At 37.3% G+C, this 104,996-nt stretch overlaps 1 protein-coding gene across 1 annotated transcript; it reads left to right on the forward strand.

The window, feature by feature from the left end:
• The first annotated feature begins 5,013 nt into the window (after positions 1 to 5,013).
• Positions 5,014 to 89,691, forward strand: SCN7A (sodium voltage-gated channel alpha subunit 7). Its single transcript, XM_069574299.1, has 25 exons — positions 5,014 to 5,379; positions 26,215 to 26,453; positions 28,980 to 29,092; positions 29,443 to 29,532; positions 30,635 to 30,763; positions 32,595 to 32,686; positions 39,664 to 39,870; positions 40,275 to 40,344; positions 43,101 to 43,242; positions 47,031 to 47,234; positions 56,079 to 56,175; positions 56,863 to 57,107; positions 58,410 to 58,583; positions 60,102 to 60,458; positions 64,524 to 64,964; positions 67,744 to 67,846; positions 71,010 to 71,164; positions 73,451 to 73,624; positions 75,436 to 75,543; positions 79,140 to 79,418; positions 80,438 to 80,491; positions 81,238 to 81,375; positions 82,922 to 83,026; positions 83,340 to 83,610; positions 86,712 to 89,691. The coding sequence occupies exons 1-25, from the start codon at positions 5,370 to 5,372 to the stop codon at positions 87,776 to 87,778; spliced, it is 5,064 nt and encodes a 1,687-aa protein (XP_069430400.1). The 5' UTR covers positions 5,014 to 5,369; the 3' UTR covers positions 87,779 to 89,691.
• The last annotated feature ends 15,305 nt before the right edge of the window (positions 89,692 to 104,996 follow it).

The following is a 104,996-nucleotide window of genomic DNA, read 5'->3' on the forward strand; positions in this document are numbered from 1 at the left end:
TTGCCCACTTTTTTTGTACAGGGACTCCAGCTGACTCTCACCATCTACGGTCTGCTCTTTCAATTCTGAGAATCCTTAAGAATCAAAACATTTATTTTGTCTCTCTGCAACTGTTTAAGCAACATTTTACAGTTTTGTTCCCTTTCCAAATTCTTATAGTTCTGGAACTTGGGACAGAATTAAAACCTATGGCAAGGTTTTCTTGGGACAGTTCTAAGGAGTTCAAATATAGTCAGAATCATAAGTAGAATATACAAAGAAAAATAATGGAACAGATTTTTGTTTTGCAGCACTGACTATGTAGGTAGGTTAGGATGATAAAAACTGAAAGGAAGGTTATTATAGATAGTATCTTTGTGTACTCCTCCAAAAAAATTCACATGGTGAAAGCCTACTCTCCAATGTGACAGCATTAGAAGACAGGGCTCTTGAGAAGTGATTAGGATTAGATGGAATCATAGAGGCTGAGCCCTTGTGAGTGAATTTAATCCCTTTATAAGAATCATGAGAGAGCTTTTGTCCTCTCTCAGTTCATCATGGGAGGATACAAGGACAAACCTGCAGTCTGCAACACAGAACCTTCTCCACAGGCACCTTCCAGCCTCCAAAATTGTGAGAAATGATTTTCTGTTATTTATAAACCACCAAGTTTGTGATATATTTTATATCAGCTCTAACTGACTAAGATAAAAAGGATCATAAGCATTCGCTTGTGATATTACACATGATGTGGGAAGTTAACTAGTATTTGCAAAAGAAAATATGAACTCTTCACAATCATAAAATTTGAGTGATTCGGAGACATGTTTCTACAATATGGTTTATTTTATATTCATCCTTAAAAATATCTGGGCCTGGATTTTGACAACAATCCCAAACTAATATCTGTTCCTTAGTAGGTTAGAATAACGGTTTTGTTTTGCAGAAGGAAATGGCAATCCACTCCAGTACTATTGCCTGGAAAATCCCATGGACAGAAGAGCCTGGTAGGCTAATGTCCATGGGGTCGCAAAGAGTCGGACATGACTGAGCGACTTCACTTTCACTTCCCTTTGATGCTGAGTACTTTATCTCTCTGAGTGTCTTGGCATTCCCCACAGACAAAATTAGATTTTCTTATTTCTATCATTTCTCTTTAGACAGTTCTGTGCCTTGTATCAAGATTCTGCAACCAGTGGAAATATTCACACTTGAGTGTCACAGAAGCATTAAAGTACATAAGTATCATAAATTCAGCAGAATGAAAGCAGATCAACAAATAATTTTCACATTCTTTATATTATATGTGGCCTATGATTTATCACGGTGGTGAATCACCACATTTTCCCAAGAAGCACTCAGTTAACTGAGAGTATGCTTGGATTTCATTCTTTTAGCAGATTTACTGAGTACCTACTATATTACACCCTCTGTTCTAAGCATATCTTACAACAAGGAATAAACAATTCCCCTTTGTCATGCAGCATGGATTCTGGTGGGTGAAAAAAAAAAAAAACAGAAAAAAATATCAGCAACTGATATTTAGCCACGTCAGATAAATGTTACAGAGAAAAACAAGTAGTTGCTAGCTATGACAAGGTTCAAAGTGTGAGTGTGGGATTTAATAGCCAAAACAGACTAGAGAAAAATCACCTATTAGGGAGGAAATTAGAAACTAGGCTGTTAAAATGGTTGTCAGCATCCAAATGAATGAGAAATTTGTTAAGAGTCCAGACAGCATGGGAAACTGTCAACCAGAAAATAAATCCTTAATTAACAAAAATATTATAAAGTCAGAAAAGTAAAAGTTACTTGGTTGTTGTGATCCCATGGACTACAGTCCATGGAATTCTCCAGGCCAGATTACTGTAGTGAGTAGCATTTCCCTTCTCCAAGGGATCTTCCCAACCCAGGGATCAAACCCTGGTCTCCCGCATTGCGGGCAGATTCTTTACCAGCTGAGCCACAGGGGTAGCCAAAGATGAATGCTCGACCAGAAGAAGAAAAGGATGATACAAAGGAAGATAGGTTTTGATTTGTTTCTATTTTGGGATAATTGTTTAAGGTTTTACCAACTCTAGATGTGGTGATGTAGAGTGAGAATCAAAACATCAGGCCCATTCACACTCCTGACACTAACATCTTTGAGGTTAGAATAAACAGCCTCCACTGAAGCAGGCTTTGAGGGAAATAATTCCCCCAGGGACTTATCTCGTTCAAGTGTAGTGTGATAGAAAAGGTTTCTCCTGATGAGCAGTAAGGGCAAGTGGGTCTAGAGATTCTACCTTTTGAGTACATACTCTGGAAGCACAGCTTGGAATATATCAGATTTTTAAGGCAGAAGCCTGGAAAACAAACTGCAAATAACCCCTCCCGCCGAGCATTTGCCCCAGTACAGCAACCCAAAGTGGGATTATCAGCTTTTATTATTATTAGCAGCATGCTGCTAAGTCATTTCAGTCGTGTCCGACTCTGTGCGACTCCATAGACGGCAGCCCACCAGGCTCCCCCATCTCTGGGATTCTCCAGGCAAGAACACTGGAGTGGGTTGCCATTTCCTTCTCCAATGCATGAAAGTGAAGAGTGAAAGTGAAGTCACTCAGTCGTGCCCAACTCTTAGCGACCCCATGGACTGCAGCCCACCAGGCTCCTCCGTCCGTGGGATTTTCCAGGCAAGAGTACTGGAGTGGGGTGCCATTGCCTTCTCCGACTATTAGCAGCATAATAATTGCTAAAAATTAGTCAGATTAACATAGTAATATTATCTATAGTAGAGAGAAAGTATTTGCTCCAGAATAACAACAAAAATTGGCTGCTCAACTCAGAAGGTAAATCTAGTATCATTGGTTTCCTTTCTGTTTGCCTCTGGTTTCTTTTATTGGTTATAACCTCTTGGGATTAGTTGCTTGTTTTAATTGCACATTATACAAAGGAGTATTTCTCTTTATTTTATGTCAGACATCTTATTTAAACTTTAAAGTATTCAATATTTTGTATTGGTTAAATGTTCGTCATGTTTTTATTATTTATTTATTTTAAATTTTATCAAACTTTTATTATTTGTGCTATGATTGAATGTACAGAAAGATGCATAAAGAATTTTACTGGGTGAGGAGGATGTGTAAGTTGAATTGCTTCAAGAAAAGTTCAGTGAATTAGAAAATCTACTTGAAATGTAACCACAAAAAAGTGTGAGGAAGAGAGGCTGGCAATTCACCTGTTGTCTATTAAAAATAAATCATGTCAATGTTTGACTCCAAAATAATGATTATTGGTTTTTGGCATGATAATTGTATTGGTTTTTTTTTTTGGGGGGGGGGTGTTATTCTTTAGAAGCCCTTATCATTCAGAGACATGTGCTGATTTTTTTGGATAAAATGAAATAACTATCAGTTCAGTTCAGTCGCTCAGTCATGTCTGACTCTTTGCAACCCCATGAACTGCAGCATGCCAGGCCTCCCTGTCCATTACCAACTCCCAGAGTCCACCCAAACCCATGTCCATTGAGTCGGTGATGCCATCCAACCATCTAATCCTCTGTCATCCCCTTCTCCTCCTGCCCTCAATCTTTCCCAGCATCAGGGTCTTTTCCAATGAGTCAGATCTTCACATCAGGTGGCCAAAGTATTGAAATAACTGTACTACTTTTAAATTAATCCGAAGTAAAAATGTGGGTATAGATAAAATAAAATTGACTTCATATTGACAGTAGTTGAGGCTGAGTACATAGGAGTTTATTATGCTCTCTATTTTTGTATATATTTGGAAACTTTCCATAGCAAATGTATAATTTAAACAAGCAAACAAAATATAAGTAATAAGACCTCTTCTATGAATCAAGGATGAAGCATGCTGATTCTGACATGGCTTGGACAGAACTTACCTTAGCTTGCTGCTGCTGCTGCTGCTGCTGCAAAGTCGCTTCAGTCGTGTCTGACTCTGTGCGACCCCGTAGACCGCAGCCGACTAGGCTCCTCTGTCCCTGGGATTCTACAGGCAAGAACACTGGAGTGGGTTGCCATTTCCTTCTCCAATGAATGAAAGTGAAAAGTGAAAGTGAAGTCATTCAGTCGTGTCTGACTCTTAGCGACCCCATGGACTGCAGCCCATCAGGCTCCTCCGTCCATGGGATTTTCCAGGCAAGAGTACTGGAGTGAGTTGCCATTGCCTTCTCCGTACCTTAGCTTAGTTCTCCTTTATTTTTCTGTCCAATGCCTTGAAACATAAAATTTGAGCCTCTTATAAATACACATAATTTCTTTTACCTTTTCCTTATTTTTATTATTTATGTTGTAGGAGTCTTTGTTATTGTTGTTGTTGTTAAGGAAACTTCACTATTGAACAAGATTGGGTTATAAAATGAATGTTCTGTGATGTAGCAAAATTTTCCAAGCTCCCTCTGGGAAAGCCGGTCCAACATCTTCTTTCGCGACCCTGAAGTACGCTATTGCGTGCTTATTTTTCGCGATGTGGATAACTGTTCCTCTGTCCTTGTGTTTCAAGTCACCAGAATGGGAACGAAATCTCATCTCCAGGGAGAAGGTTGCAGGGACTCCAACCCATTCTTTCCCAAACATCCACACACCGTTTCTCCTCCTTCCACCCATACAGGAGCGCGAGCACACCTCTACAGCTACGTCCAGATTTGAATGCTGCAGGCTGACAACTGCCCCTGGCAGGCTCTCTGGGGACAGCTAGGCAAGGAGAGAGAGGAAGCAACTAGAGGTAAAGATCTGAGTTTGCTGCCTTTTCTCCTCTCCCGCTCCTGTCCCTCGCATTCGCGTCTCTTGGCCCACCCCCAACCGCATCTCCGCTCTTGCTCTATTCTCCATTCCTTCTTGCCCTAGCAGCCCTCTCCCCGCTGCCCCTCCTCACCCCACCTGCTCCTCTCGCCCCCTCCCCTCCCGAGCAGCGGGTAGGAGAGACGCCACAGCTGCCGTGCCAGCAGCAGCAGCCGCCGCGGACGGTCCGGGTCATCATCACCCCGCCCACGCCCGGTCCGGAGGCTGAGGTCGCGCCCCGGCCTGGGGATGAGGGAATCGGCGAGCGTGGCGTGGCTGGCAGAGGGGCGGGAGGAGTGAGGAGGACTCAAAAGCAGCTTCCCCGCGGCGGGCAGGACTCCAGTGCGCCTCTGCGCTGGAGAGGTCTTTGGGTGACTGACTGGACGGCCGCCCCAGAGCCACTTTATAGCCGGCGATTCGGTGGGGTCCTTTGACTGCTGAGCTGTCGTAGCTTGGGCGGCATCAGCTGGTGAGGGCAGACACCACATCCTGAGCAACCAGAACTCAGGAAACCAGAGATCCCGGAAGAAAGAGAACGCAGGAGGAGAAAGGGGGCCCAGGGAGCCCAGCTTCTCAGGGTTCCCTTAGGTGCTGGTGGAAACCTGTCACATGGCAGCAAGTAAGTACCTTTTTCTTGCTGAGCGCCCAGTCCCAGGTTGGTGATCGCTATCGTCTGCTGCCAGCCTGTCCGACCCACCCTGCCTGCCCCACCCCATACACACCCTTAGGGTCCCCAGTAGGAAATTCTGGGCTCAGATTAAGAGAACTGCTTCAACAGCAGCCACGGTCTGTGAATGTTTTCCCTGCGCTGTCTGTTATGTGTGGTCAGTTTTCTCATCTCACCAGGTAAGCTTCTGAAAGTAAGATGCTCTGGTAGTGTAAAATTTCTAAACACCTTATGTGTAATGACTTTTTGGTTACATAGTACAATAATAGAACAGAAGGAATAAAAGCTTATGCCGGATAAAGTATACTTCTAACAAATCTTATCTCTTATTCTCTTAAGTAACTCAGTGATTTCAAGATTAGTGCTTTTTGTGTAAGAATCAATAGTATAAAATTAGCAGCACAAATGTGATAGGAAACGGTGTGCCCAGTTTTCATGGCTGGGCATTTTGGTACTCTTTGGATCAACAGGTTTTTGTTCTCATTTTTCCATTGTTTGGCTCTGTAATATGCGTACCTTCTGAAGGTTTTCTTTTGAAAGTAATGTTGATGTGCTCATGGTGACTCTGGTTATCTGTTGCTTCTAATACTTAGGATATCGGTCTAAGAAGGACAAATGATGAATTCATGTGGAATAACACACTAATGGGTTCCTTTCTTTAATGGAAATCATGGAGTCAAGTTTGGATATTGGCCAGGAAAATCTCTTGAAATGGGAAGGAGTTTGGGTGGTGCTTTTTGTGAATATCTTTCTTCCTACCTATCCTGTAGTCTATAGCAAACATAAGGAAGTCGCACCCTGCTATGACCAGCCCTAATTCAAGTTTCTATAATCCAACCTCTATTTTTACAAGTGAAGAAGACAAGACCCATGAGTAATAATTTGATGAGCTTACTTGGCTTAATCACTTTTGAGCTAATCATTGAAGAAAACTTTGAATTTAATATGACAAATAGCTTTGAATTTAATGTAGCAAAACATTAATTTTGTTTCTGGAAAATTGAAGTTATTAAACTTTTGATTAAGCTTTGTGTTTCTTATTTGTAAATGACATAAAAAAAAAAAAAAACTTACAGATCCTGATAAGGACCAAATGACAAAGATTACATGAAGGGTTATATAAAGGTAGTACCATGTGTAACCGGAGAAGGCAATGGCACCCCACTCCAGTACTCCTGCCTGGAAAATCCCATGGACAGAGGAGCCTGGAAGGCTGCAGTGCATGGGGTCCCTGAGGGTCAGACATTATTGAGCGACTTCACTTTCTTTTTTCACTTTCATACATTGAAAAAGGACATGGTACCCCACTCCAGTGTTCCTGCCTGGAGAATCCCGGGGACGGGGGAGCCTGGTGGGCTGCCATCTATGGGGTCGCACAGAGTCAGACACGACTGAGTCACTTCACATTTGCTTTCATGCATTGGAGAAGGACATGGCAACCCACTCCAGTGTTCTTGCCTGGAGAATCCCAGGGACGGGGGAGCCTGGAAGGCTGCAGTCCATGGGGTCCCTGAGGGTCAGACATGACTGAGCGACTTCACTTTCTCATTTCACTTTCATGCATTGGAGAAGGACATGGCACCCCATGCCAGTGTTCCTGCCTGGAGAATCCCAGGGACAGGGGAGCCAGTGAGCTGCTGTCTCTGGGGTCGCACAGAGTCAGCCATGACTGAAGCGACTTAGCAGTAGACTTAGCAACCATGTGTAACTACTGCTTATATAAGGAATTGTTCCTCATTTTCATCCACTTCACTGTTTAGCTCTCAATTAAAGTCCAGTTCAATAGAAGTTTTGACAGGCCTCACTAGAATGCACTAGAGGAAGCAAAATTCAAATTCAAGTCATAAACTATTGCCACCAGTATAATTTAAAGTATATTCAACCTGTGAGCCTCCATCCTTACAAAATTGTGTGCCTTGGATAACAATTCATATTTAAACACTTGAATATTCTCAAGATATGCTTTATTACCTTTCTCTTTTTAGTTTTAGATTTTGTTTTAGGTATATGTTCTTACTTCCTTGGAATGAAACCATCAAATATTTGGATATTGCTGAATTTATTTGGTCCACTAATTAACACAAGGCAAGTCAAATTTTAGGCATAAATACACTATTTCTGACTGCTAGGATTTATTAAACTTCTGCACTGAGGGGAGAGGTACTATGAGCTCCTTTTTACCACCAATGTATTCAAAACAATAGGAGAAAAACCTGAGATAGGACATAGGCTCAGGAAAAGGAACCAACAGATTTCAGATGACAGGATACAGTGTTGCCATGTCAGTTACCACTGGAGAGGGGGCCCTGGAGCTAAGCACCTAGAAACTGGGTCCTCTGTTTCCTTGGGAGAGGCTCTGGGAGGATAATTGACACGTTCCCACTAACTTTGTGCAGGTAGGATGAATACAGGTCTAAAGCACACTGGAAATGGGAACAGCCATATTTTATTCAATGTCTCACTTAGGAAAGAAGTATCCTAATATGCCCTCGTCCTAGATCTCATTATGACAGGATCTGTAACACCACTGAGATATTAAACTCTCAACCATAGACTTTTTCTTTAAAAGCTTATGGTGGAGGCATAAGCCTGAAAGAGACATTCTTTGATTCCTGGGAGCGTGGTTCCATGATTTCAGCTAACTCCTGTCACAACTGGTCCACTGTGAGAGGACATCTACAAACTCTTCCCACCCTGACCATGTGCTGACACCCACCATGTTATGACACTAAATTATATGGACAAACCTCATTTTCCCCTGAGTCAGTCCCCTTTTCTTCTATTAATATGGGCTAACCAAGGCCATGCAAACAAGGTCTTACCTCTGAAACACTGAAAAAGGGAACCTTTAATGGTGAAGAGAAAATTTTCGAGGTTGTACACCATGCTGATACAGGGAAATCTCATTTGTCTAGACAACATATCTCTATTGTGTACACCGCATTTCTGATTGGATTGATTCAGTTTGCTGCTGACTGAGGACAGCCAGCTCTGTGGACAGTTTTGATTGTGGTGGCAGCCAGGTGCTGGACTGTATCAGCATCAAACAGAAGCTTAATGAACATGTTGAAGCCCCCTCAGGAAATTTCTGATTTTAAAGATCAAAGATTACTCTTCCAGGGCACTTGGTTTTAAACTAGGACATAAGAGGATGCTGACTGGGGGGCCATAGTCCCTGGTTGAATATATGGTGCTGAGTGGAATATTCCTTCTCTCCTTCTTTAAATGACACAGACTGGCTTCCCATCCACTAACCTCTCATTCTTTGGGTTTTGGCAGAGACTGCATGGTCTAAGCAGCTGATAAGGCTTTGGCTCTGGTCCATATCTGGTCTCACCCTAGTGTGTTTTATGGCGCTTCTCTAGTTACTTTCCAATTTGAGAAGGAGTTGGTGTCTGTGTATATGGTTCTACATTTGAAAAGCTAGAGTAGTTTCAGGGTCGTATAAGTAGATCCCATAAAAGCAAACAGACTATTTCAGAGTGACCAGGAGCAGAGGTAAACAGCCAATTCTAAGAGGCCTCTAGGCTTTCAGTGACTATGCAAGTTCTGGAATGTTTTTAAAGTTTGTGTTTCACAGATTCAGTAGAGCCTGAAACCATAGGCCAGAGGGTCTCAAGATTGCTAATGAGTCTAGAAGTTAAATACATAGCAAGCTCTCCTTTGTATTATTCTCACAGGAGCCATTTCTTCTGATCAAGGGTCTGATTGACTAGGGTCACAAGAATAGCTAGTTCTGGAAAGATTCTGGCTTTTCCCCAGGGTGCTATTTTGGTGGCCTGGACAGGCACAGCTATAAATTATTATCATATCCATAGAAACAAGGAAACAAGGGACCCTGCTAGTGAACCATGAGGTTGCCATAGAGAAGCTCAAGTGGGCCTACTTAAAACCCAGGCAACTTTCCTTCATGTTCCTGGAACTCTTCTTTGCCTCCACTGCCAGTTCTAACTCTTAACCCTGGTGAGAGTTCATCTTCCATAGACACTCTCCTGCATCCTATCAAAGCATGCATTGACCTTTCCATTGACCTTTCCTTGGGCTTGTTCTTTTCAGTGAATGTGAAGAGAGACTGGGTGCTAAGACTCTCTCATAAGACACTCTTGTCCAGATTTATTCTCTTCAGTATAAATCATAACACTGTGAATGTGTGGTATCTGAATTCCTGAACTGCTCCTCTCTGGAAAGATGACTCTTCCAAAGACCCGATCTCCTGGTTATATTAGTGAACCATCACTAGAATTCGAGTCTATTAGATTCGAGGAGAGTTTGGGTGGCTCAGACAGTAAAGAATCCACCTGCAATGCAGGAGACCTGAGTTTGATTCCTATGTTGGGTAGATTCCCCTGGAGAAGAGAATGACCCCTCTCCAGTATTCCCCTGGAGAAGGGAATGACTCCACTCCAGTATTCTTGCCAGGTGGGCTAAAGACCATGGGGTTGCAAAGAGTTGGACATGACTGACCAACTAACCCTTTCACCTTTCACTTCAGTTCTCAAAGAAGAACTTTTAATTTGGGGGAAAGATGGAACAATTCCTCTGGATGTTTGCTGGTACTTACTTATTTCCAAGACTTCTTTCCTAAGTTTTAAATTCAGAAAAGTACACAGAATGAAAAATTCTTAAATAAAATTAAAGCAAAATGGCAATGCATACTTATATTTTTGAGAAAATTACTTATTTACTACTTTCTTCTGCAGAATAACATATTCTAGGAATGTGTTGGCTGAAATTTTCACAGTGAGGGAGTTGAGTCCAGAATTAAGTGGATGTTTTGAAGCCAAATCAGGATGACCAGAGCTGCAGGCAGAATCTAGGTCCAAGTGTAGAAGTCAGATAATCAAAGCTAAACAGGAAGTAAGCAACTGAAGTAAAAAATATGATCCCAAAGCAGAAAAAGAAATAGGCTGAAGTCACGGGGAACAGACAGCTATGAAATTCCAGGTGGATTGGCATTATTCTGGTCAATCTCCTTTATTCCTAAGCCTTCAGTGTGTAAACTTTACATTTCTGGGTTTTAATAATGCATGTACATGGTAAATTATGGTCAAGTAGTACTTTCCAGGTGGCACAGTGGTAAAGAACCTGCCTGCTAATGCAGGAGATGCAAGAGACACGGGTTCAATCCCTGGGTCAGGAAGATCCCTGGAGTAGGAAATGGCAACACACTCCAGTATTCTTGCCTGCAGAATCCCATGGGCAGAGGAGAGCCTGGTGGGTTACAGTCCATGAGGTCACAAAGAGTCAGACATGACTGAGTGGCTGAGCAAGCACGCATGAGTATAGAAATACTAACAAGAAAGCAACAGAGCTCTTTGACACCTTTTCAGTCCCTCTCCATAGACATAACAGTTTCTTCCTTTTAGAGGGAAAACATCATGCATGTGCAAGCATATATGCCGCTGTGTATCTAATCCTCATAAAACATTTTATTCAAAGATATTCTTTGAATGCAATGCAAGCTGTTTTCAACACTGTTTTTCACTAAATAATTTATTTGGTGAATCTTTCCATATGAACTTAAACTTCAGCAACATATTCATAGGGCAGTTTAACTGCTGGGTGAAAGAGTTCATTCAGCATTATTTTAGGAAGTATTGTCAAGCAGTCTTTCAGAAGAAAAATGCCCTTGTTTACACTCTCAGCTGAACCGTGAGAGGGCCCATTACTTCTGTATCCTAGTCTGCCAAAGATGGCATCCATTGGGAAGAATCTCAAGTATGTCTCTAGAGTTTTACTGCTAAAATTATTGATTGTTTTAATCTTACCATATCTTTCAAAATACCGTGACTCATCTTTCCTGATGCTTCCTAAAAGACAATTAAAATATTTTTGTATCCTTCATGAGAAAAAAGCAATGCATCTAATATCATTTGAGTTCTAATCCCTGGGGAAGAAAAAACAATTGAGAACTCTTGGTGAAAGGGCTTTGCATCAGAGAATTTAGCTGTGAGTCATTACAGAAACTGGGAAAGATGAAATATTATCCATAATACATCTATGAAGTGCAATCAGAAGGCTCCAATGAATAGAAATATGATCTAAATTCTTCACTTCACTAAAGCAGGTGTGGTTCCTATATTCTCAACAATACAGAGATTCCAGTTAATCATTACATTAACTCTGTCTCCCTCACTTATACATGCAGTACATTCTAGTCTCCAAATATTTATAGTTTTGTTACTACTATCATTACATTTTTTGCAATTATCTGAATGTAATTGGTGCAAGAGGCTTGCTGCATTATCCATGTCTAATAGCATAACTGTCTCAAAATAGCTTGGAAAACATGTGAGAAGTCTTTTTACCCTTTATTTCCTATTTCCTGTCTGAGTGAAATTGACATTTGCTGTTATCACTTCTCAATGGATCTATGGTGCTAATTTTTGCTTCATTTATTGCATTATCTTGCTGTACAGGTCTGCACCTTTGTAGGTTATGCTAAATCTTTCGGTAAATGTATTAAGAGAATTTATATATATATATATATATATATAATTATCCCTTACAGAGTAAAACATTTCATAATTCTCTTTGACAAAGCTACTCTAGCATCTGTTTCTCATGACTAGGATCAAGTCTATCTTCCCAGAGAGCATATGGGTTGATTACTTAGATGCAGTAGTTTTAATTCCCTCAGGTAGGAAAAATGGAAGTGAAGAGGCTGTGAGTGCTCTGGACAGTCACCTCCCACATGTGCAATATCTGTCTTCCCATCTTGACTGCATTACTGGTAGGCTGTGCTCTGGGAATCGAACTGAGGGACAGGGAAGCAATGAGTAATAGGATATGGAGGGAGGGAAAAAACACTGACTTCTGGTAGCCCCTTTCTTCCCTGGCCTTCATGATCTCTAAGACAATGCAGCTGCAGTTGCTGATTGAGAATGCTGCTTATCCACACAGCCTCCTCCCTGGGAAATAAGCTGCAGAGGGGCCAAGCACGAGACGACTGGTTGAGTGACTGTGTCATTCATCATCTAACTCAGACGCTTTCCTTTGAAAAGGACAGTGAATGACATAAATAATTAGTTCTCAGCAACAAAAATACACTCAAATTGTCCCTAGAACCCTGTGATTCCTGGTCATGCTACTGAGCTATGAAACTGAGTGGGTCAGAAACAAAAGGAGAGGGTGGAAAGGAAAAGTTAGATTTATTATCTTGGGGGGAACTGGGAGCAACAGGATAAGGTGGATGTTCCAGTTGCATATTTTATTTCAAACTTTAGACCTGTTTTGCACCAGGACATATGTAGTAGAATGACAACATCTGTTAAGGCCAAGGCACCCACAGAATCAGGAAAATTCTAGAGCTGAGGGAGATAAGGGGTCCAGAGAGGTGAAAAGCATGTGATCCTTTGGAGAAGTGATATTCTAAAGCAAGTATTTGCCTCAGAAATTCTGGTATAAGCCTCATGTTTCTCTCATACTTGGGATATCAGAGAACATAAAACAACATGTGATGATGTCTCTGCTTGCTTTATGAGGGTGGTTGGATGAAGCATGGCTATCAGCCAAGGAATCTTTCTGTCTAGCAGGCTGCATCAGGTTCATCCCAAGGGGCCTTAGCCCAAGATACTCTGAAATTGTCTGTCTGGGTTGGGCTGCTGACTCCTACATTTTCAATATTAGCACTAATATCCAGTCAAGAGCTGATATAATTCAAATCAGGTGCAAGAGAAGGTATTCTTTCCCTACAACTCTCAATATTGGGATGCTGCTCCAAGGCGACCATCCTCCCCTTCTCCATCATCTCAGAGGCCTCAGGATTCATAAACTACAGGTTTGACACTCTCACATCTAGTCAACCACCCAGGGCCACATTATTGAATGTTTTGTGCCCATCTCAAGCAAACCTAGAGCCAGAGTAGGTGCTGGAGGTTTATGGTTGGCCTTAGATGACAACTGGTCCAGAGCTCTTCCATCTGATTTGCAGATTTAGGGCACCGTTTGTGGATATCTATGAGCTTAGTTCCACTGGCTTAGTGGAAGCTGAGCAAAAATGAAGGGCCAAAAAAATCCACATGTTCACTTCAGATTGAGAGGATGTTTAAGGAGGTCAACTGATTGTGAATGGTCCCAAGAGCGCCAAGGTATAGTTCCAATTCTGTATTTTTAAAACAAATATTGAGATAATATCTTATACCTCAGGGGAACAAGTTGCATCAAGGACATTAGGACTGAAGACAACTTATAGAATCTAGTTGCATGACAGAGCCCCTTTGAATTCCTTTGGGAAGTGGCAAAGAGTACTTTTTTTTTTTAATTGTTAACCCCCTAATATGGCTACTGGCCAGGAATTTTTGGTTAATGATCTAATAGATCTTTGGGTTCGTGAGAAGTACAATTCTAGGAAGATTCCAGTTCCATTACAATGTGCTCATTTTTTCAGTGTAATAAGGGGTAATTCAGAAATCCCAGAGGCCACTTTCACAAAGCAGTGGAAATTTTGAGAATACCTAGAAATATTGGGAACATTGAGTGCTTTAGAATATTGAGTTAGACCACTTTCCTAGACTCACTGGTAGGGAACCAAAGCAGATGTTTTCTTAGAAGATTCAAGTAAGACTATTTAGGGTAGAATTAGCTTAATCTTTTATGTTCCTGGCAATTGGGCTTTCTGTTGCCTTTATCACTGTCAGAATAGTATTTTTTGTTGAGCCTGGAGACCCTCATTGGGATCCTATACGCAGTGATCTGCATCCCTTCTTGGTATTTCAGCTGCCACTAAGCTTCCTGTTCGTTGTTCTTAGACAATTTGCAATCAGATGCAGATAGACTGTGAACTGATGCTGGCCGTGACTTCCTATTGTGTGTATTGACTGTATCACTCTGAAGTTTAAGGTCCTTGACTGTGCTTCTTTCTTCAAGAGGAGACATATTAATTCTCATTGTTGGAAAATTTGATGAACTCTCTGTAGAATCCAGACCTACTAGTGTTGGAGATGATTTTAATTTGCATCTCTTTTGCTTTGGAATAATAATTTTCAGAGATAACCAAGATAACTCGATTCTTATTTGTTTACAAGTCTGTCTCCCATTGCCTTTAAATTCAGTAACTATAATTTATTAATATTTACAGCACTGATACCTAGCTCAGTACTTGGCACTTAATAAATACATGTTCCACAAATGACTGATAAATATTTGAATGTCAAAAGCAAACATTATTAAACTTATTGCCCTATATGGTTAAACTTATTGCCCTACATGACATGTCAAACTGCAATAACAATCTTTAAAGGAAAATTAGAGCTCACTTTTAAAAAACATAGCTGAAACCAAAAAGCTAAAGTATAGACTTATAGACATATATGATTGTAGATATATAGTTGAGAGACTTGAGAGATATATTTTTGAAAGTGCTTGCAACCACTTTCTGCAACATGTGCTGTGCTTAGTTGCTCACTCATGTCCAACTCTTTGCAACAGCATGGACTGTAGCCAGTCTCCTCTGTCCGTGAAGATTCTCCAGGCAAGAATACTGGAGTGGGTTGCCAAATCTTCCCAATCCAGGGGTCGAACCCAGGTTTCCCACACTGCAGGCAGATTCTTTACCGTCTGAGCCACCAGGGAAGTCTTCTGCAAGGTAACATATTCCAATAATGTGTTAACAAAGGGTCTGAGATGGGTTAGGACAAAGAAACTAAGGGAGGATAGAGTTGAGCAATCAGGAAATCTGAAGCCACCAAAAAGCCCAGAACTGGGACCTGAAGTAGGGCAATCCTAAGTTAGGCACACATATTTTTGTTGTTCAGTCTCCCAGTCATGTCCAACTCTTTGCGACACCTTAGATTGCAGCACACCAGGCCTCCGTGTCCCTCACCATCCTCCAAAGTTTGCCCAAGTTCATGTCCATTGCATCGGTGATGCCATCCAGCCATCTCATTCTCTGACATCCTCTCCTCCTTCTGCCCTCAATCTTTCCCAGCATCAAGGATTTTTCCAGTGAATCAGCTGTTCACATCAGATGACCAAAATACTGGAGCTTCAACTTCAGCATCAGTCTTTCCAACAAGTGTTCAGGAATGACTTCCCTTGAGCTTGACCAGTTTGATCTCTTTGTTGTCCAGGGGACTTTCAGGAGTCTTCTCCAGCACCACAGTTCAAAGGCATCAACTCTTTGGCATTCTGCCTTCTTTATGGTCCAGGTCTCACAAGCATACATGACCATTGGGAAAACCATAACCTTGACTGTATGGACAGTTGTTGGCAGAGTAATATCTCTGCCTTTCAACACACTGTCTAAGTTTCTCATTGCATTCCTTCCAAGAAGCAGTTTTCTTCTGATTTCATGGCTCCAGTCACCATCCGCAGTGATTTTAGAGCCCAAGAATAGGAAATCTGTTACTATTTCCACCTTTTCCCCTTCTCTTTGCATGAAGTAATGGGGCTGGATGCCTTGATCTTAGTTTCTTTAATATTTAGTTTTAAGCTGGCTCTTTCACTGTCCTTCTTTTACCCCTCATCAAGAGACTCTTTAGTTCCTCTTTACTTTCTGCAATTAGACTGGTATCATCCACATATCTGAGGCTGTTGAGGTTTCTCCCGCCTGCCTATCTTGATTCCAGCTTGTAACTCATCCAGCCCAGCGCTTCTCATGATGTGCTCAGCATATAGGTTAAACAAACAGCATGACAGCAGACAGCTCTGTCATACTCCTTTCTCAATCTTGAACCAGTCAGTTGTTCCATACAGGATTCTAACTGCTGCTTCGTAACCTGTATACAGGTTTCTCAGAAGACAGGTAAGATGGTGTGGTATTCCCAGCTCTTAGAGAGCTTTCCACAGTTTCTTATGCTCCACAGCCTTTAGTGTAGTCGTTGAAACAGAGACAGGTGTTTTTCTGAAATTCCCTTGCTTTCTCTATGATCCAGCAAATGTTGGCAACTTGATCTCTGGTTCCTCTGCCTTTTCTAAACCCAGTTTGGACATCTGGAAGTTCTTCGTTTGCATATGCTAAAGCCTAGCATGAAAAATTTTAAGCATGACCTTACCAGCATGGGAGATGAGCACAGCTGTTGGATAATTGGCACATTCTTTGATACTACCCTTCTTGGGAATTGGGATGAGGGTTGACCTTTTCCAGTCCTGTGACCACTGCTGAGTCTTCCAGATTTGCTGGCATACTGAATGCAACACTTTGATGACATCATCCTTTAGGGTTTTGAATGGCTCTCCTGGAATTCCATCACATCCGCTAGCATTATTAATAGCAGTGCTTTCTAAGGCCTACTTGACTTCACACTCCAGAATGTCTGGCTCTGGGTGACTGACCACACCATCTTAGTAATCTGGTTCACTAAGATCTTTTTTGTACAGAGGAAAGACATGTATTCTTTCCATGTCTTCTTGATCTCTTCAACGTCTACTAGGTCTCTGCTGTTTCTGTCCTTATTGTGCCCATCTTTGGGCAAAGTGTTCCTTTGATACTTCTAATTTTCCCAAAGAGATGTCTAGTCTTTCTTCTGTTTTATGCACTGTTCATTGAAGAAGGCCTTCTTGTCTCTCCTTGCTAGTCTTTGGAACTCTGCATTTAATTGTATGTATCTTTCACTTTCTCCCTTGCTGTTCACTTCTCTTCTTTTTTTCCAGCTATTTGTAAAGCCTCCTCTGACAACCACTTTGTCTTCATGCTTTTCTTTTTCTTTGGGATAGTTTTGTTCACTGCCTCCTGTGCAATATTTTGGACCTCAGTCCATAGTTCTTCAGGTGCATTGTTTACTAGATCTAATCCTTTGGATCTATTTATTACATCCACTGCATATTCATAGGGGGTTTGATTTAAGTCATACATGGCTGGCCTAGTAGTTTTCCTGGTTTTCTTTAGCTTAAGCCTGAATTTTGCTATGAGAAGCTGATGATCTGAGCCATAGTCAGCTCCTAGTCTTGTTTTTGCTGACTGTATACAGCTTCTCAATCTTTGGCTACAAAGAATGTAATCAGTTTGATTTTGGTATTGACCATTTTTTGATGTTCATGTGTAAAGTCATCTCTTGTGTTGTTGAAAAAGGGTGTTTGCTATGACCAGTGCATTCTCTTGGAAGAATTCAGTTAGCCTTTGCACTGCTTCATTTAGCCATTCCCTCCTCCAGGGAATCACATTTAGTCAGAATTCTCTGCTATGACCTGTCCGTTTTGGGTGGCCCTACACAGCATGGCTTGCTTATAGCTTCACTGAGTTATGCAAGCCCCTTCACCATGACAAGGCAGTGATCTCTGAAGGAGCTGGCACACACAATGAGGAGAGTTAACCAAAACTGACTAAACCCTGGGCAGAATACAACTGTAGAGAGTGTAAATACAAGAGCCAAAAATCAAATCATTTAAGTCGGGAAAGGGTGAAACAATCTCAGGGGCAAGAAAAGTTGGATTAAAGAAAATGTTAGCTATACTGGAGTAAAGATATTCCAACACAGGAAAAATCCAAGAATATGAATTAGTTATGCAGCAAGTGGAGTGAAGGCTGAACCAATTTTGGCAGCTAGAGCTTATATATACACGGGAATACAGTAGCTATTTTCATCAGATGTTTGATCTGCCCTAATAGCTGCCTTTCAGTCAGTCCTCACATGTAGAAATATTTCTATTGTCCTCATATGTAGAAATATTTCTAGCTGTGCCACTTTAAATCATCAGGTAATAAATGTGGCATGTTTTGAATTATACTTGTGACAGTCCAAACTTGAGTTGACTTTGATACAGTTCTTGCCAAAATCTTACTTTAGCAATTCAGTTTTTTAGAAAAGCAGTCTAATGGACAGATTAACTATTAATCTTTCTGCATTTTTCAGGCATTTGTACTATATTAAGATTATTCACCAGAAAACACGGTGCCTGGATCATACTTCATAAATTCCCCACAGAAATGCTTTTACTGAATTATGACTTAATGATTAATAATTTACAGTCTGCACTCAGCTGTCTAAAAGTTATATGCAAGCCAGTTTCATTTGATTAAGTGCCTGTATTTCTTTGTCGTGCTATAGGAGCCAGTGTCTACTATCTATTTATTCATCTAGTCAACAACCATGTAGTCTCATTCAACGTCAAAATTATGACTAAAGAAGTCCTTTGGTGTAACTGACAGGGTAGGGAGAGAGAATTAACAGTGCTGGTCAGTACTGTGGAGCAGGCTTACGCATACAGTCTGGTTTCACATTGATAACCCTGTGAGATACATGCGGGGCTCCGAAATTTACCATTAAAGTCTCATAGCTAGTAGGTGGCAGACTGAAGAATCAAAGATTGTTGTGCTGTGAAGGGATAACAGGAAGAAAAAGATTATATTTGGACTATACATACAGAATCTGTGTGTGTGTGTTAGTCCCTCAGTCATGTCGGACTCTTTTTCAGCCCCATGGACTATAGCCCGCCAGGCTCCTCTGTCCATGGGATTTCCCAGGCAAGAATACTGGAGTGGGTAGCCTTTCCCTTCTCAAGAGGATCTTCCCCACCCAGGGATCAAACCTGGGTCTCCTGCATTGGAGTCAGATTCTTCACTATCTGAGGAACCAGGGAAGCCCACACAATAAAAGTACTGACTGACAGATTAAAGTTTGAGGTTTCTATGGATGGTGTCCAAAAATATTTTCATTAATGGTAGCATCTTTGCAATAAGTTTATGACATCCCTTTGTATCTACTTTTAAGGACAATAGTTTTTATACACATAAACAATAATATTTCTTAGCAGTTAGAATGTATCCTTAAAAATATAAAAGAAACATTTTTACTTAATATGAAATGATATTTGTAAAATGCTTTTGATTTCGTTCATTCAGTGCTGCATAGGTTTAGTTTATCTAATATATAGCCCAAACTTTTAGGTCATATGATACTCTGTGAAAATTCTATTCAAAGATTCTAGGATTACAAAGTTCTAAGACTATAAGGTTGCAGTCAATGAATAACTCATCTATACATGGAATGATTTTAATTTTATCAACATTCTGATCCCATTTGAAGACCTTCCAGTTCACATGCATGCCTTTTGGGTGTGGTCATGGAATACAGCAGAAGAGAGAGTAATTGCCGCCTCCATTTTCCTTCAGTATAGATAAAGGTTATATTAACTTTCTTGGTAGACAAAATCAGCATTGATTTATATTGCAATTACTATTAAGTAAATCCCTTTGGCACTTTCCTCTGCTACAAAAATATACTGACTGCATTTGTGCAGACAGGTTGTTTTGGTTCAAATTTCAAAACCTGATGCGTATTACTGCTATACTATTATTCTATTAAATTTGACCAATCATTCTCAGATATAAAATTATATCACAGTTAAAGATTTTTATTTACTTTGAACCTATTATGTGCCAACCACTGTATTAGGCATTTCATTCACATTATTTGATTTTATCCTTACTTAACCTGAATAGGATCCCAATTTTATGACTGACAGTTTCAATAATATAAGTAATTTAACTGAGACCTCTAAGAACAGAACAGAATTAGTAACATAATTTAGGATTTCAATGTAGGTCTAATTCCCTAAGTTTGTGATTTTGTTTATACTAGCCTATAACCATGAGCCATTAAGGAATAATTTAAGGAACTCCATGTAAGGAGTCCAATTTTGAAAGCTTATTAAATTTTTTAAAGGAAGATTCTATGTGTAAGAGAGAATGTCAGTTGTTTGTAGTGTGTCTTCAGAAATTGTACTTATTCAAAGCATTTTGACTCCCCTCAACAAAATGTAATATGTGAGGTATTACTACGTTATTGTTGTTCATTCATTCATGCTTGCCTGGCTCTGCCACCCAATGAATGACAGCATGCCAGGCTTCCCTGTCCTTCACTATCTCCCAGAGTTTGCTCAGACTCATGTCCTTTGAGTTAATGATGCCATCCAACCATCTTACCCCACTCTGTCACCCTCTTCTCCTCCTGCCCTCAATCTTTCTCAGCATCAGTCTTTTCCAATGAGTTGGCTCTTTGCATCAAGTGGCCAAAGTATTGAAGCTTCAGCTTCAACATCAGTCCTCCCAGTGAATATTCAGAGTTGGTTTCCATTAGGATTAACTGGTTTGGTCTCCTTGCTCTTCAAGGGACTCTCACGAGTCTTCTTCAACACCACAGTTTGAAAGCATCAGTTCTTTGACACTCAGCCTTCTTTATGGTCCAACTCTCATATTCATACATGACTACTGGAAAAACCATAGCTTTGACTAGATGGACCTTTTTTTGGCAAGGTGATGTCTCTGCTTTTTAATACACTGTCTAGGTTTATCATGCCTGGAAAATCCCATGGACGGAGGAGCCTAGTAGGCTGCAGTCCATGAGGTTGCTGAAGAGTCGGACACAGCTGAGCGACTTCACTTTCATGCATTGGAGAAGGAAATGACAACCCACTCCAGTGTTCTTGCCTGGAGAATCCCAGGGACGGGGGAGCCTGGTGGGCTGCTGTCTATGGGGTCACACAGAGTCAGACACAACTGAAGTGACTTACCAGTAGCAGCTAGGTTTATCATGGCTTTTCTTCCAAGGAGCAAATGTCTTTTAATTTCAAGGCTACAGTCACCATCTGCAGTGATTTTAGAGCCCAAGAAAATAAAGTCTGTCACTATTTCCATTTTTTCCTGTCTATTTGCCATGAAGTGATGGGACCAGACGCCATGATCTTTGATTTTTGAATGTTGAGTTTATTTTTTTATTTTAAATTTTTATTTTTACTTTATTTTGCTTTACAATACTGTATTGGTTTTGCCATACATTCACATGAATCAGCCACGGGTGTACATGCGTTCCCAATCCTGAACCCCCCTCCCACCTCCCACCCCATATCATCTCTCTGGATCACCCCCGTGCACCAGCCCCAAGCATCCTGTATCCTGTATCGAACATAGACTGGCGATTCATTTCTTACATGATAGTATACATGTTTCAATGCCATTCTCCCAAATCATCCCACCCTCTCCCTCTCCCTCAGTGTCCAAAAGTCCATTCTATACATCTGTGTCTCTTTTGCTGTCTCGATAGCGGGTTATCATTACCATCTTTCTAAATTCCATATATATGTGTTAGTATACTGTATTGGTGTTTTTCTTTCTGGCTTACTTCACTCTGTATAATAGGCTCCACTTTCATCCATTCCATTAGAACTGATTCAAATGTATTCTTTTTAATAGCTGAGTAATACTCCATTGTGTATATGTACCACAGCTTTCTTATCCATCATCTGCTGATGGACATCTAGGTTGTTTCCATGTCCTGGCTATTATAAACAGTGCTGCAATGAACACTGGGGTACCTGTGTTTCTTTCAATTCTGGTTTCCTCAGTGTGTATACCCAGCAGTGGAATTGCTGGGTCATAAGGCAGTTCTATTTCCAGTTTTTTAAGGAATCTCCACACTGTTCTCCATAATGGCTGTACTAGTTTGCATTCCCACCAACAGTGTAAGAGGGTTCCCTTTTCTCCTCACCCTCTCCAGCATTTATTGCTTGTAGACTTTTGGATTGCAGCCATTCCGACTGGTGTGACATGGTACCTCATGTGGTTCTGAGCCAGCATTTTCACTCTCCTCTTTCCATGTCTGGTTCTAACTGCTGCTTCTTGACCTGCATACATGTTTCTCAGAAGGCAGGTAAGGTGGTCTGGTATTCCCATCTCTTTAAGAATTTTCTAGTTTGTTGCAATTCACACAGTGAAAGGCTTTGGTATAATCAGTGAAGCAGAAGTAGATGTTTTTCTGGAATTCCCTTAGTTTTTCTATGATCCAGTGCATGTTAGCAATTTGATCTCTTGTTCCTCTGCCTTTTCTAAATCTAGCTTGTACATCTGGAAGTTCTTGGTTCATGTACTGTTCAAGACTAGCTTGAAGGATTTTGAGCATTGTGTTTGTATGTGCATATGGTGTGTATAAAAAATTGGTAATGATAACCCTCTATGCGAGACAGCAAAAAAGACACAGACGTATAGAATGGACTTTTAGACTCTGTGGGAGAGGGAGAGGGTGGGATGATTTGGGAGAATGGCATTGAAACATGTATACTATCAGGTAAGAAACGAATCTCCAGTCTATGTTCGATACAGGATACAGGATGCTTGAGGCTGGTGCACGGGGATGATCCAAAGAGATGGTATGGGGTGGAAGGTGGGAGGGGGGGTTCAGGATTGGGAACTCATGTACACCCGTGGCTGATTCATGTCAATGTATGGCGAAACCAATACAGTATTGTAAAGCAAAATAAAGTAAAAATAAAAATTAAAAAAATTATTAATGGTCCTTTAATAAGTATTTTGTGTATGATTGAAGCAAGTTATTTGAAAAATAGGTAAATTTTTTGATGTGTAATTGTTAGTTTTCACTAATTTTACAAACAGGGTTCCAAGTTGATATATGTTTATATTTCTATTCCATATTTCTCTCTTTAAAATTGCTTAACCCCCTCATCCTTGCAATATTCTTTGAGAGTCTTGGGCATAAGCAGACATTGCTATTATGAAAATGTCCCTCTATGTGGTCACAAATGACTGAACCAAGGGAAAATAAATCCATTGGATAGACTGAGTATCTTTTTTTATTTACATTTTTGGAAATAGAATTTATAGGTGGGAGCTTAAATTGAAAAGTCAAATAAAGTTGAAGCAGGGGTGGCATTTTGTTCTATATACAGTCTTAGAAGTGAGCATAGAAAGTCATTCTTTAGATCCCTAATGCAATAGGAATTAAAAGAAAAGCCAAGAAAACTGTGATGTCATGAAAGGTATAAGGAGTTGTCCCAGTGATTATTTTCCATTTTTATATTTCAGGATTAAGAAATGGACTATGTGCCCTCTCCTTGGATGTCTGGAGATTATCGTTTGTATAGTTAAAATGTCTCTTACAAACCACTTTTTTAAAGCTAGTACTAGTTTGATTCTCACAATGATTTATACTCCATTGTTGTTAACCAAGTTTTTTTTTTTCTTACTTTCCACTAATAGCAAGTAATGGACTCAACTATTAAAAAACTCAATTTTACACAACAGAGGAAAACTCTGGATTAGTATATCTGTGTGTATGTGATTTCTGTCTTATGACATACCATATCAATAGGATAAATTTACCTAAGGTTGGCACTATAAGAGACAAAATATATATACAGAAAATGCTGCAATATCAAGTACAAAATTTCTGATCATTGCTTGCAATAGTAGAATTTCAATAGTCGGTTAGTTGTCACTGAGAAGAGTCACTTGAAGAGTTGGTTTTGACACAAATTGGGCTGGAAAAAATCAGCAAAAGAACATATTTCTATGTAAAAGGAAATAATAAGTTTCATAAATGGAGAACTGATACATGAAATTATATTTAATGAAGACTAATTCAAGTAGCCTGTAGAATAACTTGAAATAGATAAAGACTAGAATTGAGAAAAACCTGTAAAGACTACTAGAGCAATGATGCTGGGAGCCAGCGTGAGGAATCCCACCCGTGACAAGGTCATGCAGCAGAGATCTGATGGGCAAGGCGAGTTAGATCTCAGGGTGCCCCCCTGATATTTCCTGAGCATGTACCCCAAAACCCAAAAATCTGCTGGCCTTTGTGCTCTGCTTTTCTACTCTTCTGACACTCTCTGGAAAAAGTCAACTCAGGGCTTTAGTCTTCTGCATTTGAAAGGGATGTTTCAGTTAAACCCCCTCTGATAACTCTCTAGCTTGCCTAACAGGTTCCCCGGACCTCTTACAGCTTATGAATTGGTTACAGCCCCCAACCTCAAGAGGCACAAAGCTTAAAAGCATCTTAAAGATACAGAGCCTTTTCTAAAGAGCTAAAAATCATATTGGTGACGGGTTTTCACTGTTGACTCAATGACTGCTGCCAGGCCTCCATATTCTTTATCTTTTAGGCACCTGGGAGGATGTTAATCAATGTAAATGGGATATGGAAAAAGATATATAGTAGTTTTGATGTTAGCAACACTAGACTTTTGAGTTAATTACTCTTCTTTTGTTATAAATCACTGTACTCCTTTGACTTGTTATAAATTGTATCTTTGCTATGTAAGAATGTAACTTTATTTAGTGTTTTTTGAGAGTGACACCAGACTTTGAGAAGATCAACACAAATAAGTCTTCTGATCAGAAGACTTTCTTATCAGAAAAAAAGGCTGTAAAATGTTAATTGTCCTTTTGGCCGGAAGATGATGTAAATCACCTAAGACTTGTGAATACAACTAGGTATGCAGAGAGAAAAGCCTGGTTTTGATAAGAGTCTGGGCTGCTAACGCTGCATAATTTTGTATTACCCATTGATTTCTATGTACAATCAAAAAGGTATAAAAGGCCTTTCTGGACAATAGGGGATAGGCCAGTCGCTGGACTGGTTTCCCCCGTGTCTCCTCTTTACTCTAATTTCTGGCTGAATTCCCATCTGGGGCGTGGAGGTTCGCCATGTATACTTACTTGCCCCGACTTCTAAGATCCACGCAAGAGGGAACCCAAGGTGAGGCACCCGCCGCTATTGAAGAGGACGCCAGTGGCCTAACGTAGATGGTGCAAGCTCCTTGTCTGGAACTTTATTGGCTTTCCACGTAAACCAGGTTATTCAGCCTCTTTTCTCCACTTAATTTTCCTGCTACACTATTTCTTCTTAATCTAATCTTATATTTATAAATAAGTAAGTTTTTTCCTCGCCAACGCCGTCCCCGCTTCAAATTCCCTGGATCCACCGGGGCTGGACCCCGGCACAATCCAGAGATAGAATTACAAAGATGGCTACCTCGATGTAGGTGTCTGAACAATGAATAATATTTAAATAGCTGATGGAAAACTATTGTAAGAAAATTATTTTTTTCTACGGAGTTAGTGACAAAGAAAAACATGAGTAATTTTCAAAGTAATGAGTTTATGTGTAATTTTACAATGACTGTTAGGTTAAAGAGTGGCTTAGTCTTGGGAAAAAACAACAAATTTTGGTTTTACTTGTTAAATTGCTGTCGTTAGTGGATTGACACACAGATGACTGAGGGAAGGGAGTGCTTTGGGAAATGTACTTGGTGAATACCTATTTACAGTAGTTAAAAGTCTGTGTTTGCCTATGTATTTACCGAAAAGATGAGGTAAAAGGGGGAAAAGCAAAACTTTAAAGGACATCAAAGTTGAAATTTTGGGGGAAAAACTAAGTCAAAGGAAGTGATCAGAGCTGTAGGAAGAGCTATGGAAGAGTGTGTCACAGAGCCAGTGAAAATTGAGTTTAGAGGAGGAAAGTCTAGTCAGTGACTAAATACAGCTGAGGGTGAAATGACTGGATTTGGTCTTCCAACAATCTGTAGCCACTTTAGAACTTTTTCATTACAGGGGAGAAACTGAAAGGCAGATTTCAGCAGAAGAAAGAGGATTCAATGGATGAGTAAATGAAATGGAATGAGTTATTGATGAAATTACAAATTAAGTCTAATATTAAGGGAAACAAAACCAAGTTTAACTCAGTCATGTCCTACTCTCTGCAACCCGGTGGACTGTAGCCCACCACACTCCTCTGTCCATGGGATTTTCCAGGCAAGAGTACTGAAATAGGTTTCCATTTCCTTCTCCAGAGGATCTTCCCGACCCAGAGATCGAACTTGGGTCTCCTGCATTGTAAGCAGGACACTTTACTGTCTGAGCCTCCAGGGAAGTCCTAATATTAAAGGAAACAAAACCAAGCTTAATAACTCAGATTTCTCTTAAATGCAGGACTTTTCATTGAGTTCATTTTTTGCCATTCTCTTTCATTCATACCCTAGCCTTTTGTACTTTAATTTTTTTTCTATATTATATCCAGATCTTATATAGAAATGAAGAAAATACTTTTCTTGTAGGGGCAAAATTGAAAATGGCTTCCCCAGAACCTAAGAGCCTGGTCCCTTTCACCAGAGAGTCTCTTGAAGTTATGGAACAGCATAGTGCTAAAAAGCCCAGTGAGGAAGACAAAGAAGATTTAAAGCCAAACTGTGACTTGGAAGTTGGAAAAGAGCTTCCATTTGTTTATGGAAATCTTCCTCAAGCAATGGTGTCAGAGCCATTGGAAGATGTGGACCCATACTACACTAATAAAAGGGTAAGGATTAATTAAGTTTACCGTGACTATATTTTTATTCATTTTCCAGACATGCAAAAAACTGTAATTGAGAAAGAATGAGAAAAGACAGAAGAATAAGTGAAGAGGTAATTTTAAGTTACAGAAAACTAGACAAGAAATTTCACACATATTTGAGATTTTTGTCAAAACTGATTATTTGCCTGGTAGATTAGTTTGTTTGGGATAACTGTACTTTGTATGTAATAAGCTATACTGGCATACCTTAATGTTTCATTTTATGGGAGCATGATGGTTGGCTACTTAAGGGTATTGATTTTAAAATAACTATAATATAAAATTTCAATTATATGTACACCAGTTTCAGCTGTTCAACTTGATGTGCTTACTCAGTAGTTAGGGAAGTAAAACCAAGCTATATTTCATTCATAAATTTTATTCACTCATACAGTCACATCCTATCTTATTCCCAGAATGATCTGAGAAAATTACTAAATATTTGACAATTCAGCAAGAAGCACAAAATGATAAAAATAAAAACAATTATGCTTAGAAAAGACAGATCTTTGTGGACTGACAAAGCTGGAATAATCTTGAATTACATCTTCAGAAACACTTCAGTTTTTATAAGGCAAAAGTCTTCTATGAACAGGCAAGAGCAGAGATTAATTCTGAAATAAGGAAGGGATGGGCAGATGATAGAACTGGAACCCTGTAGTTGTTGTAAATTGTGGGAAATAAGATGAGATAATGGAGACAACAACGTGGCTTTAATGTGATGGCCAAAGTACTGATATGATCAATGCAGTGTTTAAATAAGATTAATCTAGAGACCTCTACATTACTATTTCATGGTAGTGATAGAATCAGAAAGATGAAATAGGAGAGAGACTAATCCAGGCCTGAAGTCCAGAAGTCTGGATTCTAAGAGTGCCTTGGAGACAGAGGTAACACACTTGAGAAGAAACAGCAGGATTTGAAGACTGTTTAATAATGCAAAGGTTCTGAGCTTGAAAGCTTCTGACAAAAATGAAGTAATTATTAAAAAAGGTCAAACTTGGGGAAGGTAAGAATTAACCCCATTTTGGACAAATGTAATTTGATATTCTTTGATATTGTAGTGAATTCAATACTTTTACCAAATGAGTGAAAAGAAAATGAATCAGTCCCAGGTGGCACAAGGGGTGAAGACCCCACCTGTCAATGCAGGAGATGTAAGAGATGCGAGTTCAATCCCTGGATAAGGAGGATCCCCGGGAGGAAGGCATGGCAACCTTCCACTCCAGTATTCTTGCCTGGAGAATCCCAAGACAGAGGAGCCTGGCGGGTTACAGTCCATAAAGTTGCAGAGTCAGACATAACTGAAGGGACTTAGCATGCATGCTGGATGGAAGGCAAAGAGATCATTCTGTTAATCACAACTCTTTCAGATACTTTGCATGGTGGAAGCATGTTGACATTTTACAGTATAAATGTATATATTAAAAAGATTCCAATATCCTTATATGCCTTTTATGCTATACATTATATAATGTTATTATATTGTAGTCTATATAATGTTTGCAATGTGTAGTATGAGGGCTTCCCTGATAGTGCATGGATTCAGTTGTTGGGTCAGGAAGATCCCTTGGAGAAGGAAATAGCAACCAACTCCAGTATTCTAGCCTGGGAAATTCCATGGACAAAGGAGCCAGGCAGGGCTACAGTCCATGGGGTTGCAAAAGAGTCAGATGGGATTTAGGACTAAACAACAACAACAGCAATGTATAATATGGTTATACATACAGCACATGAATGAATTTTCCAAATGGATATGTATGTATAACAAAAGTGCATATATGTGTGTGTATATAATTCTGTGTTTATATATACACATACATACATATATTATGTGTATCTGTATTTTACACACATATGTCTTCACATATACACACACACACACATATACATATATATAAGTGCTTTTTAAGATGTTTCTGATTTTCCTTTTTTGGGGGGGTTAATAGTTCAATATACCAACAGATTAGTTTTACATGATATAAATTTTTGTGTTAAATATATTTATGTCAATGATAACATACAAGCATGGTTATATACCATAGAAAATTACTGATGACTAAGATAATGTTTGCATGCATTGGGTGGGTCACTTTTACTACTGCAGTCTCATACCTTATTTGCTTCAAAATAAAATTAACTTATTTTACATTGATTGAATTTTAGCATGCTAAAGTGGATACTCTTGAGCCATCAAGCTATAGATTTCTTTCTATTACATCAATTCTGCAGGAAAACTTAAGGATTGGTGTGTGGCAAATTATTTTCTTAGGTAGAACACTGGCAAAAAATACGTGGTAGATAAGCCTAAATATGAATAAAACTAGTTTAAAAACCTTTCCATTTGACTTAATCGGTAAATGGATATCAAAATTTAAGTATAAATGTTAGACTTCATGACTGAAATGGTCATTGGAAAATGTTGCATAATTGATAAAATCATAAATCTCAGTTCTAATTTCACTTGATTTTCATTTTTTCTTCTTATAGACTTTCATAGTATTAAATAAAAAGAGAACAATATTCAGATTCAGTGCTACCTGGTGTACATTGTCTCCTTTCAATTCAATTAGAAGAGCAACCATTAAGATTTTGGTACATCCATATCCTTTTCTGTTGGTTTTAAACTGTACTAACATCAAATGCAATAATTCTATTCAAATATTGCTGCAGTCTTTTTCTCTTTTTAATTAACATATCATTTTATGTCAAACTGAAATTTTGGTTATAATTCCAATGTGTTCCATATTTGAAAGTACATTTAAAATGTATTTTCTAGTGTATACAAGTAGTGATAGCAAATCTTAATCCTCATTGCTTTTCAATATAAATAGTACATTTTTTGAAACTTAAGAAACTATGTGATCTCATGTGTGTACATACATATAAACAGATTATAGAAATGTATTTTAAACATTATTTTTATTACTATTGTTCCTTGACTGTAACTTACATTTTTCCGACTATTCATTTTGGTTAGCGTCCTGACTGACTGCATATTTATGTCTATGACTGATTGTCCAAAATGGGGGCCAGCATTTCAGTAAGTTATATAATTTTATTATGTATAATTGCATATGTGATTATATTTTATATTTAACACATTGTGTTATAGTACATTATATACTACATATTATGACATAGTACAAATTAATATTTATAATGTAATATAATAGTATTTATATTAATAAATTAATATAAATTTATATTAATATATTAATATAAATTTATATTAATATAATAGTATTTATAATGTAATATTTACAATGTAATATACATTGTACTTAATATAATACTTATACATATTCCACAATTGATGAATTTTCTGAATAAAATATATACACATGTTGTTAATTTTAATGCTTTTCTTCCCATCATTACTCTTAATTGAATTTTAAATTCTTCTATTTCCCAGCATGTTAGGTTAACAAGATATAGATGCTTGAGCCTTTAGCTATATATGTGTTTATGTCTGTGGCATCATGTAAGTGAGGCTTTATTTTTATTCTAATGATTGATATATTTCAGTGCTTCAGATTTTCTTTACTATTGCAGTCCCACACTAGATTTGTTTCAAACTCAGATAATGTTTATCCTGTCTATCTTTTTATTCCTTTCTGTTCTACTCCTGTTTCCTGAGGGGTATGAGTAGCTTACCTTGCATTAGAATACAAAAATGGAAAGGCCCATTACGTTTTCTAGGGAAGAAGACCTTCTTGATGCTATCCCTCAAGGTTCCTATTCTTAAAATTAGTTAACTTTGGAAGGTAAATATGTATCATACTGATTCACTGTAAAAATTTTTGTATATGTAGATAATAAGTTCTTTCATACTTGCCTACATTTCAGTTACTTATTGCTGGACTCCCAATGTGGGATAAATTTGATATTTTATATTTGTTCTTTACTTAAATATATATAAACATAACCCTGAGCTAAAATTTGTTGAAGAAAAATTGATAGCCAAATTTCATGGTTAATATTAAGACTCAGGAAGCCCTAACTAAAGCCCTATCCTATGGTTGTCTAGTTGGTTCATTGATTGCCAAATAATTATCATAGACATATATTTCAGAATTATGATATATTGGTTTCATTTTTAATATGAAAAGTCATATGAAAATTGTGTGAATTTTTTTCTGCAGGAATACTTTGCTTGGAATTTATACATTTGAAATACTTGTAAAACTCATTGCAAGAGGCATCTGGGCAGGACCTTTTTATTTCTTTGGTGATTCATGGAACTGGCTTGATTTCAGTGTAACTTTATTTGAGTGAGTACTCCTTTTAAGTTGCAAACATCATAATGTTTGCTTGCTAAGAAAATGCTTTTCATAAAGAAACATTGAGGTTGACGGAATTTTCTGCCTGTAAAAATTCTGTGAGTACAGAACAATTCATAAATCATAGACATAGTGAGTTCTCTTAGGCAGCTCCAACTGAACTAATCCTGACTATGCACTGAAAATTAAAGGAATGGGATATTATCTCTGTTTTCTACCTGAAGCAAAAACAATAGAGGTTGAATTTTTGGCATTCAAGGTAATTATGTTCAGTGACCAGAAAATATCCTGGAGACTTAGGAGAGGATTCCAGCATATTTGATTCTGTTCATCTATATTGCTTAAGAATAGTAAATATTCTAATTATCAGAATAAGGTATACATGCACATTTTTCTAGAATGATACATTGAATTCTAATAATTTACATGTGTATTAATTTTTTTCAATCCTTCTGTTTAATGTACTCTATTTTATGGCTAAAGAAATTGTCACAGGCATCAAACTCCTGTTAAAAATAATTAAAAGTAATACTCTATTTGTAGAGTTAGTGTCAATTTTTTTTAAAGAAATAACCTTTATAAAGAACAGATTAATCCCTGGTCAGGAAACTCAGATCTCATGAACAGAACACTACCAAGCAAAAAAAAAAAAAAAAAAAAGATTTGTAATTTCACTTTAATTTTCCTCTTGGATGGTAACTCAAGTCATCAAATCTGTTGTCCTTATGAATCTCCTAAGATCTTCAAAAGAAGACAGAAGATCTGGAAACTATTTTCAATACTTGTGAAAGCCTGTCCTGTCAGAAGTCATATCTATATTGAGGCTTCAAAAACTAATAATAAATATCTTGTTTTTAAATATTCAATACAAACTATAGTAATTAAGGTAATCTAGATAAGTACTAAATTTGCTGATGGAAGAGTTGATTTGCAATTGTCTGCTTTGTCTAAATCCACTAAAAGGACCAATAATGAAAATGATGGATGGTGAAAGAACTGGGGAAAAAAAAAAAAAAGAACAGATTAGTTTCTTCCATGTTGTGAGCAGTCAAAAAATAGTAGCTAATATCATTGAAATTATTATCACTACTTCTGCTATCACTGGTATTATTTCTTTTCTTGCCATTGCTATTAGCTAAAACTTGGCTAATGCAACTAAGGGCTTTCAGTATGTGAAGGTGCTTTGCTATGAACTATACATTGATTAACTAATTTAATCTCCCCCAAGTCCTCAGAATTGGAAGGTACCCTTATCCTTACTTTTTACATTTGAGGAAACTGAGGCAAAATAGTCAAGTAACTTTTTCATATCACGCAACTAGTCAATAGTAGAGCCTATATTTTTAGACCAGCAGGCTGGCTCTAGAGACTGTGTCCTTAACCAACATACACTTTGACTTCTGCTACCATCACCACCATCATCATCATCACCAACACCATCATAATCAGCACCAGGAGTTTAAACACTTAAATCTTATTCCTTTCAAAAGCTATGTATTTTATTATTTTAACTACATTTTCAAACCAATTAAGATTGCAAAATATGAACATAATATAGAGTAGTGATGAAATTTTGACTACTCAAAGTGTCAAGCTTTTATAAACTCTCATAATTTGTAGATTAATGTTTACTTGATTACCTTGCACTGTAGAAATCTTTCCCTTCCAATCAATAATAAACCTATTTGCAAAATGCAATAAAGAAAGCAAGTGAACATCTGGATGTCTGGTTTTAGAAACAAGCTTCAAATATTATAAAAAGCCAAATGTCAGTAACGTAAACTCAATATGATTTCTAAACGACTTTAATTTAATTCCACAGGCATATTTCAAGATATTCACCTCTAAATTTCATTTCCGTATTTAGAATTGTGAGAAATTTGAGAATTTTGAAAATTATTCCTTTAAACCAAGGTAAGAAAAAGCATCGAGTTCTTTGTCTTCATTTTGTTTTATGTACTTCCATGTATTTGTTTGAACAACCCTCCCATTGCTTGGAGAAATGTTAAGTTAAACAATGTTTCATCTTTGAAATAAATGAATATAAGATCAAATATCAAATTTATTTGTCGCTCCTGGAATGGAAAGGAAAAAAATACCACATTTGTTACTTATTTGAAGTGGTTTCAATGCTTATGATAACAAAATATAGAGCTCAATCAAAATAAGTTACTTCTCTATTTTTTTACTTTAATTTTATGTCTTAAATATGAAATACTAAAATTGTCCTTAGACTTCTGAATGAATTAGCAGTCCAGACAGTTTTCTAATCCATCTTCTTCCTTTCCTCATTGAATCTAAAAGCCAGTTGAAATGAACAAAGTTATATAAAATAAGTACTCTTTTACTCCCAGTGCTTGGATAGGATGTATTCCACATGCCACAACATTCAAGAAGGTTCTGTTAAATAATGTACAGCCATGACCACATTGATGGAAGATGCTGAGGAGAAATTTACACATCCCATTCCTGAATATGTCTTAGGGAAGCCTACTAATACCTTCTGATTTGTTGTTCAGAATGAATAAAAACAATAAGATAGGAAAACTTCACTCAGAGGTTTTTTTTTTTTTTTTCCTTTTGGCTGTTATGAGTCAGAGGTTTTATCAAATAGTTGAATGAATAAACCCACGAGCTAGTGTGATAACACCAAAAATAAGATCTGCAAGCAACATTCGTCCACTGGAACATCATGAAGATGGCCAGATACATGTATACTCTGTACCTGGAGTCCAGGCTGGGCAAAAGAGGGAAAACATTGGGGAAATGTGATAATAGATGCCTAACCTTGTGGATATGACTTCCCTGGTGGCTCAGACAGTAAAGCGTCTGCCTACAATGTGGAAGACCCGGGTTCAGTCCCTGGGTTGGAAAGATCAGCTGGAGAAGGAAATGGCAACCCATTCCAGTATTCTTGCCTGGAAAAGCTCATGGTCGCAGGAGCCTGGTAGGCTACAGTCCATGGGGGTCGCAAAGAGTCAGACACAGCTGAGTGACTTCACTTCACTTGTGGATATACTGAAACATTGACTAGTACACATTAAACCGGTGAATTGTATGGTTTATAAATTATATCTCAATAAACCTGTTTGATAAAAATGGTCTCTGGCATGGTAGCTTCACCAAGTGCAGTGAAGAAACCAACAGTGAGAAATGTCCTTGCAGGAGTTTCCACAGTCTTAGTTCTTTAACTGCTCCCCACAAATCACTGGAACATAAGTTGTATCACCTTCGTCTTCATCTTAGAATTAGAGGCAAAGATTATGGAGGAATTCAGGTAAAGCCAATAGAATACAGTAACTAGAATTGGGAGCATACAGGCTGGTATGAATTGCTCTTTTTTTTTCAAAGGAGAAAACAACCAAGGCACATAGTGGTTATACAGTGTGTATGAAAACAAGGAAGAAAGGAAAACACACTATTCAAGAGAATGAAAATAATCCTTTTTCCTCTTAAAAATGTATTCTAAGGCATAAAGTGTAAGCCAGTTTATAAAAGTGAATATAATTGAGTTAAAATTGTCTGTCAAGATGTAGAGACTAGAGCTTCTTTGGGGTCCAAGTGCTGGCTAACAATCTGCCTGCCAATGTCCCCCTGCAGGGGACATGGGTACGATCCCTGGTCCAGGAGGATCCTAGATGGCACTGGGCAACTAAGCCCACGTGCCACAGCTAGAGAGTGGCTCCCTGCTTGCCATAACTAGAGAAAACCCATTGACCAAGCAGAGCCAAAATTAAAAATTAATTAATTAAAGAAATATACTTTAAAATTAAATCAGAAATAAGTTAGAATCCATAAAAGATACACCTAAACTAAAACAAAATGAAAGTTTAAAAGTAAAAAGAAGGAAAAAGTTATACCAGGAAATCAAAGTCAAAATTGACATATGGTTCAGAGCTTTGAATGGTAAATAGCAATGAATGGAAGATAGCAATGAAAATTATTAACAAATTTGAGTCTATAAAGTGTGATGGTGACTTGTTTTTATCTTTGATTAAAATATTAATACTAAAATTAAAGCTCCATAAGAAGCTTGATTATATATATTCTGTATAGAATATATTTATGTCATAGTAATATTAATAACAATATTTGTATTTATATATGTGTAAGTATATTTTAATTTATATATATTCTATAATATCACTATTATTAATAAAATATTTGCATGAGTTTGTGTTTATATGCACACATACCTTCTTACTTATATTTAAGAATTTCCATTCCAAAAGACAATTTCAACAAAACAATGTGAAAATTTTTTTTCAGTACAAAATATACACAGGACTCATTACAGTGACCAAATAAAAAATACACAGTGTAAAGATACATATTTCAAAAGATTTTTATGGTGATCACGGCAATAATATCAAATTAAAATATCCCATTTTTCTTCCAATAAATTGGCAGTGATATTTTTCAAAATGTCCTACCTTTAGTAAAGGCATGACTATATATTTGTAGTCTTGGTTTATGCATTGGTTCAAAATTTCTTTATTTTTTTTTTTTTAAATTTTAGTTTTTTATTTTTTAAATTTTAAAATCTTTAATTCTTACATGCATTCCCAAACATGAACCCCCCTCCCACCTCCCTCCCCATAACATCTTTCTGGGTCATCCCCATGCACCAGCCCCAAGCATGCTGCATCCTGCGTCAGACATAGACTGGCGATTCAATTCACATGATAGTATACATGTTAGAATGTCATTCTCCCAAATCATCCCACCCTCTCCCTCTCCCTCTGAGTCCAAAAGTCCGTTATACACATCTGTGTCTCTTTCCCTGTCTTGCATACAGGGTCGTCATTGCCATCTTCCTAAATTCCATATATATGTGTTAGTATACTGTATTGGTGTTTTTCTTTCTGGCTTACTTCACTCTGTATAATCGGCTCCAGTTTCATCCATCTCATCAGAACTGATTCAAATGAATTCTTTTTAACTGCTGAGTAATACTCCATTGTGTATATGTACCACAGCTTGCTTATCCATTCATCTGCTGATGGACATCTAGGTTGTTTCCATGTCCTGGCTATTATAAACAGTGCTGCGATGAACATTGGGGTACATGTGTCTCTTTCAATTCTGGTTTCCTCGGTGTGTATGCCCAGCAGTGGGATTGCTGGGTCATAAGGTAGTTCTATTTGCAATTTTTTAAGGAATCTCCACACTGTTCTCCATAGTGGCTGTACTAGTTTGCATTCCCACCAACAGTGTAGGAGGGTTCCCTTTTCTCCACACCCTCTCCAGCATTTATTGCTTGCAGATTTTTGGATCGCAGCCATTCTGACTGGTGTGAAGTGGTACCTCATTGTGGTTTTGATTTGCATTTCTCTAATAATGAGTGATGTTGAGCATCTTTTCATGTGTTTGTTAGCCATCCGTATGTCTTCTTTGGAGAAATGTCTATTTAGTTCTTTGGCCCATTTTTTGATTGGGTCGTTTATTTTTCTGGAATTGAGCTGCATAAGTTGCTTGTATATTTTTGAGATTAGTTGTTTGTCAGTTGCTTCATTTGCTATTATTTTCTCCCATTCAGAAGGCTGTCTTTTCACCTTGCTTATAGTTTCCTTTGTTGTGCAGAAGCTTTTAATTTTAATTAGATCCCATTTGTTTATTTTTGCTTTTATTTCCAGAATTCTGGGAGGTGGATCATAGAGGATCCTGCTGTGATTTATGTCTGAGAGTGTTTTGCCTATGTTCTCCTCTAGGAGTTTTATAGTTTCTGATCTTACATTTAGATCTTTAATCCATTGTGAGTTTATTTTTGTGTACGGTGTTAGAAAGTGATCTAGTTTCATTCTTTTACAAGTGGTTGACCAGTTTTCCCAGCACCACTTGTTAAAGAGGTTGTCTTTACTCCATTGTATATTCTTGCCTCCTTTGTCAAAGATAAGGTGTCCATATGTGTGTGGATTTATCTCTGGGCTTTCTATTTTGTTCCATTGATCTATATGTCTGTCTTTGTGCCAGTACCATACTGTCTTGATGACTGTGGCTTTGTAGTAGAGCCTGAAGTCAGGCAAGTTGATTCCTCCAGTTCCATTCTTCTTTCTCAAGATTGCTTTAAAAAATTTGAACATATGAATTAATGCTTAAATATCTCATATACCGTGACACAGAAATTCCATTTTTAATGTAATACTTTTAAAAGACTTGCATATAGCAAAACATTTCATAGTATAATTCCAAGTAGCAAAAGTAGCTGTAAATAAGTATTTTAGGATGATAGCAATTAAAATTATATATTTATTCTAGGTATCACATTTCTTTAATCACAGGAGTAACTTTCAGTCAGTTCAGTCACTCAGTCATGTCTGACTCTTTGTGATCAATGGACTGTAGTATGCCAGGCTTCACTGTCCATGACCTACTCCCAGAGCTTGTTCAAACTCCTGTCCATCGCTTCCGTGATGCCATCCAACCATCTCATCCTCTACCGTCCCTTTCTCCTCCTGCTTTCAGTCTTTCCCAGCATCAGGGTCCTTTCCAATGAATCCATTCTTTGCATCACATGTCCAAAGTATTTCAGCTTCAGCTTCAGCATCAGTCCTTCCAGTGAATATTCAGGGCTGATTTTCTTTAGGATTGACTGGTTTGATCTCCTTGGAATCCAAAGGACTCTCAAGAGTCTTCTCCAACACCACAGTTCAAGAGCATCAATTCTTCAGCACTCAGCCTTCTTTATGGTCCAACTCTCACATCCATACATAACTACGGCAAAAACCATAGCTTTGACTAGACAAACCTTTGTGGGCTAGTAATGTCTCTGCTTCTTGATATGTTGTCTAGGTTGCTCATAGCTTTTCCTCCAAGGAGCAAGCATCTTTTCATTTCATGGCTGCAGTCAGCGTCTGCAGTGATTTTGGAGCCCCCGAAAATAAAGTCTGTCACTGTTTCCATTGTTTCCTCTTCTATTTGCTATGAAGTGATGGGACTGGATGCCATGATCTTAGTTTTTTGAGTGCTGAGTTTTAAGTCAGTTTTTTTCACTCTCCTCTTTCACTTTTATCAAGAGACTCTTTAGTTTATTTTCACTTTCTGCTGTAAGGGTGCTATCTGCCGCATATCAGAGGTTATTGATGTTTCTCTCAGCAATCTTGATTCCAGCTTGTGCTTCATCCAGCCCAGCATTTTGCATGATGTACTCTGCATATAAGTTAAATAAGCAGGGTGACACTATTCGGCCTTAACCTACTCCTTTCCCAATTTGGAACCAGTCTGTTAGCTGACTGTATAGTCTCCGTATTTGGCTGTGAAGAATATAATCAATCTGATTTTGGTGTTGACCATCTCGTGGTGTCCATGTGTAGAGTCGTCTCTTGTGTTGTTGGAAGAGGGTGTTTGCTATGATCAGTGTGTTTTCTTGGCAAAACTCTGTTAGCCTTTGCCTTTCTTCATTTTGTGCTCCAAGGTCAAACTTGCCTGTTACTCCAGATATCTCTTGACTTCCTACTTTTGCTTTCCAGTCCCCTACAATGAAAAGGACATCTTTTTTTGGTGTTAGTTCTAGATGGTCTTCTAGGTCATCACAGAACCATTCAACTTCAGCTTCTTCAACTTCATTGGTTGCGGAATAGACTTGGATTACCGTGATATTGAATGGTTTGCCTTGGAAACAAATAGAGATCATTCTGTTGTTTTTGAGATTGCACCCAAGTACTTTAAAGTTAGTTTTATTTGAGGACACTCTTTTCTAATAACTTTTCTATTAAACTCAAGAAATCTAATCATCTGAGGATGTCATTTTTTTAAATAGATTTTCAATTCTCACAATGATATATGAAATAAGTATATTTATACTCTCTTAAAAATAATTAAAGAAAAACATTAAACTGTTAGTAACTTGCTCAACATCATGGAGTTGGTATATTTTCATCCATTATTGAAGGAAAGAAGAGTTAAGGTAGTTTCATCTATGAAGTGTAATTATGGGGTGTTTGCTATTTTTCTTGCTTTCTACATCTTCAGAATTGAGCATGTATTATTTAATAGTTAGAATAATAAGTGTCCATAAATAAAACTAACATTGAAGTTTAATTCTTAATTAACAAGTATTCTGGTATAAATACAGTGATATATAATCACAGTTATATGTTATTCCATTTCTATTCATAAAATTTTTTCATGTTTTATTTAATGAGCTTCAAAGATTGAGTTCATCAAAAGATAATAAAAACATATCAGTTCAGTTCAGTCGCTCAGTCGTGTCCAATTCTTTGTGACCCCATGAATTGCAGCATGCCAGGCCTCCCTGTCCATCACCAACTCCCAGAGTTCACTCAAACTCACATCCATCAAGTCGGTGATGCCATTCAGCCATCTCATCCTCTGTCGTCCCCTTCTCTTCCTGCCCCCAATCCCTCCCAGCATCAGAGTCTTTTCCAATGAGTCAACTCTTCACTAGAGGTGGCCAAAGTACTGGAGTTTCAGCTTTAGTATCATTCCTTCCAAAGAACACCCAGGACTGATCTCCTTTAGAATGTATAGAATACTGCATTTCAAACTATTTCTTTTTTCAACAACATTTGCAACTGATGTTGATTTATAACTCAATGCCTTTACCTGTGCTTATAAATAATGGTAATTAGTATGAAAAATAGTAACCAAGAGAGGAGGCCTGTTCTTTATGTAGTACAAAGAAACAAACAAGTAAAAGTACTAAAGTATCTCTGAATTATTGCCAGATGTAATAAATTAGCAATAATACATAAATCTCAAAGTTTAGCATGTTATTTGTTTTATTTATCCGATCTAGGTAATGATAAATGAAATTATAAAACACAAAGCTATTGATTTCAATGGCATCTGCATTCGCCATGGGAGAAGTTTGCTAATGCTGCTTTACTAAGGTATTTTATTTTACCAAAAACAAACCTTTCTCTTCTCAGGAATGAAGTCTTTTGTAGCGATACTCATCCATTGTTTGAAGAAACTCACTGTGGTCAATATCCTAACTGTCTTTTTTCTGAGTGTATTTTCTCTAATTGGGATGGGGCTCTTCATGGGCAATCTGAAGCATAAATGTTTGCGATGGCCCCAAGAAAATGAAACTGACATGCTGAATAATAGAACTGGAAACCCATATTATATTCGAGGTAAGAATCCCTTGCCATCTATATCAAAAAGCATTCTTCACAGAAATGTTGCACCTTCAATTTCAGAACAAATTCAACTTCAGAACAATCTTCATGTACATACTTAACTATGCTCAAGTACTAATTTGGATCAGTTTCCTTTATCAGGATGATAAAGTTCCACGTCTTCAGACAATTATGTCAGGGAAACCTAAGTTTGGAATTGTTAAAACGCACAAATTTTATCGTTTCAAAAATAAATAAATATGACCAAAGCTTTATAGATTGAGAGAAAATGGTAGGCTACAAACTCCTTCCTTCTTACTGTAGAGAAGGATGTCCATCTGAACAGATGTAATTGGGTTTTAGATATGCTGTTCACTCAAAATTAAATACAAAATATCATGTCTTTCCCATTTTTCTAGAAACAGAAAACTTTTATTATTTGGAAGGAGAAAGATATGCTCTTCTTTGTGGCAACAGATCAGATGCTAGGTAAGTGGTATTAATGTTTTCTTCTATCAAGTCTGTATTGTAATGGAGAGTGGAGTTTGGCTCTTCACTGCTCAAAAGCCAATAAGAGGCCATTTAGTGAAAAGGAAAGTTTGCTTTATTTTAGACACTAGCAACCGAGGGGAGGGTAGACTGTTGTTCAAAGGCTGACTCTCCATCTGCCCCGACAATCAAGGGGCAAGAGGGAGGGAGCTACATGCAGAAATAGCAAGTCAGCTCTGACAGTCATCTTGAAATTGGTCATCCGTGGTCTGACCAGCATCATGTTGATTGTTTTAAGTATGATTAATCTTCAGATCCAGGGTTGCTTGGTTTCAATTTCCTTGAGACCAATTCTTAGAATTACGGCAGCTTATGGGAACCTGGTGGCTTAGTGGTAAAGAATCCACCTGGCAGTGCAGGAAATGCTGGCTTGATCCCTGGGTCGCGAAGATCCTCTGAAGGAGGAAATGGCAACCCTCCAGTATTGTGAACAGAGGAGCCTAGTGGGCTACATGGAGTCTCAGAAGAGTCAGAAACGACTTAGTGACTAAACAATAGGACTTAAAATAATTCTTCAGTGAGATGACAAAACTCTCAAGTCTTCAGCTCAGTTCAGTTCAGTCGCTCAGTCATGTCTGACTCTGCGACCCCATGCACTGCAGCACGCTAGGCTTCCCGGTCCATCACCAACTTCTGGAGCTTGTTCAAACTCATGTTCATTGAGTCAGTGATGCCATTCAACCATCTCATCCTCTGTTGTCCCCTTTTCTCCCTGCCTTCAATCTTTCCCAGCATCAGGGTCTTTTCTAATGAGTAGTTCTTCACATCAGGTGGCCAAAGTATTGGAGTTTCAGCTTCAGCATGAGTCCTGCCAATGAATATTCAGGACTGATTTCTTTTAGGATGAACTGGTTGGATCTCCTGGCAGTTCAAGGGACTCTCAGGAGTCTTCTCCAACACCACAGTTCAAAAGCATCAATTCTCTGGTGCTCAGCTTTCTTTATAGTCCCACTCTCACATCCATACATGACTATTGGAAAAACTTATTTTCTTATAATTTCAGATGAAGAGATAAAGTTGCAATAGAGTGCTTCTCAGCAGTACAATGGCTCAATTCCTTGTATTGCTTTCCTCAGCTGGAATGACTTGGCACCCATCTGAAATTCAGTTCTTAGAGGTTCTGAGCTTGAGATAGAGAAAAAGCACAGAGGGGTAGGAGAATGAGTTATGTAGTTTAGTTGTAGTAAAGTGATTTAGGGGGCTTCCCAGAGGCTTCCCTTGTGGCTGAGATAGTAAGAGTATACCTGACACTCTTTCAGGAGACCTGGGTTCGATCCCTGGAGGAGGGCATGGCAATACACTCCACTATTCTTGCCCAAAGAATCTCATGGACAGAGAAGTCTGGTAGGCTACATTTGATGGGGTCGCATAGAGTTGGACACGACTGAGTGACTAACACACATACACACACACACACACACACACACACACACACACAGAGGGGGTTTCTCAGGTGGCACTGGTAGTAAAGAACTCGCCTGCCAATTAGAACTTGGTTCAATCCTTGGGTCAGGAAGATCCCCTGGAGTAGGAAATGGCAACTTGCTCCAGTATTCTTGCCTGGAGAATCCCATGGAGAAAGGAGCCCGGCAGACTATAGTCCATAGGGTCACAAATAGTCAGACATGACTGATGTGACAGTGTATACAAGGTGATTTAGACATTTTATTGCTCATTCAACCTTTTTACCCCTTTACTGCTGGGCTCCCATTCTATTTTCAAGTCCAGACTGTGAATCCATCTCATTGTATCTGCACCATCCCACTCGAGCTAAATCTTTCTGTGGACATTCCAAACTAGATTTGACATGACATGCATGCTCAAGATACCAAGTCATGGATAGTCACAATCACAATGATATAGTATATCCAGGCCAGAAGAGAATGTCAGTGTTTCACCTGCAGCCATTATACTTTGCCATATGATAAAGTATCCCAAAAGTTAGTGTTTTAAGACAAGAACAAAAATTCATCTGTTCAGATTCTTATAGGTCAGCAATTTAGCAAGCCTCAACACACAGGTATTTTTTAAACCTCTATTTATATCCCATTTGTTAGCCATTAGCATATATGTAAAGCAAGTCACATGGCCAAAGCTCCAATAATGTGGGAGGGAACTACAGAGAGGTGATGAGGGAGGAAGCATGATTTATTGGGCCACTACTTTCATAATGGACCACAAGAACCAAACCCCAGTAGGCAAAATTATGAAGACTCCATGAAAGGAAATGAAATAAATATTTAATCTGATCTTTCTACCAAAGTGCCATTACTGTTTATAAATTATTGATGAACAATGTTTTCTCACTCTTTAAATAATGGCATCTAAGGTTTTGAGGTGAGATCATTTAAAAATTAAACTCTCAACTACTGCAGTTTTATTTTTATCAATGTCATTTTCCACCAGTTATACTTTCACTTTGATTTTGGGTCGTAAAGAAATCTTTAACAAAGACTTGGCAAAAACCACTTGTGAGGCCCTGTTGTCTTTTAGTTTAATTAATGCTGTTCACTTATATCAGCTGAAAATCTAACTCATACGCAACATTTTTTCACTGGGAATTGTTTGGGAGAAAACCACGCCCCGTGAAAGAGGGAGCCCTTTATTATTCATGGGTAGATATTCTGTATTTGTGATTTAACCTTGATCTAAAAGTCACCTGAGTAAGCAGTTTTTCTTTTCTTTATCTTAATTAGTCAGTGTCCTGAAGGATATGTGTGTGTAAAAGCTGGTGTAAATCCTGATGATGGCTACACAAATTTTGACAGCTTTGGCTGGGCCTTATTAGCTCTATTTCGGTTAATGACTCAGGATTACCCTGAAGCACTTTATCATCAGGTAAGAACACAGAATCTGCACCGCACGTAAGGATGATGCCATGCCCCTCCTTTCTAAAATAATGATCAAATGTAATGTACTTTATTAAATTTTTGTGTGGAGAAGAATTGAGGCCAGAAGAAAATAGAATTATTCAATGTCAAACTGTATGTAAACACTGAGCCCACGTCAGTGTTCTTATGCATTGGTATCTTATTTAATCTTTGAAACAGTCCTACAAGGTCAGGGTATAAATATGTGCATATGCTTTTACATGAAGACCCTAAGATCAAAGCAGGCAGATAACTTCCCCAAAGTTAAAACACATGCATCCACCAGAGATCACTGTACTACTCTGTGGTCTTATATATTTGATATTAACTAGAGAGCATTTCTAGGTGCTAATTCTTCAGACAAAAAATCTGAACCTATGATATTACCCTCTGTTAAGAAATTGTTGGGACTTCCCTGGTGGTCCAGTGGCTAAGACTCTGAGCTCCCAATTCAGGGGGAGTGAATTTGATCCCTGGTCAAGGAACCCCGTGTACTGCAACTAAGAATTCACATGCTGAAACTAAAGATTATTCATGCTTACAATGTACTATTTCTTTTTAATTCTTCTATTTTTTCTCATCCTCTTTTAATAGTCAGTCATGCTCCAGTTATAGTAACAGAAAGCTTTAAATAAAAATTCTGAGCCTCCTTTCATAATTGATGATTTGTGTGCCACAGTTTCTCAGAAGGATATAATATATACTCATTAAAAATGTAGATTCAGCTTTTCTTTTAAGAAAAGAAAAGTGGAATATGCAGTGTTTTTAGCAGCATAGTTAATATCAAAATATATTAGATAAAATAATTACTTTAAATTCCTAAAGTATGTGCAGTTGAAGAATACTCTTTTTAAACACACATGTACTGTACTTTTTATGATTGATTTGATAAATTATGTTGTATATGTGCACGTGTGTGTTTATAGGCCATTAATAATGATAAGAATAATATAATAGATTTTAGCACAAAGATTCATAATATATTATTAAATGAAAATCAAGTAAACCAAACATGCTTGTAGGAAAATTATATTTCTAGTAGAAGTACTTAAAATATTACAAGTGATTGCTTTCTTTATGCAAACTATATTTTTCTAATTTTGAAAGAGTAGTATATTGTTATTTGTCAAACTTTTTGACAAGTATCATGCCTCCTCCACAACACTAGGAACTTCTTATTTCTGAAATAATCTTACCATGCTATCCTCCAGTGATTTCCCAATGTCTATAGGATGAAGTTCAGTGTCCAAATGCATGGTCCATAGCGCCCTTTAAGATGTAGTCTCTGCGTTCATATTTGCTTGTTCAGCATTTCTGCCCACTAGGAGATAAACGACCTAAAAAGTATTTTGTTTTATTTTAATTTTTGTGTTCTCAGTATCTAACATATAAAAATGCTTAATAAAATTTTAATAAACAAAAAATTTAAGTGAATATTTATGAATTGTTTACTTTATATATAATAGTGAATGTCTTGCTTTTTATTTACAGCTTTCAAAGTGTATAAGTTAATTTACTTGTTAGCAGTGGTTTAAAAGAAATCCCATCATACACCAGGGAAATGAGACATCAGTCTGGGAGTGCCCTGATTCTGGAGTCTTTCAAGACATTATTGCACTCTAGGATTTTATTGACTAGTATAGATAAGGTTTGCTTTGATTTGGACTGAAGTTTTTACTCAGCACTGCTCGACTGAACCGACTATGACTATGTACATTCAACAGTTATTCCCAAAGAGTACAGCTTATGTTTTGGAGAATATCATTCCCTGTTCATTAAACAAGCATTATTTAATCCAAGTACTCTGATGTAGCATTGGTACAGAAATGAACAAAACAGGTTGTCAGTCCTCATGGAGTGGAGTTATATTCAACCATAGTTCACGTTTATCACATACTTGCCATGAGCTAAGATCTTCTCATACATTGTTTCCTTTGATTTTCATAAAAATATATGGTAAACAGGCTATAATAAGCCCCTGTTTTCTGCTAAAATACAATAAAACTTGAATTTGCACACTTTTTCATTCTAATAAGATTGTATGCTTTTATTCTCCATCAGCTTCATTTAGTGGAAAGAGCAAAAATTTTGGATTCAGGCATTTCCCCACAGCTGTGAGACCTTTATCTAATTTCATCTCCTTTTTACATGGTAAATACAATGTAAATGTTTTACATAGAATTAAGGAAATAATAAACATAAAGTATTTATTAATGTATATATCCTACAATACTCATGATACCTAATACTGACTTCAGAATGTATTGTTGATAACAGCTATTTAGTGGGGAAAATATTTAACCAAATCTTAAATAGCTTACTCACTTGGATAATAGAGTTTATTCAAAATACTGTTAAAGGAAAACATACTATAGATTAATAAGAAATTATTTCTGATTAAATGTTAGAACTTCCTGTTAATTTGTAAACATTCTTAACTCATATCAACACAATATTTTCTGTAAGTAATACTTGTCTGTTGATTCAAATGAATGCTTAAAAGTGAAAACTATTCCCATATCCATATGTTTTCCTGATATTTGTTCATCTACTTGTAATCAGTGAGGATAGATCAGTGGACTATATTTTGGGTTTGTAATATCTACTTATAAATTTTTAAATTTTTCGATATATCTTAGGTAATTATTTTGAAATAAAAGCCAGTTGATGCTCGGTTTAGAAATCTACTACTTTGTATTTTTCTATCCATAAATGGGGTTTCCCAGGTGGCACTAGTAGTAAAGAACCTGCCTGCCTATGCAGGAGACATAATGCAGGTTTGATCCCTGGCTTGGGAAGATCCCCTGGAGGAGGACGTGGCAACCCACTCCAGTATTCTTGTCTGGAGAATCCCTAGGACAGAGCAACCTGGCAGGATACAGTTCATAGGGTCACAGAGTCAGACACGACTGAAGCAACTTAGCACACATGTGCTGTGCTTGGTGTCTCAAGTCTTGTCCGACCCTTTGTGACCCTGCGGACTGTAGCCTGCCAGATTCCTCTGTCCATGAGGATTTTCCAGGCAAGAATACTGGAGTGGGTTGCCATGCCCTCCTCCAGGGGATCTTCCCAAGCCAGGGATTGAACCCATACCTCCTGCATTGCAGGCAGATTCTTTACTGTCTCAGCCACCAGGGAAGCATGCATGCACATCCATAAATGACTTAATATATGTGAATTATATGATTTTCTTGTGTGATTTGTTTAGAGGTTCTTCATGAAAGCAAGTATCCTGACAGATAATCAAATATTCCTATTCCTCCTCTCGTTGAACAGACATGATTTTGTACTTTGTTTTGATGTTTCCCTAAAGTAATGATCCAAGGAAAGTAATATCCAGACATTCATTCTTTGACTTTATTACACTTCATATATTTAAAGATTCCATTGCAAAGAAAACAGTCATTCATATGTGGACTATCCAGCTTTCTTTATTGAAAGATGACAGTTCTTTCCTTTCATTATGTTTGATCTGTTAATGAAGACAAAAACATCAAATGCTCACCCTGAATTAAATTACTAAATTCTTCCCTGGTTTTGTACCATTATTTTGTATCTTATATATATGTCTAAAGTTAAAGAGCTTTTCACTTATTTCTCCAGGTAAAGCCAGTACTTTAACTGTCTTGTAATTGCATTCCACTTGTAACTAAATTCTAACAAAATTTCTTTTTCTTTTTTTTTTTCATTTTAAAATCAGAGATCACAGTAAGACAAATAACATCTCCTCTCTGTCTTTTTTCCACCTCTCCTTAGATCCTTTATGCTTCTGGGAAGGTCTACATGATATTTTTTGTGGTGATAAGTTTTTGGTTTGCCTTTTATATGGCAAGTTTGTTCTTAGGCTTACTTGCTATATCCTATGAAGAAGAAAAGCAGACAGCTGCTGAAAAAGCTACGGTTGATCAGGAATTTCAGAAGTCTTTACCAGAACTTCAAGAAGAAAAAATAACAGCAGAGGTATGGATTTTTTTAATGCTCTTTTAGAGTCAGAATGTATCTTCTGAAGTCTTGGAGCATATGTGTTCTAATAGATGTTCAGTATCTATGTATGGTACATGATAAGGTCATAAGTGATTTTAGTAAAAGAGCTCACTTTTACTACATAACATTCTTTTCTGAGTGTGGTGTGGTAAGAGTGACCATTTTTTGGTCATTTAATATATACAATATTCTTGTTCCAAAATGCATATTACTACTGCTAATAAACTATGGAGATATATATATATATATACACAATATATATATTATATATATATAATAAACTATGGGTGTATATATATATATATATATATTTGAACTTCTCATAATGCAGTACACTTTTTTTTTGCTCACAATGCAGGCATAGTTTATTAATTTAAACTTACTTCATACAGCACATTAGAATTGACTTTGGAAATTTTCAGTGTTCAATTCAAAAGTGATAGCACCTTCCACAATTTAGAAGCTAGAAAGTACTAAAACCTAGATTAAAGTATAGTAGTGAAGTTGTAAAAAGAGGAAAAAAAATGACTTTCTGGCTCTTTCAAGAGGAAATGCATGGTCCATCCTGGCATAAGAAGTTATTTTATCTGTGCAGTAATTAAGTTCATGATAAGTAAAACAATACAGTTTTACTCTAATTTTCAATTACCCTGCTGTTCTGTTTGAATGTACTTTTAGATGTTTAGCTTCATAGCAAAAGATCTGGTCTATGAATCTAAAAATATTGGCAGAAGTAATATTAAAGTTATAGAAAATTTTCTTTTTAAAAAAATCTAAATTCTGCTGTAAGTGTGCAAAATGGGAGAATAGGCCCCCAGAAAGCAACCAGAAGCAGCTTTCCTATATTCTACAGGACCTGGCTGTCTCACACATCTTCCTAGGTCTACCTCCGCCACCTAGTATCCCTCCCCTGAGCCGTCCGGGTATGTGGTGGGCAGGGGCCAGAGCAGCCTGAGGGGGTGGCACTCATGCCTCTTCTGAGGTGTTGCTCCCTTCCCCGGTGTTGTGAGGTGCCCCACTGCCTCAGAGTTTGTCCTTTGGAAGGTGCTCAGCCCAGAGTGGTCACAAGCAAGTCCAGTGCTCCCACACATTGACCTGGTTGCAGGGCCCTCACTTGTGGGAAGGGAGCCATGCCTTGCCTTCTCTTCCATTCCTCTGGGTTTGTTACTATTTTCACTCTTGACACTTGCAAATGAAGATTGTCTACCTGGGAAGAAGTATTTGAACTATATTTTCTAGTAGATGTAAAAAGGACAGATTGAGGGAGCAAAGGATGGAAAAGAACTGTATCTTGCTTATCTCTCATATAGAAAAGATAAAAAAAAATTGTGGAAGAGGGCCATGATTTACTCTGGCATGTGTGATATGACTGGCTAAGAAGTTCATTAATCCCAAAGGCCTCTGCTGGACCAAAAGGGGAAAATGATAACTCTCTATTAACTAGCTCTTTCATTAAGTTGTGATCAGTGAAGAAACTCAAGAAAAGTCATTCCACTAAAAAGCAGGGCCTGAATGACATAACGCAGGATCATACCAAATGACAAGTTATTGATAGATACATATATCTATGAGGTCAGTGCATCCCCCTGAAAGAAGAAGCAATTGTAGACGGTATGAAGAAAGCATGTATATTAATCAAAAGAAGCTATTGAGTATAGCCATTATATCACTCATGAGGAAATCACAGATAAATTACAAAGCTTTTGGTCTCTAGAAATGAGTCTGAGATCCTACAGATTGAATGATTGTAGTCCGAATGATATGTGGAATGTATAATTTGTTTTGAAGTGGCATTTCAAATGACAAGAGCTACACACAGGTGTATATTGTCACCCTGCTTATTTAAATTATATGCAAAGTACATCATGAGATAGGCTGGACTGGAAGAAACACAAGCTGGAATCAAGATTGCCGGGAGAAATATCAATAACCTCAGGTTTGCAGATGACACGACCCTTATGGCAGAAAGTGAAGAGGAACTAAAAAGCCTCTAATGAAAGTGAAAGAGGAGAGTGAAAAAGTTGGCTTAAAGCTCAGCATTCAGAAAACGAAGATCATGGCATCCAGTCCCATCACTTCATGGGAAATAGATGGGGAAACAGTGGAAACAGTGTCAGACTCTATTTTTTTGAGCTCCAAAATCACTGTAGATGGTGACTGCAGCCATGAAATTAAAAGACACTTACTCCTTGAAAGAAAAGTTATGACCAACCTAGATAGCATATTCAAAAGCAGAGGCATTACTTTTCCGACTAAGGTCCGTCTAGTCAAGGCTATGGTTTTTCCAGTAGTCATATATGGATGTGAGAGTTGGACTGTGAAGAAGGCTGAGCGCCGAAGAATTGATGCTTTTGAACTGTGGTGTTGGAAAAGACTCTTGAGAGTCCCTTGGACTGCAAGGAGATCCAACCAGTCCATTCTGAAGGAGATCAGCCCTGGGATTTCTTTGGAAGGAATGATGTTAAAGCTGAAACTCTAGTACTTCGGCCACCTCATGCGAAGAGTTGACTCATTGGAAAAGACTCTGATGCTGGGAGGGATTGGGGGCAGGAGGAGAAGGGGACGACAGAGGATGAGATGGCTGGATGGCATCATGGACTCGATGGACGTGAGTCTGAGTGAACTCCGGGAGTTGGTGATGGACAGGGAGACCTGGCGTGCTGCGATTCATGGGGTCACAAAGAGTTGGACACGACTGAGAGACTGAACTGAACTGAACTGACACACAGATATATCCAAGAGCACAATTCTTCTCTTATTTCAGATGAGATGCCCTATTAACTCTGCCTGTGAAAGAGTATTTCGTAATTTCCCAATATCTCCATTCATTTGGCTATTCTGGACCACATAAACCCTTTCTGGATTTAAATAAAGTCTTTCAATTATGAAAGATTTCTTTTCCTGGAAGAGTACTAGAACATTTTGTCATACAAAAGTTTTCTGGGAAAATGAGAGTAAAAGTCAGTTTTACGAGATATATTTTCTTTTTCTTTTTTACACATAAGAAAATGCTGGCGAATGAAAAACTTTAAATGGAACATACTGAGGACTCTTTAGGTGACTGATATAACACTCAGCAAATTCTAATTCCTATGTTGAAATTACAGGGAAATTGCATATGTGTTTCATATTCTCACATTACAAAAAAACAGTAAATTATATTGGCTAAAATCACAGTTTTGCAGTCAGATTAATATAGATTTCAGTCCATTTTAGCTGCTTACTAGATTTATGATATTTGCCAAGTATGTTAACCTTTCTTTGTTGTTGTTGTTACTCAGTCACTCAGTCAGGTCCAACTCTTTGCAACCCCATGGACTGCAGCACACCACGCTTCCCCATCCTTCACTATCTCTCAGAGTTTGCTCAAACTCATGTCCATTGAGCCGGTGATGCCATCCAACCATCTCATGCTCTGTCACCCCCTTCTAATCCTGCCTTCAGTCTTTCCCAACATCAGGGTCTTTTCCACTGAGTTGGATCTCCACATCAGGTGGCCAAAGTATTGAGACTTCAGCTTTACCATCAGTCCTTCTAATGAATAATCAGGGTGGATTTCCTTTTGGATTGACTGATTTGATCTCATTGTAGTCCAAGAGACTCTCAAGAGTCTTCTCCAGCACCACAGTTTGAAAGAATCAATTCTTTGGCGCTCAGCCTTCTTTATGGTTCAACTCTCACATCCGTATATGACTACTGGAAAAACTATTACTTTGAATATATGGACCATTATCAGCAAAGTAATGTCTCTGCTTTTTATATGCTGTCTAGATTTGTCAAAGCTTTTCTTCTAAGAAGCAAGTGTATTTTAATTTCATGGCTGCAGCCACAGTGGTTTTGTCGCCCAAGAAAATAAAGCCTGTCACCGTTTCCATTTTTCCTCCATCTATTTGCCATGAAGTGAGGGGACCGGATGCCGTGATCTTTGCTTTTTGAATTTTGAGTTTTCAGCCAGCTTTTTAACTCTCCTCTTTCACCTTCATCAAGAGGCTCTCTAATTCCTCTTCACTTTCTGTCATTAGGGTGGTATCCTCTACACATCTGAAGTTAACCATTCTAAGCCTCAGGTTCTTCATCTGTAAGGTGTATATTATAATATCTGTCATAAGTTGTGAGATTCAAATTAAATAAATGCTTGTAAAGCACTTAGCACTGCTTAGAGTATACATTTTTTCAGTTTTAAAAAATGGTATTGATTAATTATAGGAAACACAGGAAGACCACTGCAAGAAGGCACAGCAGTCTGTATGGAGAATACTCATCAATATGAAATTCTCAAATCTTGGACTGTGTCCCCTTTTCAGGGATAACTAAAATAATAATAATGACAATAATATAATAGTATATAATATTTATTGTCAGCTATGTGCCAGGAGAAGAGAGCGGCAGAGAATGAGATGGTTAGTTAGCATCGCCAATCAAAGTCGTGGACATGACTTTGAGCAAACTCGGGGAGATAGCGAAGGACAAGGAAGCCTGGCATGGTACGGTCCCTGTGGTCGCAAAGAGTCAGATATGACTTAGCGACTGAACAACATCATGTGCCAGACACATAAATAGTGTCTTCACAAATTCTTAATGTAATTCTTATCGAGGAGTTCCAGTTGCAAAATTTCATCTATATTTATAGGTATGTGATTTCTTGACAGTGAGAAAGAGAACACATTTTTCATCATTGTTCTAGAGAATCAACGCTGAAACCTTATTATTCCATCAATTACACAGTTTCTAGGTGAAATTTGTCGATGAATTCTCAGTTATTGGCAAAACTTCAGAAAAAATCTGATATACACAACAGTAGGAATGTAGGTATTAAAAAGTGTGCCATATAAAATGACAATCTTAGAATTCACCTATATAATTAAATAAAACATCATTGACAATTTTCTGTATTAGGCATTGTATTAAACATTGGAGATTTAAAAATTAGTGAATACAAATAGACTATCTTCATGAAGCTAGTGGTCTAATGGGGAGATAAACTATAAAATTATTATAGCAAATCTGTAACTGGGACCACCAAGCATTGTCTCTCCTGATGTTTTTAAATAGGAAACATAGAACACCCCAATATATTCTTGCCAAAATCTGTACTACCTAATAAGCTTCTAAATCTAACCATCTCTTTCTAGAGACTATAAGAGAGAAGAATGCATTAAATTACACTAAAAAGACATAATCTGCCAAATTAAGAATGTGGAAAATTCTATGAGTGATTCAGTATTTTTAACAAATCATGTAGGATAAATAATATACCTTAACCAACAGAACTACAAACCAAAAAAAAAGTTTTACTTTTTTGTATTTTGATTGGAATAAATTAACTATAATAGAATGTTTCTGAGTAATGAAAGAAAACTGAGCATGATCTAGGTATTGGATAATATTAAGGAATTACTAATTTTCCTTGATTTTGGTAATGGTGTTGTGATTATTTTTTTAAAGAGCTTACCCTGGAATTTTATGATGTGTGGAATTTGTTTTACAATACTTCAGGAAAAAAGTAGGGTGGTTAATACATGAAAAATTGTAAGTATAATGTCATTAATAGTTGAAGCAACCTATTGGGTAGCTGGTGAGTATAATTATTCCCTAAGAAAATTAAATGAAAATATGGAAGGTGCCATAAAAGTGAGAAACATAGTGTTTGAGGGCCTTTAATAAAGGATTTCTCTGAGTCATAAAAGGTTTTTATGAGGACCTGGCACTTGATCTGAGGTCTGAAGAATGAGTCCTTGCTCTCTGGTGGGCAGGAACAGGATGAGTTAGAGAATGAAATAGGCCAGTGTGGTTTCGGTAAGGAGAGAGAGCCTGAGTCCAAGATGAACATTCCAGGTGTTCATTGCTTAACACCAGAAGTATGACTGAGTTTTTCCTTATTAACAGTTCCCTTCCAGAGAAAATTGAAACCAGTGCTGAGAAGAATCTTAGCCCCTTCTTCCAGTCTAATTTTAACATTGGATTGTCTAAAATTCAGGCATATGCCCTTATTAGTTCTTATATTTTCAACAAGGAGATTTTTTTCCCATCATGAAAGTGAAAGTGAAGTCATGTCCGACTCTTTGCGACCCGTGGACTGTAGCCCACCAAGCTCCTCCATCCATGGAATTCTCCAGGCAAGAATACTGGAGTGGGTTGCCATTTCCTTCTCCATCATAGTCCTCTCAATTTGCATTATAAAATAGCAATATCTTTAGTAGTTACCCAACTTACGGGCACTTATTCAATATTTTTGAAAGGCTCAATTGAGGTAAATATATTACTAGACTGATAATGTAGTTTGTTCATTATATATCCTAAAATACATCCTTGCATGTGTGCATGCTAAGTCGTTTCAGTTGTTTCCAGCTCTTTTGACCATATGGACTGTAGCCCACCAGGCTCCTCTGTCCATGGGATTAGCCAGGCAAGAATACTGGAGTGGGTTGCCTTGCTCTCCTCCAGGGAATCTTTCTGACCTAGGGATCGAACCCACATCTCTTAAGTCTCCTGCATTGGCAGGTGAGTTCTTTACCACACACCACCTGGGAAGCCCAGATGTATTCACTGCTGCTGCTGCCGCTAAGTCACTTCAGTCGTGTCCGACTCTGTGCGACCCCATAGACGGCAGTTCAAGCTAAATCAGTAATGAATTGAGCCTTGACTGTATCAACAATAATATTATTACCCTCCCCACTCCACTGCCCCTCCAACCATGGATGATTATCTTTACTGAATTGTTCTTTGGTGTAAATTCATCAAACATTGTCACTATCAGAAGTAGCTCTGTGAGAAATAATTCCTCAGTATTAAGATTATAGTAGAGGATATCATTAAGGATATGATGAAGTATCTTTATGAAGAAACACCTGGCAAATTCCTCTTGGACTTTAATAACAGAAAAATTATAGTTCTGTTGGATTTTAATTCATAGAAATTTGGAATTATATAAATTATCACATATTTTATGTAGCCTTGTAAAGCAGCTAAGAAAATACTTTCTGGAATAAGCATGGTTTAAATAAATAAATTAGTTTTGCATCCTGAGCTTTTGCTTATTTTTTCAATTAAGAAAAAAGTGAGGCAACAGAGATCTGTAGACTTAAAGAACCTGTCATTTTTCTGATGGAACAGTATGTAGTGGAGTTGGTTTTTACCTCTTTGAGCTCTAGTTTTGAAATTAGGGGGAACTTGACTGAAACCGAGTGAGATGAATTTGATGATTTCCTTGATCTCTCTTCTGGGACTTCAGATAGACCACAGCGGAGCCTGCCAGCCAGGTTGTTCTGGGTTATTAGTGAACTTCAATCATTAATGCCCTCAGTGCCCACGCCAGTTATCCTTATTCAAAATGTACCTCACCTATGTAAATGTATTCATTGGTAGCTCACATGGTAAAGAAATCTGCCTGCAATGAGGGAGACCCGGGTTTGATCCCTGGGTCAGGAAGATCCCCTGGAGAAGGGAATGGCTTCCCACTCCAGTATTCCTGCCTGGATAATTCCATGGACAGAGGAGCCTGGTGGACTACAGTCTATGGGGTCACAAAAAGTCAGAGACAGTATTTCACCTATTAAGCTCACCTATGTACCAAATTAACAACATACAAATATTATTATTCTTCGTGTGTGCCGAATGTAAAAATCGTTGGGAGTTCTATGGTGCAATATCATCTACCCCTTGTCAGTTACTTACAGTTTACATTCAAAAACAAAATTTACTCATGATCGCTAGAAACCGCTGGGGCCATACTTGTGATAATCATGGATGTGTAGAACTTGTAACACCTACATCAAAACCTTAGAGTTTTGAGTGCCTTTCCAATGCAAGGGTTCTTTTAAGCTTTGTAACTGTACCAGCCAAACAGGATGTCTTAAAACCATTATACAAGAGACAAGAGGGACAGAAAGAAATTATTTCCTTTTGGGATTATTATGTGTGTTCTAATCAGACCCATCCTTTAAAATTCATTCTGTTACCTGATATTACATATTTTATCATCTCAATACAAATAATTTGATTTAATCAAAAGAGTTTATGAAGTCATAGCTAACATATCTTCAAGTATAAAAATATAAGGTGTTAGAGAAATGTAACATGTTAATATTCAGTAGCATATCTGCCAACTGGATGTTCCATAATAGTTCTAAACTGGACATTGAATTCTTTGTCAAATATGGGTAATAGCACTAACATTCTCTAGTTTACTCCTTTTATAGTTGACCTCATAGTATAACGTGATTTAGTTGACTTACAAGAAATGCAGATGTATTTTCCAAATAACCCTAAGTCAGTTTAATAGTACGTATAGTGGGGCTTCCCTGAAAGTCTAGTGGTTAGGACACTTGCTTCCACTGCAAGTGCAATGCTTTGATCCCTGGTTGGGGTACTAAGATCTCTCATGCCACACAGCCAAAAAAAAAAAAAAAAAAAAAAGTACCTATAGTGTAAAAAGTGGCAAATTATGGAACCCAGAAAGGTTTTTGGAAGTAAGAATCGGCATTTTTAAGGTTGTAAACTGGGTATCTAATCCCAGTTTGGGTCTTAACTATAGTGTGTCAGCTGTTATAGGGTTACTTTCGTCATTTATTTTTGTTGCAATTATGGCTTTTTACAGTTTAATTCGAATTTAACTCTATTTAATGTGGTGCTTTAACACGTTTTACGCCGTGTTCCTGTTAGCTCGGGTTAATCGTATGACCGCGGTGGCTGGCACGAGATTTACCAACCCTAGTCAATATGGCTTAGTCAAACTTTCGTTTATAGCTTAATTCTTATAACTATAGTCTTGAATCTGCAAAGGGGAGAAGCCAGAATTAGACTCATCAAATTTCTTTTTAGACCAAGACCATACAATTAGAAATGAAGAAAAGATCATCACCTTCTATGATTACTTCTTTGGATGCGCTGGATGATGCTACTGTCAGCCATAAAGAAGGTAAAGTAAAAAATATTTAGACTTGATGAAAGGTATCATTCGTATAACTCACTTTTAAGAAATCCTCCAGTTTCTTCAGAATTTTAGTTGATAATAACTAAAATTTAAGGAAGAACATGAGACTATTAAGGTTAACTGTACTTTAAAATTTCATAAGCATAATGTTTTAAACACTGGAAAAGGCCACCAAAAACTGCCAAGGAATTTTCTTTAACACTGAAAATGACATGAGCATTTTAACTAAAAATACAGGTTGGAGTATATAACATTAGCATATTAAGGCTCTTTTTATACTTGTCTCTACATTTAATATATATATATAACCAGTAATCATTATTATAGACAATATTTAAAGACATTATTTTGTAAAGCATATAAGTCTAAAATTATAAACATAGTATTCTCAGTTATATTCCATATTAGTTTTTCTTGAGAAGTACTCCTGTATTTTAATTCTGGTACATAATTTTTTCATTTTCATTTGTCTAACTCAACAAGCATGAGCAAAATAGAGGAAATTTACTTTGCTCTGATTTTCATTAATTCAAAATATTTCTGTTTGCTATTTCAAAATCAAAAGTCTAGGTTATAACCTCCCTTTGCATGCAAAAGTAAAATTTTTCTACTAATTAGATGCTTAATGCTTAAATAAACAATTAACTCATGTATAATTTTCTGTTCTTTCAGTTTCAGAGCTTAAAAAATCCAGGCAGAGATGCCCATTTTGTTGGTATAGATTTGCTAAAACTTTCTTGATCTGGGATTGTTCTCCCTGTTGGTTAAAATTGAAAGAGTTTGTTTACAGGATTATAATGGACCCATTTACCGATCTTTTCCTTACCATATGCATAATTCTAAACATAAATTTTTTGGCCTTGGAACACTATCCAATGAGTCTGGAAACCAGCAATATTCTCAGCATTGGAAACATGGTAAGGCTCTCATTGTAAGCTATTTTCTCCTACAATTTCAACTGTTCTTTAGTCACCATTATCCTCAGTATTTTACTTTATAACTCCAAAATGCTGCAAATATATTGTATGAGTATTAAATGAACTATTGTTTTCATGCTTTCTTACCTCTCCAAGCCCTCCTTTGTAAATGTTCTTATCTTTGAATAGATTTCTAGCTAGAGTCTGTTTAAATTTAAGATATCTAGCTAGCTGCAATGCAGTCAAGTTAAATAGAAATTATTTATTTCCTCTCCCATCTCAAATATCCCCTGTCTTAATATGGTAGCCCCTAGATCACAAGGGCAGAGGTGAAATAACAGAGTGAATAACAGGGAATAACAAGTTCTTCACTGGCACTTGAATTTTGAATCCTGTTACAACTGAACCTACCTTAGACTGGAGCTTATCTTTATGGCAAGGTATTTTTGAAATTCACCCATTTTTTTTTCCATGTAAAAAAAGGCAAAATAAATAGATTTCCATGAGTTAAAAAAGCAAGTCATATTCAATCAATTTTGTTCAATCTATATTGTTCAATTTTGTTTGCTTTTATTGCTGTTGTTTAGTTGCTTGTAACTAAACAACAGGAATAGTAAGCTTTTCTGGTGGCTCAGATGGTAAAGAAACCGCCTGCAATGCTGCAGACCTGGGTTTAAATCCCCTGGAAAAGGACAGAGCAACCCACTGCAGTATTCTTGCCTGGAGAATCCCTATGGACAGAGGAGCCTGGCGGCTTACAGTCCATGGGGTTGCAAAGAGTCAGACACAGTGAGTGACTAAACACAGCATAGCACAGTTGCTTGATATTAATACTGTCAGTTGTTACCAACTTTGAACTATATATTTATTTGCTACCAAAACAATAATTTAGTTATTTCTGCCAGTATAGTTTTCAAATGACAGTTTTCATAGGTTTACCTTTTGTTAGATCATGTATATTTTAAAATTTTTATTTTATATTTTTTTAAATTAAATGTCTTAATATGTACTCTTTATCCCCAAAGGAACTATTCAAAATGAAAAGATTTTCACTCTCAAATATTCTTTTGTTTTCTTCCAAGGTGGCTTTTATTAAGGTAATTGAAGATTTCATATACAATGTTTGACATTAGATTGTCAAACAAAATGTATGAATCCATCCCTGTGATGCAGACTCCAAAACTAATCATATTTTGACAGAGAAAATATGAAGAAAGTGACAGTGAAAATTTATTCTGTGTATGAGGGTTCTGATAGAGCTATTGGAATCATATTCTTATCCCTCTGTTTTGTTTTATTTAGGTGTTTATAGGAATTTTCACAACAGAAATGATTTTTAAAATAATTGCCATGCATCCATATGGATATTTCCAAGTAGGCTGGAACATTTATGATAGCCTAATTGTGTTCCATGGTTTAGCAGAACTTTATCTAACAAATTTTCATGGACTGGCTATTTTACGATCATTCAGGGTGGTAAGTAGAATACGGGACCTAAATTTTATTTTATAAAAATTCATTTCAGTTTTCTCAGACATAAAGTGGGAAGAACAGTAATACCTATCCTGTTGGTATGTTGGAACTATTAAATGAAATAATTCATATATAACAAGCTTAGAAAGTAACCCAGAAAAGAGTAAGTAGTCTCTAATGCTGTTTGGCCCAGGCATTAAAAGAAATAAGCCATATATACAGTGAATTTGAGATATAGTTCTATAAAGCAGGGTCAGGATTACTGGGTCAGTTTTAAGAAGCAGGGTAATACAGAGTCCCAAAAGCTGAATGCCAATGTGTAACTAAAGAATTAGAATCAGGTGAGTATATCTAAATGTAGATTGGAAAATTTTGTAAAAGAGGGACTGTCAGGCTAATAGAATGCTGCTATGAAGATTATTGGAGAAGGCAATGACAACCCACTCCAGTACTCTTGCCTGGAAAATCCCATGGACAAAGGAGCCTGGTAGGCTGCAGTCCATGGGGTCGCTAAGAGTCGGACACGACTGAAGTGACTTAGCAGCAGCAGTAGCAATCTTATCCAAATAATTCTTCAGAACCCTGTCTTTATCCATAGGCTTATCTAATGAGTAAGGGGAAAATATAAAAGTTGTATTTATTGAATTTATAAATGAAGCAAGACTGGGAAATACGGGCAATATAATAAAAGATTGTATCAAAATATCTGAAAGACTAGTAACAGACTGAACCTAAGATGATTAAGTTTTACATAGATAAGTGTTAAGTCCTAACCCTTGAGTCCCAAAAGCCAACTACATACCAGAAAAAGTTGGGGAAGGTGTAGCACATACAAAAACAACATGTGGATTTTAAATGACTCAAATATTCAAGTGATTTTGTGCCATGTGAATAAAAATTTTTTAATCTAGTGATTAAGTGAAATATTTAGACTAAACGTAGAATGTTTCATTTGGTCTCTCATGTTGATTTTAAAGGTAAATACACAATAGTATTCTTGCCTGGAAAATCCCATGGACAGGAGGAGTCCATGGGGTCACAAAGAGTCAGACCCAGCTGAAGTGACTTAGCGCTCATGCATACAGCAGAGCTATCAGTGGACTTCAGCGGACCCTGGAGACTTTTCCAACATCATCTATATGTTGAAATGTGGGAGAATATTCAATATATTTTGGAAAAAGAAAATAAAGAATGGATACTTGCTTTACCAGATATTAAAACAAAATGAGAGTAATTATAATAGTATTATATTGAAAAAAATGGGAATTGACAGATCAATAGAAAATATACTTCAATTTAGTGTAAAAAACTATAGAATATTAAGTGTATTAAAAATTGTATATACACTGAATTTTCAGTGCTTAGTATTAATAATGCTCAAAAGTGAATATTACATTAGAGACTACACACGTTTATGTGTATAATCCTAATAAAAATTTTAAATGTACATTGTAATTAATAGTGACTAGAGTTTTTGTCTTTTTCTTCCTTATTTTTGTTGTTTTTACATTGCTCTATCAGTTACGAATTTTTAGATTGGGAAGATACTGGCCAACATTTAAGATTCTGATGCTGACTCTGTGTAACTCAGTTGTGGCCCTGAAAGACTTGGTCCTGCTGTTGTTCACGTTTATGTTCTTTTCTGCTGTGGTTGGCCTCAACCTGTATGGTTCAAATTACAAACAGTATGTCTGCAACATAAATGAAGACTGTCAGCTTCCGCACTGGCACATGTGTGATTTCTTCCATTCCTTCCTGAATGTCTTCCGGATTCTCTGTGGAGAGTGGATAGAGACTTTATGGGATTGCTTTAAGGTAGCAGGCCAATTCAGTTGTATTCCTTTTTACATGATGGTGATTTTAATTGGAAAATTATTGGTAAGTAATCCATGCTTTAAAACTTTCCTTGGAAACCTTATGTATTGTAGTCTGGCATTTTCATCATGTAGACTTATGGAAGCCCGTGGTCTACATCCGTGCTGTCTGATGTGGAGGCCTTTAGCCACATGTGGCCATTAATCAGGGAAAATATGAGCAGTCCACTTTGAGATATGTTATAAGTGTAAAATACCCACTGAATTTGAAGTCTTCAGTTCAGTTCAGTTCAGTTGCTCAGTCGTGTTTTGCGACCCCATGAACTGCACCACGCCAGGCCTCCCTGTCCATCACCAATTCCCGGAGTCAACCCAAACCCATGTCCATTGTGTTGGTGATGTCATCCAACCATCTCATCCTCTGTTGTCCCCCTCACCTCCTGCCCTCCCCCCAAAAATAATGTAAATGATTTCATTAATAATTCTTAGATTGAAAGTGCTTCCTAGGTGGCACTAGTGGTAAAGAATCCACTTGCCAGTGTGGGAGACACAAGAGATGCAGGTTCAATCCCTGGGTTGGAAGATGCCCTGGAGAAGGAAATGGCACCCCACTCCAATATTCTTGCCTGGAAAATCCCATGGACAGAGGAGTCTGGTGAACTATGGTCCATGGCGCCATCAGGAGTTGGACATGACTGAAGTGAAAACATTTTAATTATATTTTTATACATTTAGTTGAATAAAATGTATTAGTTAAGCTAATTTCACCTGTTTTTGTTTATACTTTTAATGTGGCTGCTGGAAAATTGCATACATGATGTTCATCATATTTTCATTGGTTATAACCTGCTACTCAAAGTAGCTTTATTTTTATGTGGGAGACAGTTATTAATGTAGACTCTCAGACCCCATTCCAGACCTGTGAAAGTGGAATCTACATTTTAACAATATCCCTAAGTGATTTGTGTACACATTAAATTTTAAGAAGCACTTAAATGTAGCACTGGTTGTCAAATTTGACTGCATGTTGGAGTTACTTGGAGAACTAATAAAAATAAACTAATGTCTTGGATTCATTCCCAGAGATTCCGATTTTATTGTTATGTGGCTATAGCTTAGTCATCAGGATTTTTTAAAAAATCCTCATTTGATTAAATTGTGCAGCAAATTTTGAAAACCACTGATCTTTGAAACTATCATACATTAACTAAGAGGAAACACTTTCACTCCTAAATTTCCAGTAATTGGAGTGATTACATTAATTGAAGTATCTTATACATCTTGTAGGGCTTCCCTTGTGGCTCAGCAGGTAAGGAATCTGCCTGCAATGCAGGAGACCTGGGTTTGATCTCTGGGTTGGGAAGATCCCCTGGAGATGGGAAAGGCTACCCATTCCAATATTCTGGCCTGGACAATTCCATGGACTGTGTAGTCCGTGAGGTCGCAAAGAGTCAGACACAACTGAACAACTTTCACTTTCACTTTCTTAATTCTTCTCAGGAAAAAAAAATGGCTTATAAGATATATTTGTTCTTATTGAAAAAAAGAGGCTCAATATTTACTTTTCACTCCTAAGTCACAGAGATCAAGTGGATCTCCTAAAAGATGGGAACAAAAAAAATCACAGGGTAAAATCCATTGTATCAGTGCATTTCTCACTGCTTTTATTTACCCTGGATATACGCCTGTCCTAAGTACATACTGACACTGTGTTTAATTGCTCATGTACTTGTCTATCTTCCTTATTAAGCTAGAACTTCCATGAAGGAAGGGATCACAAGTTCCAAAAAGTAGTTGCATTTTACAGTGTTATACAGTTCTTTCTTTACATCACAGCATTTTCAACTTAATTTTCAGTCTTTTAACACTCACTGCATATGTATAAATGTGCGATAGGGAGTGTGTTTACATGTCTAAAATATAAGAAATGTTAGATTGTAAGCTCTTAAAAATACAGTTGTATTATAATTTTTCCTCTCCAAATCCTGACATAGAAATCTTTCATTCATCCATAATTAATTGATTTTTCAACAAATATTTCATACTTTATCATGTACTTTGTGCTTTGCGTTGTTTTCCTGGTGACTCAGACAGTAAAGCATCTGCTCCCAATGCGGGAGGCCCGGGTTTAATCCCCTGGTCGGGAAGATCCCCTGGAGAAGGAAATGGCAACCCACTCCTGTACTCTTGCCTAGAAAATTCCATAGATGGAGAAGCCTGGTGGGCTACGGTCCAGGGGGTCACAAAGAGTCGGACACAACTGAGTGACTTCACTTCAGTTATCTACTGAAGAGAAAAAATGGTTCTAACTCATGTGAAGCTTATAGTCATGAAATTCTTACTTAACACCCTTTTCTTTTTTCTCCCTGTGAACAATACTTAACCAAACAAAGGAAAAAGAAACAACCAACAACCTGAAATTATGCTTGTTCTTGCTCTTCGTCCTTTGAGAATGATAGAGATGTTATAAGGTAGTTTCTACAAGGCCCATGGAGCCCCTGCCCAGATTCTGTGTAAATGAACCTTGATAGGAAAATGGGACACTAGTGGAAGAACAGTCAAGCTCGTCTGTAGGTGTGGTTTCTCAGTCGCCCAGTCGTGTCAGACTCTGCAATCTCGTGGACTGCAGCGTGCCAGGCCTCCCTGTCCCTCACCATCTCCTAAAGTTTGCCTTGGTTCACGTCCATTGCATTGGTGATGCCATACTGACATTCAGTCATTGTCTTTTCAGCTTTCAGTTTTTCAGCCATTGAGATTCTGTCATTGTAGGTTATAGAAAATCTATGTTAGTTGTTCAAGAGATCTTACCTGTAAGAAATTTCCAATGATGAGCCAAATGTCAAACCCTCCATTTTATTTTATACACCAAACTATGGTTGCAGTTAAGATAATTTATTTTATGACTTTATTATCTGCAAAAGTATTTTTATTTTTCCTCAAGTGAGTCTTATTTGAGCTTTCTATATTCCTAAGAGATAAAAAGATTTCATTATTGAGACTTAAAGGTAATCCATTAGAATTGAACACAATTTGGTGGGTACATCCTAATATTTTAGATGTATATGCGCATGAGAAACTTAGCAATTATCAGTGTTTGAGAATGTGTCTCTTCAGATAGATCCAAAATTCTGTAAGATATTTTAACAAATGAATGTTGCAGATCTTCATATACTTATTTATTTTATGTACACATAAATTGTCAGTGTAAGAATTTCTACTGTATTTTCCCTTTAAAAATAATATGTAAAGCATAAAGTAATTTAAATTTCCAAAAGCTCAAATATTTGAAGAGAAGAGAGAAAACTTCCAGAATGGATACAATGCCTAAATTATTACTTTAAAAGAATAATCAGTGTATCTCTAATTATCTCTAATCTTATAATCTAAAATTGTAATTTATACTCTACAAAAAGAAACAAAATAAAAATCTAATTCTCTGGAAATTGGACATGGCTTGATCTTATTTCTCAGTGATAGTAAAGGTTGAAATACACACTATCTTTGAATTCAAAATAATTTGCAAATATTAGGACTGATCCTTCCATTACTCATTTCTTTCTTATTTGACCGAATTTATTACCACAGAAAATCAACTAACCTACCCAAACCCTGTGCTTGCACATCACAAGGAAATTAGATGTGAGCTTCAAAACTAGGGATAGCTCTCCCCGCAGGAAAGTCTCATGAATTTGCAGAACCCGTGAAGATGTCATTACATATCTTTCTGAGTTAGGTGGACGTGAATTCAGCCACATGGAGTAGCAATTGATTTTCTCACCTTGGGAGACTCTGCCTGGCTTAGTAGAAAAGAAAACAAACTGGAGTATGATAGACTTAAGTTCAACCTCTGTGATCTTTGATACTTGGCATCTGCAAGCTTTGAGGTTTTCATCTGTAAAGGAGAAACAAATGGTATTTCATAGAACATTGTAACCTTCTGGCTATCCAAATTCCTAACACACCAACTGATCCTCTGTAGATGAGTAAGAACTGAATAGTCTAAAGAGCATCATAGTGTGTATGCTGTTTTCAGATTGCAGGCCAGCTTTTTAAAAATATTTGTTGTTGTTGTTGTTTGAAAGAAAATGAAAAATGATATGCATTTAGCTTCATTTACTTCCTCATTCAGATACTTTACCTGTTTCTGGCGTTGATCATCTCATTTAGTTCATACAAGCCTGCAACAACTGATGAAGAAAATGATGAAGCAAAAAATCTCCAGCGTGCAATGGCAAGAATTAAAAAAGGAATAAATTATGTGCTTTCTAAAATATTATGCAAAAAACAAAATGTTCTAAAGGAAACAATGGACAATATAAGTGATGTCTATGTTAAAGAGAATATTTCTGACCATACTCTTTCTGAATTGAGCAACACCCAAGATTTCCTCAAGGATAAGGAAAAAAGCAGCGGCACAGAGAAAAACACAATGACAGAAAATGAGAGTCGGTCACTAATCCCCAGTCCCAGTGTCTCAGAAACTGTACCGATTGCTTCAGAAGAATCTGATATAGAAAATCCTGACAATAAGGAGATTCAGAGCAAGTCAGGTGATGGAAGCAGCAAAGAGGTAAGTTGTTTTGACATTATGGTTGCGTACTGTTGATTGATGGCACTGTTGACAAGTGAAGCAATGCTGAAGTTCCAAAGTTAGATTATTATCCATTCATTTCTAGCTGCAGCACTTCTTCTCCTGATTTTCTGCTCCTTATCCAGTGTCTTAAACTTCCTAAGTTTCTTCATCTCTGAATGAGGATAAAATTGTGTCTCATTCTCAGAAGAGATAGAATGATTAAGAAAAATAGTTCAATAGTGCGTAGAATAATGTCTAAAGTATGGAAGCACTTGGCAAACATTAGATAACATAATTATAACATCTTCAGTTAATGGGGTGATAAAAAGCATATTGAAGAAACATAGATTTTTATAATTAATGCGTACTACTGGAGAAGTCACTAAACTCTCCTAGGCTTTATCATCTTTAAAATATAAGATGGGACTAGAAGAGTGCTAAGATACAGATACTTTCCTGCTTGCTAAAATTTTAAGATTCTTGTCAGTTTATTTCTGCAACATATATTATAACATAATTAGTCTAACATAATTGAGTTGGACTAAAAGACCAAAGGGTAAAAGAAACATTGGTTGCAAATGTAAACAATTTGTTGTTGTTGTTTAGACACTAATTCTTGTCAGACTCCTTTGTGGCCTCATGGACTGTAACACACCAGTCTCTGTCTATGGGATTTTCCAGGCAAGAATACTGGAGTGGGTTGCCATTTCCTTCTCCAGGGGATCTTCCTGACTCAGGGATCGAACCCACGTCTTCTGCATTGTAGGCAGATTCTTTACTGCTGAGCCACTAGGGAACCAAAAGAAAGAAAGAAAGAAAAAAAAAGGATCACCTTTAAAGAAGGGCAGATACTGCCTTTTACTTAGCTTTAAAAGTAAAAATAAAAATTAAACAAACAAACAAACAAACAAAAATGTATACCTTACTGAATCCAGTCTTACTGTCTTCATTTGCAAGTAGCGCAATGTCTTAGTAGGAGGTACCATTTAATCTGCAGCGATCACATCTGCAGTGTGAGCCACTTCCATTGAACTTCACTAAAGAAATTTTTTTATTTCACTCACCAAGGGCAGGGAAGATAATGTCTTTTTCCAGATCCTCAAAGTCTCTGGCACCATCTTATCTCCCAGACCTCTTCTGGCTTATCAGCTGCTCTCTGTAATAACTTATCAAATTGCCCTTCTAACAGGAATTAAGTTTCAATTATCTAGAGCCCTTCTAGTTTCTGGTAAAGGCATCTTTGTTTCAGAGAAACACTTTCACTCCTTATCATACCCAATCTTGTCAGGTCGATTTTCCTTTAATTAATACCATTATTAGGAAATGAAAAACATTCTTCTCTTGCACACTGATTTTATTTAAACTATAACATTATAAGGCTTGTGCTACCATACGTTTGTGGGTAAAATTGCTATTTATTGCAACACATTGTGTGGAAATGTTCTGAAAAACTTCTTGTCAATCTCATTAGAAAGTCTGAGATACGAAGATATATAAGAAAGATGGAACTTAATATAACTGTAGATGTTGAAGTTTTAGAAGTTACTTAAGATGCATAATTATTTGGTCCTTTTGATTGGTTAACTACTCAAAGAAGATTTTATCATTTAGATATTTCATTATATATTTAATTAATCACTTTCCAGATTATGTAGTCCAAGAGTATTTAGGATGTTGATCTAAAAAAGCAAAGAATAAGATATAAAAATTACAAGTGGTATGATCATTCAGAGATTCATGTTCTTGTTTCTTTGGTATTTGAACTTTTATCTTTTAGTACAAATATATAATTATATGAACTTCATAAAAATAACAAACTTAAATCAGATTTTGAAACTTATTTTTTTTCATAATGTAGCCATATATATGTCACTAAATAATCTTTTACTAAAATGATTTATAATTTTGAATTTTGATTTATTTATAAATTTAAAATAATAAATACAGGGTTTTGAGAAAATCATATCAAATAATTTATGTGCGAGGGTTTTAAATACTCTAATGAATCATTTAAATATATAATGTATGATTTTCAATTATTGTATGCTTGAATATTACATAATATTAATTTATTGTCTACTCCCAAATCAATGCATTGCTATACCTTATTTTATCAATAATAAAGAGAATACAAAGGGAAATCAAATAAAGTTTTAAACGATTTGTTTGTGTAAAAGTAATATCCTGCTGACTATTTTATGTTTTTAATAAACCAGTATAATGTCTTAAAATTGACAATATATGGCTTAAAGCAAACAAAAGTTGCTAATTTTATTTCCTTGACATTTATTGCACAAAAGACAGAGGTAGAACAAAATATTTGTAATTTTTTTATATTTTAGCTAGATTTTTCAGAATTTGGGATAGCCTATACATCTTTTAGAACAGTGTTATTCACTATATGTTCATTTTAATGTGAAAATTATTTTATCTTATTTTTAAAGTATCTTTAAACATTTTGACTCCCAGAGATATGTATACATTTAAAATTTATTTTTAATTTAGTTTTTACTTTTTTCCATGCCACATGGCATGTGGGATCTTAATTCCCTGACCAGGGATCGAACCCTGCACCCTGCCTTGAAGCTCAGAGTCTTAACCACCAGGGAAGTCTCTGTATGCATTTTAATATCAATCATGAAATTGGCATACAGTCTTTTACTTTGACAGTAATTTTTCTGTACATAATTTTTTTTTCTGAAAATGAAATAAACTTTAGCTATAGTGAGTAAATGAAGCTTTAATGGCAACTTTCTTGGTGGGACTTACTTTTCAGAAAGTAAAGCAGTCGAGCTCATCTGAATGTAGTACAGTTGATATTGTTCTTTCTGAAGAAGAAATGGTCTATGAACGTGAAAAGCCAAAGCATCTTAGAAATGGTAAGAAAAACATAAATTATTTTAATCATTATGTTAACATTAACTGTGGTGTTGGAGAAGACTCTTGAGAGTCCCTTGGACTGCAAGGAGATCCAACCAGTCCATTCTGAAGGAGATCAGCCCTGGGATTTCTTTGGAAAGAATGATGCTAAAGCTGAAGCTCCAGTACTTTGGCCACCTCATGTGAAGAGTTGACTCATTGGAAAAGACTCTGATGCTGGGAGGGATTGGGGGCAGGAGGAGAAGGGGACGACAGAGGATGAGATGGCTGGATGGCATCACTGACTCGATGGACGTGAGTCTGAGTGAAGTCCGGGAGTTGGTGATGGACAGGGAGGCCTGGTGTGCTGCGATTCATGGGGTCACAAAGAGTCGGACACGACTGAGCGACTGAACTGAACTGAACTGAAGCTAAATTTCTCTTAACCTAAATAATACTATTGAATACACTTTTAATTTTAAAGAGTTTATTAATTTGACTAAGGAATACACACACGCAAATGTGTCTGTGCACATGCACTCATGCTCAGATATATCCTGGTAGAAACTTACAATAAAAGTCAAAGAAAAAGTCAATGCTTGGAATGGAAGAAAGGGCCTGCTTACTAGCGGGTCTCATGAAGAGGTTAAAAGTTTTAGTTCTGAAATCAGAATACTGAGTTCAGATCCCAGCCCACCACTTATTAGCTTTTACTTACCCTCCTCTGACTCATTTCCTAATACGTAAAATGAGGATAAGAATAAGACTTACTTCATGCGATTAATAGAAAGATTAAATTAGTGTGTGTGTGTGTTCATACCTCATTGAATGGGGTCAATATTTAAAATACTCATAGGAAAACAAATGTAATAATCATTTATTTTTATAAGCTCCATGAATATTAAGAAATATATAGGGCTTCGGTCAGTTGACTAAGTTATTAAACATGTAACATGCACCTCCTAGATAGCATATTCAAAAGCAGAGACGTTACTTTGCCAACTAAGGTCCATCTAGTCAAGGCTATGGTTTTTCCTGTTGTCATGTATGGATGTGAGAGTTGGACTGTGAAGTAGGCTGAGCACCAAAGAATTGATGCTTTTGAACTGTGATGTTGGAGAAGACTCTTGAGAGTCCCTTGGACTGCAAGGAGATCCAACCAGTCCATTCTGAAGGAGGTCAGTCCTGGGATTTCTTTGGAAGAAATGATACTAAAGCTGAAACTCCAGTACTTTGGCCACCTCATGCGAAGAGTTGACTCATTGGAAAAGACTCTGATGCTGGGAGGGATTGGGGGCAGGAGGAGAAGGGAACGACAGAGGATGAGATGGCTGGATGGCATCACCGACTTGATGGACATGAGTCTGAGTGAACTCTGGGAGTTGGTGATGGATGGGGAGGCCTGGCGTGCTGCGATTCATGGTTCGCAGAGTGGGACACAACTGAGTGATTGAACTGAACTGAACATGCACCTCTCTATAATTTATTAATTTAATTTAGTTTCCTAAAGGGGCTTCTCAGGTGGCGCTGGTGGTAACTAATCCACCTGCCAGTGCAGGAGACACAAGAGATATGGGTTCAGTCCCTGAGTGGGGAAAATCCCCTGGAGTAGGAAATGGCAAATTGCTCTAGTATTCTTGCCTGGAAAATTCCATGGGCAGAGGAGACTGTTGGGCTACAGTCCATGGGGCTGCAAAGAGTTGGAGATGACTAAGCCACTGTGTATTAGTCTGTATTAGGTGTATTAGTTTCCTATCAAGACTGACAAATAACCATAGGTTCTGAATATTTAAAATCACTGAAATCATCAAAATGGCAATTCCTAAATGTTCAAATTCCTATACTCATAAATAAGAATCTGCTCTCAGTAGTCTGAGTGAACTCCGGGAGATGGTGATAGACAGGGAGGCCTGGCGTGCTGTGATTCATGGGGTCGCAAAGAGTCGGACACGACTGAGCGACTGAACTGAACTGAACTGAACTCAGTAGCCTGAGTTCTAGGACTTGTGTGATACAAGACCAGGGAGAAAACATTTCCTATATTTTTCTGACCAAGAATGTATAAATTGGCTCTAGGGAAAGTTTTAAAATGTATTGACTTTAAACTCCACCCACCTCCATGCTTCATTCTCCTATCAGTTAATCACACCCTTTTCAACCCTCAGGTTTTCCTTATGCTAACTCTCTTGACCAGAAGACAGAATTACACTCATACCCTATCCATAAAATACTCCATAATCCAAGCTTAGCTCCTTAAATAGTCTCATTCAAAATTTCTATCCCATGCCACTGAAGAACTGGGATAAACTTAATTTACTTAATTGATATTACATCTCTTAACATGCCATGAAGTATATTTAAATGAAAATGCTTGTTATGCCATGTGAATCTTCAAAGAATGACTTTTCAGGCATTATACCAAAAAAAAATCTAATAATAAGAAGATGGTATGTGTGGGTGTGTTTGTTTTGTAGGAGTGGGGGTATCTTCTATTCTCAGATTCTGTCTAATAGGGTAAGAGGATGTTCTAAGTCATCTGTGCCTTTCACAGTTTCCTTTTTTCCAGCTATGGTCCTCAGATGGTGCAGTGGTAAAGAATCCCTCTGCTAATGCAGGAGATTCAAGACATATGGGTTTGAACTCTTGGTTGGGAAGATCTCCTGGAACAGGAAATGGCAACCCACTCCAGTATTCTTGCCAGGGAAATTCCAGGTCAGAGGAGCCTGGTGTGGGCTACTGTCCATGAGATTACAAAGAATTGAACACGATTAACATATACTTACTTACTTGTTCAGTCGCTGATTTGTGCCCATGGTCGCTTTGCGACCCCATGGACTTCAGCATAACAGGTTTCCCTGTCCTTCACTATCTCCTAGAGTTTGTTCAAATTCATGTCCATTGAGTTGGTAATGCCATCCTCTGTCACCCCCTTCTCCTGCCCTCAGTCTTTCCCAGCATCAAGGTTTTTTTCCTTCCTTCCTTACTACTATGAAACTCACAAGTTTTTCTTTTTTTTTTCTCAGCAATTGCAGTGGTCACTATGGTAGGGGTATAAATCTAATGTTTATAAGTCAGAGAACATCTATATTAGATACTGTAAATAAATAATTGTTACAACATTTGAAATGTTTAACTTTTCAACGATTTCTAGATTTTTGTTCTTAATAGTTTCATTCTTGACAGTTTATGAACGAAGATCTTCATCTGCTCAAATCGGTAGAGGCCCCAAGAAAGGAAAAATCTGGCAGAACATACGGAAAACTTGCTGCAAAATAGTAGAAAACAGTTGCTTTAAGTGTTTTACTGGCCTTGTCACTCTGCTTAGCACAGGTGCTCTGGTAAGTGAGCATATATGATATTTTTATAGGAAAAATGCATCATATGTCTATTAATTCATAATGCCACCAAGCCAAATTATTTTTCCCCAGAATACTTATTATAGTACCAAATTTTATATTCTATGATTTTAGTTTTGGAAGATATACATTGCAGTTTCTTAGAAAGTCTGTATATGCCTCATTCAATATTAAATGAATAATTTCAAAATATGTGAATGATAGCAGGAAAAAGAATGTTAATAAATACCCTATTATTTTAATAAAGTTTAATAATGTGCACATATTGTGCTAGTACTTTGGTACTTGTTCCATAAGAAAAGAGAAATATTCTATATATTTTTAAGAACCTTTGAACTACAAATATATTTACTCATTGACACAACTATCTTAATTCTGGGAAATTATCTTAGGATCTTCACATGTGTTAAGTGTGTTTACAAGGCTATGCACTGAAGAACTTTTTGTAATACCAAAAAATTGAAAAGCAAAAAGAATACATATTAGGTGACTGTTTAAATACACTATGGTACAGTCATCCAGTGGGATACTATGCAGTTAGCTAGAAAATGCAAAACCTGTCTGCATGTTGATATCGCAGTTCCCCAAGATATGGTAACAAGTGAAAAAAAGAAAGAATAAAGTACACAGCATGCTACATTCTATGTAGGAAAGGAATAAAAATAAAATGTATATTGATATTTGCTTAGGTCTGATTAAAGAAGATCAGAGACTGATACACAAGAAGTAGCTAATTGTGAGCTAAATGAAACAGAGAAGATGGTGCGATGGTTGGGAACCAGACTTTGTACTGCATATATTTTTAAAGTGAACTTTATATTGACATTTAGCACACATACCGGAAAGCATACAGATCATAAGTGTACAGCATAAAGGATTTTCACCAAGTGAATTGCCTTGAGGAGAACACTCCCGGGCTCCAGAGCCACACTCTGACCTCTCATGGTTACTTCCCCATTCCGTACGGGGAGCCAGCATGTGGGCTTCCAACTGCCACATGTTGGTGTTGCCTGTTTTTTTTTAAAGATCTATTTATTTATTTAATATGGATGCACTGGCTCTTTGCTGCTGCACAAAGGCTTTCCAGTTGCTATGAGTGAGGTCTGCTCTTTGCGGAGGTGCCCGGGCTCCGCACTGTGGGAGCTTCTCTGGTTGTGGAGCACGGGCTCTAGAGCTCGGGCTCAGCAGTTGTGGCATATGGGCTTAGCTGTCCTATGGCATGCGGGATCTTCCTGGACCAGGCATCAAACTTGTGTCCCCTGTATTGGTAGGCAGATTCTTTACCACTGAGCCACCTGCAAAGTCCCTGGATTGCCTATTTTTTATAATGTTTTAATTGAAATAGAGGCTTCTGCATATCTTCTTATATTATTTTGCATTATGTACCTTTTCAGTAGGTAAATCCACTTAATAAATAGTACTTTAGAATAACTTTGGATGATATTTATAATCCGTTTTAAAGGATACTTTAGTCCATAATTGGTTCAATTGAGCCAGTTAATTCTATTATTTTATATACACTTTTATTTAGCAATAGGTTTTCAAGAATCACACCTTTCTTTATATATGATTATTTTTATCCATGTTTAATCTTTGACCTCTGTTGCACTTTGCAACAAGTCTGCCTGAGGTTATTGATAATTTATTGCCTTTTTTCAGTGCTAAAAATTACTATGAAATTAGTTTGAATGACATTATCAGACTTCGCTTCCTCCAGAGTAAAACTGAGGTTGATCTATTAAAACTGAGAAACATTAGAAAAACATTATAGTCTTATTTCATACTCATTTATTTCCGCTGGTTTATCTGACACACTTTGAGACTTTTTGTAATAGCTGTATGGATTTCTGAAAACACAAGTTTAGGGGTTTTCTTTGTTTGCTTACCTCTACTCCTTTATTCACAATGACATGTATCTGTGAGATGGCTATAAGAGATAAGAACCAGGTCAGATATGACTAAAGATTCCATCTAAGTTTGAATAACTGATTTGAGAGAGACTTTTCAGTTCACTGTTTAGAACAATTATGAGGTCAAGTTCAGACTCTATAAGCAGAGGTTCTGGAATCAATTAATGATGTCTGCTACAGGCATGGGATCAGAAAATGGATATGGATTGTGTGAATAAACTCAAACCAAGTGTACAAGCCCTTGAGACTGCAATCTATGACAGTGGTCACCATCTGGAGATGGGATTTCATTCCCCACTTTGCCAGAAGAGTTTTTAGAAATTACATATCCATTGATCTTTAAATATTTTACCTACAGGCTTTTGAAGATATATATATTGATCAGAGAAAGACTATTAAAATCTTATTAGAATATGCTGATATGATCTTCACTTACATCTTTATTCTGGAAATGCTTCTAAAGTGGATGGCATATGGTTTTAAAGCCTATTTCACTAATGGCTGGTACAAACTAGACTTCATGGTTGTTATCGTACGTATTTTAAAGAAAAATTTTAAAGGCTATTTGTTTACTCTACCTTCTTTACTCTTACTCTTTCTTTTTGATTTATGTATATCTTTCTTTTACCTTTCTCTATACATTCTCAGTCACCAATATCCCATATCTCTTTATATGTAATGTTTAGTACCCATACTTTCCATTTTAAAATTTTAACAGTTCAGCACTTAACTCCTGGATTTTTCTAATCATTACCTATAAACCTGCTGCTAAGAGAATAGGCTTATTGAACAATATTTTGAAAATATTATCATTATAAAATATTCAAATTCTATTGGCTCTACTTTTAAATCATACATTTAAAATTCACGGATGGCTCAGAGGTTAAAGCGTCTGCCTCCAATGCAGGAGACCTGGGTTCGATCCCTGGGCCGGGAAGATCCCCTGGAGAAGGAAATGGGAATCCACTCCAGTATTCTTGCCTGGAGAATCCTATGGACAGAGGAGCCTGATAGGCTACAGTCCACGGGGTCGCAAAGAGTCAGACACGACTGAGCGACTTCACCATCACCATCACCATCACCATCACCAACATAAACTTCGAGGTTCCCATATGGCCCTAGTGGTAAAGAATCTGCCTGCTGAATATAGGAAACTTAAGAGACAGGAGTTCGATGCCTGGATCAAGATGATCCCCTGGAGGAGGAAATGGCTACCCACTCCAGTATTCTTGCCTGGAGAACCCCATGGACAGAGGAGCCTGGCCGGCTACAGTCCATGGAATTGCAAAGAGTTGGATACAACTGAGCATCTGAGCTCTTTTCCATCATAAACTTCACCAGTAGCACACTGATCCAAGGTACCAGAACATGTGAATCACTACAGTAGTTCCACCACTGCACACACATATTCTGTTCTCCCCAGAACAAGAAAAATAAGCTCCATTAAGCCAAAATATTTTATCAATTTTGTTCTCTCCTTACCCTATATGCCTAGAACCTAGGCAGTCCATAAATAATGACTTACAATATCTGACCTTTGTCTTCTAAATTAATTCTTGAAAATTAACCTTCTATTTCAATGATACCACGTTATACTTGCAACCCACCTTCCTGTTTCTTGGTTATCGTTCTTTGGTATCTGCACTCTCCCATCTGTATATAAATGATATCCTTACTTTGAAGCCCACTTTGAGCCTCTTCAGTATAGGTTAAAAGAGAATAATTTTTTTCATTTATGTTACTTTGAAAATATAGAAAAATGAAGGTACAACAAAATTAATCGCAACTATACCACCTTGCCCAATCAGCATTCATTTTTATTAGTATTGAATCATATTTATGCATGTATGTTTACTTTTAAAAAATCACCTTAGAATCCTTATTTTTTGTAATTACTATTTGAACTTAACAATATTCATTTCCTCCTTGATGCCTTTTCTCTGAAATCCTATTTTGCATATCGTCTTAACTATATATATATATTTGGATTCATATGAAAACATATTCTAAATTCTGTTTTAAAGAATATACTATGTACTATTACTATATTGCAAATAATCATGAAACTGATTCTTAATCTAATTTTAAAATAAAAATGATGTAAATATTAATCTTTGACCATAAAGAATCTCAAATACACAAATTTTTGTCTCAATAACATTTATTATTCTTACCAAAAAATACTTTTGAATTTTTTAAAATAGTTTTTAAATAGCTTTGGAATACTTTTAAAAATTTTAGTAGGCTTTGACTGTAATTTTCTGTAATAAATGTTCATTTACAGGTTGTTTTGATTAAATCTAAAATTAAATTCTATTCAATTTTTTATTTATATATATCCAGGTGTTCTGTCTTAGTTTAATAGGCAAATCTCGGGAAGAACTAAAACCACTTGTTTCCATTAAATTCCTTCGGGCACTCAGAGTTCTATCTCAATTTGAAAAAATGAAGGTAAGAGAAAAGTTTCTAATCTAAACTAGAGGTTTTTATTTGAGATTAATAAATATCCATAAATTAATAATCTTTGTTGTCTTCTCATTTGTGTCTTTATTAATACAAAAGCCAAATTTCCAATGAACATTCAGTTTAGTGATAGAAAGATTTAATAGAGTATCCTAGGGCTATAAACTACACATAGCCTATTAAAACATGGGCTGTGGGTGAAGGTAATGGGGAGATGTTGATCAAAGGATCCAAAACTTTCACATATAAAATTGATAAGGTCTGGGGAATTTAGTATACAGTACCATGACTACAGTTAGTAGTACTACATTATATACTTGAAACTTTCTAAGGGAGTACAACTTGAATGTTTTTCACCATTTATCCCAAAAGGTAACTTTGTGAGGTGATAGATGTGTTAATTAGTGTGATTGTGGGAGTCATTTCACATCATCTTGTACATCTTAAACTTACACAATTTTTGTAAATTATGCCTAAAGTAAAATACATATACACATATATATATACTAACACACACAAATTAGATAATAAATGTAACTAAAATAACATTTTTTATTTTAGTTTAGACCACCTGACCTGCCTCTTGAGAAATCTGTATGCAGGTCAGGAAGCAACAGTTAGAATTGGACATGGAACAACAGACTGGTTCCAAATAGGAAAAAGACTACGTCAAGGCTGTATATTGTCACCCTGCTTATTTAACTTATATGCAGAGTACATCATGAGAAATGCTGGGCTAGATGAAGCACAAGCTGGAATCAAGATTGCCAGGAGAAATATCAGTAACCTCCGATATGCAAATGACACCACCCTTAGGCAGAAAGTGAAGAAGAACTAAAGAGCCTCTTGATGAAAGTGAATAAGGAGAGTGAAAAAGTTGACTTAAAGCTCAACATTCAGAAAATGAAGATCATGGCATCCGGTCCCAACACTTCATGGGAAATAGATGGGGAAACAGTGGAAACCGTGTCAGACTTTATTTTTTAGGGCTCCAAAATCACTACAGATGGTGACTGCAGCCATGAAATTAAAAGATGCTTACTCCTTGGAAGGAAAGTTATGACCAACCTAGATAGAAAATTCAAAAGCAGAGACATTACTTTGCCAACAAAGGTCTGTCTAGTCAAGGCGATGGTTTTTCCAGTAGTCATGTATAGATGTGAGAGTTGGACCATAGAAAAGGCTGAGCACCAGAGAATTGATGCTTTTGAACTGTGGTGTTGGAGAAGACTCTTGAGAGTCCCTTGGACTACAAGGAGATCTAACCAGTCCATCCTAAAGGAAATCAGTCTTGAATATTCATTGGAAGGACTGAGGCTGAGGCTGAAACTCCAATACTTTGGCCACCAGACACGAAGATCTGACTCACTTGAAAAGACCCTGATGCTGGGAAAGATTGAAGGCAAGAGGAGAAGTGGACAACAGAGGATGAGATGGCTGGATGGCATCACCAACTCAATGGACATGAGTTTGAGTAAACTCCGGGAGTTGGTAATGGACAGGGAGGCCTGGCATGCTGCAGTCCATGGGGTCTCAAAGAGTCAGACACGACTGAGCGACTGAACTGAACTGAAAGTGAAATATATATATATATATATATTAACACACACAAATTAGATAATAAATGTAGCTAAAATAACATTTTTAATTTTAAAAACATTCCAACATACTGTGTGTTTTTTTCTAATCAATTTAGATGCATAGAATGGAAAAGAGAGTTTCAAAATCAGCAAATTGTCTTCCCTCAATTTATAGAAACACAGGCAATTTTAGCAAGTGATTTGCTAGGAAAAGTGCCTCTGTCAGAAATCAAGTCCTGTACTATTTGATGCCATACATTAATTAGAATGGCAATGAGATAGTAGCCATGGATAATTTGAGATCAGATAAATAATTATGTTTAGGTCAGAGTCAGATCCAGATCTTAATCCTCATCTCATCCTCTGGAAGTTCTGTAGTTGAATTAATTCTGAAGATATATTATGAGTGTATAAGGAAGGTACATGATTATGAAATTAAAGTTTTATGTATTTAATAAGCTTCAGGTCTTCAGGTGCTCTTATTACTTAAATATTTATTTCAACCATATATCTTTCTTTTATTCTTAACATTTGTGTATATTTTCTAATAGACTTGTTTTCATCAGAGGCATCAGCATATCCTTGAAAATATCTAGTTGTCCACAAAGGATCCGTGACTTAAAGTTTTAGAAATGAAGCTAAATGTAATTAGAAGTACAATTAAATGTAAAAATATTAATTCAAGGACAGAAATCTATAAAAAGAAAGTACAGACAAATGGCTACACTTTCAGTAATGGCTGATAGAAGGGATGATAGGAAAGAGAAGGGTGCCTTGAGGTAGGGGGAAAAGAGAGAAGGAAGGGGGGCTGTGGAAAGGGAGTCAAGTGTAATGATAAAGGAAAGAGAAAGAGAAAGCAAAGACAGAGAATATTGCATTGAGTATAGCCACTGGTTTACATTTGCATAAGAGCTTTAGTCCGTCTAGTCAAGACTATGGTTTTTCCTGTGGTCATGTATAGATGTGAGAGTTGGACTGTGAAGAAGGCTGAGCGCCGAAGAATTGATGCTTTTGAACTGTGGTGTTGGAGAAGACTCTTGAGAGTCCCTTGGACTGCAAGGAGATCCAACCAGTCCATTCTGAAGGAGATCAGCCCTGGGATTTCTTTGGAAAGAATGATGCTAAAGCTGAAGCTCCAGTACTTTGGCCACCTCATGCGAAGTGTTGCCTCATTGGAAAAGACTCTGATGCTGGGAAGGATTGGGGGCAGGAGGAAAAGGGGACGACCGAGGATGAGATGGCTGGATGGCATCACGGACTCGATGGACGTGAGTCTGTGTGAACTCCGGGAGATGGTGATGGACAGGGAGGCCTGGCGTGCTGTGATTCATGGGGTCACAAAGAGTCGGACACAACTGAGCGACTGAACTGAACTGAACTGAAGAGCTTTAGTGAAATGATAGGAATAAAATTCTGAATATAATAATTAAGGAATAAAGGGACCTGAGAAAATGGAGACAGTGATTATAGATGATTGCTGCTTATTTAAGTATAGGCAGTAGATTCATTGCCCAGACTTCCCACTCTGAAGTGGTTCACCAGAGACAGTTGTTCAGAGAGGTCAGTGATTTTTGAGAAGCACAGTGCCCACTCAGTGTTTCTTTAAATAGTCACTTGCCTTGGCTTCACTGATCTACAGTCTTCTCATCTTCCTCTTAATTTCCCTCCACTGTGTAGGTTAATAATCCCTGAAGTTAGGATCCCCAGGACTTAGGCCTAGGTTCTTTTCACTCTCATTTTATGTGCTTTCTAAATAATCTCATACATTTACACAGGTTCACTTGTTTTGCTTATTTCTGGTACAGTATAAGAGATGGAGAAACATGTTAATCAGTGAAATAATTATTTATTTGAGTATTTATGCTAATCAGCTCCATTGTATTTTAATAATTTTTAGTGCAAAATTATTTCAATATGATATTACATTAGTAAATATTCCCAATTTGATTAAAATACTTTCACATTTCTTACTGAAAGTTTATATGTTTGTCTTTTATATGCCAGGTGGTAGTGAGCGCTTTGATTAAAACAACTTTACCCACATTGAGTGTGTTTCTGGTCTGCCTTATGATCTGGCTGGCTTTTGGCATCATAGGAGTTCACTTATTTGCTGGCAAATTCTATGAGTGCATTGACCCAACAAGTGGAGAAAGGTTTCCTCTATCTGAAGTCATGAACAGAAGTCAATGTGAAACCCTTGTATTTAATGAATCCATGCCATGGGAGAATGCAAAACTAAATTTTGATAATGTTGGAATCAGTTTTCTTTCACTGCTTCAAGTAGTAAGTACATGTTTGAAGTTTTGAATTATGTTTATTCATGTTGTAGGTGAACATAAAGGACAAAATGTGGATCTTAATAAAGTTAGTTTTAACTTATCTTAGCAATTGTTAGTAGATATAGGTTATGGGACATAGTATACTAAGCTCATTTAGAAAGGCAAAAGTGAAAGTCCTTGCTCTGTTGGAAAAAAGAAATGGAGATAAAGGTAGAAGTAGGTTAACAGAAGAAATGACGTGTATTGACCAAACCTATTACCTCCTCCACTGATCAGACAATAGGTACACAATTTTTGATCCAACTCAGGTTACTGCTGTTTTGTTTCTACTCAGTGCTTTGAAGAATGACTCTTCAGTCCGCCAGCATCTAGCATCTTTCCTGTCTTACCTCCCTCATAGTAAAGCACACATATAGCAATTACAAGTAACTATGACACTTAGTTGGAGAAAGCAGTGGCACCCCACTCCAGTACTCTTGCCTGGAAAATTCCATGGATAGAGGAGCTTGGTAGGCTGCAGTCCATGGGGTCGCTGAGTCAGACACGACTGAGTGACTTGATTTTCACTTTTCACTTTCATGCATTGGAGAAGGAAACGGCAACCACTCCAGTATTCTTGCCTAGAGAATCCCAGGGATGGGGGAGCCTGGTGAGCTGCCGTCTATGGGGTCGCACAGAGTCGGACACGACTGAAGCGACTTAGCAGCAGCAGCAGCAGCATGACACTTAGGCAGCATGTAGTTATTTACCATTTATCCATCTATCTAACCAGCTCTCTCTTTTTATTTATACTGTCTTAAAATATTTTAAGTTACTACAAATAAACTACATAGCTTTAAATAGTGTTTAATAGACTATAAATGTAATAATGAAAGTGGTAAAGATCTCATTTACACAGTATTTTGAAGTGTGATTGACCCTACTAATGAAATGTTTTACTGTATTAATAACATTGACATTTAATTTTTATTTGCCTCAAAGTGTAAGATTTCCATAAGAATTAAATACATGCCATTTTTACAGGCAACATTTAATGGATGGATCACTATTATGAATTCAGCAGTTGATTCTACTGATGTAAGTACGGTACAATCCTAGAACCATCCTTAAGGTTGGCTAAGTCATTTTTGCAATTCAAGGACAGGACACAAGCAATAATTGAGTAATTAACATGGTAATAGCAAATGCTTGTGCTAGACAGAAAGTTCATTTCAGATTGAATATTTCATGAACAATGAACTCCTTCCAGAATTATATACAATGGTTGAAGCCCAATAGGCACATTTGAAGATTATCATAACAATGATTAAACCAATGCAATAAACTTTAAAATTCAAATAAAAGCAGTGCTATCTCTTCACCAAAGACCAAAGAGGAAATACTGCCTCAAGTAGCAATGTTGGATGTTCTTGTCCTAAAGTGTTTTCTAAATCTTACGTTTTAAAAAGTCAGTGTCAATATTTTGCTATTTTCTCACTTTTTCATGTATTTGATTTTAAAAAACATATTTTTTCAGAGCAGTTTTAGATCTACAACATTGAGAGGGAGTTACAGAGATTTCCCATATACCCTTATCCTCACAAATGCATAGCCTCCTCATTATTGATATCACTCACCACAATGTTATATTTTTTACCAAAGATAAACCTACACTAACACACCATGATCACCCAAAATTCACTCAGTGTTGTGCATTCTATGGGTTTGGACAAATGTATAATAACATATACCCTTAGTTATAAGGGTATCATATAGAATATTTTCACTGACCTAAAAATCCTCTGTGCTCTGCCTTATTTTGCTTATTTTTTAAAAATTTTTAGGTAGATATGCAACCTCATTTTGAAAACAACATCTATATGTATTGTTACTTTATTGACTTTATTATCATTGGATTATTGCTTCCTCTGAGTATGTTGATTGGTGCTATTGTTGCCAATTTCCACAAGCATAAAGTAAAGATAAGTATAAATATGCTTTCTCAATCAATGCCCAATGGGGGGAAATGTCTTGCTTCAAATAATTGGTTTTAGATTCAGCTTAATAGCATTTTTATCTGGTACTTATCTTTAAAAAATTATTTATGTTCCTGCAGATTGAATATTACTAAAATCTTTATCTTTACGTTATTTTCTATGTTCAAATAAGTACAGACAAGTTTAAACATTAAACTTTACAACTGTTTCCACGTATGTGTTTGTAAATCATGACATGCTGAAAAAGCAGTGTTTTCTATCTGCACAAATATGGGAAGATGTTCAAGAAAAACAAACCACACTTTTTTATTCTTTGATGTACTCAAAGTGGTTCAAAATTGTACCCAGCAGAGACATCTTTGTCAGTTGAAATGACTTTTTCTGCTAAAAGTAGAGGGTCATAAATCCTAACTAGGTGACCTAAATAGGAGTTCCTTGGAACAAATAAGAAAATTCAGAGGCAGAATTGAAAAACCCGTGTTCAGTGTCATCTCCACACAAAGACTCCCTTCAGGGCTTCTTTAATACAAATGCCTCAAATGTCATGTAAATCCACTTATTTTAACCTTAGGGATCTACTTTCTATTAAGTGTAGAAATGCCTTCTAGTGCATCAAAGAAAAGAATAGTTTAATCTTGAAATTTTGTGTTTAGCAAAGTCATCAATGTGGTGTAGAATCTGGTAAACAAATCATTCTGAGTCTGCACTAATTAGATAGGATTAGAGTAATTAGATGGGCTTAGAGAGACTGAAGCTAGTTAGCATGCAAGCATGCAGAAGGATCATTGGACTGTATGCTTCAGCTTCTTAAGGATTTCAGCCCAATGGAATAACATCCTAGGATTTGCCCAGGGGCTTCAAATTGGTGAACCCCGTCAATTTAAGTGACTCAGTCCTGACATGGGCAGTAACAATTCCTAACTCCTAGATTAACACATTAAATGTTCACCTCTTATTCACTTTGCTTTTTCTATATAAGATACTGAAATTAACACTAGAAACACAAAAATGAATAATTCCTAGAAGGTATTATGTAGGGGTAAGCACTAGGTGCTTTTGGAATAATAATGAAAATATATCTTCTGATAGTATTTGGTAAAGTAAGTAACCTGTGAAAGTATAAAAATAAGTATACAATTCTATTTTTTCTTGATTATTGAAAGGTACAAATCAAGTTCAGCTTTTGAGGTTAACTCTTCTTAGTAACCTTTCCAGATATCCTCTGCTGTTTCTCTTTTGTCTCTAACAAGAGGTAGGTCCCAGTAACTAAAAAGTTAAAATAGGATTGACTACCCACAGCAAAATGCATCAAAATATAATTGAATATCAATCTTTTCCAGTGTATACTCTGTATTTTGTATGGATTTTTGTGCAGAGAGTCAGACATGTTTAAACATTATATAGTTCACTGCAGTTAAGCATTCTTTAGAGGATTAAATCAATAATTGCCAAGCTTCAGAAAGTGCATGTTAATATAAGGTGAAATGTGGATTAAATATGATTTTAATATCTTTTTCTTTCATTGCTTTACCAGGGAGGCTCAAATATCTTTATAACAGTCAAACAGAAGAAACAGTACCGTGCGCTGAAGAAGCTGATGTATGAAGACTCTCAAAAACCAGTACCTCTCCCAGAAGTAAAGAAACATCTAGATTTTTTTACCTTTCTGAAAAAGTTTCCTTTATATTTTCTCTATTACAAATGAAGATGTGTTTTTAAAATTCTTAACAGCAAATGCTTTTGACATAATTTTTTAAAGGTGTTCCTTGACACAGCTTTTGATGGTCTTTTTGTTTATTTGCTTTACTATATGCTGTAATTATAGTTTGGTAACATCTTTGTCTTCACGAATTCTACTGTTTATGCTGGGAGGGAAGTTGTAAATCTAAAGACGATGTGTATAAATATCTTACTAATAAGAATATTACACCTTTTTCCTTTATACACAGAACAAGTTCCAAAGATTCATCTTTGACTTGGTAACAAGTCGAGTTTTTAATATCATCATTATGACTCTTATATGTTTCCAAGCAATAACCATTATGATACAAAGTGATGAACAGAGCCCAAAAATCGACACTGCTCTATTTTGGATTAACTCAGTTTACGTTGGGCTATATACTGGAGAATGTGTACTAAAGCTCATCGTTTTCCATTGTAACTATTTCACCAGTGGATGGAACATTTTTGACTTCATGGTGGTTGTTTTCTCTATTACAGGTAAGATTTTGTTTAGTCAGATTTTCATTAGTAATTGTATTAATTCAGTCAGCCTCTTATAGTAATCGTCTTCTGAGGTATAGTCTCTTAATAAACACAACAGGTGAGAGACTCTTTATTTCCAGCAGGAATGCCTGCAAAAAGTGAAAGTGTTAGTCCATCTGGGACACCAGGAAAGCCCCAACTTCCCCTAAGGAATACTGGAGTGGGTGGTCATTCCTATCTCCCAGGGATCTTCCTGACCCAGGGATCAAACTCCCACATTGCGGACAGATTCTTTACCGTCTGAGTCACCAGGGAATGCCTTACATTTTTGCATTTACACATGTACATATGCCTGACAGATATATAACATACTCAAAAATACTGTCTGAGTTAATACATAGACTTTATTACACAGTCTATTACCACAGTCTTTATTATCACGTGGTAAATGCTTAATTATCCCTTCAGTATATCACATACATTATTCAAGATGACACTAGTCGGACCTTTATGTTTTAGTGTGACAGAACCTTTCAGACTCATTGCTTTCTTTCCTCTAATCTGTAAAATTGTTTACTACTTTCACAACACTAGAGTTTTAGGCTTTTATGAATTGGTCACAAGTTTTCTCTTACTCTGGAGATCTCAGTCCTTTATTTAACAAATATATTTGATTATCCTCTTTGAGAATAGATATTATGCAATATGCAAAGAATGCAGTAGCAAATGAGGTAGGCATAATTCCTGTATATACATAGTCTATAATCTATCAAAGGATACAGATAATTAAATAGTACATTTTAATGTGCTATTAAGGTGTTGGTAAGGGAAGAAGCACAGGGTGCCACAGCAGCGCAACAAAGTGAGATGCACACAATCAGTAAGTAGAGGTCAGAGAAAGCTTCACAGAAGAGGCAGAAAACTAAATGGAGACCCGCTGGTTAAGCAGGTAGCCAAGAATCTGGGATAAAAGTGTTCTAGGCTGAAAAGGCTTACTGTCTGCCTCCCATAAGACACATACTAGAATGTTATCTCCATAAGACTGTGGACAGTACTTCAGAGTTACTGTCAAGTCCTATTCTATGCAGTCAGTAGTGAAAATGTGGATAAACGTTCTGCCCAGTTGTGCCTGCAGAAAATTAACTCGTTCAGCTGGTAATTGAGGCAGTGCAAGCAGCACTGATAGTTGCAAGAAGCTTCCTAGAAAAGTACATGAAGTCAGGAGAGAGCTGAAAGGAGGGAAACGGTGGAAAATGAAAGTAAGGAGCCCTGTAGGTTGAAATGAGAGTAATTGAATCAGACATCTAGAAGGAGAGGAAGTTGCAATCTGAGACAAAATGTTTAAATTTGAGATCTCAGAAGGTCAGCTATCCTGGGTTCAGAACATACTGATGCTGCTGCTAAGTCGCTTCAGTCATGTCTGATTCTGTGCGACCCCATAGATGGCAGTCTACCAGGCTCCCCCGTCCCTGGGATTCTCCAGGCAAGAATACTGGAGTGGGTTGCCATTTCCTTCTCCAGTGCATGAAAGTGAAAAGTGAAAGTGAAGTCGCTCAGTCGTGTCCAACTCTTAGCAACCCCATGGACTGCAGCCCACCAGGCTCCTCCATCCATGGGATTTTCCAGTCAAGAGTACTGGAGTGGGGTGCCATTGCCTTCTCTGGGACATACTGATAGATAGATATAACTAAAGTAAAATGATGGACAGTATTAAAGTTAACAAAGCCAAAGATTGAAAGACTAGCCCTTCAATGGACTGTTGATGGCAGGTGCTGGGGTGGAAAGGACAACAGTGAGCCGTGTACTAAAGTCTGCAATGAATATGAATGAGGGGGAATGAACAGATCATAGAGCTAAGGAATGGTAGGAGATGGTATAGCTGAATGGCATGATACACAAACTGTCAAAATTTTTGTCTTTATAAAATTAATGTAAAGGAGAAGTATCTGGAAATCACATTAGAAAGATGGAAAGATGCTTGCTCGTTCCATCTTTCTACACTGAGAAATGTTGAGTGGGAAAGAATGAGCTGTCTGTGCTTGAGGGGAAGTAGTGTCCTCAAGATAGAGACAATTTTCTTCACTTCCTTTCTTACCTAAAATCTTAGTGAACAGGGAGTAAAGATGTGTTTACAATTAAAGAGGGAAACCTCCTGCATAATGTAAGAGTTTGGAAGATTGAAGAGAAATGAAATTTTGAGTCAGAGTAGAAGGTTCACTAAAGCGCTGTGGAGAGGGGGATATATGTAAGATATAACATCAGAGAGAATGCCATCCTTGCCAGTAACAGATTAACAGAAATGTGAGACACGATCCTGCCAGATTCAGCAAATACACCGTCTCATTTAGAAGCTGCATAGGGTTTTCCCCTTCTCCATCTTTTCAACTCAGAATGAACCACACTGTCTCCAGTACTTCCAGAGAACATTCCTTATGTTTGTTTATGGTAATTATAATTTCACCTTGTCTTACAGTTATATGTCTCACTCTCATAGTTCTCTTCTCACCGCAGTAAGAAAAAAAAATTCTAGACCGAGACTTGTTTATTCACATTTAAAGTTCCTAAGGGTCCATATGGTATTTATGAAGTCAATAAACCAAATTATAATCTATGAATCTGAATGCAAAGTATTTTTTCAATTATATTTATCAACTAGGTCTTTCTGCTTTGCGTGATAATTCGTTTAAATGTCTACCTCTACCGTCTATATGATATGGTCTTTGAGGATAGAGGTCATGTCATTTATCTTTGCATATTTTCATGGTACCTTTATTAGGTATCCAGTAAAAGTTGGTTTGAACTAAATTGCTGGATCTAACTGCAATCAGAAAAAAAAAAATATGACTACTTCTGTCCTACATATGGATACATGCCATCTGTGACTCCAGAAGTATCTGATCCCTAATACCCTGGAAATGATGGTAGAAATAATTCTCATCCAAATTTGTTAGATGCTGAACATTGCCACTATTAGTATTTGCTAAGCCAAACTTTAAATGTGCCAAATGTTATAGGGGAAGGATCAATTATCTGAACATATAGAAAAAAACAAATGTAAAATAATTTATATTCCCCTAAATAATTGTATTTCCTGCTTTATTTTTTCCTACACCAAGGACTATTTCTGCCTCTGATGGTAGGATATTACCTTGTATCTCCTTCTCTTGTGCAACTGATACTTCTCTCACGGATCATCCACATTCTGCATCCTGAGAAAGGACTAAAGCTGTTCCATAATCTGCTGCTTCCTTTGATGCTGTCCCTCCCCGCCTTGTTGAACATCAGTCTTCTCATCTTCCTGATCATGTTTATCTACGCCATCTTTGGAATGTACAATTTTGCCTATGTTAAAAAGGAAGCTGGAATTGATGATATGTCCAACTTTGAAACCTTTGGCAGCAGTATGCTCTGTCTTTTCCGAGTTACAATATTTGCTGGTTGGGATGGGATGCTCAATGCAATTTTCAATAGTAAATGGTCTGACTGTGATCCTGATAAAATTAACCCTGGGACTCAGGTTAGAGGAGACTGTGGCAATCCCTTTCTTGGCATTATTTATTTTGTCAGTTACATCCTCTTAACTAGGCTGATCATTGTAAACATGTACATTGTTGTTGTCATGGAGTTTTTAAATATTGCTTCTAAAAAAAAAGCCAAGACATTGAGTGAGGAAGATTTCAGGAAATTCTTTCAGGTATGGAAGAGGTTCGATCCTGATAGAACCCAGTATATAGACTCTAGCAAGCTTTCAGACTTTGCAGCTGCTCTTGATCCTCCTCTTTTCATGGCAAAACCAAACAAGGGCCAGCTTGTTTCCATGGATCTTCCCATGGCTGTTGGAGACAGAATTCATTGCCTTGACGTCTTACTTGCTTTAACAAAGAGAGTTTTGGGTAAAGATCTGAGCATGGAGAAAGTTCTTTCAGAGATGGAATCAGGATTTACATTAGCTAACACTTTTAAGATCACATATGAGCCAATTACAACTACTCTGAAACGAAAACAAGAGGTGGTCTCAGCAACCATCATTCAGCGTGCTTATAAAAGTTACCGTTTGAGGCAAAATGACAAAAATACTTCAGATACTCATATGATAGATGGTGACAGGGAAGTTCAAGCTATCAAAGAAGATTCCTATATTGATAAAGCTGAGGGAGTGTCAATAATTCAAAGCCCAATATAATCCCTCTTACTTCCTTTTCACCTTTTTTACATGTCCCCCAAATGTTAAAAGTTTCAGAAAGTAAAGATTTCACCTAATAATCAACTGTTTATAACCCATGAAAGATTAACTTGTGCTCACAAGATCCCATGTCCAACTTACATTTACCCCTAAATATTCAATCTAACCAAGACAACCCCTTAATATTACTGAAGAGTTAAATTAGGTTAAAAGTGTTGTTTAATATTCCAATACTTGGTTTCTCTATATGGCTTATATCGTGTGTACTTGTTCTAGAGGAAGAAAGAGATAATGGCAGAAATTACTAGGAAAAGGAACTTCCTTATATGTTTTATGTCTGCTTTAACTTAATGAGATTAAAGTCACCACTAATAGGACTTAATTCCAAATAAACAAGTACTTTCTTAAAGTGGGATGGTGTTTTAAAAAATAATACAGTGCTGCAGGCCATTGAATCATAAACTAGCCTAGACAGATACCAGTCAGGGGAAGGGAAAATGCAGTTCTTAGAAGTGCCTTTGAGATCAATCAGAGAGACTCTTGGGCTGCTGATCCAAACCATTTTGGAAAAATATTGATTAGAGCCCAGATTTTGTTTTTTATTGTTTTGGTTTTATTTTACATTTGGTCTGGGAGTTAGTTATTTCACTGCTCTTGGGTTCCCAGTTTCTCATCTCTTTGGCCAGTTTCAGTTAAGGACCAACTCTTTTAAGATAACGTGTTCCTGAAACATAAAGAAAACTAAATTTATGGCCTACATTTTCAATTTTTTCTCATTTCTCCTTGGAAAATAGTAGTCACTTTAACTACTTTTCACGGCACTTCATTTTTTTATATATATAACTTTAAGAAAGAAATGAATCACTAAAACCATGTGGACTCTGAACTAGGAGATCAAAATGTGAGTTTGTTAGTGGTAGTGTTTTATAACATTAGTGTATGCAAGTTAATTTTCCCTTTCTCATTTATTTTTCCAAATTTTTTGTCTTTTTTAACTTCATCACCTACATAATACTCTGTAAAATACTTTCTGTTTGAAAAACTTTTAAATCCTAAGCATTAATTTTCATTAGTAAAATTAATTTTAAAGATACGCACAAATAGTTTTTTTCATGTAATAAAATTTAGTCACAGGCATCTCTATAGTTTGGGATTCTGATATTTACTCCATTGTCTTAAGACTGATTTCTTTGTGCCTACAAAGTGCTAAAGGATTCAAAAAGAAAATATGTACACTGTTGACTTAATGACAAGTTTTAAATATGTTGTATGGCATTCAATATTACTTAAATATCGGTAATTATATTTTATTATGCATGCATGATCTTGATTGAGCCTTAACTATTATAATCTATTTCTGCTCCTCAGAAATGTATTAACCTGACCAAGATGCCTTTGGGGGATTCCCTAAGCAAATGCAATTTCAGGGTTCTGTTTCTTACTCTAAGTGTTCCTTCCCTCTCTCCTCCCATTCTCCATCATGCGATGGGGACCAGTGAGGAGTCAGTGTTAATTTGGTGACATGGCAACAGATGGTGCTTTGTTTAAGCTTTTCAGTTTTGTATTTCTTGGAAAAGCTTTATTGTGGAAACTGCTTCAGATACTTAAACTGAATCTTAACTTGCTTCTGTAAGATCCATAAAGACTATGAACTGATTTTGGTTTGAAAGTTATGTCTTTAATTATAAATCATGTTTGCCACCAATCTTCCGAAAACTATGTAAAGAATTATTTTTAGCAAATCTTACAATATTGTACTTTTTAGATATTAAAGAAAACAGTGAATACTACTTGTTAACTATGTAAGCTTTGGTTCTTTTTCTTTGGTAAATTAGTTTGGCAACTTTGTATTTTAAGAACTGTTTAAGATGAGCTGTAAATTAAAGCTTATTCATTCAGACTTTACCCGAAAATATGGAAAATAGCATCTCATTTTCTTTTTGTGCTAAAATTCTGATAGCATGGACTGTCTCATATATACCATCAAACCAGTCTGTTCACGTTTCCAGGTAATGTGCATTCATACATGCTAAGTCATGTCGTACTCTGTGCAACCCTATGGATTGTAGCCTGCCAGGTTCCTCTGTCCTTGGGATTCTCCAGGCAAGAATACTGGAGTGGGTCGCCATGCCCTTCTCCAGGGGATCTTCTCAACCCAGGGATCTTACCCATGTCTCCTACATTGGTACATGGGTGTTTTATCATTAGCTTTACCTGGGAAGCCCTTCCAAGTAGCATTCAGTTCAGTTCAGATGCTAAGTCATGTCTGACCATGTGCAACCCCATGGACTGAAGCATGCCAGGCTTCCCTGTCCATCACCAACTCCTGGAGCTTGGTCAAACTCACGTCCATCGAGTCAGTGATGCCATCCAACCATCTCATTCTCTGCCATTCCCTTCTCTTCCTGCCTTCAATATTTCCCAGCATCAGGGTCTTTTTCAATGAGTCAGTTCTTCACATCAAATGGCCTAAGTATTGGAACTTCAGATTCAACATCAGTCCTTCCAATAAATATTTAGGACTGATTTCCTTTAGGATTGACTAGTTTGATCTCATTGTGGTCCAAGGGACTCTTAACAATCTTCTCCAACACCACAGTTCAAAAGCATTAATTCTTCGGCACTCAGCTTTCTTTATGGTCCAAATCTCACCTCCATACATGACTACTGGAAAAACCATAGCTTTGACTAGGGAGGCCTTTGCCAATAAAATAATATCTCTTCTTTTTAATATGCTGTCTAGGGTTGGTCATAATTTTCTTCCAAACAGCAAGTGTCTTAATTTCATGGCTACAGTCACTATCTGCATTGATTTTGGAGTTCAAGAAAATAAAGTCTGTCACTGTTTCCATTGTTTCCCCAACTATTTCCAATGAAGTGATGGGACCGTATGCCATGATCTTAGTTGTTTGAATGTTGAGTTTTAAGTCAGCTTTTTCAGTTTCCTCCTTCATTTTCATCTAGAGGCTTTTTAGTTCCTCTTCATTTTCTGCCATAAGGATGATGTCATCTGCATATCTGGGGTTATTGATATTTCTCCTGGCAGTCTTGATTCCAGCTTGTGTTTCATCCAGTCTGGCACCTTGCATGATATACTCTGCATATAAGTTAAATAAGCAGGGTGACAATATACAGCCTTGACATACTCCTTTCCCAATTTGGAGCCAGTTCGTTGCTCCATTTCTGGTTCTAACTGTTGCTTCTTGACCTGCATACAGATTTCTCAGGAGGCAGATAAGGTGGTCTGGTATTCCCATCTCTTTCAGAATTTTCCAGAGTTTGTTGTGATCCACAGAGTCAAAGGTTTTAGTGCAGTCAATAAAGCAGAAGTAGATGTTCTTCTAGAATTCTCTTACTTTTACTATAATCCAATGCATGTTGTAGATTCCCTGGTGGCTCAGATGGTAAAGTGTCTGCCTGTAATGTGGGAGACCCAGGTTTGAGTCCTGGGTCAGGAAGATCCCCTGGAGAAGGAAATGGCAATCCACTCCAGCACTTTTGCCTGGAAAATCCTGTGGACAGAGAAGCCTGATAGGCTACAGTCCATGGGGTCGCAAAGAGTCAGACACGACTGAGCGACTTCACTTCATTTCAATGGATGTTGGCCAGTTGATCTCTGGTTCCTCTGCATTTTCTAAATCCAGCTTGAACATCTGGAAGTTCTCTGTTTATGTACTGTTGAAGCCTAGCTTGGAGAATTTTGAGCATTACTTTGCTAGCGTGTGAGATGAGTACAATCATGTGGTAGTTTGAACATTCTTTGGCATTGCCTTTCTTTTGGATTGGAATGAAAACTGACCCTTTCCAGTCCTGTGGCCACTGCTAAGTTTTCCAAATGTGCTGGCATATTAAGTGCAGCACTTTAACAGCATCATCTTTTAGGATTTGAAATAGCTCAGCTGGAATTCTATCACCTCAACTACTGCTCCCACGTCACTTCAGTCATGTCCAACTCTGTGTGACCCCATAGACAGCAGCCCACCAGGCTCCCCCATCTCTGGGATTCTACAGGCAAGAACACTGCTCTTCATACTGATGTTTCCTAAGGCCTACTTGGCTTTGCACTCCAAGATGTCTGACTCTAGTTGAGTGACCCAAGTAGTGTATTTAGGTACAAAAACCAAGTTAAAATACAGACTCTCTGACTTCAAGAACTTGTCATTTAGGTGGGAGAACAGACCATTAATAAAATGATATCTAAAATTTGGTATATGTGACAGCTCAGATTATTAATGGAAGTAACTGTACCACAGCTGCTAAATTGATGATCACCATGGGACTTGATCTGGCCTTTGACCACACACGAGCAGTATGCATGCAATTAGGAAAAATATATTTTCACACGCTTCAGCCCAATTCTTCCTCTCTTGCTTCAACTCCCAATTACTTAAAGTTCTGTTCAGAAAATCACGACTTCACTGCCACAACCCAGCCTGAGCACTTGAAAATTCATCATCAAGCATACTGAGTCTAACTTTCTCAAAGCTTACAGTCCATCCAGTGGAAGCAGAGATAGTGGACTCCTTTCCAAATGGGCACTATATTATTTCATCCTGAAGGGCAAAACTGCAGAAAATCCAAGGCACAAGAGTAAATATTGTTCAACAGATTCCTTTTACTAAGTGAAAGCTTTAGATAAAAGTTTACTTTATAACTAGGTCTCTTCATTAAGTAGACTCTGAGTATATTACAAGTGACTATTAGCTCCTCAAACACATTCTCCCATTCTTATATGGTTATAGCATGCCTGATCTTAGCTAGATACGTGGCCTTCTGGAATAAATACTGTATAATCTTTTCTTTCTTTTCCAGTTCAGGCTGGCCATGTAACTAAATTCTATCCTTTTTAACTTTCTTTCCACTGACTGGACGTGGATGAAGAGGCAGGCCATCTGTTATGAAACAAGGAAGGTCAACAATCAGTGAATGATAAGCAATAAGATAGAAGAGCCTGGTTCAGGTAATCATATTCAATGATTAAACTATAATCATATTTTGTGATTAAAGCAGGCAACAGTCAGATCACATTGTATCTCCTTTTCCTAAGCTATGAAGAAAAATAAGAACCCTTAAGGGATGACCCAAATCTCTTTTCAAAATTTGCAGACAAAGTTCAAATCTTTTTTTAAAAAATTCACACCATATTCTTTAGAGTTCAAACCAGGAAAATTATTATACAGTAGAAAGCATATCACTCTAATATAATTCCTATTTTAATTTGCTTTTCATTAGCCATACGGGTGTTACAGAAGGTAGTTTCCAACCGTATGTTCACTTATACTTTTTATTTAGTATGAACTTCGCTGGTGGCTCAGATGGTAAAGAGGTCTGCTGGTAATGCAGGAGACCCAGGTTCAATCCCTGGGCTGGGAAGATCCCCTGGGATGATTAAGCCATTCTTGGGGAAGGGAATGGCTACTCACTCCAGTATTCTTGCCTGGATAATCCCATGGAGAGAGGAGCTTAGTGGGCTACAGCTCATGGAGTCTCAGAGTTGCACATGACAGAGTGACTAACACTTTCCAAAAAACCCAAAGAACTGAACTGGAAGGAAACTATCATAAACCCATAAAATAGTGCAATGTGAAATAGGAATGCCTTTTTGATCATTGGGTACATCATATTGTTTCAGTACATGAAAGAGTTAATTTTTTTGTTGAATAATTTTTTCTGCATCACTGACTCAATGGACATGAGTTTGGGCAGGCTCTGGGAGATAATGGAGAACAGGGAAGCCTGGCATGCTGCTGGCCATGGGGTCGCAAAAAGTTGACATGACTGAGTGACTGAACAACAACAATTATTTCTTTCTGATGGTTTTATCAGTCATGCTTCACAGTTCTGGTGAAGGAAAGTATTTGTTTTCTTGACTGAGTGAAGCTTTCAGATCAAGGAGAAGCACTGACATATTTAGGACATGTAAGACTGAAGTAGTAGCATCAGTTTGATTAAAGAAGATGTGTTGATTTACTTGCTCTTTACATCACAGAGAGTGACTAAGAATCATCTCTAAGATGTCTGTTTTTCTCCTGAACCTTAAATTATTAAACATATTTCCATGTCCTCACATAGCTTTCTGCAGAAGAAAATACTGCATCCTTCCCATGAGCATAAAGATTCTACTGCAGTGCAATGCAAGCAAACCCAGCCAAGGTCCGCTGGGGATCTCTGCTGCTGCAGCATTTGATACACACAGGAAAGGTCTCATGAATAATACACAGTTATAAACAGGTGGCCATATCAAGATCTCTTCACTTAATGCTATTCCCAAACACACTCCAAAGAAAGTAATTGGATACCTTCATTAGCAATTGATCTGTACAGGAAGAAAGTATGATTAAAAGCTTGTAAGACATCGATTGCATGTGCATTAGCTTGGATTGGCCTGCATTGTTATCTACTGAAACTCCACACAAATCATAGCAATAAACAGAATTGTAGTGCTAAACAGAAATATAAAATGTTCTAAAACAATGAGTATGTAAATCCAGAACAATTCATTCACTGTGGAGTATGTTCAGAAGCAAAAACAGCTTATCACGAGGCCACCTTATAATCAGACAAGTGCTCATGAGGCAGTGTTGAGTGCTGATGGACCACCAATGGAACAGCTTGTAGGATATGAGACCACTCTATTCCGTTTTCTTAACACCAATGACAAGAAATGTCAGGAGGCTCTAAGCACCTTCCTGGAACAGCCATCATTAATCTCCAATACGATCACATTAGCTTTTTATTATTTTAGATGAAAAAAAAAATAGTGAGCACTTTTTATTTTTGCCTGAGCACAGACTTGTGCTAAACCTACAATATAACAGCCTTTGTACATTCACCTCAATCTGCCAGAATTATTAACACAACTGATTGCTGCTCTAGAAGGATGACCCTCAAGGCCAACTCATATATTACAGACATAAACCTCTCCACTCTGTACACAAATCTTCTTTAACAAGAAGATGTGATATACTATCCTAACTAGACTGTAAATGATTATTATAGTAAGCCTTTATAGGTATTTGTAAGACAGTGCTAAAATAATCTCCATATGTTTTTATTGGCTTTATATTGCTTTATCTCAGTGGCTCTTCTGTTATCAATAAGTCCTATAGAATATTACTTGCATCTGACTAATTTCCTTTTTGAAATCATAGAGTAATTTGTCTAGGTGATCTGGAGATTCTATATTGTTGGCTGTGGTAGAGCTTTGGTTATATTATCATTCTGTCATTGTTATTTTCTCCATATTTTAGTTACTTCTACTTACCTGTGTTGGTTTAATGCATGAAAATTGAATATGCTAATGTGGAAGAGAAAAAAAATCAAATTCTAAGCTGTTATTAATGTGAGATGCAATCATTGGGGGTAGGGGAGAGGAATTTATTTAAGATTATTTAAAATTAAAGTCAGGATCTTCTGTTTACATTTACAAAAGATTGATGTGGGAATTTCCATCTCACTGTAAATAACTAGAAAACATGAGAAAATGTGTGAAACAAATATTTATAGACATCAATCAATAGTGAGCACAAAATTATTAAATCTGAGAGAATGGGTCCTGGGACAATTAAGTTTCAGGATCTCCAAACTTTATTAAAGGCTGCTCTAGACCTGGCTTAAATACACTTCAATGCAAGCCTCAAAAAGACTAAACAAGTCCGAAAGGAATTTAAGTATTGCCATACTTAAGCAATACAATAAAATATAGCAGTCAGTAATGTAAAATTCACAATGTCCAATATCCAAAACTTTCAGATAATGGAAGAAGCAGGAAAATGTGGCCCTTAAGCAGAAGTAAAAATAAACAGATTCAGTTTTGATATTATATTTGAAATAAGAGACCAGGATGTTAAAATAGGTATTCTGAATATCATAGCTATGGACAAGGTTATAAAGGAACACATGAATTAATAAGGAGAGAAATTGAAAGTGTAAAAATTATACAATTAAAGTCCTAGGGATAAATAAAAATCATCTGAAATGAAAAATAAACCAGATGGGTTCAACTGCAGATTAGAAATTGCAAAAGAGATCAGTGAACTTAAAAATGTGGAATAAAAACTATGCAAATTTAACAGAGAGAAAAAAATTACAGAGATTTAGTGACCTATGGGCCAATAACTAGCAATCTTATATGTGTCTAATCTTGCTGAAATAAAGATGAATACTTCTTTAATCATTTTACTTTTTTCCTCTGCTGAGTCTTCGTTACTGTGCAGACTTTTCCCTAGCTGCGGCAAGCAGGGGCCTCTCTTTGTTGGAGTGTGTAGGATTCTCAGGAAGGTGGCTTCTCTTGTGTGGAGCACAGGCTGTGGATGCAAGGGCTTCCGTAACTGTGGCGTGTGGCTCAGCAGTTGCGGTTCCCAGGCCCTAGAGCACATGCTCAATAGTTGGGGTACATGGGCTTAGTTGCTCCATGGCATCCGGGGTCCTCCCAGACCAAGGATAGAACTCATGTCCCTGCATTGGCAGGCTGACCATCACCGCTGAGGCACCAGGGAAGCCCAAGAAGCCCACCAAGTCCAAGCCACCAGTTAAGCCCCCTCTTAAGACAAACACCAGTAGTGCCGTACTACAAGGTCAAAGGAAGTTCTTCAGGTGGAAAGCAAACATTAGATTGAAATGTGGAGTTAAACAATGGAATGAAGAGCACTAGAAATCGTAAACATGTGGATAAATATGGAAGACATGTTTCTCATCTTTAATAGTTTTTAAGTTGACTGTATAAAGCAAAGGTAATGTATATTATTTATAATTTGTTTGTAATGCATGTATAAAATGCATAATCAGTTCAGTTCAGTCGCACAGTCTTGTCCGACTCTTTGCAACCCCATGAATAGCAGCACGCCAGGCCTCCCTGTCCATTACCAACTCCTGGAGTTCACTCAGACTCACATCCATCGAGTCAGTGATGCCATCCAGCCATCTCATCCTCCGTTGTGCCCTTCTCCTCCTGCCCCCAATCCCTCCCAGCATCAGAGTCTTTTCCAATGAGTCAACTCTTCACATGAGGTGGCCAAAGTACTGGAGCTTCAGCTTTAGCATTATTCCTTCCAAAGAAATCCCAGGGCTGATCTTCAGAATAGATTGGTTGGATCTCCTTGCATAATAACATAGTGAAAAGGATAAGACTGAGGAAATATTAATAAAAGTATACTGGAATAGGTTTTATACTGTATACATGAAATGGTATATTATTTGAATTTAGACCATAATAAGTTCAAGAAACACATTAAAAATTATAGAATAGCCATTTAAAAATATAAAAACCAGAAGGTTAATAAGCCAAAGAGAGGAATACAATGGAAATTTTAAAATACTAAAACAATTTTTAAAAGAAGGAAAATGTGAAAACGAACCCCCCAAAAAGATGAAATAAATAGAAAGCAAATAGTGGATAGCAAGATGATTGATGTAAATATCAATAAATGAACCCCCCAAAAAGATGAAATAAATAGAAAGCAAATAGTGGATAGCAAGATGATTGATGTAAATATCAATAACTGCTGTTGTTTAGTCACCCAGTCATGTCTGACTTTTTTGCAACCCCACGGATAGCGATTTTCCAGGCAAGAATACTGGGGTGGGCTGCCATTTCCTACTCCAGGGGATCTTCCCAACCCAGGGAGCGAACTGCATCTCCTACACTGGGTGGATTCTTTACCACTGAGCCACCAGGGAGACCCATACACTTGGTATGATGCGGCAAAAAATGTACATTACCTCTGTGATTTTCCTCTTCAAATCCTGTAACCCATGTCTAATCATTGGAGAAACAGAAACCAATTTCAACTGAGGGGCATCGGGCAGAATTGCTGGCTAATACTCTTCAAAATTGTCCAGGTCATCAAAAACAACGGAAGTCTGGGAGACTATCACAGAAGACATGACAGGTATATGCAGTGTGTTATCCTGGGTGGGATTTTGGAACTGAAAATGAACATTAACACAAACTGGAATCAAGATTGCCGGGAGAAATATCAATAACCTCAGATATGCAGATGACACCACCCTTATGGCAGAAAGTGAAGAGGAACGAAAAAGCCTCTTGATGAAAGTGAAAGAGGAGAGTGAAAAAGTTGGCTTAAAGCTCAACATTCAGAAAACAAAGATCATGGCATCCGGTCCCATCACTTCATGGGAAATAGATGGGGAAACAGTGGAAACAGTGTCAGACTTTATTTTTTTGGGCTTCAAAATCACTGCAGATGGTGACAGCAGCCATGAAATTAAAAGACACTTACTCCTTGAAAGAAAAGTTATGACCAACCTAGACAGCATATTCAAAAGCAGAGACATTACTTTGCCAACTAAGGTCCGTCTAGTCAAGGCTATGGTTTTTCCAGTAGTCATGTATGGATGAGACAGCTGGACTATGAAGAAGGCTGAGTGCCGAAGAATTGATGCTTTTGAACTGTGGCGTTGGAGAAGACTCTCGAGGGTCCCTTGGACTGCAAGGAGATCCAACCAGTGCATTCTGAAGGAGATCAGTCCTGGGATTTCTTTGGAAGGAATGATGCTAAAGCTGAAACTCCAGTACTTTGGCCACCTCATGCGAAGAGTTGACTCATTGGAAAAGACTCTGATGCTGGGAGGGATTGGGGGCAGGAGTAGAAGGGGACGACCAAGGATGAGATGGCTGGATGGCATCACGGACTCAATGGACATGAGTCTGAGTGAACTCCGGGAGATGGTGATGGACAGGGAGGCCTGGCGTGCTGTGATTCATGGGGTTGCAAAGAGTCAGACATGACTGAGCGACTGAACTGAACTGAACTGAAGGAAATCTGAATAAAATATGGACTTTAGTTAATGATCATCTCTCAATATTAATTCAATAATTATAACAAATACCATGTTAAATGAAGATGACTGAGCAATCCCACTACTAGGCATATACCCTGAGGAAAATAAAACTGGAAAGACACATGTATCCCAATATTCATTGCAGCACTATTTACAATAACTAGAATATGAAAGCAACCTAGATGTCCATTGACAGGTGAATGGATAAAGAAGTTGTGGTACATACACACCATGGAATATTACTCAGCCATAAAAAGGAAAGCATTTGAGTCAGTTCTATAAGGTGGATGAACCTAGAGCCTATTATACAGAGTGAAGTAAGTCAAAGAGAAAGATAAATATTGTATACTAATGCACATATATATATAATCTAGAAAAATGGTACTGAAGAATTTATTTGTAGGGCAGTATTGGAGAAACAGACATAGAGAATAGACTTATGGACATGGGGAGAAGGGAGAAGAGGAAGAGATGTGTGGAAAGAGTAACATGGAAAGTTTTATCACCATATGTAAATAGATAGCCAATGGGAATTTGCTGTGTGGTTCAGGAAACTCAAACAGGGGTTCTGTATCAAACTAGAGAGGTGGAATGGGAGGGAGATGGGAGGGAGGTTCAAAAGGGAGGGGATATATATATCCCTATGACTGATTCATGGCATCTGGTCCCATCACTTCATGGGAAATAGATGGGGAAACAGTGGAAACAGTGGCTGCCTTAATTTTCTGGGTTTCCAAAATTACTGCAGATGGTGATTGCAGCCATGAAATTAAAAGACAGTTACTCCTTGGAAGGAAAGTTATGACCAACCTAGATAGTATATTGAAAAGCCGAGATATTACTTTGCCAACAAAGGTCCGTCTAGTCAAGGCTATGGTATTTCCAGTGGTTATGTATGGATGTGAGTTGGACTGTGAAGAAAGCTGAGCACTGAAGAATTGATGCTTTTGAACTGTGGTGTTGGAGAAGTCTCTTGAGAGTCCTTTGGACTACAAGGAGATCAAACCAGTCTATTCTAAAGGAGATCAGTCCTGGTGTTCATTGGAGGGAATGATGCTAACACTGAAACTCCAGTACTTTGGCCACCTCATGCGAAGAGCTGACTCATTGGAAAAGACCCTGATCTTGGGAGAGATTGGGGGCAGCAGGAGAAGGGGATGACAGAGGATGAGATGGCTGAATGGCATCACTGACTCAATGGACATGAGTTTGAGTGAACTCCAGGAGTTGGTGATGGACAAGGAGGCCTGGCATGCTGTGATTCATGGGGTCCCAAAGAGCTGGACACGACTAAGCGACTGAACTGAACTGATGGCTGATTCAGGTTGAGGTCTGACAGAAAACAACAAAATTCTCTAAAGCAATTATCCTTCAATTAAAAAATAAATTTAAAATAAAAAAGCATAAACCTAATAAAGTGGCATTCAAATTAGAGGTGCAAAAGTAATAGAATTATAAAAATAAAGTTATATATTCATACAAGGGCGTACTTTACCATACTTCTTTGAGAAATATATTATGCAAAAAAAAAAAACTAGTAATAATTTAGAAGACTGTAATGAGTTGATCTAACCTGCACATAAAAAATAAAAAATATACAATTTTTTCAAAAACATGATTGTTTACAAAATTGAAATTGGTAACAAATAATGAACAAGAACACAGAGAAATTTCTAAGAACTATTAAATCATTTTTCAAAATAAGTATGTTGATGGAGAGCCTCAATATTAAAAAAATGCAAACTCTCCTAAAATTAATAGAATGAAAATTAATGTTTTTTCTTCATATTACTGTTCTTGTTGGAATTTGGCAAGCTGATTACAAAATTCATGTGGAAGAGAAGTTGTCCAAGCATGATGAAGACAGTCATGAAAAAAAAAAGTGAATGAATAGCACAATATTGAAATGAATGGAATAGCACAGTCATCTTTCCAGATATAAAAAACAGCAACAGTTTTCTTCTTTCCTTTCTCCCTCCTTGTTCTTCTGCCTTCACCACTTAATTTTTCACATTCTGCTTTTCTCAATTTCTCCTGCTCTCCCTGTTTCTTCCTTCCTTCCTCCCTTCTTTCTTTCTTACTTATTTATGTAACTTAATCCCATAATGGAAAGAGAAGCTTCAGCCAAGATATTGGAAAACAATGTTCTGTCTAGTGACTTCTCACACACTTCTAACTTACATTATAATACCTTATCCTCATAAGTAGTCAATATTCTTTGGCTGAGCCATCAGATATATCCTAATGAAGGAATACCTTTGAAATAATTCTTCTCAGAGAGTGAGATGGATTCCAAATTGGATTCTAGTAAAATAGATGAAATAGTATTTAGAGAAATAGTACCAATCAGGGGATTATCATGATATTAGTGCTTTATATATTATAAATTAGCATTTATGATTAACATTATAAATTAACTTACATTTTTGTATAATTTTAATAAATCACAGGATATCTCACTTTACTAAATACTGGTCTTACTCTTAATTATGATTATGACTTTCTTTTATTCAGTGTATAGATATATAGATAGTATAAAAGAGAGATATACTAGAGACAGCAGATTTTTTAGTGTAATTTTTCCAACCAAATTAGCCACAGAAAAATTATAAGAAAAAATGTTTCAACTAAATTTGTACTGAACACTTTAGTGCTTACAATACTATAGCATTCGTAAAAGCCATTTTATGTATAATGTCATAAATTTCACTCCTTCCCTCAAAGGTGATAAATAACAATACTAATAATAGTGGCAATCATTTATTGAATGCTGACAATAAGCCAAGCTGTCAGTCCTGAGCATTTCATACATATTACCTTACAAAGTTTCAGCAGATGGAAATTATTCTTGTCCTCATTTTACAGATGACTCTTAGGCTGGTATATGCTAGAGATATGATTCAAATCTATGTAACCAGACTTTACTACACTTAACCACTTCTAAGTAAAAACAGTGAAATGTCTATTTGTTTTTCTTAAATCAGGAGAAACTTATATTTGTATAGATATTGATTTGTAACCCATACTGTTCTAGAATGGGAGTTAAGGTAACTTTCAAAATTACTTATATAGTAGTTGTATTTCTGGGCCCAATTTTTCACTCTTCCCTATATCTATGACCTTTTCTATGTGGTGTTACAGTTTATCTCATGAAAGAGTGAGATATGTTCATTTTTCCATCCTTGAATCTGAGCTTTATCATGTGATTTGCTTTGGCTTTGCACACCAGTTCTGAGTACAGGCTGCAAGAGATCTTACATGTTTCCACTTCTCTGTCGTGTGCCTGAAAACATGGAAACCTGCCTCAGCGAGCCTGAGGATGATGAAATATCTATACCATAGAACTGAGCTGTTCAAAGTGTCCCAGCTAAAGCCAATCTAGGTCAGTCTAGGTTAGTTACTTCCGGTCAACCTTCAGATGTGTAAGCCCAGTCCAGACAATTAGGGCCACCCATCCAATCACTGAATCAACCACTGAAGAATTGATGCTTTTGAACTATGGTGTTGGAGAAGACTCTTGAGACTCTTGGACAGCAAGGAGATCCAACCAGTCCATCCTAAAGGAAATCAGTCCTGAATGTTCATTGGAAGGACTGATGCTGAAGCTGAAACTCCAATACTTTGGCCATCTGATGCAAAGAACTGACTCATTTGAAAAGCCCCTGATGCTGGCAATGAGTGAAGGTGGAAGGAGAAGGGGATGACAGAGGATGAGATGGTTGGATGGCATCACTGACTTGATGGACAGGAGTGTGAGCAAGCTCTGGCTGGGAGTTGGTGATGGACAAGGAGGCCTGGCATGCTGCAGTCCATGGGGTCACAAAGAGTTGGACACAGCTGAGCAACTGGACTGAACTGAACTGATCCAATCCCTGTGGCAATAAATGCCAATTATTGTATGTCACTGAGATTTTTGTGACTGCAGATTATGCATTATTATTATGGCCGTAAATAACTGCCAGAATATAAATTTCAATGAGCAGAGCTTGTGAGTGCTCACCTTATTCTAGATGCTAGAGATACAGTAGTTATTTAAACAGACAAGGTCCTTGCTCTTTGCAGAGATTACATCCATACAAGGACACAGATTTTTTTAAATGTGTACAAAATACTTTCAGATAGTGAAAGGTACATAAGAAAATCAAACCAGATGGTGTAATAGTGACTGACTGGGAAACAGAAGATGTGAGGCATAGAATGTGATCAGGGAAGGAAACATTTTGGAGTGGCATTACTATTGATTTCAGAAAGGGACATTTGGGCTGGTACTTGACTAACAAGGAGTCAGCCATGCTAAGATCTGAAGGCAGAGTATTTTAGGCAGAGGAAACAACCAGTGCTAAGTCAAACTCCAGGCTCATGTTGAGAGTTGAATTTTGTCCTGCATAAACACACATTCAAGTCCTAACCCCCAGTACCTATGAATGTGGCTTTATGTAAAAAGGGTCCTTGCAGATGCCATCGAGTTGAGAGGAGAGGAGATGACTGGTGCTTTTATAAGAAGAGGGAATTTGGAAATGTGGACAGAGACAGACACACTTTGTGAAAACAGAGACCAATTCAAGTATTTAGAGACAAAAAAAAAAAACAACAACAACAAAAAAAAAAAACCTGCCAAGAACTTTCAACAATGGCTAAAAACCAAGAGAAAGGCATGGAACAAGTTTCTTCCTTAAGATCTTCTAGAAGGAATCAACACTGCCTACACCTTGCTTTTAGACACCTGGTCTCCAGGACTGTGAAAGAAAACATTTCTGTTTTTTTTTTTTTTTAAAGGCAATCTTCTGTTTGCAGTACTTTATCACAGTAGCCCTGGGAAAGGAATACAGCTCAGAACAAATTTAGTGGATGATAAGACCTGAAAGAAGTCTCAGGAGCTATAATATGGTGGATGAGGAAGTTAAGTGTAGAAGCTGAATTGGGAGAGACTCAAGGATTCCAATATTTAGGGAAATGAGTTATTTTTCAGTTTCAAAAGCAAGGAAAGAAGGGAATGAAACTAAAAGAAAACAAGGGAAGGAAAGATATAATGAAACTAGCAATAAATTTAAGTAGGCAAGTATTCATTTCATGGGTTCCCTGTACTTGCTAGAAATGCACTATGAACATCGTCTTAAATTTTCTATCATCCTGTGCAGAGAGAAACTCATGAATCAAAGTTCTCTTAAGATAACAGCAATCTGGTTGCCAATCACAGACAAGATAAAGTCTAAGTTCCTTGGCATGTCATAAAAGTCCCTCCATGATTTATTTCTGCTTATCTTTTCCACTTTACTTTCATTCATTCCCTTCCTCACTGTTGTTTGCTCAGTTGCTAAGTCATGTCTGACTCTTTGTGACCCCATGAACTGCAGCACAGGGAAGGACAGGCTTCCCTGTCCTTCACTGTCTCTGGGAGTCTGCTCATACTCATGTCCATTGAGTTGGGGATGCCATCCAACCATCTCATCCTCTGTCACCCCCCTCTCCTGCCCTCAGTCTTTCCCAGCACCGGAGTCTTTTCCAATGAGTTGGCTCTTTGCTTCAGTTGGCCAAAGTATCGGAGTTTCAGCTTCAGTATCATACATGAAAGTAATCAGATTGTCATAATTTCAATGCGCCATTTATTTCTGCCTTCCATGTTTGCACATGCTATTTGATAAAATATTTTATCACCATCAGCCCCACATTCACTTACCAGTTTCTTCATCATTACATTCATTCATTTAACATTTGAAATTCTTCTCTGTACCAAGCATCTTTAGCGTTAAGGTATAGTAATAAATAGAGTGTTTCCCTGGTGATTCAGGGATAAAGAATCCACCTGCCAATGCAGGAAACATAGGTTCGATTTCTGAGTCAGGAAGATCCCTTGGAGAAGGAAATGGCAACTGTTCCAGTATTCTTGTCCAGGAAATCTAATGTATAGAGAAGCCTGGTGGGCTTCACTTTTGCAAAGAGTCGGGCACAACTTCGAGACAAAACAACAAATAACAACAATAAATAGGATACATATATTCCTTTTTTTCCCCATAGAGCTATGGTCTAGCAGGCTAGGCTGAAAAACAGAAAATCAATTACAGTTGTGTCAAATGTAATGAAAGAAAAATACAAAGCATAAGGCAGGGAGAACCTGACCCAGGCTTAGAAGTTGAGAATTGGCTTCAAATTGAGAAATAGTGGTTGAAAAGAATTATCTACACAAAGAATGAGGGTGCCTGCCCAGTCAGAGAAAGCTGCATGGTCAAAGGCCATAGAAATGAAAAGAAGTATTTCATGTTCCAACAATCCGAAATAAACCGCTTCTCCTTTCTACCTTTCTTTCTTTCTTTCTTTGTACCTCCCCACTCCTGTTTCTTCCTCCCTCTTCTCCTCCCTACCTCTTTGGTTGTTGATTTTTATTTCCACTCAGAAGAGATGGTATAGCATCATTTAT

This window comes from Ovis canadensis, chromosome 2 (assembly GCF_042477335.2).
Source record: "Ovis canadensis isolate MfBH-ARS-UI-01 breed Bighorn chromosome 2, ARS-UI_OviCan_v2, whole genome shotgun sequence".
NCBI lineage: Eukaryota > Metazoa > Chordata > Mammalia > Artiodactyla > Bovidae > Ovis > Ovis canadensis.

Coding starts and splice junctions, on each gene's coding strand:
- SCN7A (XM_069574299.1), top strand. Junction 32,687..39,663: donor AATTATTCCTTTAAACCAAG/GTAAGAAAAAGC, acceptor TTCTCTTCTCAG/GAATGAAGTCTTTTGTAGCG. Junction 81,376..82,921: donor TCCACAAGCATAAAGTAAAG/ATAAGTATAAAT, acceptor TCATTGCTTTAC/CAGGGAGGCTCAAATATCTT.